This window comes from Haematobia irritans, chromosome 4 (assembly GCF_050003625.1).
Source record: "Haematobia irritans isolate KBUSLIRL chromosome 4, ASM5000362v1, whole genome shotgun sequence".
NCBI classification, from domain to species: Eukaryota; Metazoa; Arthropoda; class Insecta; order Diptera; family Muscidae; genus Haematobia; species Haematobia irritans.
Window position 1 is genome coordinate 118,537,712 of NC_134400.1, and position 144,179 is coordinate 118,681,890.

The window sequence follows — 144,179 nt, forward strand, 5'->3', positions numbered from 1 at the left end:
ACAATCGGACTAAAACTGCGAGCTGTACTTTGCACACAAAAATACATCAACAGACAGACAGACAGACAGACAGACAGACGGACAGACAGACGGACAGACAGACGGACAGACAGACAGACGGACATCGCTAAATCGACTCAGAATTTAATTCTAAGCCGATCCGTATACTAAAAGGTTGGTCTATGATTACTCCTTCTTGGCGTTACATACAAATGCACAAACTTATTATACCCTGTACCACAGTAGTGGTGAAGGGTATAAATATGGGAAACGTTTAAATCTGAAGCAATTTTAAGGAAACTTCGAAAAAGTTTATTTATGATTTATCGCTCGATATATATGTATTAGAAGTTTAGGAAAATTAGAGTCATTTTTACAACTTTTCGACTAAGCAGTGGCGATTTTACAAGGAAAATGTTGGTATTTTGACCATTTTTGTCGAAATCAGAAAAACATATATATGGGAGCTATATCTAACTCTGAACCGATTTCAACCAAATTTGGCACGCATAGCTACAATGCTAATTCTACTCCCTGTGCAAAATTTCAACTAAATCGGAGTTAAAAATTGGCCTCTGTGGTCATATGAGTGTAAATCGGTCGAAAGCTTTATATGGGAGATATATCCAAATCTGAACCGATTTCAAGCAAATTTGGCACGCATAGTTACAACGCTAATTCTACTCCCTATGCAAAATTTCAACTAAATCGGAGCAAAAAATTGGCCTCTGTGGGCAAATGAGTGTAAATCGGGCGAAAGCTATATATGGGAGCTATATCTAAATCTGAACCGATTTTGCTGATATTTTGCAAGTTTTTCGAAACTCATAAAATATTCGGATGTACGGAATTTGAGGAAGATCGGTTGATATACACGCCCAATATGACCAGATCGGTGAAAAATATATATGGCAGCTATATCGAAATCTGAACCGATTTTTTCCAAAATCAATAGGGATCGTCTTTGAGCCGAAACAGGACCCTATACCAAATTTTAGGACAATCGGACTAAAACTGCGAGCTGTACTTTGCACACAAAAATACATCAACAGACAGACAGACAGACAGACAGACGGACAGACAGACGGACAGACAGACGGACAGACAGACAGACGGACATCGCTAAATCGACTCAGAATTTAATTCTAAGCCGATCCGTATACTAAAAGGTTGGTCTATGATTACTCCTTCTTGGCGTTACATACAAATGCACAAACTTATTATACCCTGTACCACAGTAGTGGTGAAGGGTATAAATATGGGAAACGTTTAAATCTGAAGCAATTTTAAGGAAACTTCGAAAAAGTTTATTTATGATTTATCGCTCGATATATATGTATTAGAAGTTTAGGAAAATTAGAGTCATTTTTACAACTTTTCGACTAAGCAGTGGCGATTTTACAAGGAAAATGTTGGTATTTTGACCATTTTTGTCGAAATCAGAAAAACATATATATGGGAGCTATATCTAACTCTGAACCGATTTCAACCAAATTTGGCACGCATAGCTACAATGCTAATTCTACTCCCTGTGCAAAATTTCAACTAAATCGGAGTTAAAAATTGGCCTCTGTGGTCATATGAGTGTAAATCGGTCGAAAGCTTTATATGGGAGATATATCCAAATCTGAACCGATTTCAAGCAAATTTGGCACGCATAGTTACAACGCTAATTCTACTCCCTATGCAAAATTTCAACTAAATCGGAGCAAAAAATTGGCCTCTGTGGGCAAATGAGTGTAAATCGGGCGAAAGCTATATATGGGAGCTATATCTAAATCTGAACCGATTTTGCTGATATTTTGCAAGTTTTTCGAAACTCATAAAATATTCGGATGTACGGAATTTGAGGAAGATCGGTTGATATACACGCCCAATATGACCAGATCGGTGAAAAATATATATGGCAGCTATATCGAAATCTGAACCGATTTTTTCCAAAATCAATAGGGATCGTCTTTGAGCCGAAACAGGACCCTATACCAAATTTTAGGACAATCGGACTAAAACTGCGAGCTGTACTTTGCACACAAAAATACATCAACAGACAGACAGACAGACAGACGGACAGACAGACAGACGGACTGACAGACGGACAGACAGACAGACGGACATCGCTAAATCGACTCAGAATTTAATTCTAAGCCGATCCGTATACTAAAAGGTTGGTCTATGATTACTCCTTCTTGGCGTTACATACAAATGCACAAACTTATTATACCCTGTACCACAGTAGTGGTGAAGGGTATAAATATGGGAAACGTTTAAATCTGAAGCAATTTTAAGGAAACTTCGAAAAAGTTTATTTATGATTTATCGCTCGATATATATGTATTAGAAGTTTAGGAAAATTAGAGTCATTTTTACAACTTTTCGACTAAGCAGTGGCGATTTTACAAGGAAAATGTTGGTATTTTGACCATTTTTGTCGAAATCAGAAAAACATATATATGGGAGCTATATCTAACTCTGAACCGATTTCAACCAAATTTGGCACGCATAGCTACAATGCTAATTCTACTCCTTGTGCAAAATTTCAACTAAATCGGAGTTAAAAATTGGCCTCTGTGGTCATATGAGTGTAAATCGGTCGAAAGCTTTATATGGGAGATATATCCATATCTGAACCGATTTCAAGCAAATTTGGCACGCATAGTTACAACGCTAATTCTACTCCCTATGCAAAATTTCAACTAAATCGGAGCAAAAAATTGGCCTCTGTGGGCAAATGAGTGTAAATCGGGCGAAAGCTATATATGGGAGCTATATCTAAATCTGAACCGATTTTGCTGATATTTTGCAAGTTTTTCGAAACTCATAAAATATTCGGATGTACGGAATTTGAGGAAGATCGGTTGATATACACGCCCAATATGACCAGATCGGTGAAAAATATATATGGCAGCTATATCGAAATCTGAACCGATTTTTTCCAAAATCAATAGGGATCGTCTTTGAGCCGAAACAGGACCCTATACCAAATTTTAGGACAATCGGACTAAAACTGCGAGCTGTACTTTGCACACAAAAATACATCAACAGACAGACAGACAGACAGACGGACAGACAGACGGACAGACAGACGGACAGACAGACAGACGGACATCGCTAAATCGACTCAGAATTTAATTCTAAGCCGATCCGTATACTAAAAGGTTGGTCTATGATTACTCCTTCTTGGCGTTACATACAAATGCACAAACTTATTATACCCTGTACCACAGTAGTGGTGAAGGGTATAAATATGGGAAACGTTTAAATCTGAAGCAATTTTAAGGAAACTTCGAAAAAGTTTATTTATGATTTATCGCTCGATATATATGTATTAGAAGTTTAGGAAAATTAGAGTCATTTTTACAACTTTTCGACTAAGCAGTGGCGATTTTACAAGGAAAATGTTGGTATTTTGACCATTTTTGTCGAAATCAGAAAAACATATATATGGGAGCTATATCTAACTCTGAACCGATTTCAACCAAATTTGGCACGCATAGCTACAATGCTAATTCTACTCCTTGTGCAAAATTTCAACTAAATCGGAGTTAAAAATTGGCCTCTGTGGTCATATGAGTGTAAATCGGTCGAAAGCTTTATATGGGAGATATATCCATATCTGAACCGATTTCAAGCAAATTTGGCACGCATAGTTACAACGCTAATTCTACTCCCTATGCAAAATTTCAACTAAATCGGAGCAAAAAATTGGCCTCTGTGGGCAAATGAGTGTAAATCGGGCGAAAGCTATATATGGGAGCTATATCTAAATCTGAACCGATTTTGCTGATATTTTGCAAGTTTTTCGAAACTCATAAAATATTCGGATGTACGGAATTTGAGGAAGATCGGTTGATATACACGCCCAATATGACCAGATCGGTGAAAAATATATATGGCAGCTATATCGAAATCTGAACCGATTTTTTCCAAAATCAATAGGGATCGTCTTTGAGCCGAAACAGGACCCTATACCAAATTTTAGGACAATCGGACTAAAACTGCGAGCTGTACTTTGCACACAAAAATACATCAACAGACAGACAGACAGACAGACAGACAGACGGACAGACAGACGGACAGACAGACGGACAGACAGACAGACGGACATCGCTAAATCGACTCAGAATTTAATTCTAAGCCGATCCGTATACTAAAAGGTTGGTCTATGATTACTCCTTCTTGGCGTTACATACAAATGCACAAACTTATTATACCCTGTACCACAGTAGTGGTGAAGGGTATAAATATGGGAAACGTTTAAATCTGAAGCAATTTTAAGGAAACTTCGAAAAAGTTTATTTATGATTTATCGCTCGATATATATGTATTAGAAGTTTAGGAAAATTAGAGTCATTTTTACAACTTTTCGACTAAGCAGTGGCGATTTTACAAGGAAAATGTTGGTATTTTGACCATTTTTGTCGAAATCAGAAAAACATATATATGGGAGCTATATCTAACTCTGAACCGATTTCAACCAAATTTGGCACGCATAGCTACAATGCTAATTCTACTCCCTGTGCAAAATTTCAACTAAATCGGAGTTAAAAATTGGCCTCTGTGGTCATATGAGTGTAAATCGGTCGAAAGCTTTATATGGGAGATATATCCAAATCTGAACCGATTTCAAGCAAATTTGGCACGCATAGTTACAACGCTAATTCTACTCCCTATGCAAAATTTCAACTAAATCGGAGCAAAAAATTGGCCTCTGTGGGCAAATGAGTGTAAATCGGGCGAAAGCTATATATGGGAGCTATATCTAAATCTGAACCGATTTTGCTGATATTTTGCAAGTTTTTCGAAACTCATAAAATATTCGGATGTACGGAATTTGAGGAAGATCGGTTGATATACACGCCCAATATGACCAGATCGGTGAAAAATATATATGGCAGCTATATCGAAATCTGAACCGATTTTTTCCAAAATCAATAGGGATCGTCTTTGAGCCGAAACAGGACCCTATACCAAATTTTAGGACAATCGGACTAAAACTGCGAGCTGTACTTTGCACACAAAAATACATCAACAGACAGACAGACAGACAGACGGACAGACAGACGGACAGACAGACGGACAGACAGACAGACGGACATCGCTAAATCGACTCAGAATTTAATTCTAAGCCGATCCGTATACTAAAAGGTTGGTCTATGATTACTCCTTCTTGGCGTTACATACAAATGCACAAACTTATTATACCCTGTACCACAGTAGTGGTGAAGGGTATAAATATGGGAAACGTTTAAATCTGAAGCAATTTTAAGGAAACTTCGAAAAAGTTTATTTATGATTTATCGCTCGATATATATGTATTAGAAGTTTAGGAAAATTAGAGTCATTTTTACAACTTTTCGACTAAGCAGTGGCGATTTTACAAGGAAAATGTTGGTATTTTGACCATTTTTGTCGAAATCAGAAAAACATATATATGGGAGCTATATCTAACTCTGAACCGATTTCAACCAAATTTGGCACGCATAGCTACAATGCTAATTCTACTCCCTGTGCAAAATTTCAACTAAATCGGAGTTAAAAATTGGCCTCTGTGGTCATATGAGTGTAAATCGGTCGAAAGCTTTATATGGGAGATATATCCAAATCTGAACCGATTTCAAGCAAATTTGGCACGCATAGTTACAACGCTAATTCTACTCCCTATGCAAAATTTCAACTAAATCGGAGCAAAAAATTGGCCTCTGTGGGCAAATGAGTGTAAATCGGGCGAAAGCTATATATGGGAGCTATATCTAAATCTGAACCGATTTTGCTGATATTTTGCAAGTTTTTCGAAACTCATAAAATATTCGGATGTACGGAATTTGAGGAAGATCGGTTGATATACACGCCCAATATGACCAGATCGGTGAAAAATATATATGGCAGCTATATCGAAATCTGAACCGATTTTTTCCAAAATCAATAGGGATCGTCTTTGAGCCGAAACAGGACCCTATACCAAATTTTAGGACAATCGGACTAAAACTGCGAGCTGTACTTTGCACACAAAAATACATCAACAGACAGACAGACAGACAGACGGACAGACAGACGGACAGACAGACGGACAGACAGACAGACGGACATCGCTAAATCGACTCAGAATTTAATTCTAAGCCGATCCGTATACTAAAAGGTTGGTCTATGATTACTCCTTCTTGGCGTTACATACAAATGCACAAACTTATTATACCCTGTACCACAGTAGTGGTGAAGGGTATAAATATGGGAAACGTTTAAATCTGAAGCAATTTTAAGGAAACTTCGAAAAAGTTTATTTATGATTTATCGCTCGATATATATGTATTAGAAGTTTAGGAAAATTAGAGTCATTTTTACAACTTTTCGACTAAGCAGTGGCGATTTTACAAGGAAAATGTTGGTATTTTGACCATTTTTGTCGAAATCAGAAAAACATATATATGGGAGCTATATCTAACTCTGAACCGATTTCAACCAAATTTGGCACGCATAGCTACAATGCTAATTCTACTCCTTGTGCAAAATTTCAACTAAATCGGAGTTAAAAATTGGCCTCTGTGGTCATATGAGTGTAAATCGGTCGAAAGCTTTATATGGGAGATATATCCATATCTGAACCGATTTCAAGCAAATTTGGCACGCATAGTTACAACGCTAATTCTACTCCCTATGCAAAATTTCAACTAAATCGGAGCAAAAAATTGGCCTCTGTGGGCAAATGAGTGTAAATCGGGCGAAAGCTATATATGGGAGCTATATCTAAATCTGAACCGATTTTGCTGATATTTTGCAAGTTTTTCGAAACTCATAAAATATTCGGATGTACGGAATTTGAGGAAGATCGGTTGATATACACGCCCAATATGACCAGATCGGTGAAAAATATATATGGCAGCTATATCGAAATCTGAACCGATTTTTTCCAAAATCAATAGGGATCGTCTTTGAGCCGAAACAGGACCCTATACCAAATTTTAGGACAATCGGACTAAAACTGCGAGCTGTACTTTGCACACAAAAATACATCAACAGACAGACAGACAGACAGACAGACAGACGGACAGACAGACAGACGGACAGACAGACGGACAGACAGACAGACGGACATCGCTAAATCGACTCAGAATTTAATTCTAAGCCGATCCGTATACTAAAAGGTTGGTCTATGATTACTCCTTCTTGGCGTTACATACAAATGCACAAACTTATTATACCCTGTACCACAGTAGTGGTGAAGGGTATAAATATGGGAAACGTTTAAATCTGAAGCAATTTTAAGGAAACTTCGAAAAAGTTTATTTATGATTTATCGCTCGATATATATGTATTAGAAGTTTAGGAAAATTAGAGTCATTTTTACAACTTTTCGACTAAGCAGTGGCGATTTTACAAGGAAAATGTTGGTATTTTGACCATTTTTGTCGAAATCAGAAAAACATATATATGGGAGCTATATCTAACTCTGAACCGATTTCAACCAAATTTGGCACGCATAGCTACAATGCTAATTCTACTCCCTGTGCAAAATTTCAACTAAATCGGAGTTAAAAATTGGCCTCTGTGGTCATATGAGTGTAAATCGGTCGAAAGCTTTATATGGGAGATATATCCAAATCTGAACCGATTTCAAGCAAATTTGGCACGCATAGTTACAACGCTAATTCTACTCCCTATGCAAAATTTCAACTAAATCGGAGCAAAAAATTGGCCTCTGTGGGCAAATGAGTGTAAATCGGGCGAAAGCTATATATGGGAGCTATATCTAAATCTGAACCGATTTTGCTGATATTTTGCAAGTTTTTCGAAACTCATAAAATATTCGGATGTACGGAATTTGAGGAAGATCGGTTGATATACACGCCCAATATGACCAGATCGGTGAAAAATATATATGGCAGCTATATCGAAATCTGAACCGATTTTTTCCAAAATCAATAGGGATCGTCTTTGAGCCGAAACAGGACCCTATACCAAATTTTAGGACAATCGGACTAAAACTGCGAGCTGTACTTTGCACACAAAAATACATCAACAGACAGACAGACAGACAGACGGACAGACAGACGGACAGACAGACGGACAGACAGACGGACAGACAGACAGACGGACATCGCTAAATCGACTCAGAATTTAATTCTAAGCCGATCCGTATACTAAAAGGTTGGTCTATGATTACTCCTTCTTGGCGTTACATACAAATGCACAAACTTATTATACCCTGTACCACAGTAGTGGTGAAGGGTATAAATATGGGAAACGTTTAAATCTGAAGCAATTTTAAGGAAACTTCGAAAAAGTTTATTTATGATTTATCGCTCGATATATATGTATTAGAAGTTTAGGAAAATTAGAGTCATTTTTACAACTTTTCGACTAAGCAGTGGCGATTTTACAAGGAAAATGTTGGTATTTTGACCATTTTTGTCGAAATCAGAAAAACATATATATGGGAGCTATATCTAACTCTGAACCGATTTCAACCAAATTTGGCACGCATAGCTACAATGCTAATTCTACTCCTTGTGCAAAATTTCAACTAAATCGGAGTTAAAAATTGGCCTCTGTGGTCATATGAGTGTAAATCGGTCGAAAGCTTTATATGGGAGATATATCCATATCTGAACCGATTTCAAGCAAATTTGGCACGCATAGTTACAACGCTAATTCTACTCCCTATGCAAAATTTCAACTAAATCGGAGCAAAAAATTGGCCTCTGTGGGCAAATGAGTGTAAATCGGGCGAAAGCTATATATGGGAGCTATATCTAAATCTGAACCGATTTTGCTGATATTTTGCAAGTTTTTCGAAACTCATAAAATATTCGGATGTACGGAATTTGAGGAAGATCGGTTGATATACACGCCCAATATGACCAGATCGGTGAAAAATATATATGGCAGCTATATCGAAATCTGAACCGATTTTTTCCAAAATCAATAGGGATCGTCTTTGAGCCGAAACAGGACCCTATACCAAATTTTAGGACAATCGGACTAAAACTGCGAGCTGTACTTTGCACACAAAAATACATCAACAGACAGACAGACAGACAGACAGACAGACGGACAGACAGACGGACAGACAGACGGACAGACAGACGGACAGACAGACAGACGGACATCGCTAAATCGACTCAGAATTTAATTCTAAGCCGATCCGTATACTAAAAGGTTGGTCTATGATTACTCCTTCTTGGCGTTACATACAAATGCACAAACTTATTATACCCTGTACCACAGTAGTGGTGAAGGGTATAAATATGGGAAACGTTTAAATCTGAAGCAATTTTAAGGAAACTTCGAAAAAGTTTATTTATGATTTATCGCTCGATATATATGTATTAGAAGTTTAGGAAAATTAGAGTCATTTTTACAACTTTTCGACTAAGCAGTGGCGATTTTACAAGGAAAATGTTGGTATTTTGACCATTTTTGTCGAAATCAGAAAAACATATATATGGGAGCTATATCTAACTCTGAACCGATTTCAACCAAATTTGGCACGCATAGCTACAATGCTAATTCTACTCCCTGTGCAAAATTTCAACTAAATCGGAGTTAAAAATTGGCCTCTGTGGTCATATGAGTGTAAATCGGTCGAAAGCTTTATATGGGAGATATATCCAAATCTGAACCGATTTCAAGCAAATTTGGCACGCATAGTTACAACGCTAATTCTACTCCCTATGCAAAATTTCAACTAAATCGGAGCAAAAAATTGGCCTCTGTGGGCAAATGAGTGTAAATCGGGCGAAAGCTATATATGGGAGCTATATCTAAATCTGAACCGATTTTGCTGATATTTTGCAAGTTTTTCGAAACTCATAAAATATTCGGATGTACGGAATTTGAGGAAGATCGGTTGATATACACGCCCAATATGACCAGATCGGTGAAAAATATATATGGCAGCTATATCGAAATCTGAACCGATTTTTTCCAAAATCAATAGGGATCGTCTTTGAGCCGAAACAGGACCCTATACCAAATTTTAGGACAATCGGACTAAAACTGCGAGCTGTACTTTGCACACAAAAATACATCAACAGACAGACAGACAGACAGACGGACAGACAGACGGACAGACAGACGGACAGACAGACAGACGGACATCGCTAAATCGACTCAGAATTTAATTCTAAGCCGATCCGTATACTAAAAGGTTGGTCTATGATTACTCCTTCTTGGCGTTACATACAAATGCACAAACTTATTATACCCTGTACCACAGTAGTGGTGAAGGGTATAAATATGGGAAACGTTTAAATCTGAAGCAATTTTAAGGAAACTTCGAAAAAGTTTATTTATGATTTATCGCTCGATATATATGTATTAGAAGTTTAGGAAAATTAGAGTCATTTTTACAACTTTTCGACTAAGCAGTGGCGATTTTACAAGGAAAATGTTGGTATTTTGACCATTTTTGTCGAAATCAGAAAAACATATATATGGGAGCTATATCTAACTCTGAACCGATTTCAACCAAATTTGGCACGCATAGCTACAATGCTAATTCTACTCCTTGTGCAAAATTTCAACTAAATCGGAGTTAAAAATTGGCCTCTGTGGTCATATGAGTGTAAATCGGTCGAAAGCTTTATATGGGAGATATATCCATATCTGAACCGATTTCAAGCAAATTTGGCACGCATAGTTACAACGCTAATTCTACTCCCTATGCAAAATTTCAACTAAATCGGAGCAAAAAATTGGCCTCTGTGGGCAAATGAGTGTAAATCGGGCGAAAGCTATATATGGGAGCTATATCTAAATCTGAACCGATTTTGCTGATATTTTGCAAGTTTTTCGAAACTCATAAAATATTCGGATGTACGGAATTTGAGGAAGATCGGTTGATATACACGCCCAATATGACCAGATCGGTGAAAAATATATATGGCAGCTATATCGAAATCTGAACCGATTTTTTCCAAAATCAATAGGGATCGTCTTTGAGCCGAAACAGGACCCTATACCAAATTTTAGGACAATCGGACTAAAACTGCGAGCTGTACTTTGCACACAAAAATACATCAACAGACAGACAGACAGACAGACAGACGGACAGACAGACGGACAGACAGACGGACAGACAGACAGACGGACATCGCTAAATCGACTCAGAATTTAATTCTAAGCCGATCCGTATACTAAAAGGTTGGTCTATGATTACTCCTTCTTGGCGTTACATACAAATGCACAAACTTATTATACCCTGTACCACAGTAGTGGTGAAGGGTATAAATATGGGAAACATTTAAATCTGAAGCAATTTTACGGAAACTTCGCAAAAGTTTATTTATGATTTATCGCTCGATATATATGTATTAGAAGTTTAGGAAAATTAGAGTCATTTTTACAACTTTTCGACTAAGCAGTGGCGATTTTACAAGGAAAATGTTGGAATTTTGACCATTTTTGTCGAAATCTGAAAAACATATATATGGGAGCTATATCTATATCTGAACCGATTTCAACCAAATTTGGCTCGCATGCTACAATGCTAAATCTACTCCCTGTGCAAAATTTCAACCAAATTGGGCCAAAACTCTGGCTATTAGAACCATATTAGTCCATACCGGGCGAAAGATATATATGGGAGCTATATCTAAATCTGAACCGATTTCAACCACATTTGGCACATTTGACTATACTACTAATTGTACTCCTAGTGCAAAATCTCAACCAAATTCGGCCACAAATCTGGCTTCTGGGGCCATATAAGTCCATATCGGGCGAAAGATATATATGGGAGCTATATCTAAATCTGAACCAATTTCAATCAAATGTTGCACACTTGACTATACGACTAAGTGTTATGTTTGTACAAAATTTCAAGCAAATCGGTATAAAACTCTGGCTGCTGGGTCCATATTAGTGCATATCGGGCGAAAGATATATTTGGGAGCTATATCTAAATCTGAACCGATTTCTTCCAAAATCAATAGGGTTCTATTCTGACCCAAACTAGGAACATTTGCAAAATTTGAAGGCGATTGGACTTAAATTGCGACCTAGACTTTGATCACAAAAATGTGTTCACAGACAGACGGACGGACGGACGGACATGGTTATATCGACTCAGGGACCCACCCTGAGCATTATTGCCAAAGACACCATATCTCGTCTCCTTCTGGGTGTTACAAACATATGCAGTAACTTATAATACCCTGTTTCACAGAGTGGCGCAGGGTATAAACACTGAAAACAAGAGAGGAAATTTGTTGTGGTCATTTTCATGAAGCTTATGTTGCCAAAACCCAACAACTAAACAATTGCCAAGAATAGTAAGTTATCAAATTTGATTTTATTTATAAAAATAAGAAGTATTACATTTACGTTCATGATTTTTAATATACAAAATATATGAATGTGATAATATTACCAATATAACCGAGTCATAAATACGAAAATGAATGCTACAACTACTATGCTAAGGATAACACCAACTCAACGTCACCATGTCAGTCTTCTATGACACACATTATGTTAATACCACTCTTGCCAAGATTAACGCCTTCCAAACAGCTTTCTTGATGCGAACGCATATAAATCAGAAATTGTATGATAACATAGAGAAGATTATTGCGGTCATAGGCACAATTGTGTATTTCACCATCACTTATAAAATTGAATTTCGGCTTCAAAGGATTAGAACAAAGTATGGCACAGCGAGCTTTATTTTGCACTAAAGCCACAGTATCCTTGGCAGAGCGTTTCTCTTCTCCAATAATAACATAACGACTATAAAAAGGACGACCACCGCCTTGAGGCAATGGCATCAGTTGAGTATCTAAATACACACAGAATAAATGAAAGATAATCTGAATGGGAAAGGAAACATGGAAAATGAAATTGAATATATGCACATATTATTAATGCCAAAGTAGAGAGATGACTCTTAATATCAATCTCATTTACATACCGCAGAATCAGTGGGCAAATGTTCATCCCATTTGAGGCCATGGTATTCAGAGCCAGAATTCCAACGGTAGTCAGCGATACATGATCCCTTAGCCAGGTCTGTGAAAATGCAAAAACAAAAAATAATAAACAAACCAAGGAAAATATACAAGTGCATTACGAAAGACACAAATGTTCGATTCAATTAAAAATCAGTACATACATCAATAGTCATCGGCTAATTAAAAAAAAAAACTTAATGAACAAATTTACCAAATGCACGCGAATCATATCGAATAATAGTTACATACTGTTAAACAGGTAATAAATAAAAACAGAAATTTTTTAGAGGGCACTACTAAAAAATATTTAGACATTCATATAACATAGAAATGTTTAACTGATAGATATGGATCAGGGTGACAAAGTAGCTCAAGGATTTAGAACTTTCGTCATTTTGGCGAAATGTTATGACCATATATTAATTTGTTTCAAAAACCAAATGCAAAAATTCCGCGGTTGTTGTTGTAATATCAAAATTGAAATTTGAAGGAATTTTGGAATTAAAATTTTTAAATGAAATGTACGTCTTATGCGCATTGCAGAAGCCAACTCAGGTGTTCAAAAAGTCGGTTAATTTAGGGGTTATATTTAAATATGGTATAACCACGAAAACGGATAACCGGAAGTCTCAGAATTTTACCACTATTAAGACTATATCTACTTTATGGAGTATCAGACCAATATATATCAATGTGTTATAAAGCGAATGTATTAACAAAGTAGTAGGTATTCTTATTAACAATTAATACATATATATTATGGATGTTTTTATTATATTCGACCTGTATATAGATTTTTCCCGATGAAGTCTTTCAATGAAAAGACGAAATATTGAATAAATAAAAATTAATCATCCAGACCTCGAGCTCGTTTTTATCAACAATTATCAATTGGAAAGTTAATACATATATTTTGCTCTTTTTATGTATGCAATATTGTTAGGCTGCAAATATGTCTACATAATACTTACCTTTAATTCTTTGGACCAGATATTCCTGATTACTTGACATCTCCAAAAATGGTACTATCATTGGCAGCATGGGCATATATTGCGCAACGAATTGTTGATTACCAACGGTTTTCTTCAACCTTTCCAAGCCGATGCTTCCAATTTGCATATCGTGAAATCCTCGTTGTTTAAATGAAGCATCTACATGTTCCATTTCCTTTGTCAATCGTTGCAAAATCGTAAAAGATATCCACTATAACCAAAGCATACGTACATTAATATTGTGATGATGAAGAAAGTGTAATTTAAAATTTGTATTTTAATCTAAATCAGATTCGGTACAAGGTATATTACGAAGGAAACCTCTTTCGCTAATAAAGCATTAGCCATATAGGTGAAGACTTTTTTTATTTTATTATTTTTTTTTTATTTTATCATATCATTATCATATTTCTATAGAAATAAAATTTTAACAAAATTTTCTGTCGAAATAAAATGTTGACAAACATTTCTATCGAAACAAAATTTTGAAAAAAATTTTCTATAGAAATAAAATTTAAAAAAAATGTCTATAGAAATAAAATTTTGAAAAAAATTTTCTATAGAAACAACATTTTGAAAAAATTGTCTATCGAAATAAATTTGTTTAAAAAATTTTTCTATAGAAATAAAACACAAAAAAAACAAAAAAAAAGAAATAAAATTTTGAAAAAATTTTCTATAGAAAAAAACAATTGACAAAATTTTCTATAGAAATAAAATTTTGACAAAATTTTCTCTAGAAATAAAATTTTGACAAAATTTTCTATAGAAATAAAATTTTGACAAAATTTTCTATAGAAATAAAATTTTGACAAAATTTTCTATAGAAATAAAATTTTGACAAAATTTTCTATAGAAATAAAATTTTGACAAAATTTTCTATAGAAATAAAATTTTGAAAAAAATTTGTATAGAAATAAAATTTTAACAAAATTTTCTGCCGAAATAAAATTTTGACAAAATTTTCTATAGAAATAAAATTTTGAAAAAAATTTCTATAGAAATAAAATTTTAACAAAATTTTCTGCCGAAATAAAATTTTGACAAATATTTCTATCAAAACAAAATTTTGAAAAAAATTTTCTATAGAAATAAAATTTTAAAAAAATTTCTATAGAAATAAAATTTTAAAAAAAATTTCTATACAAACAAAATTTTGAAAAAATATTCTATCGAAATAAAATTTTTAAAAAAATTTTCTATAGAAATAAAACACCAAAAAACAAAAAAAAAATAAATAAAATTTTAACAAAATTTTCTATAGAAATAATATGTTGACAAAATTTTCTATAGAACTGAAATTTTGACAAAATTTTCTATAGAAATAAAATTTTGACAAAATTTTCTATAGAAAAAAAAATTGACAAAATTTTCTATAGAAATAAAATTTTGACAAAATTTTCTATAGAAATAAAATTTTGACAAAATTTTCTATAGAAATAAAATTTTGACAAAATTTTCTATAGAAATAAAATTTTGACAAAATTTTCTATAGAAATAATATGTTGACAAAATTTTCTATAGAAATAATATGTTGACAAAATTTTCTATAGAACTAAAATTTTGACAAAATTTTCTATAGAAATAAAATTTTGACAAAACATTTCTATCGAAATAAAATTTTGAAAAAATTTTCTATAGAAAAAAAAATTTTGACAAAATGTTCTATAGAAATATTATGTTGACAAAATTTTCTATAGAAATAAAATTTTGACAAAATTTTCTATAGAAACAAAATTTTGACAAAATTTTCTATAGAAATAAAATGTTGACAAAAATGTCTATAGAAATAAAATTTTGACAAAATTTTCTATAGAAATAAAATTTTGGAAAAATTGTCTATAGAAATAATATGTTGACAAAATTTTCTATAGAAATAAAATTTTGACAAAATTTTCTATAGAAATAAAATTTTGACAAAATTTTCTATAGAAATAAAATTTTGACAAAATTTTCTATAGAAATAAAATTTTGACAAAATTTTCTATAGAAATAAAATTTTGAAAAAAAAATCTATAATAAAATTTTCCATAAAAATTGACAAAATTGAAATAAAATTTTGATAAATTTTCTATAGAAATAAAATTGTCTCTAGAAGATTTTTCTCTAGGAATAACATGTTGCATATTTCCTAGGAATAACATTTTGGAACAATTTTCACTAGGAATAAAATTTTAACAAAATTTTCTAAAGAAATAAAATTTAGATAAAAATTGAAGGATTTTTTTGTATAAAATTATAACTTTGACAAAATTATCATTAAAGTAAATATTAAGTCAATATCTTTAAAAAGTTTTTAGTGCAAGCTAAACATTTATGATTCAAGATATATATAAACCCCCAAATAAATTGCCGCTATTAAGAGTGATGATCAAATAATAACTAAACTTCCAAAAAAAAAGTAATAATTCATGTTTTCGAAGAAACATTGTTTTCATAATATTCCCAAAAATGTTATCAAAAGATGCAAAATATTTTTTTATTTGGTAGTTTTTTTTTGGTAAACTCCGTTTCAAATTTTGGTAGATTATTTTTGGCTAAAGTGGCAACCGTGTACCTGAGACGTAAGGAAACTTCTCGGGTCGAAAAACGCAAGTTTGTTTAGTATGTTCGTTGGTGGTCATTTTAGTTTCATTTAGTGCTATCAACTTACCGTACGCAAATTTCCAACATATTGAGCTAATTTTTCTGATGATATTCTTTTTATGACTTCTGAGTTACTATCAATGATGTTAAGGCCTCCCTCTTCCTTTGAGGTCTGTTTATTTTGTGTAGTTGGAGCTGAAATTATAGACGAATAACAAATTGAAATATAAGTTGAACAAAGGTTTTGTTATAAAATGATATTAAATTAAATCCGAAGATTGTGAGGCACATTTCAACACGATTTAAACGATATTAAAGATGTATTAAATGCTTAAACTGAACTGAATAGTTTCTTACCGCAATATCCGGAAATTGATTGCCAAATATGAAGGACACTGTCATTGATTTTCGATCCTGTATACCTCACAATATTATGAATTAACAATAACTTTGGAATGACACTATTATTTAAGGAAAAAATGATTTAAAGTTTCGTGAAGTGGTTTCATCATAATGTGAAACGCCGTTTGTTCTCGGACTATAAAAAGGAGGACCCATGTCATTGCGCTAAACATGAAATCTGACAGCATTCAGTGATAAAAGAGTGAGTCTGAAATAACGAGAATCACTACACCTGACCTGACTTATTCACACAACTTCGTCAATATTTGCTGTTAGTCTTATTTTTATACCCTCCACCATAGGATGGGGGTATATTAACTTTGTCATTCCGTTTGTAACACATCGAAATATTGCTCTAAGACCCCATAAAGTATATATATTCTGGGTCGTGGTGAAATTCTGAGTCGATCTAAGCATGTCCGTCCGTCTGTTGAAATCACCCTAACTTCCGAACAAAACAAGCAATCGACTTGAAACTTGGCACAAGTAGTTTCTATTGATGTAGATCGGATGGTATTGCAAATGGGCCATATCGGACCACTTTTACGTATAGCCCCCATATAAACCGACGCTCATATTTTGCGGAGCCTTTTGGAGGAGCAAAATTCATGCGATCCGGTTAAAATTTGGTACGTGGTGTTAATATATGGTCTCTAACAACCACGCAAAAATTGGTCCATACCTGTCTTAATTATATTACACCGATACCCAGATTTGACGGAGCTCTTGGAGGAGCGAAATTCATCCGATCCGGAGAAATTTGGTACATTGCGCTAGTATATTACCGCTAACAACCATGCCAAAATTGGTCCTATAGTTATATATAGCCGATCCCCAAAAATAATCTACCAAAATGTTATTTCTATAGAAAATTTTGTCAAAATTTTATTACTATAGAAAATTTTGTCAAAATTTTATTTCTATAGAAAATTTTGTCAAAATTTTCTTTCTATAGAAAATTTTGTCAACATTTTATTTCTATAGAGAATTTTGTCAAACTGAATTATATACGTATTTAATCGGCTTTTTTGTTTAATATATACCCCGTATGTACTAACTTACAATTGAGAAGACGGTGTTAAAAAGTTTTAAGATACCTTCCCACAAGTGTTACCACAACCTAAATAATTCGATTGTGGATGACAGTCTTTAGTACAAGTTTCTATGCAATCCATGGTGGAGGGTACATAAAATTAGGTTATGGTGGTAGACCGATTTATTTCAGGAGCACTTAGAATATTCAGTTCATTGTGTTAAATTTTGCAATGATTTTCATCGGCATGTCGGAGATAAATGAAAAATATTTAAAATCGAAAATAATTAGTTACTGCAAAAAATCCGATAGTGAAAACATTTATAAACAAGTAAGTAAAATCTAAAGTCGGGCAGTGCCGACTCACATTATACCCTTCACCACTAAGTATACCAAAAAACTTTTATTTAAATAGTTTTTGATACCATCTTAACCCCTTCAAATGAGGACAACATTTTTTAGACTTTTGCAAAATCTCTAGACACAAGATTTAAATCGGCTAACGCATTGGGATGAAACACAATATGAAACTTCTAGCTGTTCTTTGCACACAAAATTCCATATACAGACAGACAGACGGACATCGCTAAATCGACTCAGAGTTTAATTCTTAGACGATCGGTATACAAAGCGATGGGTCTTAGACTTTTCCTTCTTGGCCTTACATACAAATGCACAAACTTATTATACCCTGTACCACAGGTGTGGTGAAGGGTATAAAAATAACCTTTGTTATTACAAAGTAGGTTATAAATCATATTTTCCTTGTTTTGTAAAGCTGACAGAGAACAGAACTGGGTGACGCCGACACAAACTGTATGATGTTTTTTACTTTTTTCTCGACACATATTGTATACGTTCGACTATTACCCGACATCAAAATATGAAGTGACTTTTAGTTCGAAAGTGAACCTGCCTAAAATAATAAAGAAAACAAGTATACACGGCCGTAAGTTCGGCCAGGCCGAATCTTATGTACCCTCCACCATGGATTGCATAGAAACTTGTACTAAAGACAGTCATTCAGAATCGAATTACTTGGGTTGAGGTAACACTTGCCGATGGCAAGGTATCTTAAAACTTCTTAACACCGTCTTCTCATTTGTAAGTTAGTCCACACGGGGTATAATTAAACAAAAAAAGGCCGAATAAAAAATTTTCTCTAGAAATAAAATTTTGACAAAGTTTTCTATAGAAATAAAATTTTGACAAAATTTTCTATAGCAATAAAATTTTGACAAAATTTTCTATAGAAGTAAAATTTTATTTTTTTTATAGAAATAAAATTTTGACAAAATGTTCTATAGAAATAAAATCTTGACAAAATTTTGTATAGTAATAAAATTTTTACAAAATTTTCTATAGTAATAAAATTTTGACAAAATTTTCTATAGAAATAAAATTTTGACAAAATGTTCTATAGAAATAAAATCTTGACAAAATTTTCTATAGAAATAAAATGTTGACAAAAGTTTTTATAGAAATAAAATTTTGACAAAATTTTCTATAAAAGTAAAATTTTGATATTTTTTTTTTATAGAAATAAAATTTTGACAAAATTTTCTATAGCAATGCAATTTTGACAAAATTTTCTATAGAAATAAAATTTTGACAAAATTTTCTATAGAAATAAAATCTTGACAAAATTTTGTATAGTAATAAAATTTTTACAAAATTTTCTATAGTAATAAAATTTTGACAATTTTGTTTATAGAAATAAAATTTGACAAAATGTGCTATAGAAATAAAATCTTGACAAAATTTTGAATAGTAATAAAATTTTGACAAAATTTTCTATAGTAATAAAATTGTGACAAAATTTTCTATATAAATAAAATTTTGGTAGACTATTTTTGGGGATCGGGGAGGTCAAATCGGGGGATCGATTTATATGGGGGCTACATATAATTATGGACCGATGTAGACCAATTTTTGCATGGTTGTTAGAGACCATATACTAACACCATGTACCAAATTTCAACCGTATCGCATGAATTTTGCTCCTCCAAAAAGCTCTGCAAGCCAAACCTGAGCGGCGGTTTATATGGGGGTTATACGTAAAAGTGGTCCGATATGGCCAATTTGCAATACCATCCGATCTACATCAATAACAACTACTTGTGCCAAGTTTCAGTCGATAGCTTATTTCGTTCGGAAGTTAGAGTGATTTCAACAGACGGACGGACATGCTTAGATCGACTCATAATTTCACCACGACCCAGAATATATACTTTATGGGGTCTTAGAGCAATATTTCGATGTGTTACAAACGGAATGACAAAGTTAATATACCCCCCATCCTATGGTGGAGGGTATAATAAAGATTATGTTTTGCTTGCGAAGTTCTTACTAGGATGATATTATCGTCATATCCTATAAAAAAATACATGAAAATACTGCCGTCTTGACATGCAAAAGGAATTTTCGAGCTGCATAAGAGTTTTTGTTCGAAGAAGTATTTGTCTATAGTAAAATATTTTGACGTTACCTGGTGATGGAGCCAATTGGTATAGTGAGGTTCTTAATAGATTGGCAGCAGAGTTACAATAGTTCCAAAATGAATTGATGGATCCCGTGTTAAAGGCCGGATTTATGTCGGTAATATCCGCCAAGCTATACTCTTTACGAGAAACATCCCTAGAAGACAATTCAATCAGATATGATGACGGGTAGCATAGAAAACAAAATGTATTTACTTGAGATAACGTTGCAAGCTAGCCTCATCTGTAATAAGTTCATCACGTTCGTATTTTTGATAGGGCGATGAAAAAGACAGATTGGTGCTCACGGTGCTGATATTCATATTTGAATTATTATACATTGAAGAGTTCCACGAAGCATTTTGCATTTGGTGTTGTGTTTGCTGTGGACTTAAACTTTGCCGTGGAGGGGTTGTGCGGGTGTAGCTCCAATTAGGAGATCCTGGCCCGCGAGCTATAATACAATGAATTATATTGAATATTTTCCATCTAAATAATTCCTCTACTTACATTCGTTGAACGATGAATGCCAGCTAAGTATTGTATTGTTGGCAGTCTCTTGGCAATCTTTGTCATTTTGTTTATTTTTATTTGGATTATTGGAAATAAAAAAACTGTCTGTAATACAGACATGAGAAGGGTAATATGTATGTTCACAGAAAATATCGTGTGGTTCTACATACCATTTTTGTCAAATTTAAGTAGATTCTTTTGTTGTTGTGTTCCTTGCACAGGCGGTGTATGAAAAACGTATATGAAATATTTCAGAAAGCAAGCCAACACACTTAGGCCAACTATAGCTGCGGCCGCATATTCCACATAATACCAATTCGACTCGGCATAGGGACATTTGTTTGAAATATCGAAAAGTAAAATGGCTAACAGAACCACATTAACGGAACCCCATTTTAAGTAGTATTTAGCTTTTGTAGCTCGAAGCCTCAAATCCAAACCTCGCTCCACAATCGAATTTTCTTTAAAGGGAGTGCTAGAGTAGAAATGATTACTATACGGTAACGATTTCTATAATATCTCCCAACTTACCAATATGTATTCATACAATTCATTGTGTTTTTTGTTTGCTTCCTGCTTAATTGTCTGCATATATATTACATTAAAATTGGCCAAAACCACAAACCGGCGCCTTTTTGCAATTTTCAATAGACAGCTGTTTTAAGGTTATGGATTTGTTTAGGATTGCCAAGGCAAAATAAGTATTACTAACAAAGCTGCCAGACGTACCTATTTCGTACTATTCGCAATGAACACATCCAGTAAACAGAAACATTTGATAAATGCTCAAATTCAAACAATTTTCAACATGGCTTCAAAGGATTCCCAATAAACAATAACAATTGAAAAATGCTAAATTTCGATAATTTTTCAAACATTTTTTCAAAGGATTAGAGTAATATTTAAGTTGAGAAATTGTTGAGAAAATCGCGTTCTCAACAAAAAACAGACATTACCCTCAACTGTGAAATTCAACACATTAGCAATAATATATCAAGTGTTATCCTCAAATTGAAATGCATCGCTACCCAATAATTTGTCAAACAATTTTCGATGCGAGTCAAATTCAAAATTAACATCGTTGCAAATACTTTTCAACCTAAATTTGTATGAATGATATCCCCACTTCAAATTGAAAGTCAAAGCCAAAATTCTATGAATTTTGTATAATTTATTCATTTTCATCAAAATAAAATATATAATATTACACTACGCTACATAATATACTACAACACCAATTGATATAAAATAATAATCTTATTAAACATATCAACAAATACCCAATGAACACAGAATGAGCGTTTTTCAAATGCAACAACTTTTCAGTTTGAGGGTAAATATAATTTTCAACATAAATTCAACTTGACTTGAAATAGCTCATCTTCAATACATCATCAAATTGTTTGCGAATTACTTCCAATTTGCCAAAATGTTGACGAAATCTTTGAAAAGGTGTTGAAGATAATATGAGAAAACTTTGACAAAACACTACCCTAAAATGCAACGAAAAAACCATGTGGTTTTCAATACTTATTTGTGCAACGAAGTTCGTGGTCAATTGCAAGAAATAAAAAAAATGGAAAATTTTAGACAAATAACCAAATTGTTTATAAAAATAGGTAAGTGAAAATAAAAAATGAAATAAAACTTTAAGGAAGTCACTAAATGTATATCTCTTTGCAGAAAACTAAAATTATGGATTCTACGTTCTTGAAAACATTAAAAAGCTGACCAATGAAAAAATGGTGGACAATTAACTGGAACTGCTTCAAATAGTTTATAATAATTGGTACGTCAATATGAAAAATTAAATCAACACTTTAAAGAAGTCACTAAATTTAAATCTCTTTGCAGAAAACTAAAATCTTTGGATGTTACATTCTTGCAAACAATAAGAAGCTGACCAATGAAAAATGAGTGGCTTATAGACAAGAAAAAGTTTCCAGAAACATTACAAGTGCAACCAATTAAAATTGTTATAAACAAAAAATTGTTGAAATCAACAACTTCTGGATGAAAATGTGCATCACATCGTCAGTTTAATTCATATGCTATTATCAGTTTAAAATGGATATTTTGTGAATTCCTTCTGCTGAAAATCAATTCTAACACGCGGTCCAGTACGTTCCTAATTTCAAATTGCCCGCATGTTAATAAAAGGAAGGAACTAAAAGGAAGGAAATCGAATTATCAATGCAAAAGTGTTTACTAATAATGTTTAAGATATTTAAAGTTTTGTTGTTTGTTTTTATACCCACCACCATAGGATGGGGGGTATATTAACTTTGTCATTCCGTTTGTAACACATCGAAATATTGCTCTAAGACCCCATAAAGTATATATATTCTGGGTCGTGGTGAAATTCTGAGTCGATCTAAGCATGTCCGTCCGTCCGTCCGTCTGTTAAAATCACGCTAACTTCCGAACGAAACAAGCTATCGACTTGAAACTTGGCACAAGTAGTTGTTATTGATGTAGGTCGGATGGTATTGCAAATGGGCCATATCGGTCCACTTTTACGTATAGCCCCCATATAAACGGACCCCAAAATTTGGCTTGCGAGGCCTCTAAGAAAAGCAAATTTCATCCGATCCGGCTGAAATTTGGTACATGGTGTTAGTATATGGTCTCTAACAACCATGCAAAAATTGGTCCACATCGGTCCATAATTATATATAGCCCCCATATAAACCGATCCCCCGATTTGGCTTGCGAGGCCCCTAAGAGAAGCAAATTTCATCCGATCCGGCTGAAATTTGGTACATGGTGTCAGTATATGGTCTCTAACAACCATGCAAAAACTGGTCCACATCGGTCCATAATTATATATAGCCCCCATATAAACCGATCGCCCGATTTGGCTTGCGAGGCCTCTAAGAGAAGCAAATTTCATCCGATCTGGCTGAAATTTGGTACATGGTGTTAGTATATGGTCTCTAACACCCATGCAAAAATTGGTCGACATCGGTTTATAATTATATATAGCCCCCATATAAACCGATCCCCCGATTTGGCTTGCGAGGCCTCTAAGAGAAGCAAATTTCATCCGATCCGGCGGAAATTTGGTACGTGATGTTAGCATATGGTCTCTAACAACCGTGCAAAAATTAATCCACATCGGTTCATAATTATATATAGCCCCCATATAAACCGATCACCAGATTTGACCTCCGGAACCTCTTGGAAGACCAAAATTCATCTGATTCAGTTGAAATTTGGTACGTGGTGTTAATATATGGCCTCAAACTCCCATGCAAAAATTGGTCGATATCGGTCCATAATTATATATGCCCCATATAAACCGATCCCCAGATTTGACCTCCAGAGAAGAGCAAAAGTCTTCCCATTCGGTTGGAATTTGTACGTGATGTTAGTATATGGTATCCAACAACCATGCAGGAATTGGTTCCTATCAGTCTATAATTATATATAGCTCCCATATAAACCGATCCCCAGATTTGACCTCCGGTGCCTTTTGGAGAAGAAAAATTCATCCGATCTGCTTGAAATTTGGTACGTGGTGGTAGTATATGATATTTAACAAACATGCCAAAAGTGGTCCATACACGGATGAAAAAGACTGTTTTTCATATGTTTGGCTATAAACATTATATGTTTGGAACACAAATTTTTAAACACAATATTTTTGAGTGCAAGCATATAATGTTCATAAACTAGCATAACATGTTTGGGACATATATGTTAATATGTTAGAACATATTATGTTTGGGACATAAAATGTTTCTAAATATAATATGCTTGGATGCAAACATATATTAATTTAGAAATAGCCTATAAACATATATGTGTTTAGTAGCTTGGAGCGCTATTTAACAGGGAGCGATATTGAATTAAGTTGGTGGTTGTTGCTTGTTATTACAAAATTAACATTTTATTTTTCCTTGGGCAATTGATCAGCTACTTCTTTGATCCTTACAAACTGTGTGGTCCGCTGTTCGAATCCCCGTGCGGCAAAAGGTAAAATTAAAATAAAAAAAAAAAATCATACAATTGAATAATTTCTTCTACAATGTTTGTATTACAGAAAAAGGTGCTAAGAACTAAAAAATCTCGTGGAAGTGAGAAAGATGTGGGGGAATATACAATTGGGAAGAAACAAAATTTTGAGCATTCAGGTCGAAAACCTATGTTGTTAGCACCTATATTACCTGTTTATTTTCATAAGTCATTATAGTCATTATGATTGTAAATATATAAATTTTGAGCATTCAATATGCTTTCAAACATATTATATATTGGAAGAGATCAAACATATAAATGTTTGGGCAATACCCAAAAATGTATATGCTTGAAGCAAAATATGTTTGGGAGTATATGTTACAGAAGCGATTTTTTGTGAGCGTGTATCAGTCCATAATCGTACATAGCCCCATATAAACCGATCCCGAGATTTGGTTTTGGAACCTCTTGGAGGAGCAAATTTCATCCGAGAGAGTTGAAATTTGGTACATTGTGCTAGTATATGGTCGTTAACAACTAACTAGGTCCATATCGGTCTATAGTTATATATGGCCCTCAGATAAATCGATCCCCAATCACACAAAAATTGGTCCATATCAAGTTCATAATTGTATATAGCCCCCACATAAGCGATCCCCATATTTCAATTCTGGCTCTCTACGTACAAAAAGTCCATATCGATTCGTAATTATTTGTAGACTTAACTATACATAACTTTTTTTGTCTAATATATACCATGTATGGACTAAATCACAATTTAGAAAACGATGTTAAGAAGTTTTAAGATACCACAACCCAAGTAATTCGATTGTGGATGATAGTCTTTCGTAGAAGTTTCTACGCAATCCATGGTGGTGGGTACATAAGATTCGGCCTGGCCGAACTTGCGGCCGTATGTACTTGTTTTTTTTTTTTTGTTCTAATTATTGAGTAGCGATGCATTTCAATTTGAGAATAACACTTGAGATATTATTGCTAATGTGTTGAATTTTACTGTTGAGGGTAATGTCTGTTTTTTGTTGAGAACGCGATTTTCTCAACAATTTCTCAACTTGAATATTACCCTAATCCTTTGAAAAAATGTTTGAAAAATTGTTGAAATTTAGCATTTGTCAAACGTTTGTATTTATTGGGTAAGAACAAAAAAAAATAAACAACAAAACTTTAAATATCTTAAACATTATTAGTAAACACTTTTGCATTGATAATTCGTTTTCCTTCCTTTTGGTGTCATAAAACAGCATTAAAATTTATTAATATACGGGCAATTTGGGCAAATTAGGAACGTATTGGACCGCGTGTTAGAATTGATTTCCACCAGAAGGAATTCACAAAATATCCATTTTAAACTGATAATAACATATAAATTAACCTGACGATGTGCTGCACATTTTCATCCAGAAGTTGTTGATTTTAACAATTTGTTGTTTTTAACAATTTTAATTGATTGCACTTGAAATGTTTCTGGAAACTTTTTCTTGTCAATAAGCCACTCATTTTTCATTGGTAAATTTCTTAATGTTTGCAAGAATGCAGCATCCAAAGATTTTAGTTTTCTGCAAAGAAATTTAAATTTAGTGACTTCTCTAAAGTGTTGATTTAATTTTTCATATTGACGTACCAATTATTATAAAATATTTGAAGCAGTTCCAGCTAATTGTCCACCATTTTTTCATCGGTCAGTCAATTTAGTTTTCTGCAAAGAGATATACATTTAGTGACTACCTTAAAGTTTTATTTCATTTTTTATTTCCACTTACCTATTTATATAAACTATTTGGTTATTTGTCTAAAATTTTCCATTTTTTTAATCCTTGTAATTGACCACGAACTTCGTTGCACAAATAAGTATTGAAAACCACATGGTTTTTTCGTTGCATTTTTGGGTAGTGTTTTGTCAAAGTTTTCTCATATTATCTTCAACACCTTTTCAAAGATTTCGTCAATATTTCGGCAAATTGTAAGTAATTCGCAAACAATTTGAAGATGTATTGAAGATGAGATATTTCAAGTCGAGTTGAATTTATGTTGAAAATTATATTTACCCTCAAACTGAAAAGTTGTTGCATTTGAAAAACGCTTATCCTGTGTTTATTGGGTACTTAGTAATTCGCAACCAATTTGAAAATGTATTGAATGCAAGCCGTTTCAAATTAAGTTGAATTTGTATTGAAAATGATGTTTACCGTCAAAAGGTACCCAATAAACACAAGCATTGGAGAAATGCTTATATTCAATACGCTTTCAAACATTTTTTCAAAGAATTAAATTAGAATTCAATTTGAGAAATTGTTGAGAAAATCGCGTTCTCAACAAAAAACAGACATTGCCCTCAACAGTAGAATTGAACAGGATAGCAACAATTTCTCAACATATTAGCAACTACTTTTCAAACTAAATTTCATTTTAATGCTTCAAACCTATTGGAAAATTTGTTGAAAGCAAGCAATTTGCAGGGCCATTTGAATTAATGTTGAAGATGGGATTCACTATCAAATTGATATGGCGTTACCTATGAAAAATGCTCATCTTGCGTTTGTTGGGTAAGTATATGTTCGTTTTTTCGCGGTTACTTTATTAAAACAGTTCAATATAAAGCAGATAGATTAACTCTATTGAGGTGCAGTTTCTTATTCCTCTAGATTTCGGTAAGACTTTACAGGAATATGTCTATTTATACCCTAAACCACATAGTGGTCAGGGTATAATAAGTTTGATCGGCCAAAAAATGTGCCTACCAGAAATATTGATTTTAGACCCCGTAAAATATATACCGATCGACTCAGAACCACCTCCTGAGTCGATCTAGCGATTGGTGTCCGTCCGTCTGTCCATGTATTTGTTGTTCACAGGATTCCGGTCGCAATTATTAACCGATTTTGATGAAATTTGGTACAGGGAGTTTTGTGGGCACAAGGACGAACGCTATTGAATTTGGAATAAATCGGATCAAATTTAGATATAGCTCCCATATATATGTATCGCCCGATTTCGACAAATGGGGTCACAGTGCGCTTTTTTTTCAAACGGATCGTCACCAAATGTGGCAAAAGGTAATCTTTTCCATCGCCCTTCAAGTCTGCAAAATTTCATCCAAATCGGTTCAGATTTAGATATAGCTCTCATATATATGTATTGCCCGATTTTTCTAAATTTGGCCATAAAACCCTTATTTATCAACCGATCTTACTCAAATTTGGCTAAATGTAGTCTTCTATAGCACTAACTATATGTGCAAAAAATCATCGAAATCCGTTCAGATTTAGATATAGCTCCCATATATATGTATAGCCCGATTTTCCCAAATTTGGCCATAGAACCCTTATTTATTAACCGATCTTACTAAAAGTTGGCTAGATCCAGTCCTCTATAGTACTAACTATATGTGCAAAATTTCATCGAAATCGGTTCAGATGTAGATATAGCTCCCATATATGTATCACCCGATTTTGAAAAATTCGCTCCTAATAACCATATGTTTGACCATACAGGCCTCATTTCTTACCTGATCTTACTCAAATCTTGCACAAGGTAACCTTTTGTGGTATTAATCAAACCAGCAAAATATTATGCAAATTGGTTCAGATTTAGATATAGCTTCCATATATGCATCGCTCGATTTTCCCAAATTTGGCCATAGTACTCTTATTTATTAACCAATGTTACTCAAATTTCAAATTTTGATGTACTAGCCGATCGTACTTATACGTACTTGTAGCTCTTACATAAGAATATTGCTCGATTTTTACAAATTTGTATTTATTACCCACACTAATTTAACGATTTTCTCTTTTTTAATAATGGGCTCAATATTAGTGGCATACTAACTCCGTAGGTGCAATATCAACACAGCCAGTGTTGTTAGAAGTAGGGGAAATTCCCTATATGTAGGCTTTTTCTAATATTTAGCGTCTTGTAGGGACGTAGGGCCACAATGTAGGACATTTTCACTCAACACAATTTGTAATAATTTTTACATTTTGGTGGCTCTAGAGGAGGAAATTAGAAGCCGGCAAGGCTTGATCTTTAACAATGTGTGGTAAACTTTATTCCTGTAGAAAATTTTGTCAACATTTTATTTCTATAGAACATGTTGTCAAAATTGTATTTCTATAGAATTTTTTTTTTTTTTTTCAAAATATTATTTCTATAAAAAATTTTCTCAAAATTTTATTTCTGTGGAATTTTGTCTCAAAATTTTATTTCTATAGAATTTATTGTCAACATTTTATTTCTATAGAAAAATTTCTCACAAAAATTTGTTTATAGAAACTTTTCCAAAATTTTATTTTTATAAAGATTTAACAAAAAAGATTACTAATTTGAGTAGAATTCTACCAACTGTGGCAACCGTGGTGGTAATACAATTTTATATTCTAAGTTATATACGTTGCATATTCATGTTTTAAGATAATAAAGTACTTAGAACCATTTTTGTTTTGTAAAATTTTTTAAATTTAACGAAAAATATAGTAGGGAAAATTGTTTGGGAATGTATAGGAAAGTAGGGAACTTTTTTTGTCCTTGTAGGGTAAACCGAACATTTTCCCTGGCAACATTGACTATGAGCTATAGTCAGATTGATACAGAGCACCCATAGACATGTACCCCTTAATTATCTTAAAAATGCAACTGCGGTTTATCTCCCAGACCTATATGTTACCCCACAAATGCTTATGATTACTAATTCTGTAATGGTGGTTTAGGGTATGATATAGTCGGCCCCGCCCGACTTTCTACTTTACTTACTTGTTTCATTTATAATTTTGATTATTTCAAGAAAAGCAATCGCAAAAATAAAGTATTTCAATTGGAAAACCGAACATACACGGATGAAAAAGACTGTTTTTCATATGTTTGGCTATAAACATTATATGTTTGGAGCACAAATTTTTAAACACAATATTTTTGAGTGCAAGCATATAATGTTCATAAACTAGCATAACATGTTTGGGACATATATGTTAATATGTTAGAACATATTATGTTTGGGACATAAAATGTTTGTAAATATAATATGCTTGGATGCAAACATATATTAATTTAGAAATAGCCTATAAACATATATGTGTTTAGTAGCTTGGAGCGCTATTTAACAGGGAGCGATATTGAATTAAGTTGGTGGTTGTTGCTTGTTATTACAAAATTAACATTTTATTTTTCCTTGGGCAATTGATCAGTTACTTCTTTGATCCTTACAAACTGTGTGGTCCGCTGTTCGAATCCCCGTCCGGCAAAAGGTAAAATTAAAATAAAAAAAATCATAAAATTGAATAATTTCTTCTAAAATGTTTGTATTACAGAAAAAGGTGCTAATAACTAAAAAATGTCGTGGAAGTGAGAAAGATGTGGGGGAATATACAATTAGGCAGAAACAAAATTTTGAGCATTCAGTTCGAAAACCTATGTTGTTAGCACCTATATTACCTGTTTATTTTCATAATTCATTATGATTGTAAATATATAAATAAATAAATAAAATTTTGAGCACAATATTGTTTGGGAGAATTTTTTTTAAGCATATAATATTTTTGGGTGCAAAATGCTTCCAAACATATTATATGTTCACATAATAACATATTGTTTTTTGGAAGACAACATTATTGAATTTGGATGCAAAAATACAAAATGTTTGGAAATTGACTGCCCAAACATATATTGTTTAGACCAATATGCTTTCAAACATATTATATATTGGAAGAGATCAAACATATAAATGTTTGGGCAATAGCCAAAAATGTATATGCTTGAAGCAAAATATGTTTGGGAGTATATGTTACAGAAGCGATTTTTTGTGAGCGTGTAGTACCCACCTAAACTTAAAAATGTTTTTTATTCATAACAGCAAAAATGTTTGCTAAAACACCAGTTTTTGTCTGCTGAAAAAGGAAAAGCAGTAAATGTAGATATTTCAACAAATATCGGTTAATTAAAACAGAAAACATTTTTTACTGGGGAAATACCAAACAAATAATGCATGAAAGAATACCAGGTTCTGGCAGAGTAGCAATATATGCGACTACCGAATCACACACAAATCAGTTTAATAAATAAGTTATTTCTTAATTCACATTGCAAATGGCGCCATGTTATGAATATACTGGCTTAGCAATTTACGTCAGTTTTTCAACTCGAAAAACAAAAAAGTACAACAAATGGAAACAATTTTTCACATTCTTGGTTTTGTATGGGATTTCGCTGCGGAAACCGAACAGAGTACGAAACATTCTGCGTTAAAATTTCTTCATATAACGAAGAATTTTCACTTGAGAGTATTCCTTTATTCAACATTTTAATGCATGTCTATGCTACTTATTCAAAAACTTAAGATGTAAAGTAGTGATGACATTTTTCAAACTTGTTACTGCAACCAAATACACTTTGGACAATAAAATTTTTTCATAAAAAGTACGAAATTGTTTCATTAAAAGTACGCAACAATTTCATAAAAAGTATGAACTTTTTTCGTGAAAAGTACGAGACAATTTCATAAAAAGAACGAAATTGTTTCATAAAAAGTATGAAACTTTTTCATAAAAAGTACGAAGTTGTTTTTTACAACTACGAAAAAACTGGAAGAACTTTTTTTCGTAAAAAGAACAAAATATTTCTTTGGTTGTAGAACAATGACAAATTTCGTACTTTTAACGAAATTTGTCGTTCTCTTTACGAAGAAAATTCTTTCGGTGTGGTATCAACGAATGGAATCAAAAAAATTGATTTCTATGTTCCAAAAAAAACATTGTAAAATTATTTTATTAAAACCAAAGTTATTTGTAAAATAAATGGTCATGCTTCTTCTTTTTCAAAACAATTATCATGTATGCGCCCTGCCAAAAATTTTTTTGAATTTGACGACACTTCTGAGAATCCCCAGCACATCGAAAACAGTCGTATACGATATCCAAAACTCCTCGCAAAAGCGCCGTCACTATTGAGAAGTTGTACCACGCCAAGTTACTACAAACAAGTATATACGGCCGTAAGTTCGGCCAGGCCGAAGCTTATGTACCCTCCACCATGGATTGCGTAGAAACTTCTACTGAAGACTGTCATCCACAATCGAATTACTTGGGTTGCGGTAACACTTGCCGATGGCAAGGTATCTTCACCCAGAAAAAGTGACGCCTTCTTTAAGTTAAAATGAACTCATTGTGAAGAAAGTTGAACTTCGTATAGCGCCAAAGCCATTTTTATTTGTTTGAACGATGTGATTTTCGTAGAAATTAGGAATAATGTATTCCATATATTAGTTAACATTTTCCTATATTTATGTACCACTATACTACAGAATGAAAAAATTTAACTAATTTGAATTCATATATGGAATGATTTTATTGAAATTTTTTCATTCATTTGGACAAATCTTACACATTTGTGGTAAAACTTTTACTTCATAATTAGAACTGCTTACCTTCGTTTTTAAATACAATTTTATTTATTTCTTTAAGCAACTTTATCTTCAATAAAAGACATGTTTTATTAATATATTGAATATATTTATTAAGAATCAACAGCATCGAATCTCCTTGAAATATTAGTTTATTATTCCACTATTTCCGTGTGATATTATCAACTGTAAAACGCACTTTTTCTTCTTCTTGTACTTTTCACTTTTAATAAGTTGCTGCCTAACGATTTTGTCCTCCTTTTACAATTTCAATACCTACAAATATAAAAAATCATAAAACATTTTTGTTGCAAAAGGTTAGCGTCACTGAATATTACCTGATAATTGAAGATTCCAAAATGAAGACAAATGAAAGGGTTGCTATTCTGCTGGTGTTTTCTTTCTTTATACACTATCACGAACATTGATAGATTTATTTAAAATAACAAATGTTTTATATATTTTATTTGTTATTTATTATATTATTTTACCATATTATTTTTTAACAATCTCTCCGAAACAACGCGATTCCAACTAAAAAACAACCGACGCGCAAATATATCGATTACACCCACGCGCAAACACATCGATTACGATGACAGGTATCGATTACAGGTAGACGATAGAAATTTAGGAAAATTTCCTATATTCTAACAAGTGTGTTTCCTTAAGTTTTGAAAGGATTGCATACTTCTTAGTACGAATGAACTAAAATATTTTTCTATGCCAAGTGTTGTTCGTATGTATGAAAAACTTTCTATTATAAAGGAAGTCGCAATTATCATTTTATAAGAAATTTTACTAATTTTGAGGAAACTTGGTTTTAGTTCGGTTTTTGTTTATTTTTACGAATGCTTTGTTATCGGTGAATAAAATTTTCTTTTTCAGTAGTAAATTCTTATACCCAGCGAAGAAAATAGTATGAGTAAAACTCCATGCCTTATTCTAGTTAATGAACTATTCCTAACTGCTTACAGTTTAGGATTTTTTTACTGAAACGAGTAAATTTTATTATTTTTCACAAAAATTTACCTTAATGGAAATAAAATGGATAAACTATATTGATGAAAATTTTTTCCTTTAGTTTCAAAGGCACTTTTTTCTGGGTGTTAAAACTTTCTAACATCGTCTTCTAAATTACAAGGTAGTCTATACGTAGTATATATTAAACTAAAAAAGGCCGATTAAATACGTATATAATTAAGTTTAAAGTTTCTATAGAAATAAAATTTTCACAAAATAAAATTTTGACAACATTTTCTATAGAATTAAAATTTGGAAAAAATTTTCTATAGAAATAAAATTTGGAAAAAAAAATTTCTATAGAAATAAAATTTTGACAAAATTTTCTATAGAAATAAAATTTTGACAAAATTTTCTATAGAAATAAAATGTTGACAAAATTTTCTATAGAAATAAAATTTTGACAAAATTTTCTATAGAAATAAAATTTTGACAAAATTTTCTATAGAAATAACATTTTGACAATATTTTCCATAAAAATAAAATTTTGGTAGATTATTTTTGGCTCGAGTGGCAACCATGAATATGAACCGATATGGACCAATTTTTGTGTGATTGGGGATCGGCTATATATAATTATAGACCGATATGGACCAATTTTGGCATGGATATTAGCGGCCTTATACTAACACCACGTTGCAAATTTCAACCGGATCGGATGAATTTTGCTCCTCCAAGAGGCTCCGGAGATCAAATCTGGGGAACGGTTTATATGGGGACCATATATAATTATGGACCGATATGGACCAATTCTGGCACGGTTGTTAGAGACCATATACTTACACCATGTTCCAAATTTCAACCGGATCGGATGAAATTTGCTTCTCTTTGAGGCTCCGCAAGCCAAATCGGGGGATCGATTTATATGGGGGCTATATATAATTATGGCCCGATGCGGACCACTTTTTGCATGGTTGTTAGAAACCATATACTAACACCATGTACCAAATTTCAGCCGGATCGGATGAAATTTGCTTCTCTTAGAGGCCTCGCAAGCCAAATTTGGGGGTCCGTTTATATGGGGGCTATACGTAAAAGCGGACCGATATGGCCCATTTGCAATACCATCCAACCTACATCAATAACAACTACTTGTGCCAATTTCCAAGGCGATAGCTTATTTCGTTCGGAAGTTTGCGTGATTTCAACAGACGGACGGACATGCTTAGAACGACTCAGAATTTCACCACGACCCAGAATATATACTTTATGGCGTCTTAGATCAATATTTCGATGTGTTACAAACGGAATGACAAAGTTAATATACCCCCCATCCTATGGTATAGGGTATAAAAATGATGGACTTATGGAACTCTAACGGTTGGATGTGCATGCACGCGCAAAGAAAAAAAAATCATTTGGAAAACGGGTACAGAATTCTTTTGTTATAGTTTTTTGAATTTCTTCGAAAATTTTAAACTTTTATCACCAAAAAAAAAAAATTCGTTTGTTACAAAATTTTTATTTTTTCAATAAAAAAAATTTGAACCAACACCAAAATCCATTCCATCCATTTACATCAAGCAATGTTCTCTTCTGACTTTACGTCTTTAATAAGACATACTTTACAGTTTCATAGTAAAAATTTAATATAGTAGTATGTTATGTTGAACACCTTTTCGGAATCTTCCAAACATATATGGAATATATGTAAATAAAAAACAAGTATAAACGGCCGTAAGTTCGGCCAGGCCGAATCTTATGTACCCTCCACCATGGATTGCGTAGAAACTTCTACGAAAGACTGTCATCTACAATCGAATTACTTGGGTTGTGATATCTTAAAACTTCTTAACATCGTTTTCTAAATTTTGAGTTAGTCCATACTTGGTATGTATTAGACAATACGTAGAGAGCCAGAATTGAAATATGGGGGTCGCTTATATGGGGGCTATATACAATTATTGATATGGACCAATTTTTGTGTGATTGGGGACGGACATGCTCAGATCGACTCAGAATTGCACCACGACCCAGAATATATATACTTTATGGGGTCTTAGAGCAATATTTCGATGTGTTACAAACGGAATGACAAAGTTAATATACCCCCAATCCTATGGTGGAGGGTATAAAAAAAAGTATATACGGCCGTAAGTTCGGCCAGGCCGAAGCTTATGTATCCTCCACCATGGATTGCGTAGAAACGTCTACTGAAGCCGATGGCAAGGTATCATAAAACTTCCTAACAACGTAATATATACCACATAGTAGTTTAATATATACGTGGTATATATTAAACTACAAAAGGGCCGATTAAATACGTATATAATTAAGTTTAAAGTTTCTATAGAAATAAAATTTTGACAAAATAAAATTTTGACAACATTTTCTATAGAAGTAAAATTTTGACAAAATTTTCTATAGAAATAAAATTTGGAAAAAAATTTCTTTAGAAATAAAATTTTCACAAAATGTTCTATAGAAATAAAATTTTGTCAAAATTTTCTATAGAAACTAAATTTTGATAAAATTTTCTAAAGAAATAAAATTTTGACAAAATTTTCTATAGAAATAACATTTTAACAATGTTTTCTATAAAAATAAAATTTTGGTAGATTATCTTTGGCTCGAGTGGCAACCATGATTATGAACCGATATGGACCAATTTTTTTGTGTGATTGGGGATCGGCTATATATAACTATAGACCGATATGGGCCAATTTTGGCATGGTTATTAGCGGCCTTAGACTAACACCACGTTGCAAATTTCAACCGGATCGGATGAATTTTGCTTCTCCAAGAGGCTCCGGAGATCAAATCTGGGGAACGGTTTATATGGGGGCTATATATAATTATGGACCGATATTGACCAATTCTTGCGTGTTTGTTAGAGACCACATTCTAACACCATGTTCTAAAATTCAACCAGATCGGATGAATTTTACTCCTACAAGAGGCTCCGGAGGACAAATCTGGGGATCGATTTATATGGGGGCTATATATAATTATGGACCGATATGGACCACTTCTTGCATGGTTTTTAGAGACCATATACTAACACCACGTACCAAATTTCAACCGGATCGTATGAATTTTGCTTCTCTTAGAGGCTCCGGAGGTCAAATCTGGGGATCGGCTTATATGGGGGCTATATATAATTATGGACCGATATTGACCAATTCTTGCGTGTTTGTTAGAGACCACATTCTAACACCATGTTCTAAAATTCAACCAGATCGGATGAATTTTACTCCTCCAAGAGGCTCCGGAGGACAAATCTGGGGATCGATTTATATGGGGGCTATATATAATTATGGACCGATATTGACCAATTCTTGCGTGTTTGTTAGAGACCACATTCTAACACCATGTTCTAAAATTCAACCAGATCGGATGAATTTTACTCCTCTAAGAGGCTCCGGAGGTCAAATCTGGGGATCGGCTTATATGGGGGCTATATATAATTATGGGTCAATGTGGACCAATTTTTGCATGGTCATTAGAGAACATATACCAACACCATGTACCAAATTTCAGCCGGATCGGATGAAATTTGCTTCTCTTAGAGGCTCCGCAAGCAAAATCGGGGGATCGGTTTTTATATGGGGCTATATATAATTATGGACCGATGTGGACCAATTTTTGCTTGGTTGTTAGAGACCATATACTAACATCATGTACCAAATTTCAGCCGGATCGGATGAAATTTGCCTCTCTTAGAGCAATCGCAAGCCAAATTTGGGGGTCTGTTTGTATGGGGGCTATACGTAAAAGTGGACCGATATGGACCAATTTTTGCGTGGCTGTTAGAGACCATATAGTTACACCATGTACCAAATTTCAGCCTGATCGGATGAAATTTGTTTCTCTTAGAGGGTCTGAAATCCAAATTTGGGGGTCCGTTTATATGGGGGCTATACGTAAAAGTGGACCGATATGGCCCATTTGCAATACCATCCGACCTACATCAATAACAACTACGTGTGCCAAGTTTCAAGTCGATAGCTTGTTTCGTTCGGAAGTTAGCGTGATTGCAACAGACGGACGGACAGACGGACGGACATGCTTAGAACGACTCAGAATTTCACCACGACCCAGAATATATATACTTTATGGGGTCTTAGAGCAATATTTCGATGTGTTACAAACGGAATGACAAAGTTAATATACCCCCATCCTATGGTGGAGGGTATAATAAAAAAAAATTTTTTTGGTCGAAGCGGAGATCGAACCCAGGATCCTTGGTATGCAAGGCGGACGTACCAACCACTTCTCCACGGTGCCCAAATGAATGTATGTTTCAGTTAAATAAAATTTGTTTAATCGGCCCGTGGGCGCCGCAAGCTATGCTATATAAATATAACTTATAACGATAATTTTCTATTGATGACTATAGCAGTTACGTAGTCTAGTGGATAGTGTGTTTGATTACAAACTGTATGGTCCTCGGTTCGATTCTCCGTCCAGGCGAAAGGTACAATTTAAAACATTTATAAAATTGGATAATTTCTTCTACTCGTACATTGTTTGTATTACAGAAAACGGTGCTAAGAACTAAAAAACCTCGTGGAAGTGAGAAAGATGTGAGGAAAAATGAATTAAATTAGCCAGAATAGATTGTTTTTTTTTTTGTTTTTTTGAGTTAGTCTTTATGAAATTGTCCTGCAAAAGAATAAACGTTTATCACAAAAGTATATACTTTTATTCCAAATAAACTTCCGTACAGCGAAATGCATATGAGAAACGATCTTTGTTTGTCTAAAATTTCGTTTGGGAGGAAAGAATTAAAACCAATATGAAATTTTATGATCAAAAATGTATTGTTTTATTTTTAGGTATTTTTTGTTTCATTCACATATTTACATAGAAGCGGTCATTACTATAGTCCTTGCCTAGGTTACAATCACACAAATACCTTGCCTATAGGATATCCATTTATGTATGGTTTGGTTTGCTGTTAACAACATGACCCAGAAATTGTATTTAGCCAATAATATTTAAACATAGAATTTATATTGCGATATAAATAAACGAATCATACATATACATATACTTGTATGTATATTGCTATTAATAAATATATTTTAAATTATATCAATAATAAAATGTTTGGCATTATACACCGTATGCTATTGTACATGATGTAATTTTATATGGATTTGTTTAATGAAAGTAAATGAATAAATATATTAAAAATTTATCAGAAGTTTCCCCTATAATATAAGTGTAACAATAAATACCAATGAATTATTTTATGTAATAGCTAAGCTTCGATCTGCTCATACACTGGGAAAAATTACTTATGAATATTGTATGTTTTTTTTTAGATGCACGCAATATGATCACAGCAAACATGTTTCAAGAGCAAAATGTTTTTTTTTGGATGGTGACCATATAACATGTTTGTCACAAAAATGTTATTTTCTCGCCAAACATAACGTGCTTGACGAAAATACATACATAATTTCCGAGAAAACGATAATCATGCAGTGATGCCAGGAAGTTTTTTGAAAATTCCCTACGCGGCTCCTAAAAATTCCCTTTTTTCCCTACGCCCAAAATTTTTTTTCCTACATTTTTCCCTACGGTACTAAATTCAAACAAATTTGGCAAGAAAATGACAAATATTTTACATTACATTCAATTTATTTAAAATTAATAGTCAGGGATTATATCCTTCACTAAAGGGACCAAATGTTCAATAATATGAATATGTACATTTTTATTCGGATTCCGAACATTGCAACATCATTGCACATTTTTAACACTACCAACATTTTTCTTGTGGACTTTAATGGCCGCGTGTTTCTTCAGGTCTGATTTCTACAATTTACGAACTTTCCACAAGCAATGCATTGGTATTTAAAATCATCTTTTTCGACCGCCTCTAGCCAACGCTTTAATTCAACAGTGAGCCAATTTGGTCAAAATTATAAATATTGTTGGGATGGTTTTATTTTCTTCACTAGACGACATTTTTCTAAAACATTAAAAACTGTTATGAATGTAACAAGTGTAAAACAGTTTTTGAAGATATTTCGGAATAAAAATCCTACATTTACTATTTTTATGTTAGCCTGACACCAATGCAGGCCGGCTTAATGTCCAAGTCATTTAAACTAAATATTATTACAATACTTATTCGAGCTTATTGGACAAGTTCTTTTCAGTAATAGTACTAATTCCCTTAATCATCTTGTTCAATAGGCTCGAATAAGTATTGTAATAATATTTAATCCTACATTTATGTACACGAATCCGCGTATGCACTGCAAGTGATCTTTGTATTAGAAAATATTGAGAGGCACCAAGTTGAGGAAGCCATCACCTGTTTATGAACCTTAATGGAAGCATTCATTCCTGCAAATGAAATCTATTTACGCATTTGTAATTAAATACCAATGCAACACATCTTTTAACGTTACCGCTGAACTTTTCTATCTGGAATATTAAGGAAAAGTACTCTTCTTGTTGCAAAATGTAGTAAACTCTTTAAATTGGAAAAATTCCCTACATTTGCAGAAAAAATGAAAACTCTGTCCTTCTTTCCCTACAGATGTAATTTTAGGAAAAAATCCCTACAAAAAAGGATTTTTCCCTACGCTTGACATCACTGTAATCATGTTACCTGGTCACCATCCAAAAATAACATTTTGCTCTTGAAACATGTTTGAGATGATCATATTTCTTCTCTGTGCATGGGTATAAAACAAATCTATTTAAAGTTCAAGCTCATTCTAAAGGGTATATTTTTTAAGCTGGATACTACACTTTATCATTGCCTTAATATTTAAATAGAAACTTTTATCATAAAAGGTATTTTTTATGATGTTCACCCAGAGAAGAAATATGATCACCTCAAACATATTTTAAGAGCAAAATGTTATTTTTGGGTGGTGACCATGTAACATGGTTTTCACAACCATGTTATTTTCTCGGAAATTATGTATCTGATTTCGGCAAGCAGGTTATATTTGACGAGAAAATTACATTTTAGAGACAAACATGTTACATGGTCACCATACACAAATAACATTTTGCTCTTGAAACATGTTTGAGGGGATCATATTCCTTCTCTGCGTGTTGAAAAAGATGATATTTATTGATTAGCGTAAAAAGTAAATTTATGTATTAATAGATATAAATATTAGTTATTCCTTAATTTAAATCAACATAAAATTATTTACTTAGAAACGGTTTTGTAAAAGTGGAGCTGATGTACTATTTAAATAAAAAAAGAAGATAAGACATGACTTCAATTTATAAACAAAACAAACCAAAAAAAAACTATAAATTTTTAATTAATCTCATTTAGTTCAAGATTCCCAAAAAATAATGAAAAATCCTATTCTTTATTACTTTGAACTGAGTTAAACTTATGCGCCGTTCATATGACAAGATTCTTTGTATATATAACTTTTTGGGGATTTTATGTACCGGATAATAAAATACTTTTATGCAATTAGCTGTTTATCGGTACGATAAATACTAACAAGACATTAAGAAATTGGTCCTTACTCTATTAATCAATGACAGCGGTACGGGGATACATACTTCTCAGTAGAGGTCTGCACAATTCCATTTGTAAATGCAGAGTACACGTGTACTTGCTACATGAGTACATCTATTTGAGAGATTCGCAAAACAATTGGTACACATTTTGATGAACACCAAACGCCACGAGTAACTTCTTGTTGCTACTCTGATGTCTTCACTACCAACAAACACATATTCCTCTTTCTCTCTTATTGAAGTGTACTCAGAGTGATCACGTCGAGTATGTTGCGAGAACAAAACTTCATAGAGTACTCCATGTACCAAGTGCAGTTTCAGAAGTACATAAAAACAGTTACTCTCCATAATAAATGTTTTCGGTTTGTTATAAAGAACGGCAAACGTTAAGTGTGTGACATACATAAATATATGAAATATGTGACATACATACATATCTATGATTAATAATAATGGAAAGTTTTGCTTCGCACATAACTGAGAAATACTTGTGGTACCACGTGAAGTGAAGAGAATCCATGTTGTACTTCTTCTCAAGTACTTACATTTTTATTGTTCCTTCTTTTCGGAATACATATTGTTTCGGATAAGTACTTGGTGGTATTTGACAAGCAAGTGTTCTCTTCACTTCACTACTTGCGCTCTGAGAGAAAGACAGTGTATGTACTATATTCGACAGCGAATTGCATACATGTAGTGAAAAGTTATTCGATGCAGATCTCTACTTCTCAGTATGCATCCCCAGTTAAAATTCAATTAACATCTTTATAGTTTACTAACCCATACATGGGTAATTTTTTCTGTATTCGGAAACCGGGTATCAATATAACTGAAACTAAAGTGTTTTAGTACTTTTTTATGACCTTATAAAGACAAAAAATCCACAGTTCGATTCCGATTAGAATTTCGGGAATGGTCTGAAACAATACGCATAATACCGCGTATTGAAATTAATTAATTTTTAACCCTCTCATGCCCGATGTTGCATATATGCAATATTGTGTTTTGAACTTTTTTTTTAGTATATGAGGAAACGAACTTATATGCCAAGCAAACAAAAGGCATACAAATTAAATGTGCTGTGTCTGAAATAAAAAGGTTTGTTTGCATTCTACTATACCTTGCAGTTGCTACCGAGCATTTGTACGCAAGTCAAACTACAGTTGTCGCAAAATAGAGAGGTCATCCATCATCTCTCCATCGACTCCGTCATCACTAGGTCCTTCATCATCTGATTCATCATCAGCAGAACATCTAGGACATTGTCCTGGTGATGATGAAGGACACCTATGAAATTTTTTCCAGTTGATTAACTCTATTTTATAGGTCAACTAAAAAAAAACTTAGCCACGCCATTTTAAATTGGCCGTAGGAGGGTTAAAAAATAATTATCGATAATTAAAAGAATTAATTACAAGTAACAGAGGTATTTTTTTTTTGTTGGGTGTAGTGATTTTTTTCGTAAAAACTTTAATAGTTTTCAAAACAGTTTCCTTTGTTTGTTAAATTCGCATTATTTGCTCTTTATAAAACTAATGTGTGATAAAAGCAAATTCCCTTTGTCTAAAATTTCATTTGTGATTAAAGAGTTTTTTTTTTTTGTGCACATCAATCAGAAGGGAATTGATTAATTTTATTTGTCAACAGAAAATATATCGCTAAGTGCATAGTATTTTGTTCTTAATAAAGTCTTAAATCAGAAAATGGAAAATTTCAAAATATACAGGTTGGCCCAAAAAGAACTGAAGGATTAAAAATAACTGTAATTTTTCGGTTTTTATTTGTATGCGCAGTTGCTCCATCTTGCTGGAACCATATGTTTTGATTATTCTCAACATGTGGACGCAAAAAATTGTCTATCATAGTCCTATACTCCACATCTTCGAAAAAATATGAACCGATAATTTTATCAGCCATAACACCGCACCAAACAGTACATCTGGCGGGGTGTAATTCACGCCGATGTAATGCCCTAGGATTGTGAGTGCCCCAAAATCTACAATTTTGTTTGTTTACATAGCCATTTAAGTGAAAATGAGCTTCATCGCTAATTATAAGATTGTTTAAAAGTTATCATTTTCCCTGGCTTCCAGAAGAATAAAAAAATTGAATGATTTTGACGCGTTGCTGCACATCATATGTAGCCATGATTTATCTCCAAAAACCAGTAAATAACCTGCAAAAGACTAAAACAAATATTAAAAACAAAAAAGATGTAACAATTTTTTAATCCTTCATTCTTTTTTCAGTCTTTTTTGGGCCACCCTGTATATACTTAAAAAATAAACTTTTAAATAAACAAACTCGTCTTCTGTCATATATTATTTTCTAGCGAAAAAATCCCAAATTAACTCATTGGATTTTCTTCGACCTTTCTATTAATAAAAATAAATTAATTTTCATATCAAGCTGGAGATCTTTCGCTTTTTCCCCTTTATGACACTGTGCAGTACCTACAGTGATACTACATAAATATTTGTTGTGTTGTGTTGTTTAAGTTATTGATATTCTTTGCAATTCAAAAATGCAAAATTGTGAAATATTGGGCGTTTTCTTTTCTTGTAAAATATGGGCACTTATTTTGCCCGGAATATGACATTTTTAGATTATTTTGTAAAAAAACACAGGAAGAGTTCGCCAAAGTTTCGAATAATGTTGTGAAAATAACGGCAAATTGAGGACATTTTTACCACTGCCGACAAACGAGAATGCTGTGATTGCTTTAAAAAGCAGAATTGTATATGCTGATGATGGTGACTTGAATTATTTGAATTAATGAAAATTCGATAATTTCAATGTTTTAACACTGGTTTATACACACGATCATGTTGTTTATATTTTATTATTTTTGGTGTGTGTTCATTTTATCATGATCCTGTTTGCTCCTTCTAATTCTTTTCTGCTCGTAAAAAAAGATAGCGTTTTTTATTTAAGTTGTTGGCATCATTTTAAAAATGTAAACTCTGTAAAAAATTAAGTAAAATCAGTTTTTTTCTGAAAAGAAAACACCATTAGGGGAAACCCCGTTTGTGAATTCACAAAGAAGAAATTATTAGGCAATATCAATATTGAATATTATAGGCATTTTTCTAAAACAAACAATTTTTTTTACAAGTAAATTTTTCTCAGTGTATTATTCTTTTTCGATGTGGTTATGAGGATATTTAGGAAGTTTTACACACAACCTTGTCTACACATATAGGATTCAAGGTCCTTACAAATAGGTTCACATTGTATATTCGTATTACATTGAGAAAAAAAATGATATTAATTCTAACATTTATTTTCAAAAATAAAAAGTTGTGTTATAAGGCTTTCATGCAATTTTTTTTATAGTTTTAAGTTTTTCGATTTTCTTAATATTTCATATTTTTGTTTTTTCAAATAATTTAAGTTAGATAATTTATTTTACACAACTACATATGTACTCGTACTTATTAGATAACCTATATGACATATGGAATTAATATTAATAAATACGTATTAGTTAGTGGAATTAATTAATTGATCATGTTGAAATCGGTTGTCATCGTAATCGTCATCTAGGAGTAGTTATGGATTAATTTCACATATGAAAGCAGCCAGCAGTTTAATTCAAATCGGAGAATGTTGAAATGGAACGTTTTCCCCAACCGCCATGGAGCTTTTGCCAATCTTTACTGGCCCGTTTACCCCACATGCCTTTTAAGTTGTTCCAGTTGGGTTCACGCTTACCCCAGGATCCTGATTGGAATGAGAAAATATCTGGTATAATAAAACCAATCGGAAATGGTAATCGCTTAAGCACTGCTATCCCCACAAATGTTCAAGCTTACCTCTGAATTTATTCCATGTGGGTCCATTACGTCGTTTACCCCATGCTACATTTAAGTTTTTCCAAGCACGTTTCTCATTTAGGACATTATCATCTAAGTCATTAGTTTCGCCAGAGTTAACCGCATACTCTTGGGGATTCACCAAATGCTCTAATGTTGCAGCATTTGTCAGATATGCGAGTTGTACCTTAGATCTGGGATCCATACCTGCTATTAGCACTGGCAATATATTATCTCCTTCGGTATATTCCAAATCTTGGCTGGATCGTTTACCCCATGATCCTTGCAGCGATTGCCAACCACTGCGTTTTTCATCAATACCTCCATCGATGTTCATCATATCACCAAATTCATTTTCATTATCACTCACTGTGGGTATCTCAGGTGTCACAGCATTGGCTAACACTGATGCCATAGAGCAGGCGATTACAAGAAAGCCAATTAGGGTTTCAATTGAAATAAAATGCCGTTTAAGAGACCATCTTGAGAGATTTGCTAAAATAGTCATTTTGTATTCTTCTGAAACAAAAAAAAAAAAAAAATAAATAAATAAATAAAAGAAAGGAAAAAAATCCAAAAATTGCTTCTATTCAAAATAATTCCCCATATTGGCTTGGACTATTCCCTATAGAGAAAAGAAAACCCTCACGAAAGGTAGAGAGTCCGGAGACCGACATTAACATAATTACTCTGCTCTTGAGTCACAGACCCTGAATATGAAGAAAATATCAAATAAAAACTATTAATTTTTTGAGGCATGCAAACGTCATATTCCCGACTTTTTAGAAATGTGGAAAAGATTTTGCGACTATTAAAAAGTCAAATTTTACCGACTTTCAATTTTTTTGATGACCATTGGCGATGCTAGGGCCACGCCAAATCTTATGTACCCTCCTGTCTGTCATCCACAATCGAATTACTTGGGTTGCGGTAACACTTGCCGATGGCAAGGTATCTTAAAACTTCTTAACACCGTCTTCTCAATTGTCAGTTAGTTCATACGGGGTATATATTAAACAAAAAAGGCCGATTAAATACGTAAATAATTCAGTTTGACAAAATTTTCTATAGAAATAAAATTTTGACAAAATTTTCTATAGAAATAAAATTTTGACAAAATTTTCTATAGAAATAAAATTTTGACAAAATTTTCTATAGAAATAAAATTTTGACAAAATTTTCTACAGAAATAAAATCTTGACAAAAGTTTTTATAGTAAAAACAATTTTGACAAAATTTTCTATACTAATAAAAAAAAAAAATATATATATATATATATATATATATATATATATATATATATATATATATATATATATATATATATATATATATATATATATATATATATATATATATATATATATATATATATATATATATATATATATATATATATATATATATATATATATATATATATATATATATATATATATATATATATATATATATATATATATATATATATATATATATATATATATATATATATATATATATATATATATATATATATATATATATATATATATATATATAGACCGATATGGACCAAGTTTAGCATGGTTACTAGCTGCCATATACTAGCGCAATATACCAAATTTTACCACGTACCAAATTTCAACCGGATCGGATGAATTGCTCCTCCAATAGCTCCGGAGGTCAAATCTGGAGATCGGTTTATATGGGGGCTATATAACATATAATTATGGACCAATTTTTGCATGGTTGTTAGAGACCATATACTAACACCATGTACCAAATTTCAACCGGATCGGATGAATTTGCTCCTCCAATAGCTCCGGAGTTCAAATCTGGAGATCGGTTTATATGGGGGCTATATATAATTATGGACCGATGTGAACCAATTTTAGCATGGTTGTTAGAGACCATAAATTAACACCACATATCAAATTTGAACCGGAACGGGTGAATTTTGCTCTTCCAAGGGGCTCCGGAGGTCAAAGCTGGGGATCGGTTTATATGAGGGCTACATATAATTATGGACCAATTCCTGCATGGTTGTCAGAGACCATATACCAACACCACGTACCAAATTTAAACCGAATCTGATGAATTTTGCTCATCCATGAGGCTCCGGATCGGTTTACGAGTATATGGGCGGTTTATATGGGGGCTATATATAATTATGGACCGATGTGAACCAATTTTTGCATGGTTGTTAGAGACCATATACTAACACCATGTACAAATTTCAGCCGGATCGGATGAAATTTGCTCCTCTTAGAGGCTCCGCAAGCCAAATCAGAGCGTCGGTTTATATGGGGGCTATACGTGGTCCGATATGGTCCATTTGCAATACCATCCGACCTACATCAATAACAACTACTTGTGCCAAGTTTCTAGTCGATAGCTTGTTTCGTTCGGAAGTTAGCGTGATTTCAACTGACGGACGGACGGACAAACTCAGATCGACTCAGAATTTCGTGATTATTAATATTATACGTACTTAATTTTTGGGCATAATGTCTGAATAATTTCAGGAGAAACTCTCCAAAAATTGCAGGCAAATCGGATAAAAATTGGGATGTCGGGACGCTCAAGACCCTAAATCGAGGCGTTGGTTAATACGGGGGCTATATCAAAATCTGGACCGATCTTCGAACTTGACCTCAAATACGAGTTTTTTTTAACATTTCAGCACAATAGCTTCATTATAGAAGTGTGTACGCCGCAAGAATTCACTTCGTTAATTTTACGAAAAAGTCTTCATTAACTATTCCTTGTGACTTCTTCTTTAAAACAACGAGATTTTCATTCATTTTGGTAAATTTTACGAAGAATATTTTACGCATATACGAAACGTCCACGAAATATTCTATATTATTTTTTCTTCGTAAAAAATTCGTACTTTTAACGAAACTTTCTCAAATTTCATGATTTTTGTGAAGAAGTTTTTACGAACTTATGAATATTTTATGAAACATTCTGCGTTCAAATTTCTTCATAAAAAGTACGAAAAATTTTCTTTGAAATAACGAAGAAGTTTCATTGAATTTGTAAAATTTTCGTTCGCGACATAAAATTGTCTTTGATAATGTGCTTTATTCATTTTCGTAATGCATGCCTATGCTAATTCTCATTTCGGTGACAGCATGCTATGAATAAAAGTGAAGCAACCAAACTAAAAATTATTCAAAAACTTAAGATGTAAAGTAGTGATGACATTTTTCAAGCTTGTTACTACAACCAAATGCATTTTGAAACATAATATTTTTTTCTCTGAAAGTTCGAAAATTTTTCACAAAAAGTACGATCGTTTTTAATAAAAAGTATAAAATTGTTTCATAAAAAGTACGAACATTTTTCATAAAACGCACGAAAGTTTTACATACAACTGTGAAGAACAAATTTCGTTATAAGAACGTACCATTTCGTTATTTTAATGAAAAAGTTTCTTTGGTTGTAAAACAATGAAAAATTTCGTACTTTTAACGAAATTTTTCGTTCTTTTACGTAGAAAATTCTTTCGGTGTATAAAGTATTTTCTCTAAGAGCAAATAAACCCAAATTTATGAGAAGACATTCAACGACTATCTCTAATCTTTTTATACTCATAACCACATAGTGGCCAGGGTATAATAACTTTAATCTGCCAAAAAATGTGCCTACCAGAAATATTCATTTTAGACCCCATAAAGTATATACCGATCGACTCAGAATCACCCCCTGAGTCGATCTAGCGCTTGGTGTCCGTCCATCTGTTAATGTATTTGTTGTTCGCAGGATTCGGATCGCAATTATTAACCGATTTTGACGAAATTTGGTACAGGGTGTTTTTTGGTACAATGACGAACGCTATTGAAATTGGAAGAAATCGGATCAAATTTAGATATAGCTCCCATATATATGTTTCGCCCGATTTCGATAAATGGGGTTACGTTGCGATTTTTTATCGTCAAATTTGGCACAAAGTAATCTTTTTCATCACACTTCAAGTGTGCAAAATTTCATCCAAATCGGTTCAGATTTAGATATAGATCCCGATTTTCCCAAATTTGGCCACATAACCTTTATTTATTACCCGATCTTACTCAAATTTAGCAAAAGGTAACCTTCTGTAGTATCAACCAAACCTGCCAAATATCATCAAAATCGGTTTAGATTTAGATATAGGTCCCATATATATGTACTCGTATCGCCCGATTTTCACAAATTTGCCCTAAAGGGTGATACGGTCAAAATTTGGTCAATATAAACTTGACGTATTTCTTTCAATTTTGCATTTAAAAAACCTGAACACCCCTCATTTTGAAGGTGTGTGTGTGTAGAATGTTGCTCCTATTTTGATTTTGGAATTCACTCTTCAGTTGTCAAAATGCCGTCCAAGCAAGAAGAGCAGCGTATCAAGATTTTGCTCGCGCATCGCGAAAATCCGAGCTACTCGCACGCAAAGCTGGCAAAATCGCTAAAAGTTGCCAAATCAACCGTTACAAATGTAATTAAAGTGTTTGGGGAACGTTTGTCGACAGCCAGGAAGTCTGGATCGGGGGGAAATTGAAAACCGGAAGCCGCTGAGACGACAAAGAGAGTTGCCGGTAGTTTCAAGCGAAACCCTAACCTCTCTCTCCGAGACGCCGCAAATAAGCTGGGTGTATCGTCTACAACCGTGCATCGAGCCAAAAAACTCCAAATCGCGATGATAAACAAAATACGACGGCCAAAGCGCGATCCCGGAGGCTGTACACGACGATGCTGACGAAGTTTGACTGCGTGGTAATGGACGACGAAACCTACGTCAAAGCCGACTACAAGCAGCTTCCGGGACAGGAGTTTTATACGGCAAAAGGAAGGGGAAAGGTAGCAGATATTTTCAAGCACATAAAACTGTCAAAGTTCGCAAAGAAATATCTGGTTTGCCAAGCCATCTGTACCTGTGGCTTGAAAAGCAGCATTTTCATAGCTTCCGGGACTGTCAACCAAGAAATTTACGTGAAAGAGTGTTTGAATAAACGTCTGCTGCCTTTCCTGAAGAAACACGGTTGTTCCGTACTGTTTTGGCCGGATTTGGCATCTTGCCATTACGGTAAAAAGGCCATGGAGTGGTACACCGCCAACAACGTGCAGGTGGTTCCCAAGGACAAGAACCCTCCCAACACGCCTGAGCTCCGCCCAATTGAGAAATATTGGGCTATTGTCAAGCGGAACCTAAAGAAGACCAAAAAACTGCTAAGGACGGGCAGCAGTTCAAGGCAAACTGGCTTTCTGCAGCGAAGAAGGTGGACAAGGTGGCTGTACAAAATCTGATGGCAGGTGTCAAGCGTGAGGCCCGGCATTTCGGATTTGGAAAAGCGAAAGTCTAACTGAATATTTTTCCTGAATTTTATACAAATTGAACTTGGAAAGGAAATTTAATTTGATTTTTTAAATAAACGATTTCACCGATTTACACGCGTTTTCCCTTGACCAAATTTTGACCGTATCACCCTTTAATAACCCTATTTTTTTTTACAAAAATAGCCTTATTTATTACATGATATTTCTAAAATTTAGCACAAGATAACCTTCTATTGCATCAATCAAACCTATCAAATAATATCAAAATCGGTTCAGATTTAGATATAGCTCCCACATATATGTATTATACGATTTTTAAAAATTTGCTCCTAATAACCATATTTTTGACCATAGAGGCCTCATTTATTATCAGATCTTACTCATATTTACCACTCATGGTATAAATCAAACTTGCCAAATATTATCCAAATTGGTTCAGATTTAGATATAGCTCCCATATATACGCATCGCTCGATTTTCCCAAAGTTTGCCATAATACTCTTATTTATTAACCAACGTTACTTAAATTTCAAATTTTGATGTATTGGACGATCTATTTAGCCATACATGTAGCTTGTACATAAATATATTGGCCGATTTACTCAAATTTGGATTTAGTGCCCAAACTAATTAAGCGATTTCCTCTTTTTTTTTAATAATGGAAGCAATATTAGTGCCACACAAACTCCGTAGGTTCAGAATCAACTGTAGCTCCCAATATCAGACATTTCTGTTCAGATTGTGATAAAACTCCCATAACTAACATATGTACCCCTTAATGTTCTTACATATGGAAATGCGCGTTATCTCCCAATCCTATACCACTCATACCCCACAAACAATGATTACTAATTCAGTAGGGGTGGTTTAGGGTATGATATAGTCGGCCCCACCCGACTTTGTACTTTACTCACTTGTTTTACTTCCATTTAAAGGAAATTTATTAGCTTCAAAAGAAAACCTTGTTTGTCTAAAATTTCGTTCCTCAGAAAAGTAAACTCTTCTTTCAGTGTACTCATAGGGATAAAAATTTGTAGAATTTAGACTTCCAATCATATGAAAGGCCTTCTTTCATCGGATTTTCTTGCATGCTTAAACGAGATGTTTAAGACTCCTCCAAAACGCATGGTGTTGGGTTTTTCATATTCGGCCCGTCGGAACTTAAGGTTGTATATAGTTTTTATTTTGTCGAAATATTCAAAACAGTGGGTTTAAAGACTATATCGTAAAAACTCCGAATATTGTTCTGCCGCCCTTAGAACATTAACGTCGTATTTCAATTGCATTATGAGAGTTTTATGGAACTTATAAGCCTTCTACTATGCCAACATGTTTTAAAGGATTTTTCTATGATTTTATGTCCATGTCCTGGCATGGGTAGACAAGTTGTCTAACTTAATTCATTCACCACCAATTAGTCTGTATGTGCATGCTGTGCTGCATGATCCTTGTATGTTAATGTGTAGGTGATTTGCTTATTGTCTCATTTCCTCTGTGCTAATGAAAGTCTCTGACATGATGGATGTATGTATTTAAGGCTATTTGGTAAATGTGCACAAGTATTTGTGGAAAGTCAATTAAAAGTTTTGATAAGGTTTCACAAGGGCCACACATGCACAAGCATAGATAAATTTAAACACGTGATAATATTTAACATTGTACTTGATTCACAACTCCAGCCTCCAACCTTTGAGATGGTTGACTTCCGCAATAAAAGTGTACATGTGACAAACCTCAGCAAAGACCACAGAAACATAAAGAAACTTGTAACATTTAATTGAATATCCAGGAAGGAAATTAATAACAAGTTTGACTACCGTTGTAAAATTGTCAGATACTGGTTTTACCACAGACACTGGTGTTGCCTCATCCACATGCACTATAGTTTTGAAGGTGCCAACAAAATATCTCTTGACCTTGAACTACTACATATGAGCATCTCGAAACATGTTTGTCCATTTGTTTGTGTGTTGACGAATAATGTCGAAAGTATTCCTTAAGAACAGCATGAGCTAGAGCCTTCCTTGTCCTCTCCAATAAACTTTCTTTCAAAAAACAAAAAATTGGTGGTCAAATTGCTGTTATCAACTCAAGTATACAAGAATCCGTCCATAACTTGAGTCATATAACAATCGTTAGATTTTATTGTGGAGCACTTATGTTTTATTTCTAATATTGATAGCGGGAGAGGTCATATAATTGATTCCATATAAAGCTTTGCCCAATATTCGGAGAATGGAAGATGTCATTATTCCATAATAATTCATGTAATGTTGCAAGCCTCAATTACACAGTGAAAAACAGTGAACCAACTAGGAAGAAAAAGTTTGCTTAATTTAAAAAAATTTTAACTAAATAGTATTACAAACGCTGACATCACGCCAATATCACAAAAATAAGTAAATATTATTCGACAAATTCAAGAAAATTTATTAGACATAACAAATTTTTTTCACTTGTTAACAACAATTTTGTAGTTTGAAGAAAAAAAATTGTATTGTGTAAATCAGTAACTTGTAGTTCAAGAATTTAGTGCCATACGAAGTTCAAGATGGACACATTTGTAGTAAAATTTACAAATTTAAAGAAGTAATGGATTCTATTGTTACACGGAAAGAAAAAGAACGTTTGGAAAACGTGTACTGAAAACGTTTTTCTTTTGTTAGAGTTTTTTGAATTGCTTCGAAAAGTATACACTTTTATCACCAAAAAAATTCGTTTGTTTCAAAATTTTTATTTTTTCAATAAAAAAAGTTATTTTTGAACCAAAAACACAGTCAATTTCGTTTATCTCAAACACTGTTCTTTTCTGACTTTATGTCTTTAATAAGACTCATTTTAAAGTTCATAGTAAAAATTTTACATAGTAGAATGTAATGTTGAACATTTTTTCGGAATCTTCCGACCATATCTGGAATATATGTAAAAAAAAACTTTGGTCGAAGCAGGGATCGAACCCACGACTCTTGGCATGCAAGTCGGACGTAGCAACCACTGCTCCACGGTGCCCAACTAAATGTATTTTTCTGTTAAATAAACTTTGTTTAATCGGCTCGTGGGCGCCGCACGCTATGCTATATAAATATAACTTATATGGGTAATTGTCTATTGATGTCAATAACGGCTACATAGCTCAGTGGATAGTGTGTTGGCTTACAAATTGCATGGTCCGCGGTTCGATTCTCCGTCCAGGCGAAAGGTAAAAAAAAAATTAAAAATTTATAAAATCGTATAATTTCTTCTACATTGTTTGTATTACAGAAAAAGGCGCTAAGAACTAAAAAACTTCGTGGAAGTGAGAAAGATGTGAGGGAAAATGCAATTAGCCAGAAAAAAAATTTTTAAGTTAGTCTTTATGAAATTATTTTTACATCCTGGAAAAGAATAAACGTTTATCACAAAAAGTATATACTTTTCTTCCAAATACACTTCGTTTCAACGAAAAGTAAATGAGAAACGAACTTTGTTTGTCTAAAATTTCGTTTGGGAGGAAAGAATTATTTTTTTGCGTGTAGAAGTATGAATGTAGTAAATATTTATGCTTCATTTGAGTATAATTTTTATACCCTCCACCATAGGATGGGGGGTATATTAACTTTGTCATTCCGTTTGTAACACATCGAAATATTTATATAAGACCCCATAAAGTATATATATTCTGGGTTGTGGTGAAATTCTGAGTCGATCTGAGCATGTCCGTCCGTCTGTTGAAATCACGCTAACTTCTGAACGAAACAAGCTATCGACTTGAAACTTGGCACAAGTAGTTGTTATTGATGTAGGTCGGATGGTATTGCAAATGGATCATATCGGTCCGCTTTTACCTATATCCCCCATATAAACGGACCCCCAAATTTGGCTTGCGAGGCCTCTAAGAGAAGCAAATTTCATCCGATCCGGCTGAAATTTGGTACATGGTGTTAGTATATGGTCTCTGACAACCATGCAAAATTTGGTCCACATCGGTCCATAATTATATATAGCCCTCATATAAACCGATCCCCCGATTTGGCTTGCGGATCCTCTAAGAGAAGCAAATTTCATCCGATCCGGCTGAAATTTGGTACATGGTGTTAGTATATGGTCTCTAACAACCATGCAAAAATTGGTCCACATCGGTCCATAATTATATATAGCCCTCATATAAACCGATCCCCCGATTTGGCTTGCGGAGCCTCTAAGAGAAGCAAATTTCATCCGATCCGGCTGAAATTTGGTACATGGTGTTAGTATATGGTATCTAATGACCATGCAAAAATTGGTCCATATAGGTCCATAATTATATATAGGCCCCATATAAACCGATCCCCAGATTTGACCTCCGGAGCATCTTGGAAGAGCAAAATTCTTCCCATTCGGTTGAAATTTGGTATGTGATGTTAGTATATGGTATTCAACATCCATGCAGCAATTGGTTTCTATCAGTCCATAACTATATATAGCTCCCATATAAACCGATCGCCAGATTTGATCTCCGGTGCCTTTTGGAGAAGCAAAATTCATCCGATCTGGTTGAAATTTGGTACGTGGTGGTAGTATATCCATATCAGTCCATAATCATTTATAGCCCCCATTTAAACAGATTCCGAGATTTGGTTTTGGAGCCTCTTGGAGGAGCAAATTTCATCCGAGTAAGTTGAAATTTGTGGATAACAGTCTTTCGTAGAATTTTCTACGCAATCCATTGTGGAGGGTACATAAGATTCGGCCTGGCCGAACTTACGGCCGTATATACTTGTTTTTTCTAGTTTTTCAGTTCATTTTACACAAAAAATTATTAGACTAAAGGAAACTTTCTCCAAACATAATAATTCCACGAACTAAAATAAAGTTAAATTGGCTTTAGTGAAATAGAGGGTTAATTTTTTTTGAGTGTAAGTTAAATACTAGGGTGTTTATTTGATTAATCATGAACAATGAAATAAGTGAGTAAATGAAAGTGACACTAATGGCCATTTTTATGTACATAGCTCCGTTAGGTTTTAACCAGGGCAATGAATTAAATTTTAAAACATTTCATATTTTTGTAACTGAACAAGCATTTACGAAGATTTGATTCCATTGCACTTGTCAATCGATCAATGACAGAAATTGCACTGCTTCTAATGATGTCGATTTTTTTCTAGAAGGGTAGACTGGAAGATGGACTGAATCGGTCCATTTGAATGCCCACCACCATAAAATGCTATTTGTAAAATTTTGAAATATTGATCTTAATTTTTATTAATTTTATTTGTAGACTTTACGCTCAAATATAAACGATTTGGTTACTTGATTTGGTTACTTGAGCATTTATGCTAGATTAAGTAAGTTTGGTTGGATCAAAAGTGCTACCCTTTTTCGCTAGCCTGATATTTTTATACGATTTGTCGATACATATTTTGCGGAGCTTGCGGAGCCTCTAAGAGAAGCAAATTTCATCCGATCCGGCTGAAATTTGGTACATGGTGTTAGTATATGGTATCTAATGACCATGCAAAAATTGGTCCATATAGGTCCATAATTATATATAGGCCCCATATAAACCGATCCCCAGATTTGACCTCCGGAGCATCTTGGAAGAGCAAAATTCTTCCCATTCGGTTGAAATTTGGTATGTGATGTTAGTATATGGTATTCAACATCCATGCAGCAATTGGTTTCTATCAGTCCATAACTATATATAGCTCCCATATAAACCGATCGCCAGATTTGATCTCCGGTGCCTTTTGGAGAAGCAAAATTCATCCGATCTGGTTGAAATTTGGTACGTGGTGGTAGTATATCCATATCAGTCCATAATCATTTATAGCCCCCATTTAAACAGATTCCGAGATTTGGTTTTGGAGCCTCTTGGAGGAGCAAATTTCATCCGAGTAAGTTGAAATTTGTGGATAACAGTCTTTCGTAGAATTTTCTACGCAATCCATTGTGGAGGGTACATAAGATTCGGCCTGGCCGAACTTACGGCCGTATATACTTGTTTTTTCTAGTTTTTCAGTTCATTTTACACAAAAAATTATTAGACTAAAGGAAACTTTCTCCAAACATAATAATTCCACGAACTAAAATAAAGTTAAATTGGCTTTAGTGAAATAGAGGGTTAATTTTTTTTGAGTGTATGTTAAATACTAGGGTGTTTATTTGATTAATCATGAACAATGAAATAAGTGAGTAAATGAAAGTGACACTAATGGCCATTTTTATGTACATAGCTCCGTTAGGTTTTAACCAGGGCAATGAATTAAATTTTAAAACATTTCATATTTTTGTAACTGAACAAGCATTTACGAAGATTTGATTCCATTGCACTTGTCAATCGATCAATGACAGAAATTGCACTGCTTCTAATGATGTCGATTTTTTTCTAGAAGGGTAGACTGGAAGATGGACTGAATCGGTCCATTTGAATGCCCACCACCATAAAATGCTATTTGTAAAATTTTGAAATATTGATCTTAATTTTTATTAATTTTATTTGTAGACTTTACGCTCAAATATAAACGATTTGGTTACTTGATTTGGTTACTTGAGCATTTATGCTAGATTAAGTAAGTTTGGTTGGATCAAAAGTGCTACCCTTTTTCGCTAGCCTGATATTTTTATACGATTTGTCGATACATATTTTGATATAGCTTTACATAAATTTATTCATGAGTGCCTAGAAGCTTCCAAATTCATTCGATTTGGCTAAAATTTTGATCGTAGGTTTGTTTTGGGGCCACAAAATCAATTTTTTTTTAGATATCGGATATTTATATCATGTGCCATACTGTGAAACAAAGTATTATTCGTTTGCAACACCGAGATAGATAAGGAGACGAGATAGTCACATGTTGTCTTTGGCAATATTGTTCAGGACCGATCCCTGAGTCAATCCGTCTGTCTGTGAACACATTTTTGTGATCAAAGTCTAGGATGCAGTTTTAGACTAATCGATTCCAAATTTCTCACAAGAATAGAACCCTTTTTATTTTGGAAGAAATCGACTCCGAGTTAGATATAGTTCCCATATATATTTCATCCAATATGAATAGGCGTAGGAAGGCCTCTGGGGTGGGGGCTTAATTAAAAAGATAATAATTGATATTAGAACTATTCTTCCATAAAGGAATATCTTAATAACAATGCAAACAAACGTCGTCAAAACAGTAGAGAAAATGTTATTTTTGGGTCCGAAAATGGTGCAAAATGGAAAAAGAAGCGATGAATTTAACATGGGCATGTCATAGGAGGGATGTCCAGCATTTTAACAGCCGTTGTACTGAATTTGCATCACTTCTTAAGGTGTTATCCGAATTGAGTGTTTTGAATGTGAATTAAAAAAAACTTTTAATTTTTTTACAAATAAATAATTTTTATAATTTTGTATGATTCTTAAATCATTCTACTGCTTGTATGAAACGTTTGATCTCAAATATTTTCAAAAATTATCAATTTTTCTAGAATGGATTTAGCATTTTTAGTAAGTTTTTAGCCTTTAAAAAAATACACATTAACAAGTATATACACGCATAGAAAAAACATGTTTGCCGCATCCATTTAATGCTTATCTAGATTAGGTAATTGTCGCGAAAACCATGTATTTTGTCTTTGTAAAAATAATTTTCTAGCGGAGAAAAATATATGTTGGCAATAAGCATTTAAATGGTTCTCAAATGCAGCTAACATGTTCTGTTATTATACCCTCCATCATAGGATGGGGGTATATTAACTTTGTCATTCCGTTTGTAACACATCGAAATATTGCTCTAAGACCCCATAAAGTATATATATTTTGGGTCGTGGTGAAATTCTGAGTCGATCTAAGCATGTCCGTCCGTCCGTCCGTCCGTCCGTCTGTTGAAATCACGCTAACTTCCGAACGAAACAAGCTATCGATTTGAAACTTGGCACAAGTAGTTGTTATCGATGTAGGTCGGATCGTATTGAAAATGGGCCATATCGGTCCACTTTTACGTATAGCCCCCATATAAAGGGACCCTCAGATTTGGCTTGTGGAGCCTCTAACAGAAGCATATTTCATCCGATCCTGCTGAAATTTGGTACATGATGTTAGTATATGGTCTCTAACAACCATGCAAAAATTGGTCCACATCGGTCCATAATTATATATAGCCCCCATATAAACCGATCCCCCGATTTGGCTTGCGAGGCCCCTAAGAGAAGCAAATTTCATCCGATCCGGCAGAAATTTGGTACATGGTGTCAGTATATGGTCTCTAACAACCATGCAAAAATTGGTCCACATCGGTCCATAATTATATATAGCCCCCATATAAACCGATCCCCCGATTTGGCTTGCGAGGCCTCTAAGAGAAGCAAATTTCATCCGATCCGGCTGAAATTTGGTATGTGATGTTAGTATATGGTCTCTAACAACCATGCAAAAATTGGTCCACATCGGTTCATAATTATATATAGCCCCCATATAAACCGATCACCAGATTTGACCTCCGGAACCTCTTGGAAGACCAAAATTCATCTGATTCAGTTGAAATTTTGTATGTGGTGTTAATATATGGCCTCAAACTCCCATGCAAAAATTGGTCGATATCGGTCCATAATTATATATAGGCCCCATATAAACCGATCCCCAGATTTGACCTCCAGAGCCCCTTGGAAGAGCAAAATTCTTCCCATTCGGTTGAAATTTGGTACGTGATGTTAGTATATGGTATCCAACAACCATGCAGGAATAAGAAGTTTTAACATACCACAACCCAAGTAATTCGATTGTGGATGACAGTCTTTCGTAGAAGTTTCTACGCAATCCATGGTGGTGGGTACATAAGATTCGTCCTGGCCGAACTTGCGGCCGTATATACTTGTTTACATCTCAAATATTTTCAAAAATGATCAATTTTTCTAGAATGGATTTAGCATTTTTAGTAATTTTTTAGCCTTTTTTCACCCTATTTAAAAAATACACATTAACAAGTATATACACGCACAGAAAAAACATGTTTGCCGCATCCATTTAATGCTTATATAGATTAGGTAATTGTCGCGAAAACCATGTATTTTGTCTTTGTAAAAATAATTTTCTAGCGGAGAAAAATATATGTTGGCAATAAGCATTTAAATGGTTCTCAAATGCCGCTAACATGTTCTATTATTTAAATGACAGCATTTGAGACCATTACATGGTCGGGAAAATCATGTACATGACCATTAAATTTTTTTACTCTTTTTGCAGAGAAAAAAGAATTTTTATAGGTTACGTATAGACATGTCTAGAACCATTACATGGCCATAAAGACCATGTACATTGTTTTCGTGACCATTTAGTTTTTTAATTTTTTTGCAGCGAAAAGAATTTTATAAAAACATTGAGCAGGTACACACGATTTTCATTTTTCGCGTCAGTCGTGTGTTGATTGTTTCTTGGAATGGGTTTTTGGGTTTTGGGTTTTTATACCCTCCACCATAGGATAGGGGTATATTAACTTTGTCATTCCGTTTGTAACACATCGAAATATTGCTCTAAGACCCCATAAAGTATATATATATTCAGGGTCGTGGTGAAATTCTGAGTCGATCTGAGCATGTCCGTCCGTCCGCCCGTCTGTCTGTTGAAATCACGCTAACTTCCGAACGAAACAAGCTATCGACTTGAAACTTGGCACAAGTAGTTGTTATTGATGTAGGTCGGGTGGTATTGCAAATGGGCCATATCGGTCCACTTTTACGTATAGCCCCCATATAAACGGACCCCCAAATTTGGCTTGCGATTGCTCTAAGAGAAGCAACTTTCATCCGATCCGGCTGAAATTTGGTACATGGTGTTAGTATATGGTCTCTAACAACCATGCAAAGATTGGTCCACATCGGTTCATAATTATATATAGCCCCCATATAAACCGATCCCCAGATTTGGCTTACGGAGCTTCTAAGAGAAGCAAATTTCATCCGATCCGGTTCAAATGTGGAACGTGGTGTTAGTATATAGCCTCTAACAACCATGCAAAAACTGGTCCACATCGGTTCACAATTATATATAGCCCCCATACAAACCGATCCCCAGATTTGGCTTGCGGAGCCTCTAAGAGAAGCACATTTCATCCGATCCGATTCAAATGTTGAACGTGGTGTTAGTATATGGTCTCTAACATCTATGCAAAAATTGGTCCACATCGGCTCATATATATATACTCGTATAGCCCCCATATAAACCGATCCCCAGATTTTATCTCCGGAGCCTCTTGGAGGAGCAAAATTCATCCGATCCGCTTCAAATTTGGAACGTGGTGTTAGTATATGGCCGCTAACAACAATACTAAAATTTGTCCATATCGGTCTATAGTTATCCCCAATCACACACAAATTGGTCCATATCGGTTCATAATCATGGTTGCCACTCGAGCCAAAAAAAATCTACCAAAAATTTATTTCTATAGAAAATGTGGTCACAATTTTATTTCTATAGAAAATTTTGTTAAAATTTTATTTCGTTTTGTTTGTTATTGTTGGCTTCTCTTCAATCGTTATTGTTGTTTTTGATCTCAGCTTAAAGCCATGCATTGACTAAAGCCATGCATTAGGCAGTAGCCGACTATCAAACCCCTTTTTCGGAAGGTTCAAGTGTAGTTCACTTTGGGTTGAGTGAATTACCCGAATTTATTCTGATAATTGGTTGATAGTTTTGCTGCAAGTAGATAATGCTGATGAGGAATGTGGTAATTCCGAAACAGCTGTACATCCAACCATCTTGCAGTCTATAGGGCTTTGCCCAAATAAATTTGATAAGCATACTTTTCCTCTGTTGGTTAAGCTACACTTGTAGTTTAGTCAATGCATGGCTTTAAGCTGAGATCAAAAACAACAATAAAATTTTATTTCTATAGAACATTTTATTTCTATAAAAATTTTTGTCAAAATTTTATTTCTATAGAAAATTGTGTTAAAATTTTATTTCTATAGAAAAGTTTGTCAAAATTTTATTTGTATAGAAAATTTTGTCAAAATTTTATTTCTATAAAAAATTTTGTCAAAATTTTATTTCTATAGAAAATTTTGTTAAAATTTCATTTCTATAGAAATTTTTCTAAAACTTTATTTCTATAAAAAATTTTGTCAAAATTTTATTTCTATAGAAAATTTTGTCAAACTGAATTATGTACGTATTTAATCGGCCTTTTTTAATTTTATATATACCACGTATGGACTTATTTATAATTTAGAAGACGGAGTTAGGAGGTTTTAGGATACCTTGCCATCGGCAAGCGTTACCGCAACCCAAGTAATTCCATTGTGGATGACAGTGTTTAGAAGAAGTTTCTACGCAATCCATGGTGGGGGTACATAAGCTTCGGCCTGGCCGAACTTACGGCCGTATATACTTGCTTTTTCTCAAGTGGCGTCCTTTTTTCGACGACGAAAACAGTTTTTTCATAAAGATTAAAACATTTTAGGTTGTGACCATGTTATTTTAACTGGAAGAAACACATTTTCGACTAATACCATAACATTTTAGATCGTGACCATTGTCTTTTAATGGAAACAAAATTCTTTTTATCACTATAATAACATTTTAGATGAGGACAATTTTATTTTTCTTAGAACCATGTTCACTGAGCCAACATGGTTGCAGGTGAAAATGTTACATGGTTGCCGCAAAAATAGCTCCTATCATATTAGTTTGCTCTTCGAATATGATTGTGACAATCATGTTTCTTCTCTGCGTGTACGGAGGTGCATATCGCCTTTAAAGTGTAACTACTATGGACTGTTCATTAGCCGAAAATGATTGAGGTGAAAATGTTAAATGGTTTTCTTAAAGTGCTTAATCTCATTATATTCCACCACGAATATCAAGACGATTATCTGCAAGCATGATTAGATATGTTATATTTACTCTGGTAAAATTTTACATAACGCAGCTCCTTTGAGCCTTCATTTCCTTGATGAGGTTTTAACGATTATTTGTTTCCTACAGAGAATTTCATTAGGGCCAATATTCAAATGAAACGTTTGTTGTAATAAGCTGAAATGATGAACCACCCAATAGTAGAATAAGATTTAGCTTTAATATTGAAAGCTAATTTCAATCAAACTCCCTTGTAAATTTAAATGTTTGCTGCTTAAGAGATATTTGCATAAAGCATTTGACTTTTATGAGCCATAAAATGGCAGACAAGTTGCCTTTGTTGGACTGTTGGTCATCATTGATTTATTGGTCTATGCATTATTATCCTTGTTGATTTTGAATTGTTGTCAATTATGATTATCAGGGTAATCGATTGCTATCACCATGAAAGGCGATTGGAAGGAAGTTTAGAAAGAAATTCAATGGAAGATGTGAAACTGTATAGAGTAGAGAAGTGAGGGAGCTTCTATAACTTTGGTTGGATTCAAGAGGATGCATGGAGGAACGCATACGGCTGGGTCCATTTAGATTTAGGACCAAAATCTTGAATATTTGCGTCCCTCCGTTAAAATTGGAGCTCTTTGGAGTAAGACAATTTTTCCATAGAGTAAAGAAAAATATTTTTAAGTTAAAGAAATCGTCTTTAAATTAACTGATATATTGAAAACTTAGATTGAAGATAAAACCCCTTCAAATATAGGCTAAGACTTATTTTGAGGATTTGGCATCTTTGAGGCTCCAGAAGTCAAATTTGGGAATCGGTTTATATGGGGGCACTATATAATTATGAATCAATATGGACCAATTTCAGTGGTTAGAATGTCACATACTAATACCACACTGAAAAAAAAATTGACTTAATATGGAAGATTATGCAACTTAAATTTTAGGATTCGAAATTTACGTAATTATTAGGACAACATTTTTTTAAAATAATAACATTTTAATTAAAAGAAATTTTATAATCATAGCTTCAAATATTTATACCCTCCACTATAGGATGCGGGGTATATTAACTTTTTCGTTCCGTTTGTAACCAATCGAAATATTGCTCTAAGCCCCCATAAAGTATATACACCCTCAAAAAAAATCGCTTCTCTAACATATGTTCCAAACATATTTTGCAGGAAGCATATATATTATTGAATACTGCCGAAACATTAATATGTTTGTCTTATGTGAACATATTGTATGTTTGGAAGCATTTTGAGCCCAAAAATAGTATATGCTTGGAAGAATTCTCCCCAAAGAAGATTGTGCTCATTCCCTCACATAATTTTCATTTCCACGAAATTTTTTAGTTCTTGGCACCTTTTTCTGTAATACAAATAATGTTGAAGAAATTATTCAATTTTATAAATTTTTTAATTTTTACCATTCTCCTGGACGGAGAATCGAACCGAGGACCATACAGTTTGTAAGCCATCACACTATCCACTGGGCTACGTAGCTGTTATTGCCATCAATAGACAATTATCGTTATAAGTTATATTTATGTAGCATAGTCTGCAGCGCCCACGAGCCGAGCCACGTGGAGCAATGGTTAGCATGTCCGCCTTTCATGCAAAGGGTCGTGGGTTCAATCCCTGCTCCGACCGTACACCATTTTTTTAATTTACACATTTATATTTATGCTATATTAAATTTTTATAATGAAACTTCGAAATGTGGGTTATTAACAGTCAGAAACAGTGCTTGATATAAACGAAATGGACTGAGCTTTTGGATAAAATATTCTTTTTTTTATTGGAAAAATAACAATTTTGTAATAAAAAACTGTTTTTGGTACAAAAGTTTGAAATTTTGGAAGGTATCCAAAAACTCTAACAAAAGAAGAACGTGGAGTCGAGTATAAACATACATAAATAATTTTATAATATACACATAAATATATTTAGGGGTGTACAGTTTTTTACATGCTGTTTTTTTTTTCAAATGTCTATTCTCTTTACTCCGAATACTCATTCTAATATTCAAATTAAATAATATTTAGACTTAAGCATATCAAATTTTTGGCCTTGTCATAAAACAGTTTTCCGAAACAACATACAAACAATTTCACACAAGTTGCTCTCTTTTGATTCTCTCGCTGTGTTATGTTGATATCTTTCGTCAACCCTCCCGGTTTCCATTTCTACTTCTTTCTCTATACTATCTATCTCTCTGTCGCTCTCTGAATAAAATATCACAACATATATATGTTTACTCGAAATTTGTAAATGTATATATGTTTACATTCACACATATTATTTTTATGAAACATTCATGCCCCAAACATAATATATTCTAACATACTAACATATGTGTCCCAAACATTTAGAGTTAATTTAGGAACATTATATGTTTGCACTTAAATATATTGTGTTTAAAAATTGTGCCCGAAACACATTTTGTTTATATCGGAACATATGAAAAACATATTTTTCTAACAGTGTACATATATTCTGGGTCATGGTGAAATTCTTAGTCGATCTAAGCATGTCCGTCCGTCCGTCTGTTGAAATCACGCCAACTTCCGAACGAAACAAGCTATCGACTTGAAACTTGGCACAAGTAGTTGTTATTGATGTAGGTCGGATGGTACTGGAAATGGGCCATATCGGTTCACTTTTACGTATAGCTCCCATATAAACGGACCCCCACATTTGGCTTGTGGAGCCTCAAAGAGAAGCAAATTTCATCCGATCCGGCTGAAATTTAGTACATGATGTTGGTATATGGTCTCTAACAACCATGCAAAAATTGGTCCATATCGGTTCATAACAGGTTGGCTGATAAGTCCCCGGTCTGACACATAGATAGTACCAACCTTCAAATGATTCGTATCAAAATTTGACGTCTGTAAGTCAATTAGTTTGTGAGATAGAGCGTCTTTTGTGAAGCAACTTTTGTTATTGTGAAAAAAATGGAAAAACAGGAATTTCGTGTTTTGATAAAATACTGTTTTCTGAAGGAAAAAAATACGGTGGAAGCAAAAACTTGGCTTGATAATGAGATTCCGGACTATGCCCCAGGGAAATCAACAAAAATTGATTGGTATGCAAAATTCAAGCGTGGTGAAATGAGCACGGAGGACGGTGAACGCAGTGGACGCCCGAAAGAGGTGGTTACCGACGAAAACATCAAAGAAATCCACAAAATGATTTTGAATGACCGTAAAATGAAGTTGATCGAGATAGCAGAGGCCTTAGAGATATCAAAGGAACGTGTTGGTCATATCATTCATTAATATTGGGATATTGGTGCCGCGCGAGCTCACATTTGACCAAAAATAACAACGTGTTGATGATTCTGAGCGGTGTTTGCAGCTGTTAACTCGTAATACACCCGAGTTTTTCCGTCGATATGTGACAATGGATGAAACATGGCTCCATTCCTACACGCCTGAGTCCAATCGACAGTCGGCTGAGTGGACAGCGACCGGTGAATCGTCTCCGAAGCGTGAAAAGACTCAAAAGTCCGCTGGCAAAGTAATGGCCTCTGTTTTTTTGGAATATTGCGCATGGAATAATTTTTATCGATTATCTTGAGAAGGGAAAAACCAGCAACAGTAACTATTATATGGCGTTATTGGAGCGTTTGAAGGTCGAAATCGCGGCAAAACGGCCCCATATGAAGAAGAAACAAGTGTTGTTCCACCAAGACAACACACCGTGCCACAAGTCATTGAGAACCATGGCAAAAATGCATGAATTGGGCTTCGAATTGCTTCCCCACCCACCGTTTTCTCCAGATCTGGCCCCAGCGACTTTGTCTTGTTCTCAGACCTCAAAAGGATGCTCGCAGGGAAAAAATTTGGCTGCAATGAAGAGGTGATCGCCGAAACTGAGGCCTATTTTGAGGCAAAACCGAAGGAGTACTACCAAAATGGTATCAAAAAATTGGAAGGTCGTTATAATCATTGTATCGCTCTTGAAGGGAACTATGTTGAATAATAAAAACGAATTTTGACAAAAAAAATTGTTTTTCTTTGTTAGATCGGGGACTTATCAGCCAACCTGTTAATTATATATTACCCCCATATAAACCGATCCCCAGATTTGACCTCCGGTTGAAATTTGGTACATTTCGCTAGTGTATGGCCGATAACAACCATGCCAAAATTGGTTCGTATCGATTTATATTATATATAGCCCCAAATAAACCGATCACCAATCACAAAAAAATCACGATTGCCACTCCCAAAATGTTATTGCCATAGAAAAGTTTATTAAAATTTTATATTTCTGTAGAAAATTTTGTCAAAATTTCATTTTTATACAAAATTTTGTCAACATTTTATGTCTTTAGGAAATTTTGTCAAAATATAATTTCTATACAAAGTTTTGTTAAAAATGTATTTCTATAGAAAATTTTGTCAAAATTTTATTTCTATAGAACATTTTGTCAGAATTTTATTTCTGTAGAAAATTTATGAAGCATTTCATAGTTGGAGAGGAATATTTTGCAAAATCTTCCAAAACATCAAGAATTCTACCAATCTACCAAACAGTAAAAAATCTGCCATTTTTGGTAGACTCGTGTTCATAATTGTATATAGCACCCCCCATGTAAAGCGACCCCCATATTTCAATTCTAGCTCTATTATTAGTGCACAACAATTCATATCGGTTCGTAATTATTTCTTCCTATTTTTACTTTGAAGTACCTGGTATAATTTGGATTTTTAAACTGGAATTTGTTTGTACATAAATACCTTTAATAACCCAGCAAAAAAATTTAGAAGTTCTTCCAAAGGCACCACTTTAAAAGCACTTCTAGAAGATGCACTCCCAATGATGTTCTTTATTTTAACAACCCAGGAAGTTCTTTTAATTCAGTTTTTTTTTTTAACTTGGGTTTTTCATATTTTTAATGGGTAATTTTAACTTTTTTTTGTTTCAAATAGGTTAAAAACAGAGTAAGAATTCATGAAGTGGTAAAAATCATTTAAATTTTGTCGAAAAAAGTGCTAAATCCAAATTGAAAAAATTGTGAATTTTTGAAAATATTTGAATTCAAACATTTCCGACAAGCCATAAAATCAACTAAAAATTATAAAAATTTATAAAAATTATTTATTTGACAAAATATCACAGAATTTTTTTATTTACATCCAAAACATTGAATTCGGATCATACCTAAAGAAGTGATGCAAATTCAGTGAAAAGGCGGTTGAAAGGGAGGACTTCCGTCCTATGACAAACCCATGTTAAATTCATCGCTTCTGCGTCAATTTTGCACCACTTCCGGATCCAAAAAGAACATTTTCATTACTTTTTTTGTGGGCGCTTTTTTTGCTGGGAATATATAGAATAAAAATTCGATGAATGAGATCTGTATCCAATTTTAATTTTATTGTTCCTAGATTTAAAGCCAGGGAGGTTCGTAGAAAATATTTTTATTTAAAGAAAAAAACCCGCATCCTTGGCTCGGAATCAATACCAAAATCCTTAAGGGAAGGTGAAAATCTTTGGATCCCAGTAAACGTTTGTTTTTTTTTTGAAATTTGGTACATATTTCAACCGGAGTGGATAAAATTTGTACCTCCAGGAAGTATATGTGGGGGCTACATATATAATTATGGACGTATATGTACCAATTTGTGCATGGTTTTTAGAGGGCACATACTAACATACCACATCAATAACAAGTACTTGTGCCAAGTTATAAGTCCACACACGCAAAGAAAAAAAAAACGTTTGGAAAACGTGTACCGAAAACGTTTTTCTTTTGTTAGAGTTTTTTGAATTGCTTCGAAAATTTTAAACTTTTATCACCAAACAAATTCGTTTGTTACAAAATTTTTATTTTTTCAATAAAAAAAGTTATTTTTGAAACAACAACACAGTCCATTTCGTTTATATCAAACACTGTTCTTTTCTGACTTTAGGTCTTTAATAAGACACATTTTACAGTTCAAAATTTAATATACTACAATGTAATGTTGAACATTTTCTTCCGAACGTATCTGGAATATATGTAAAAAAAGAAAAAACAAAACAAAAAACTTTGGTCGAAGCAGGGATCGAACCCACGACCCTTGGCATGCAAGTCGGACGTAGCAACCACTGCTCCACGGTGCCAAACTACATGTTTATTTCTGTTAAATAAACTTTGTTTATTCGGTTCGTGGGCGCCGCAAGCTATGCTATATAAATATAACTTATATGGATATTTATCTATTGATGACCATAACAGGTACATAGCTCAGTGGCTAGTGTGTTGGCTTACAAAGTGCATGGTCCGCGGTTCGATTCTCCGTCCAGGCGAAAGGTAAAAAAGTTTTAAAAACTTTTAAAATCGTATAATTTCTTCTACATTGTTGGTATTACAGGAAAAGGTGTTAAGAACTAAAAAACCTCGTGGATGTGAGAAAGATGTGAGGGAGAATGCAATTAGCAAGAAAACAATGTTTTTTTTTTTTGAGTTTCTCTTTATGAAATTGTTTTTACATCCTGGAAAAGAATAAACGTTTATCACAAAAAGTATATACTTTTCTTCGAAATACACTTGCTTACAGCGAAAAGCAAATGAGAAACGAACTTTGTTTGTCTAAAATTTCGTTTGGGAGGAAATAATTATTTTTTTGCGTGCAGCTGGTTTCGTTCGAATGTTAGCGTGATTTCAATCGACGGACGAATTGACGGATGAACATCGGTAGATCGACTCAAACCATCACCACGACAAATAATTTATATACTTTATGGGATCTGAGACCTATATTTCGATGTGTTACAAACGGAATGACAAAGTTAGTATACCCCTATCCTATGGTGGAGGGTATAAAAATATAAACTTAAAGCTCCTTACTTAGTTGCATTACATATCAGCCACCATGTATACTCAAGACATATATTTTTTCAGTGCGATATCTGCCAGCGTTCTGTTTTTGTAACCCACTGTATCGTGGTGAAGACTAAAATTAGCATTGAAACTGTTAAAATTATCTTTTCTTACGAAAAGCTCCAGTGAATCCAATGGCGAGGGAATTAAAGTGTCATATGTAAATTTAAAAGTTCATAACCAATGCAATTCAAAGATACATAGCATGCTATCAATGGAGAACCATCTTCTCCTTCCCTAATAGAGAGGACATATAATTCTGAGCACGATTTCAACACACTTGGGTTTATTTGCGCTTTCAATTTTAGAAATTTCCTTCGATTTTTTTTCATTGGCAATGGATGGGCATATCATAGAGACATTATGCACAGCATCACCATGAACAAAAAGGGACATTTTGTTTTGAGAAAGCTGTGAAAAGGTTATGTGTGAAGAATCAAAAAAAAAAAAAGAAAAAACTTGAGCAATGGATGAATAAGCAACAGTGTGTTCGAATCATCCGCGTAAAAGCAAATCAAAAGTTTCCTTGTCCCCAATACCATGTTCACTCGGGGGTATGGGGGTCATGGCATAGAACAAATATTGGTACAAGAGCTTGGTTAACCACTTTTCACGCAACGTGCGTATAAATCGGAATGTGAAAATACAAAAAAAAAACTCTCCCACGCCTCCCTCAAAACCATCGAACAAACCAAATATTCGTTGCTTAAATAGAAAACGAAATTGAATTCAAATATATTCGTTGGCGGAGTTTGAAATAGCACTTCAGAATAAGGACAAATTGTCCAAGATCAAAAGACGTTGTTAACAGTGTACACTTTTGTTAAGGGAAATTAAAAAAAAGGAGGAGAGTGGAGAATTTACATAGAGCATCTCCTCTAAATTGATTTGGTTAAGTTTAATTTAAATTCCTTCTGTCGAAAGTATTTGCTGGTGTTGATTAATGTCCTCCAAATTATTTGCCAAAGAATTATATGGGATATCTCTGCTACTGCCAGGAAGGTTAATGAAACCATTAGTAGAATCGTAAGGAACGATTGCTTAGTATTACCCAATTTTGGGCAAATTAACTTTAAAGATAGTCATAGTTGCCAATATTGCCTTAATTGGGTAATTCTGATGTCATTTGTGATTATGTTGAATGTTTGCACAGGCCATTCCATTGTTATTTTAAATTAAATTTTACGATTTACTTCTATTTACAGAGGTAGAAAAGTTGTGAAGTGGTTTCAAACGATCAAAAGTACACACAAATGAATCATACCTTCATGGGAATAATAACAAGTATATACAGCACTAAGTTCGGCCGGGCCGAATCTTAAATACCCACCACCATGAACCAAATATTAGGGTTTCCTTTGAAATTTCAGGAGGGCTTGAGGACTTGAGGACACTTCCCGAAGATAAATTTAAAGATTTCACCTATGAGGACTATATCACATTCTGGATTTATAAGAACCATTTTTGTTTGAGTTTTACACGCAAAGAAAAAAAACGTTTGGAAAACGTGTACCGAAAACGAAATTGCTTCGAAAATTTTAAACTTTTATCACCAAAAAAATTCGTTTGTTACAAAATTTTTATTTTTTCAATAAAAAAAGTTATTTTTGAAATAACAACACAGTCCATTTCGTTTATATCAAACACTGTTCTTTTCTGACTTTAGGTCTTTAATCAGACACATTTTACAGTTCAAAATTTAATATAGTACTATGTAATGTTGAACATTTTTTCGGAATCTTCCGAATATATCTGGAATATATGTAAAAAAAAACAAAAGCAAAAAAAAAAACTTTGGCCGAAGCAGGGATCGAACCCACGACCCTTGGCATGAGAGTCGGACGTAGCTACCACTGCTCCACGGTGCCAAACTAAGTGTTTGTTTCTGTTAAATAAACTTTGTTTATTCGATTCGTGGGCTCCGCAAGCTATACTATATAAATATAACTTATATTGATATTTATCTATTGATGACCATAACAGGTACATAGCTCAGTGGTTAGTGTGTTGGCTTACAATGTGCATGGTCCGCGGTTCGATTCTCCGTCCAGGCGAAAGGTAAAAAAAAAAATTAAAAATTTATAAAATCGTATAATTTCTTCTACATTGTTGGTATTACAGGAAAAGGTGTTAAGAACTAAAAATCCTCGTGGATGTGAGAAAGATGTGAGGGACAATGCAATTGGCAAGAAAATAATGTTTTTTTTGAGCTAGGCTTTATGAAATTGTTTTTACATCCTGGAAAAGAATAAACGTTTATCACAAAAAGTATATACTTTTCTTCCAAATACACTTCCTTACAGCGAAAAGCCAATGAGAAACGAACTTTGTTTGTCTAAAATTTCGTTTGGGAGGAAAGAATTATTTTTTTGCGTGTAGAGGAATCATTAACATCTCTTGTAAGTGTGCAAGAAAATTATAAAATAACGTCTTGATTTGAAATCTTAAATCTGTAGAAGTAAAATCTGGAAATTTTACATTGAGTTTCAAGCAATTTTCATGATCAGTGCGCCTTCTACATCCTCAAGAAGTGAAGTCGCTCTATATGGAGGCATTACCAAATGGACCGATAAAAACTTAATCCGATACACGTTTTTGTGAGCCTAAAATACCAGAATATTTACAATTTCAGGCGAATCAGATAAAAACTACGGTTTCTAGAAACCCAAGGAGTTAAATCGGGAGATCGTTCTTATGGGGGCTATACTAAAATATTGACCGATACTCACCGTTTTCGGCACACCTCTTTATGACCTGAAAATACCTCTAGATTTCCAATTTCAGGCAAATAGGATAAAAACTTCGGATTCTAGAAGCCCAAGAAGTATGTTAAAATCGGGAAATCGGTCCATATGGGGGCTATACCAAAATATGGACCGATACCCACCATTTTCGGCACACCTCTTTATGGTCCTAAAATACATCTAGATTTCCAATTTCAGACAAATTGGATAAAAGCTACGGTTTCTATAAGCCCAAGACCCCAAATCGGGAGGTCGTTTTATATGGGGACCTTACCAAAACATGGACCGATACTCACAATTTTTGGCACACGTATTTGTGGTCCTACAATACCTCTAGATTTCCAATTTCAGGTAAATTGAATAAAGACTGCGGTTTCTATAAGCCCAAGAAGTAAAATTGGGAGATCGGTCTATATGGGGGCTATACCAAAATATGGACCGATACTCACAATTTTTGGCGCACGTATTTGTGGTCCTACAATACCTCTAGATTTCCAATTTCAGGTAAATAGGATAAAAACTTCGGATTCTAGAAGCCCAAGAAGCAAAATCGGGAAATCGGTCTATATGGGGGCTATACCAAAACATGGACCGATACTCACCATTTTTGGCACACCTCTTTATGGTCATAAAATACCTCTAGATTTCAAATTTCAGGATAAAAACTACGATTTCTATAAGCCCAAGACCCCAAATCGGGACCGATGGACCGATATAGCCCATCTTCGAACTTGACCTGCCTGCAGACAAAAGACGAGCTTGTGCAAAATTTCAGCACGATTGCTTCATTATTGAAGACTGTAGCGTGATTACAACAGACAGACAGATAGACGGACATGGTTATATCGTCTTAGAATTTCTCCCTGATCAAGAATATATATACTTTATATAGTCGGAAATCGATATTTGGATGTGTTACAAACGGAATGACAAACTTATTATGTCCCCGTCACCATTCTATGGTGGTGTGTATAAAAAGCTGTTCTAAACGATTTGAAGAAAAATTACTTAGCACGAAGTGTTATCAAATTCACACTGGTAAATCTGTAAAGCTATCCAAGTTTCAAGCTACACCCTAAAAAAATCGCTTCTGTAACCTATACACCCAAACACATTCTGGCTCAAGAGTATATATTTTCAGGATTGGTCCAAACTATTGTTTGTATTGTTATCTTTCACCTTAGACATACTCTGGTAAAAAAAAAAAAAAAAAAAAAAAAAAAAAAAACAAGTATATACGGCCGTAAGTTCGGCCAGGCCGAAGCTTATGTACCCTCCATCATGGATTGCGTAGAAACGTCTACTGAAGCCGATGGCAAGGTATCATAAAACTTCCTAACAACGTAATATATACCACATAGTCCATACGTGGTATATATTAAACTACAAAACGGCCGATTAAATACGTATATAATTAAGTTTAAAGTTTCTATAGAAATAAAATTTTGACAACATTTTCTATAGAAGTAAAATTTTGACAAATTTTTCTATAGAAATAAAATTTGGAAAAAAATTTCTAAAGAAATTAAATTTTGACAAAATTTTCTAAAGAAATAAAATTTTGACAAAATTTTCTATAGAAATAACATTTTGACAATGTTTTCTATAAAAATAAAATTTTGGTAGATTATTTTTGGCTCGAGTGGCAACCATGATTATGAACCGATATGGACCAATTTTTGTGTGATTGGGGATCGGCTATATATAACTATAGACCGATATGGGCCAATTTTGGCATGGTTATTAGCGGTCTTAGACTAACACCACGCTGCAAATTTCAACCGGATCGGATGAATTTTGCTTCTCCAAGAGGCTCCGGAGATCAAATTTAGGGAACGGTTTATATGGGGGCTATATATAATTATGGACCGATGTTGACCAATTCTTGCGTGTTTGTTAGAGACCACATTCTAACACCATGTTCTAAAATTCAACCAGATCGGATGAATTTTACTCCTCCAAGAGGCTCCGGAGGACAAATCTGGGGATCGATTTATATGGGGGCTATATATAATTATGGACCGATATGGACCAATTTTTGCATGGTTGTTAATGAAATTTATTTCTCTTAGAGGGTATGAAAGGCAAATTTGGGGGTCCGTTTATATGGGGGCTATACGTAAAAGTGGACCGATATGGCCCATTTGCAATACCATCCGACCTACATCAATAACAACTGCTTGTGTCAAGTTTCAAGTCGATAGCTTGTTTCGTTCGGAAGTTAGCGTGATTTCAACAGACGGACGGACATGCTCAGATCGACTCAGAATATCACCACGATCGAGAATATATGTACTTTATGGGGTCTTAGAGCAATATTTCGATGTGTTACAAACGGAATGACAAAGTTAATATACCCCCATCCTATGGGGGAGGGTATAAAAATTAATGACATTTTCTTTGTGTGTATATATTTTTAAGACGCCTATTGGTCACTTCCAATGCTGCAAGCAAGTAAGTTTTTAGGTAATTTTTAAATTAATATATGTTTGCATCCACACATATTATATTAAACAAGTATATACGGCCGTAAGTTCGGCCAGGCCGAATCTTATGTACCCTCCACCGTGGATTGCATAGAAACTTGTACTAAAGACTGTCATCCACAATCGAATTACTTGGGTTGCAGTAACACTTGCCGATGGCAAGGTATCTTAAAACTTCTTAACACCGTCTTCTCAATTGTATGTTAGTCCATTCGGGGTACATATTAAACAAAAAACGGCCGATTAAATACATAAATAATTCAGTTTGACAAAAATTTCTATAGAAATAAAATTTTGACAAAAATTTTCTATAGCAATAAAATTTTGTCTAAATTTTCTATAGAAATAAAATTTTGATAGATTATTTTTGCGGATCGGCTATATATAACTATAGCATGGTTGTTAGCGATCATATACTAGCGCAATATACCAAATTTCACCACGTACCAAAATTTCGGATGAATTTTGCTCCTCCAATAGCTCCGGAGGTCAAATCTAGGGATCGGTTTAAATGGGGGTTATATATAATTAAGACCAGTGTGGACCAATTTTTACATGGTTGTTAGAGACCATATACTAACACCACGTACCAAATTTCAACCGGATCGGGTGAAGTTTGCTCTTCCAAGGGACTCCGGAGGTCAAATCTGGGGATCGATTTATATGGGGGCTATATATAATTATGGACCGATGTGAACCAATTTTTGCATGGTTGTTAGAGACCATATACTAACGCCATGTACCAAATTTCAGCGGGATCGGTTAAAAGTTGCATCTCTTAGAGGCTTTGCAAGCCAAATCTGGGGATCGGTTTATATGGGGGCTATATATAATTATGGACCGATTTCGACCAATTTTTGCATGGTTGTGAGAGACCATATAGAAACACCATGTACAAAATTTCAATCGGATCTGGTGAATTTTGCTCTTCCAAGGGGCTCCGCAAGCCAAATCTGAGCGTCGGTTTATATGGGGGCTATACGTAAAAGTGGTCCGATATGGCCCATTTGCAATACCATCCGACCTACATTAATAACAACTACTTTGTCCAAGTTTCAAGTCGATAGCTTGTTTCGTTCGGAAGTTAGCGTGATTTCAACAGACGGACGGACGGACATGCTTAGATCGACTCAGAATTTCACCACTACCCGGAATATATATATATATATATATATATATATATATATATATATATATATATATATATATATATATATATATATATATATATATATATATATATATATATATATATATATATATATATATATATATATATATATATATATATATATATATATATATATATATATATATATATATATATATATATATATATATATATATATATATATCTATATATATAGATATATATATATATATATATATATATATATATATATATATATATATATATATATATATATATATATATATATATATATATATATATATATATATATATATATATATATATATATATATATATATATATATATATATATATATATATATATATACTTTATGGGGCCTTAGAGCAATATTTCCATGTGTGTTACAAACGGAATGACAAAGTTAATATACCCCCCATCCTATGGTGGAGGGTATAAAAATGTTATGTTCCAAACATAATATGTTCTAACATATTAATATACATGTCGCAAACATGTTATGCTAGTTTATGAACATTATATGCTTGCACTTAAAAATATTATGCCGAAAATTTGAGTACGAAACATATAATTTTTTACCGAAACATATGTCCGTGTAACATACTTATGATTTTCCAGCCAAATATAATCACGCTTCTATTTCATTAAGAATAATTTTATTTCTGTCAGACGAGTGGTTTAGACATGATAGCAATATGAAGTTGTTTGCAACACATATCAGCCATCCTGTACAGTGATGAGCTGTCAATAAAACCATTATCATAAAGCAGCCATTTCTAGTTTGGCATATATACCAGTGGGAACGTGACAACTTCGTGTCGCTTACTATTATTATTTTTGCGAAATGTTCCATAGTCCAATGAAATTTTCCTTTTTTTAAGAATGTCTCACACATTAGCCAGAAAAAAAACTAAATATTATTTTCTATCAAAAGGCACATTTTTGATTGAAATTAAAAAAAAAAAAAAAAAAACAAGTGAGTACAGTCTAAAGTCAGGCGGGACTGACTATATTATACCCTTCACCACTGTGTAGATCAAATTTATTGGTAACTGCATAAAGGTCTAAAAATATAAAATATTCTACCATATTTCCCTAAATCAGATGTGCATATATATGCGAGCTATATCAGAATTTTAACAGATTTAAACCAAATTTGACAAATATTGCTAAAATGTAAATTCTACCCCCAGTTCAAAATTTCAAGTAAATCGTAATGAAACTTTGGCCTCCGGTGGTCCTATGAATCAATATTGGGCATAAGATATATATGGGAGCTATATCTCAGTCTGTTAAATTATATTGATTTTTATTGTACTCTTGTCAGACTATATTTAAGTCACATTAGCTCTGTTCGTATACCTGATAAGTTTTGATTATTCTTTGAAAAAAATATTGTCGTGAGGCCAAAGATTCCGTGTCCTTAAAATACGAATACGTTTTTTGCTTAGTATAGAAGACACATTTCTATGATATAATGTTTTTTTCCTTGTCCAAAAGACAATAAAATCGATTTGTCCTTATAATTAAGTGATTCGAATTTTTAAGTCGGGTATCTTAAAATAAAAGAAAATTTAGTTTTGAGGTCAACTTGTCTGAAGTCAGAATTTTGAAATGGAAGTTTTCGTCAACACGATTTTAAAGGTCTTTATAATACAAAACCTTTTTTTAAGTAAAAAAAACGAATACATATCGAAAATGAAAAAGGATAAAAATTGCTAAAATTAGCAACTCTGCTCATCAACGTTCTTCAATGATTAGAAAAAACAAGTTAGTAAAGTCTGAAGTCGGGCAGGGCTGAAACGAAAAACAATTAAGTAAAAAAATATGGGAAATATAAAGCTAAAGCCATTTTATTTATTGCACGAAAGTATGATTTATCCTGCGATACACATATATTAGAGTTATATGACAATTTGAGGAATTTTTATTTTTGCTCCTTAGCAGTGGTGATTTCACAAGGATATTGACTAAATTTGATTAAGATAAGTGGTCAAATTTTGGGTTTGAGAAAATATCTGGCCACATCGAGCGACATTTACACAGACGAAACCTTATCTACACGCAAAAAACTAATTCTTTCCTCCCAAACGAAATTTTAGACAAACAAAGTTAGTTTTTCCCTATGCCAAATTTGAGGACTTTCGGACATAATCTGCGACCTGTACTTTACACACAAAAATACAGGAACAGACAGACAGACGGACATAGTTAAATCATTTTTATAAAATAAAACATTTATTGAACCTGTTACTTCAGTCTATTAAGTGTTTGCTAGGGGGCTATAGCCCCCCCTAGGAAAATTGTCTAGCTACGCTAATGCTGGCAAAACATGGTCTGCGGCGACTGAAATCGGCGGCGCGACTCAGCGGCTTCATTCTCTGTTTGGAAGACTATCACCGAAGCTGCGCAAGCTGGTACGACAAAAATTTTTATTTTTTTTTTCAGTTTTAAAATTTTTACTGAGGGGATTTTGGAGAGGTTTTTTTTTAATTTAGCGTTTTTCTTTTTGGACGAAAGCCTCCCAGTGTGGGGACAAGAGCCAGGAAACACTGCAGGGTGCAAAGTCAGGTTGTCTTCCTTACCTTGTAACACTTTATAAATGTAAAGCCATCATTGAATATTGTTGAACATATAATAGACAAAGAATAAAACCAAATTAACATCTTAATTTTATTTCAAAATAAGACTAATTGACATGCAAAATATTGATTTTCAAATTTGAAATAGGAAATGCTCCTGCACCACAGTTGACCCATGGGGAATTGGCATCAAACCACAGTGACATTTGCATTTTCCTGCCAATTATTCTTTAATTGGGTAAAATATATTTAACAAAAACCTCAAATTGGCAATAGCCACATAAATTGGAAATGCCCATTTGGGTAGATTGATCAAAAATGCATATGAATGTGTAAACAGAAGACATTATTTGTGGATTTATGAGCAAATATTTATGCCAAAACAAAAGGAGTTGTTAGTTAGCACGAACAACAACAGCCATTAGCGTTCCTTGGAATATGTGTTACATGCATACATACACACACACACACACATATGTGTATAAGGATATAGCAGCAGCTTTTAATTTTTATTGTTCATCAACAACGATTAATGGAAACTTTATTCAAGACACAAACTTTCTTGTAAAAGCCACCATGCCATTTTGCAATCTGGCATTTGGAAAGCATGACATTGCTTTAAAAAGGGGAGAGAAAGAGAAATGGATATTAAAAGAATAACACTCATCATATAGGCGTTGCATTGCGGTAAACGTTTATGCTTCCGATTGATATAAATGGTTTATATCAACTGTATTTTAACCACATACCGAGAAAGGTGTCAAAGAGGTGGCACCCAAAATCGACCACCTGAGGTATCAAGTGCATTAAAATGATTCATGGGGAGACAACTTGATGGCTACCCTGGTGCACTTTATTCGGAAATGTGTGAAATACGTAATGGCAAATTTCTTATAAATACGATATTCGCCCATACACCACTGAAAAAAATATTCGTTGTTAAACTGATGCAAAAATTAACTTATGGTTATTGCAAAAAATTTTTGTTGTTTTAGTTTTTATACCCTGCGCCACACTGTGGAACAGGGTATTATAAGTTAGTGCATATATTTGTAACACCCCGAAGGAGACGAGATAGACACATGGTGTCTTTGGCAATAATGCTCAGGGCGGGTCCCTGAGTCGATATAACCATGTCCGTCTGTCAGTCTGTCCGTCCGTCCGTCTGTCTGTGAACACATTTTTGTGATCAAAGTCTAGGTCGCTATTTAAGTCCAATCGCCTTCAAATTTAGCACATGTTCCCAATTTGGGTCGGAATAGAACCCTATTGATTTTGGAGGAAATCGGTTCAGATTTAGATATAGCTCCCATATATATCTTTCGCCCGATATGCACTAATATGGACCCAGCAGCCAGAGTTTTATACCGATTTCCTTGAAATTTTGTACAAACATAACACTAAGTCGTATAGTCAAGTGTGAAAAATTTGATTGAAATCGGTTCAGATTTAGATATAGCTCTCATATATATCTTTCGCCCGATATGGACTAATATGGTCTTAAAAGCCAGAGTTTTTGCCCAATTTGGTTGAAATTTTGCACAGGGAGTAGATTTAGCATTGTAGCTATGCGTGCCAAATTTGGTTGAAATCGACTCAGATTTATATATAGCTTCCATATATATCTTTCGCCCGATATCTACTAATATGGTCCCAGAAGCCAGAGTTTTACCCCAATTTGGTTGAAATTTTACACAGGGAGTAGATTTAGCATTGTAGCTAAGCGTGCCAAATTTGGTTGAAATCGGTTCAGATTTATATATAGCTCCCATATATAGCTTTCGCCCGATTTACACTCATATGACCACAGAGGCCAATTTTTTACTCCGATTTAGTTGAAATTTTGCCCAGGGAGTAGAATTAGCATTGTAGCTATGCGTGCCCAATTTGGTTGAAATCGGTTCAGATTTAGATATAGCTCTCATATATATGTTTTTCTGATTTCAACAAAAAATGGTCAAAATACCAACATTTTCCTTCTTAAACGCCACTGCTTAGTCGAAAAGTTGTAAAAATGACTCTAATTTTCCTAAACTTCTAACACATATATATCGAGCGATAAATCCTCAATAAACTTTTGCGAAGTTTCCTTAAAATTGCTTCAGATTTAAATGTTTCCCATATTTTTTTACTAAAATTGTGTTCCACCCTAGTGCATTAGCCAACTTAAATTTTGAGTATATAGATTTTGTAGAAGTCTATCAAATTCTGTCCAGATCGAGTTATATTTAAATGTATGTATTTGGGACAAACCTTTATATATAGCCACAACACATTTGACGGATGTGATATGGTATCGAAAATTTAGATCTACAAAGTGGTGCAGGGTATAATATAGTCGGCCCCGCCCGACTTTAGACTTTCCTTACTTGATTTTTTTTTAATTTCTAAGAAATTTTTTCCCGTCAAATTAAATTTTCTTTATTCTAAGTATATCTTAAAATTTTATGAACTAAACGAGGGTATACGAAATGTATACCGCCCAAATAAGTTCAATGCTAACTAAAGCAGAAGAAAAATTTCACACACTTTTCAAAAATTGTAAGAATGAACCAAGGTGTGGTTGATATGGTAATAATTCGGATATTTTTTTCTTTACTTTCATTTTAGATTTTATGAGAAGGAAGAAGTTCGTAAATTGTAGTTAAAGTTCCAAAAAATGCCTAACAACCCATTATGGAAATCTCAAAAAAATCGAATAGGATTTAGTTAAATTTTCGCACGAAGTAATTAATATTCCCCATAAAACGATTTAATTTTTTGTCAGTGCACACTGTAAGTTATTGGATACTAGTTCAGCCTCACTTAATCTACGGGTACAGTTCTTTTGAAGGCTGATAATAATACATCAAGTTTCGAACACATTATTCGTGCATATCGACCTATATTTTTAATTCAATTTATATTAAAAAATATTATAATTTAATTTACATTAGTTTAATTTAATACTTTTACTTTATATAAATTAACCTAATTTGATATCTAGTTTTATATGCACCATCTTACACATTCGCATATTACTGAAATTTCTCAATTATAACAGGTACTTCAAAGCCAACAATTTACTTTCATTAAAAATTACAAAATATTTATTTGATTTGATAAAAGTTTCATTTGAAATGAAAAAGATTTCATCTGATTTGAAAAAAGTTTCATTTGAAATGAAAAGGGTTTTATTTCATTTGAGAAAGGCTTCATTTGATTTGATAAAAGTTTCATTTGAAATGAAAAAGATTTCATCTGATTTGAAAAAAGTTTCATTTGAAATGAAAAGGGTTTTATTTCATTTGAGAAAGGCTTCATTTGATTTGAAAAAGGTTTCATTTGTTATAAAAAAAGTTTTCATTTAAATTGAAAAAGGATTCATTTGAAGTGAAAATGTCATATAAAAACCGAATCGGCTAAACCGATTTAGTTGAAATTTTCGGAGAACGTAGAGGGTGGTGAAAATAGACTGATATCTGGTCAGGGAAGGAGACCTCTCCCTTGCCCGACTTTTTTAAGATTCGACCAAAGCTCTCCGATTTGCTATAAACTTTCATAGAAGGTTGAGGATGGCGTCCATACTTTATTTTTCGATATTTTGGTTGGGAAAGAGGGCCTCCCATTGCCCGACTTGTTTTTAAAATACATTGAAAAAACTTAAATTGTCGGTCCATTTAACATTTTCAGAGGCTGTGAAATTTTTATAGGATATGAGATTTGTATCTGATTATCGATCTGATATCTATTTTAATATTTGGACGGTGAGGGAGACATCCCCATTGTACGACTTTCTCAAAAGTGAATTTGCTTGAAATTTTCAGGGATGATTGGGGGTCGAGTCTATATTTTGTTTTCCGATGCTTTATCGGGGAGAGGTACCTCCTTTTTGCCAGACTTTTTTAAAGTACTGTGAAAAAATTAAATTTCTTCGATTTAATCGATTTACAGAGGACGTGTGGGGGGGGGATAATGAAGTTAATGTGAGGTACTTGTTTTTTTTTAATATCTGGACGAGGAGGGGGAGAACATAACAGGTTGGCTGATAAGTCCCCGGTCTAACCAAGAAAAACACATTTTTTTTGTCAAAATTTGTTTTTATTATTCAACATAGTTCCCTTCAAGAGCGATACAACGATTATAACGACCATCCTTATGAGGTCTGAGAACAAGAAAAAGTCGCTGGGGGCCAGATCTGGAGAATAGGGTGGGTGGGGAAGCAATTCGAAGCCCAATTCATGAATTTTTGCCATCGTTCTCAATGACTTGTGGCACGGTGCGTTGTCTTGGTGGAACAACACTTTATTCTTCTTCATATGGGGCCGTTTTGCCGCGATTTCGACCTTCAAACGCTCCAATAATGCCATATAATAGTCACTGTTGATGGTTTTTCCCTTCTCAAGATAATCGATAAAAATTATTCCATGCGCATCCCAAAAAACAGAGGCCATTACTTTTCCAGCGGACTTTTGAGTCTTTCCACGCTTCGGAGACGGTTCACCGGTCGCTGTCCACTCAGCCGACTGTCGATTGGACTCAGGATTGTAGTGATGAAGCCGTGTTTCATGTCACATATCGACGGAAAAAACTCTGGTGTATTACGAGTTAACAGCTGCAAACACCGCTCAGAATCATCAACACGTTGTTGTTTTTGGTCAAATATGAGCTCGCGCGGCACCCATTTTGCACAGAGCCTCCGCATATCCAAATATTGATGAATGATATGACCAACACGTTCTTTAAGGCCTCTGCTATCTCGATCAACTTCATTTTACGGTCATTCAAAATCATTTTGTGGATTTTTTTGATGTTTTCGTCGGTAACCACCTCTTTTGGGCGTCCACTGCGTTCACCATACTCCGTGCTCATTTCACCACGCTTGAATTTTGCATACCAATCAATTTTTGTTGATTTCCCTGGGGCAGAGTCCGGAAACTCATTATCAAGCCAAGTTTTTGCTTCCACCGTATTTTTCCCCTTCAGAAAACAGTATTTTATCGAAACACGAAATTCCTTATCTTTCCATTTTTTTCACAATAACAAACGTTGCTTCACAAAAGACGCTCTATCTCACAAACTAATTGACTTACAGACGTCAAATTTTGACACGAATCATTTGAAGGTTGGTACTATATAAAAATAATATGCATTTAATACTAGCGATGCCATCTATGTGTCAGACCGGGGACTTATCAGCCAACCTGTTAGAGGGTGATCATGTGGTGAAAATACAGTGATATCTGGCGAGGGAGAGAGACCTCGACATTGCCCGACTTTTTGAAGATTCGACCAAAGTTCTCCGATTTGCTTTAAACTTTCAGAGAAGGTTAAAGATGGCATCCATACTTTATTTTTCGATATTTTGTCGGGAAAGAGGGCCTCCCCCTGTTTTTATATTTAATTGAAAAAACTAAACTTGTCGGTCTACTTAACATTTTAAGAGGACGTGAAGGGAGGCTGAGAAATTGTTATAAGGTATCTGATTATTTAATATTTCGTAGGTGAGGGTGTCATCCCCCTTGCACGAATTTCTCCGATTTGCTTTAAACTTTCAGAGAAGGTTAAAGATGGCATCCATACTTTATTTTTCGATATTTTGTCGGGAAAGAGGGCCTCCCCCTGTCCGACTTATTTTTATATTTAATTGAAAAAACTAAACTTGTCGGTCTACTTAACATTTTTAGAGGACGTGAAGGGAGGCTGAGAAATTGTTATAAGGTATCTGATTTTTTAATATTTCGAAGGTGAGGGGGACATCCCCTTTGCACGAATTTCTCAAAGTGGACCAAAGCCCTCCAACTTGCTTGAATTTTTTTTTTTAATTTCATTTTCCGATGCTTAGTCGGGGAGAGGGACGTAATGTTGGTCAGACTTTAAAGTACCGTAAAGTAAAAAAAAACTAAATTTCTCCGATTTAATTGAATTTTCCAGAGGACGTGGGTGGAGGTTAATGAAGTTAATGCGGGTTACCTGATTTTTTTATTTTTAGCCGTTGAGGAGAACTCTACCCCACTTTTTCAAAAGTGGACCACTTTCTTCACAACTTTCTCTGCCCGACTTTTTTCTAAAGTACGGTGAAAAAACTAAACGTCCTCGATTTACTTATTATATGGTGCCTTTGGGATTTTTGATATTTGAACGGCAGACAAGACATTTTGAAATATGAGGAAAAGTTCCTCGATTTTCTTGAAATTTTGAGGGGAAGTTGAGAGTGGTCTCTAGAAAATAATTCCCTAACTTTTTTCGATATTTGCCGGAGAGCCCAACAAATTGGAACTTAATTGGAACTGTTTTTTTTTTAATTTTCAGGGAAGGTTGAGGTTGTCTACTTAATTTTTCGCTATTTCATCGGGGAAGGGAAACTCCCCTTTGGAATTGTGAAAAATCCAAATTTCTTCCATTTACTTGGCATTTACAGGGCACGTACACTGAAATAAAAAATATTTACGTGATATTAAAGATTACGCAACCTCAATTTTAGGATGCGCAATTTACACAGTATTAAGGACAAATTTATTTAAAATAATGAAATTTTAATTAAAAGAAAGTTTATAATCTTTGCTTAAAAATTTTTTTTTCATTAAATTTAGGACACACATTTTGAAAATTTGCGTCCCTTCGTTAAAGTTGCATGATTTTAAACTAAGGCAAATTTTCGTTAAAGTAAAGAAACAAATTTTTGATTTGAAAAAATCGTCCTTAAATTAACCAAAATATTGGATCTTTAGATTTAAGATAAAAACGCTGCAAATATAGGCTTAGACTTAGATTTTGAGGATTTACAATCTTTGGTTTAAAGTTTTTTTTGGAATTAAGAAAATATGTTTTACTTCGAAATATTCGTCATAATTTGGATTTTTAAACTGGCATTTGTTTGTACGTGAATAGCTTTATTAATATACCGGAAAAATGTAATGAAAATTCGATAAATGAGATCTATATCCCAATTTTAATTTTATAGATCCTAAATTTAAAGCTAGATAGGTCGCAAAAAAATTTCCTTATTTTAAAGAACCCGTATCTTTGGCTCGGAATCAATACCAAAATCCTTAAAGGAAGGTCAAAATCTTTGGATCCAAGTAAACTTTTTTTTTTGAGTGTAGGGAAGGTTCTGAAATTAGTAAATCCTTAAAGGAAGGTCAAAATCTTTGGATCCAAGTAAACTTTTTTTTTTTGAGTGTAGGGAAGGTTCTGAAATTAGTAATGGGTATTCGGTTTTTGATATCTCGTTGGTGAGGGGCACCTCCTTCTTGCCCTAAATAGAGGGTACTCTCTATATGGGAACTAGGAACTTCGAAATAGTCTGTCAAGTATATGATTGACGCAAAAGGAACATATTGCGTCAACCATACACTTCAGAAAAATACGATATTTTTATGTGATATAGTATCTCAGTTTAAAAAAAATCAGGAAAGCGCAACAAAGCGGACCGGGTTTGGCTAGTGTTTTCTTAACTTTAAATCGAAGATGCAAAATTCTCAAAATAATTATTTACTTTTGTTATACCCACCACCATAGAATGGTGACGGGGGTGCAATAAGCTTGTCATTCCGTTTGTAACACATCGAAATATCGACTTCCGACTATATAAAGTATATATATATATATATATATATATATATATATATATATATATATATATATATATATATATATATATATATATATATATATATATATATATATATATATATATATATATATTCTTGATCAGGGAGAAATTCTAAGACGATATAACCATGTCCGTCTGTCTGTCTGTTGTAATCACACTACAGTCTTCAATAATGAAGCAATCGTGCTGAAATTTTGCACACGCTCGTCTTTTGTCAGCAGGCAGGTCAAGTATCGGTCCAGGTTCTGATATAGTCCCCATATAAACCGAGCTCCCGATTTGGGGTCTTGGGCTTATAGAAACAGTAGTTTTTATCCAAATTATCTGAAATTGGAAATCTAGAGGTATTTTGGTACCATAAAGAGGTGTGCCAAAAATGGTGAGTGTCGGTCCATGTTTTGGTATAGCCCCCATATAGACCGATCTCCTGATTTTACTTCTTGGGATTATAGAATCCGTAGTTTTTATCCAATTTGCCTGAAATTGGCAATCTAGAGGTATTGTGGGACCGTTAAGAGGTGTGCCAAAAATGGTGAGTATCGGTCCATGTTTTGATATAGCCCCCATATAGACCGATTTCCGATTTTACTTCTTGAGCTTCTAGAATCCTTAGTTTTTATCCAATTCGCTTGAAATTGGAAATCTAAAGGTATTTTAGAACCATAAAGAGGTGTGTCAAAAATGGCGAGTATCGGTCCGTGTTTTGGTATAGCCCCCATATAGACCGATCTCCTGATTTTACTTCTTGGAATTATAGAATCCGTAATTTTTATCCAATTTGCCTGAAATTGCACATCTAGAGGTATTTTGGGACCACCAAAAGGTGTCCCAAAAATTGTGAGTATCGTCCATGTTTTGGTATAGCCTCCATGTAGACCGATCTCCCGATTTTACTTCTTGGGCTTATAGAAACCGTATTTTTTACCCAATTTGCCTCAAATTGAAAATCTAAAAGTATTTTATATTTGATTCATGGTGGTGGGTATTTAAGATTCGGCCCCGCGGAACTTACTGCTGTATATACTTGTTCTTTAATACGAAGATTCAATATTTCAGTTAAATTAAAAGTTGTTCTTTAAATCAAAAATGTTTTGCTTTACTTCAAAAGAAAATTTCTTTAGTTCAAAGACATAAAACTTTAACAGGGGTACGCAAATATCAAAGATTCGTGTCCTAAATTTAAAGAAAACAATTAGGAACTCGGTGTTTAATTAAAATTTCTTTATTTTCAAGAGATTTGTCCTTAATATTGTGTATTAGGTAAATATTTTTTCAGTGTAACAATAAAATAAAACAAGTAAGGAAAGTCTAAAGTCGGGCGGGACCGACTATATTATTCCCTGCACCACTTTGTAGATCTAAATTTCGATACCACATCCGTCAAATGTGTTGGGTGCTATATATAAAGGTTTGTCCCAAATACATACATTTAAATATCACTCGATCTGGAAGAATATGATAGACTTCTACAAAATCTTTAGACTCAAAATTTAAGTCGGCTAATGCACTAGGGTAGAACACAATGTTAGTAAGGAAAGTCTAAAGTCGGGCGGGGCCGACTATATTATACCCTGCACCACTTTATAGATCTAAATTTTCGAGACCATATCACATCCCTCAAATGTGTTGGGTGCTATATATAAAGGTTTGTCCCAAATACATACATTTAAATATCACTCGATCTAGACAGAATTTGATAGACTTTTACAAAATCTATAGACTCAAAATTTAAGTCAGCTAATGGACTAGGGTGGAACACAATGTTAGTAAAAAACAAGTAAGGAAAGTCTAAAGTCGGGCGGGACCGACTATATTATTCCCTGCACCACTTTGTAGATCTAAATTTCGATACCACATCCGTCAAATGTGTTGGGTGCTATATATAAAGGTTTGTCCCAAATACATACATTTAAATATCACTCGATCTGGAAGAATATGATAGACTTCTACAAAATCTTTAGACTCAAAATTTAAGTCGGCTAATGCACTAGGGTGGAACACAATGTTAGTAAGGAAAGTTTAAAGTCGGGCGGGGCCGACTATATTATACCCTGCACCACTTTATAGATCTAAATTTTCGAGACCATATCACATCCCTCAAATGTGTTGGGTGCTATATATAAAGGTTTGTCCCAAATACATACATTTAAATATCACTCGATCTAGACAGAATTTGATAGACTTTTACAAAATCTATAGACTCAAAATTTAAGTCAGCTAATGGACTAGGGTGGAACACAATGTTAGTAAAAAAATATGGGAAACATTTAAATCTGAAGCAATCTTAAGGAAACTTCGCAAAAGTTTATTTATGATTTATCGCTCGATATATATGTATTAGAAGTTTAAGAAAACTAGAGTCATTTTTTCAACTATTCGACTAAGCAGTGGCGATTTTACAAGGAAAATGTTGGTATTTTGACCATTTTTGTCGAAATCAGAAAAACATATATATGGGAGCTATATCTAAATCTGAACCGATTTCAACCAAATTTGGCACGCATAGCATCAATGCTAATTCTACTCCCTGTGCAAAATTTCAACTAAATCGGAGCAAAAAATTAGCCTCTGTGGTCATATGAGTGTAAATCGGGCGAAAGCTATATATGGGAGCTATATCTAAATCTGAACCGATTTCAACCAAATTTGGCACACATAGCTACAATGCTCATTCTACTCCCTGTGCAAAATTTCAATTAAATCGGAGTAAAAGATTAGCCTCTGTGGTCATATGAGTGTAAATCGGGCGAAAGCTATATATAAGAGCTATATCTAAATCTGAACCGATTTCCACCAAATTTGACACGCATAGCTATAATGCTAATTCTACTCCCTGTGCAAAATTTCAACTAAATCGGAGCAAAAAATTGGCCTCTGTGGTCATATGAGTGTAAATCGGGCGAAAGCTATATATGGGAGCTATATCTAAATCTGAACCGATTTCCACCAAATTTGACACGCATAGCTATAATGCTAATTCTACTCCCTGTGCAAAATTTCAACTAAATCGGAGCAAAAAATTGGCCTCGGCGGACAAAGGAGTGTAAATCGGGCGAAAGCTATATATGGGAGCTATATCTAAATCTGAACCGATTTGGATGATATTTTGCAAGTTTTTCGAGACTCATAAAATATTGGGATGTACGGAATTTGAGGAAGATCGGTTGATATACACGCCAATTATGACCAGATCGGTGAAAAATATATATGGCAGCTATATCTAAATCTGAACCGATTTTTTCCAAAATCAATAGGGATCGTCCTTGAGCCGAAACAGGACCCCATACCAAATTTTAGGACAATCGGACTAAAACTGCGAGCTGTACTTTGCACACAAAAATACATCAACAGACAGACAGACAGACGGACAGACAGACAGGCAGACAGACAGACAGACAGACAGACAGACAGACAGACGGACATCGCTAAATCGACTCAGACTTTAATTCTAAGACGATCGGTATACTAAACGATGGGTCTCAGACTTTTCCTTCTTGGCGTTACATACAAATGCACAAACTTATTATACCCTGTACCACAGTAGTGGTGAAGGGTATAAATATGGGAAACATTTAAATCTGAAGCAATTTTAATGAAACTTCGCAAAAGTTTATTTATGATTTATCGCTCGATATATATGTATTAGAAGTTTAGGAAAATTAGAGTCATTTTTACAACTTTTTGACTAAGCAGTGGCGATTTTACAAGGAAAATATTGGTATTTTGACCATTTTTGTCGAAATCAGAAAAACATATATATGGGAGCTATATCTAAATCTGAACCGATTTCAACCAAATTTGGCACGCATAGCAACAATGCTAATTCTACTCCCTGTGCAAAATTTTAACTAAATCGGAGTTAAAAATTGGCCTCTGTGGTCATATGAGTGTAAATCGGGCGAAAGCTATATATGGGAAATATATCTAAATCTGAATCGATTTCAACCAAATTTGGCACGCATAGCAACAATGCCAATTCTACTCCCTGTGCAAAATTTCAACCAAATTGGGGTAAAACTCTGGCTTCTGGGACCGTATTAGTCCATATCGGGCGAAAGATATATATGGGAGCTACATCTAAATCTGAACCGATTTCAATAAAATTTGGCACACTTGACTATAGTACTAATTGTTCTTCTTGTGCACAATTTTAAGCAAATTAGGTTAAAACTCTGGCTTCTTGGGCCATATAAGTCCATATCGGGCGAAATATATATATGGGAGCTATATCTAAATCTGAACCGATTTATTCCAAAATCAATAGGGATCTATTCTGAGCCAAAACACATACTTATGCCAAATTTGAAGTCGATTGGACTAAAACTGCGACCTAGACTTTGATTACAAAAATGTGTTCACGGACAGACGGACATGGCTATATCGACTCACAGTGTGGAGCAGGGATAAAAATATTGAAGTTATACTTGGATGGTATCCATTAGAACCAATGTTCTATATTCGATTGCTTAAAATGGGGCTTATATTCTTGATTAAAATTACTTCAGATTAAAGAAATTCAATATTACCCCCAAACTTCCTTTACCCAACATTGCTACCTTCAACATCTTGGTAAATTCAGTGTGAAGTCATTTTCTCTTGTATTGCATTTAATTTTTTTTCGGTGTAAAAATATTTACGAAGAAGCTGATTGCTATCACAGTCTTTTAATCAAATTGATTTTAAGTGCGGTCATATATCATTTCTTTATAACAATTTCATTCTCCTTTGGATAGAGCTGCACGGACTGTCTAGGCCATATGCAAGCATTTACATCATCAACATTCACGTGCTCTTGGCCATGAGAAATGGTAGCTATAAAACGGCTGCAATGGATGGTCGAAAATGCTCCGTACAAACATATGTGGCTTATCTTATCGATAATTGTATTGTTCCTACTTCAGTGCCTGCCAACCAATCCTCCTAAGGGAGAAAGTATGGAACAGGGTTACAAAGAAACGAATGGCCTTTTGTTGGCAACTGATGAGCTAGTAGCGATTCCACTTCGAACTCAGTATGCAAAAGGTTGTCAGTCTGGTTATTATTATGACAGACTGTCAGGATCGTCATTTTTATATTCATGGGCTTATATTTATGGCATTGTTTTGTTGACACGCTAAAAGTTTCTGTAATAATTTATACGAGCACTTGTGAAGCGGATCCACACTGTATTAAGTTGGGTTAATTCGTTGGGAACTTAGTCAACTTGTGCACATAAAGAAAATTTAATTAAAATTGAGCCAACGAAATTTGTTGATTGGTATAACGAAAAAAAATTTTCAATAAGATAATGAATGACTCCTTATCTTTAAAATACGAATGTGAGTTTTCCTTAGCATAGAAGTCCGTAAACCTTTTAATGAAGTCGTTTTGTTCTAAGAGTTAGTTGATTTGACATGACAAAAATCCCACTCGGTCACACAAAAATGTCTAACTCGAGATATAATTTGTTCAGTGTAAACTAGTGTAATTAATAATATCAAAGCCTGTATTTGGACGTAAATCGCTTGTGCCCATCAAAAAAGCATCGCCAAAAAAGTAGTGAAAATGTTTTTTTGGATCCGGAAGTAGTGCAAAATTGGCACAGAAGCGATGAATTTAACACGGGCTTGTCATAGGAGGGATATCCACCATTTCAACAGCCATTGCACTGAATTTACATCACTCCTTAAGGTGTGATCCGAATTCAGTGTTTTGGATGTGAATTTAAATCATGAAAATTCTGTTGAACTAAGGTCTAGAGGTGTGCACGTGACACAAAATTATCGTGAGTCACGCTATAACGGTGGCAACGGTGTGAGTTTGCGTAAGCGTGATTAGCGAACCAAATCTCGTGCATGAGTGTAAGTCACGAATATAATAATTTCGTGAGCAGACCCCTCTTTCCCACTGGGCACTCTGGGCACGTGACCAGGGCCCCGCGATAGATAAGGGGCCCCCTGCCAGATATTATGAAAATGTTAATGAGAAAGAGTTAGAAATTGAATTTTCACTGAAAAAAATATTGACCTAATATGGAAGATTATGCAACTTAAATTTTAGGACTCGAAATTTACGCAATGCTAAGGACAAAATTCTTTAAAATAATGACAATTTAATTAAAAGAATGTTTATAATCCTTGCTTCAAAAATTTTTTTCATTAAATTTAGGATACAAATCTTGAAATTTTGCGTCACTGTGTTGTTGAAGTTGTAGATGTTTGAAGTAAGGCAAATGTTCCTTAAAATAAAGAAAAACATTTTTAATTTAAAGAAATCGTCTTTAACTCAACTGACATATTGCATTTTTAAATTTAAGATAAAAATGCTTCAAATATAGGCTAAGACTTATTTTAAGGATTTGCATCTTTGGTTTAAAGTTTTTTTTTAGCATTAAGAAAACAGTTTTTACTCCGAAGTACTTGGCATAATTTGGATTTTGAAACTGGAATTTGTTTGTACATGAATACTTTTATTAATATATCGCAAACAGAGAATAAAAATTCGATGAATGAGATCTGTATCCAATTTTAATTTTATCGATCCTAGATTTAAAGCTAGGGAGGTCCCTAAAAATGTCTTTGTTTTAAAGTAGAAATACAGTTTTGACAAAATTTTCTAAAGAAATAAAATGTTGACAACATTTTCTATAGAAATAAAATGTTGGTAGATTATTTTTGCAGATAATGATCAATTTTTGTGTGAATGCCGATCCGCTATATATACACAGACGAAAAAGACTGTTTTCCATATGTTTGGGTGTAAAAATTATATGTTTGGAACAGAAATTTTTTAACACAATATTTTTAAGTGAAAGCATATAATGTTCATAAACTAGCATAACATGTTTGGGACATATATGTTAATATGTTAGAACATATTATGTTTGAGACATAAAATGTTTCTAAATATAATATGCTTAGATGCAAACATATATTAATTTCGAAATAGCCTATAAACATGTATGTGCTTAGAAAGAGAGACCTAGAGAGTATGTTGCAAGTAAAATAATGGAAGTAACCAATTGGCGCCTTAAAAATATATTCACACAAAGAAAATTTCATTAAAATAAAAAAAAAAATCCCTAAGGTGAAACTTAATATGTTTGAACAATACAAACAATAATTTGTTTGGACCAATCCTGAAAATATATATATGGGTGAAGCAAACGTTGTTTGGGGTATATGTTACAGAAGCGATTTTTTTTTTTGAGGGTGTAACTTTAGAGCGATATTAACCAATTTTTGCATGGCTGTTAACGGCCATATACATACACCACGTACCAAATTTCAAGCGGATCGAATGAATTTTGCTTCTCCAAGAGTCACCGGAGGTCAAATCTGGAGATCGGTTTATATGGGTTATATATAATTATGGACCGATATGGACCAATTTTTCCATGGTTGTTAAAGACCATATACATACACCACGTACCAAATTTCAAGCGGATCGAATGAATTTTGCTCCTCCAAGAGGCTCCGCAAATCTATGGGTCGGTTTATATGGGGGCTATACGTAAAAGTGGTCCGATATGGCCCATTTGCAATAACATCCGACCTACATCAATAACAACTACCTATGCCAAGTTTCAAATCGATAGCTTTATCCGTTCGGAAGTTAGCGTGATTTCAACAGACGGGCGGACGGACATGCTTAGAACGACTCATCATTTCACCAACTCAGAATATATGGGGTCTTAGAGCAATATTTCGATGTGGAATGACAAAAACGGAATGACAAAGTTAATATACCCCCCATCCTATGGTGGATGGTATAAAAACAACTCCTAATATAGTCTATGATATTTTGCGGATGTTGCGGATATTTTTAAATAAAAACAAGTAAGGAAAGTCTAAAGTCGGGCGGGGCCGACTATATTATACCCTGCACCACTTTGTAGATCTAATATTTCGATACCATATCACATCCGTCAAATGTGTTGGGTGCTATATATAAAGGTTTGTCCCAAATACACACATTTAAATATCACTCGATTTGGATAGAATTTGATAGACTTCTACAAAATCTATAGACTCAAAATTTAAGTCGGCTAATGCACTAGGGTGGAACACAATGTTAGTAAAAAAATTTGGGAAACATTTAAATCTGAAGCAATTTTAAGGAGACCTCGCAAAAGTTTATTTATGATTTATCGCTCGATATATATGTATTAGAAGTTTAGGAACATTAGAGTCATTTTTACAAACTTTTCGACTAAGCAATGGCGATTTAACAAGAAAAATGTTGGTATTTTGAACATTTTTGTCGAAATCAGAAAAACATATATATGGGAGCTATATCTAAATTTGAACCTATTTCAATCAAATTTGGCACACATGACTATATTACTAATTGTACTCCTAGTGCAAAATTTCAACCAAATTGGGCCAAAAATCTGGCTTCTGGGGCCATATAAGTCCATATCGTGCGAAAAATATATATGGAAGCTATATCTAAATCTGAGCCGATTTCAATCAACTTATGCACACTTGACTATACTACCAATTGTACTCCTTGTGCAAAAGTTCAAGCTAATCCGGATAAAACTCTGGCTTCTGTGTCCATATAAGTGCATATCGGGCGAAAGATATAAAGGGTGATTCTTTTGAGGTTAGGATTTTCATGCATTAGTATTTGACAGATCACGTGGGATTTCAGACATGGTGTCAAAGAGAAAGATGCTCAGTATGCTTTGACATTTCATCATAGACTTACTAACGAGCCACAACGTCGAATTTTCAGTGAATGGGCCCTAGAAAAGTTGGCAGAAAATCCGCTTTTTTATCGACAAATTTTGTTCAGCGATGAGGCTCATTTCTGGTTGAATGGCTACGTAAATAAGCAAAATTGCCGCATTTGGAGTGAAGAGCAACCAGAAGCCGTTCAAGAACTGCCCATGCATCCCGAAAAATGCACTGTTTGGTGTGGTTTGTACGCTGGTGGAATCATTGGACCGTATTTTTTCAAAGATGCTGTTGGACGCAACGTTACGGTGAATGGCGATCGCTATCGTTCGATGCTAACAAACTTTTTGTTGCCAAAAATGGAAGAACTGAACTTGGTTGACATGTGGTTTCAACAAGATGGCGCTACATGCCACACAGCTCGCGATTCTATGGCCATTTTGAGGGAAAACTTCGGAGAACAATTCATCTCAAGAAATGGACCGGTAAGTTGGCCACCAAGATCATGCGATTTGACGCCTTTAGACTATTTTTTGTGGGGCTACGTCAAGTCTAAAGTCTACAGAAATAAGCCAGCAACTATTCCAGCTTTGGAAGACAACATTTCCGAAGAAATTCGGGCTATTCCGGCCGAAATGCTCGAAAAAGTTGCCCAAAATTGGACTTTCCGAATGGACCACCTAAGACGCAGCCGCGGTCAACATTTAAATGAAATTATTTTCAAAAAGTAAATGTCATGGACCAATCTAACGTTTCAAATAAAGAACCGATGAGATTTTGCAAATTTTATGCGTTTTTTTTAAAAAAAAAGTTATCAAGCTCTTAACAAATCACCCTTTATATGGGAGCTATATCTAAATCTGAATCGATTTCAACCAAATTTGGCACGCATAGCTACAATGCTAAATCTACTCCCTGTGCAAAATTTCAACCAAATTGGACCAAAACTCTGGCTTTTAGGACCATATTAGTCCATATCGGGCGAAAGATATATATGGGAGCTATATCTAAATCTGAACCGATTTCAATCAACTTATGCACACTTGACTATACTACTAATTGTACTCCTAGTGCAAAATTTCAACCAAATTCGGCCAAAAATCTGGCTTCTGGGGCCATATAAGTCCATATCGGGCGAAAAATATATATGGAAGCTATATCTAAATCTGAACCGATTTCAATCAAATTTTGCACACTTGACTACTCGACCAAGTGTTATGTTTGTACAAAATTTCAAGCAAATCTGTATAAAACTCTGGCTGCTGGGCCCATATAAGTGCATATCGGGCGAAAGATATATATGGGAACTATATCTAAATCTGAACCGATTTCTTCGAAAATCAATAGGGTTCTATTCTGACCCAAATTAGGAACATGTGCCAAATTTGAAGGCGATTGGACTTAAATTGCGACCTAGACTTTGATCACAAAAATGTGTTCACAGACAGACGGACGGACGGAGGGACGGACAGACGAACATGGTTATATCGACTCAGGGACCCACCCTGAGCATTATTGCCAAAGACACCATGTGTCTATCTCGTCTCCTTCTGGGTGTTACAAACATATGCACTAACCTATAATACCCTGTTCCACAGTGTGGCGCAGGGTATAATAACATTTTCTACTTGAAAGTGTTTAAATATTGACTTTTAATATTAAAAACCTAGATTTATAGCTTTGTTACTTGAAAAAAATGCGTTGCTAAAAAAATAAATTCACAGTCAACGTCAATGTTAATAACAATAATATTATCAATTTAATCTTAGCTATTTCGACTGTAACCTTGTTTATTTAGAGGGACAATCACAATTTCAAAATATTATCACAATTTCAAAAATTGCCAATTACATTAATGTTTATTTAATTGTCACTTTTTACAACGCTCCCTTCGACTCAGAACCACCGTTACCACTCGTGCCAAAAATAATCTACCAAAAAAAATTTTGAAGAAAAATTTACCAAAAATCTACCAAATTTAAAAAATTATTTTAAAGTTTTTGATCAAAATTTTGCCAAAATTGTATTTTTCTAGAAAAATTTGCTAAAATTTTATTGCTCTAGAAAATTTTGTTAATTTTTTATTTCTCTAGAAACTTATGTGAAAAATAAATTTCTGTGAAAATATTGTCTAAATTTACCTCTAAAGAAACTTTTGTCAAATTTATTTCTATAGAAATAAATTTTTTTCTATAGAAAATTTTGTCAACAATTTTTTTGTCATATTTGTTGTTTTGATTTCAGCTTAACTACAAGAGTAGAGGAAAAGTACGTTTATTTATTTAGGCAAAGCCCTATAGACTGCATGATGGTTGGATGGACGGCCGTTTCGGAATTACCCAAGGTGAATTACATTTGAATCTTCCGAAAAGAAGTTGTTTGATAGTCGGCTTTTGCCTAAATAAATCGTTGTACAAACATTTTTTCTACAGAAAATTTTGTCATAATTTTGTTCCTAAAAAAATTTTGTCTAAGTTTGTCTAAAGAATTTTTTGTCAAAGTTTTTTTTTATAGAATTTTTTGTCCAAATTTTTTTCTATAGAAAACTTTGTCAAATTTGTTTTTCTATAGAACATTTTGTCAAAATTTTATTTCTATAAAAATTTAAGTACATCTTAGTTGAAGAAGAATATTTTTTCCAAAATCTACCATAATATGAAGAATTCTACAAATCTACCAAACAGTAAAAATTTACCATTATTAGTCGAATTCTACCAGCTGTGGCAACCGTGCTCAGAACCCAACTTCATGTGCACTGAATGTTACAAACACTCATCTACAAGGGGTAAAAATTGAGCTAATAAACATCTAATTTGGTGCCATTAATAAACGGTACTAAAATCATGAGCATATTTTTGTTTATTCCTTATGAAAGGATTTTAATTGCTATTGTAAAATAAATACAACTTCATGGCCATAAATATGTCCTAGGGACTGTCAAAAGTATACAAAAACAGTTTTTATAGGCTTGGTGTTAAGCCTAATGAGATGTATATTTTAAAATCATAGGTTCTGTTGAAATATGGATATGCTAATGTCATCACCTATATTTGCTAAACACATTATAATAAAACAAACTACACCCAAAGAAAAAAATACTTTCCTCCGGAACGAAATTTTAGACAAACAAAATTCGTTTTTAATATAAATTAGTTTCTGTAAGAGAAATCAAACCCTAACCTATGACAAACTATGCAAAGATTGCCTCTAATCTTTTTTATTTGGTCTTAAAGAAAATTTGTTTGCTTCAAAAAAAAAAAAAAAAAAAAAACTTTGTCTAAAATGTCGTTCCTCAGAAAAGAAAACTCTGATAGAAATTGCTTTGTAAGAATAACGAATTTTCCATTAAAATTTACCCAATGAAACAATTTCATAAACACAAAAAAAATATTTCTTAATATATTTCTCAATGGTTAGATTGAATTCAATCCTAGACTATTTGCCCTTCTCAACTCCTTTTGAATTTATAATTTTTGCGATTTAATTACAATTCCTAAACAACATAGGGGGTTGTTGTTCAGTTGAAAAAGGCAACTTAATTTTTCTGTATTTTATGGATGGAAGTAACTCCCCTTGAGTAATCTTTTCGTAATTCCATCATAAATGTTCCGATTTCTTTGAAAATCGCGGATGATCCAAATGCTCAAATACAAAGTTTTGTTAAGAACATTAGAAAATTAATTTCTCCGATTGACTTGAAATTGAAAGTATAGGCAACGAAAATTTGGAACTACATTTTTTAATGAATCTCCACGTTCCCAATGTTTTTCACCTGCAAACAAACCATGTGATGAAAAAGGACTCCATGTGATGAAAAAGGACTTTAGGTCCAGTAAGGAGACCTCCTCTGACCTTACACGTTGAAAATGTTTTCCGATTTATTGTTATGTTTGCTTGACAATGTTACAAGCGAGTTATTACACAAAACACAAACATACTTTGCCCCGTAACGAAAATAAAAATATGTTTTAAATTAAAATTAAATTGAAAAGTTTGATAAATTGAAAAAGTTTGGAAGATTTGTGTGTTTATAATAAATTAATTATTAAATAAATTTAAAGCAAGAAGTAAAAAAAAACAGTCAAAATATAACGTGTATAAAAATTTATAACTGGATTAATTAGTTTACAAAGATTGGTAACGAGCAAAAATATATATTTTTTTAATTTCATTGTGGTGTTAGTTTGCTGCAAATTATTAGGTAGATTTTTCCAGAGACGTATGGCATAAACAAAGAAATCCCACCACACCCTAAATTATTGCAAGCGTTTTAAAGTGATGTAATTCAAACTTTTGTACTTGCTTTTAAAGAACATATTTTTTTTTGCGTCAAAAGAAAACTTCGTTTGTCTGAAATTTCGTTCGTCACAAAGAAAAACTCTTCGTTCGGAGTCAAGAAATTTGAAAAACATATGGTAAAAAACGAGTATCTCTGTTTTTGGGACTGTAAAAAGAAGTCTCCTCTTTAAAAGTTTTATCCGGTGTATATTAATGTTTTCCTGATAAGGTTCAAGCGGTTTATATTCAACTAAATGATGCAGCAAAGTTATTATACCCTAACCACATACTGGTCAATTGTTTTCAACTCGAACTTAATGCCCGCTTAAATATTTGAAGGTGTCCGTCAACTCCTTTGCTTTTATACATTTTACTGTTTAATTTTTCTATATTTCCTCCTTTTTATACCCTCCATCATAGGATGGGGGTATATTAACTTTGTCATTCCGTTTGTAACACATCGAAATACAAACGGAATAAAGTATATATATTCTGGGTCGTGGTGAAATTCTGAGTCGATCTAAGCATGTCCGTCCGTCCGTCTGTTGAAATCACGCTAACTTCCGAACGAAACAAGCTATCGACTTGAAACTTGGCACAAGTAGTTGTTATCGATGTAGGTAGGATGGTATTGAAAATGGGCCATATCGGTCCACTTTTACGTATAGCCCCCATATAAAGGGACCCTCAGATTTGGCTTGTGGAGCCTCTAACAGAAGCATATTTCATCCGATCCGGCTGAAATTTGGTACATAGTGTTGGTATATGGTCTCTAACAACCATGCAAAAATTGGTCCACATCGGTCCATACTTATATATAGCCCCCATATAAACCGATCCCCAGATTTGGCTTGCGGAGCCTAAAAGAGAAGCAAATTTCATCCGATCCGGCTGAAATTTGGTACATGGTGTTGGTATATGGTCTCTAACAACCATGCAAAAATTGGTCCACATCGGTCCATACTTATATATAGCCCCCATATAAACCGATCCCCAGATTTGGCTTGCGGAGCCTAAAAGAGAAGCAAATTTCATCCGATCCGGCTGAAATTTGGTACATGGTGTTGGTATATGGTCTCTAACAACCATGCAAAAACTGGTCTATATCGGTCCTTAATTATATATAGCCCCCATATAAACCGATCCCCAGATCCAAAATTTGGTCCATATCGGTTCATAATCATGGTTGCCACTAGAGCCAAAAATAATCTACCAAAATTTTATTTCTATAGAAAATTTTGTCAACATTTTATTTCTAGAGAAAATTTTGTTAAAATTTTATTCGGTTCATAATAAAATTTTCATCATTTTCAAAATTTTATTTCTATAGAAAATTTTGTCAAAATTTTATTTCTATAGAAAATTTTGTTCAAATTTTATTCGATTCATAATCATGGTTGACACTCGAACCACAAATAATCTACCAAGATTTTATTTCTATAGAAAATTTTGTCAAAAGTTTATTTCTATAGAAAATATTGTTAAAATTTTATTTCTGTAGAAATTTTTGTCAAAATTTTCTTTCTATAGAATATTTTGTCAAAATTTTTATTTCTATAGAAAATTTTGTGAAAATTTTATTTCTATAGAAAATTTTGTTAAAATTTTATTTCTGTAGAAAATTTTGTCAACATTTTATGTCTACTTTGTCAAACTGAATTATATACGTATTGGATCGATCTTTTTTGATTTAATATATACCACGTATGGACTTAATCACAATGGACTGAATAGTCTAAGTGAGCCTGAATCTTAATCGGGCTGCCACTTTAACCTACCACGTATGGACTTACATACAATTTAGAAGATGGTGTTAGGAGGTTTTAAGATACCTTGACATCGGCAAGCGTTACCCCAACTTAAATAATTCGATTGTGGATGGCAGTGTTTAGAAGAAGTTTCTACGCAATCCATGATGGAGGGTACATAAGCTTCGGCCTGGTCGAACTTACGGCCCTATATACTTGTTTCATTTTACTGTTCCAACTCTAAAAAGAGTATAGTGCCCTTTCGTTATTTTTATGAAGATCTTCTTATAATTTTTGTATATTTTCCACCGTTTTTTAATTTCCTTTGCCTGAATATTTTGACTTACTCCTCGTACGTTCCGATTTCTTTTAACGAGCCAAGAAAAAAATTGTGCCCATAATGCCAAAATGATAAACAAAACACATGTCCACACATACATAAAATGCTGCTCTCAAGGCGAAAACACATGTTGTTTTTTTTTTCAAATGTCTATTCTCTTGGTTCCTAATATTCAAATTAAATAATATTTAGACTTAAGCATATCAAATTTTTGTCCTCATCATGAAACAGTTTTCCGAAACAACATACAAGTGGTTTCGCAGAAATTGCTCTCTTTTGATTCTCTCGCTGTGTTATGTTGATATCTTTCGTCGACCTTCCCGGTTTCCATCTCTATTTCTTTCTCTATTCTCTCTCTGTCGCTCTCTAAATAAAATATCACAATTTATATATTTTTACATTCACACATATTATTTTTATGAAACATTCATGCCCCAAACATAATATATTCTAACATATTAACATATGTGTCCCAAACATTTAGTGTTAGTTTAGGAACATTATTGTGTTTAAAAATTGTGTTTAAAAATTGTGCCCGAAATACATTTTGTTTATATCGGAAAATATGAAAAACATATTTTTCTAACAGTGCACTTGAAGAGTATCAGAATAGTCAACTTCAATAAGGAAAATTCAACCGCCGCTGTTTGTACTGGAGTATGGGGACCATCCTTCGTTTTAAAACTCATATACTTCAACGATCCTTGAACAAATTTAAAATTTATTTATGTTAGCCCAAATCGACTTATTTGAAGCCACTTGAAAATATACGTCAAGATCAATAAAATCTTTTGATAGACTAAGATGATATTATTATTTTGGCTTTAACTTTTAAGCGCAAAATACTTAAAAATTTAATTCGCAGTAAATGTGAAATTTTATAACAAAGAAGTTTTCAACAGCGCAGCGAAGCGGGTCGCGTTCTGCTTGCATTAATATTTATATTTTTTTTATTGATTAAATTATCCCAATAAATGTTGTGATAGTTGTGAGAAAAATCAGTTGTTTCAATCTTTACAAATAAAGTAGTGACAATGTTTTTTTTGGATCCGGAAGTTGTTCAAAAGTTGTGCAGAAGCGTTGAATTTAATATGAACTTGTCATAAGACGGATGCCCACCAGCCGTTGCGCTGAAATTGCATCACTTCTTAAGGTGTGATCCGAATTCAGTGTTTTGGCTGTGCATTAAAAAATTTTGTGATATTTTGACAAATAGATAATTTTTATAAATTTGTATGATTTTGTATGCATTCCGAAACGTTTGACCTGAAATATTTTCAAAAAATCGCAATTTTCTAGAATGGATTTAACAATTAAAATTACCCATTAAAAATATGAAAAGAGAGTTCTAAAAATTTGAATTTAAAGAACCGAATTCAGCGTTTTGGCTATGAATTAAAAAATTTTGTGATATTTTGCCAAATAGATAATTTTTATACTTTTGTATGATTTGACCTAAAATATTTTCAAAAAATCGCAATTCTCTAGAATGTATTTAGCAGTTAAAATTACCCATTAAAAATATGAAAAAACATAGTTCTAAAAATTTGAATTTAAAGAACCGAATTTAGTGTTTTGGCTGTGAATTTAAAAATTTTGTGATATTATGCCAAATAGATAATTTTTATAAATTTGTATGATTTTTAATGCATTCCGAAACGTTTGATCTGAAGTATTTTCAAAAAATCGTCATTTTCTTGAATGTATTTAGCAGTTAAAATTACCTATTATGAAAATATGAAAAAAGAGAGTTCTAAAAATTTGTATTTAAAGAGCTTTCTGTGTAGTTAAAATAAAATACATCATTTGGAAGTGTTTTTAAATTTGTATTTTCAGAACAAATTCCATATTGTTTTGCAAAACAATATTTAAAAGGAAATTGTAAAAGATAGTTAAAATGCGTATTTTTTCATATTTCATTAAATGAAATTCGAAATATTGAAATATTGAAGTAGCATCACATTCCAAGAACTGATGCGAAATATTTTCAGCGAATGCTTAAATGAATGACATCCCATAAAAAATTCATGGCCTCTGATTTAATTTGTCATCATTTCCGAATCGAAAGAATATTTTCACTTATCTTATGACTGCAATTTTGCATTATAAAATTTTAGTTTAGTTTTATTTACTCAAATCTCTTCAATTTTTCCAACTAAACTGGAAAAGGTTTTTTTGTATAGTTATCTTTTATCTTGTGGCTTGACAGCTCATTCTAACTAGTTCATGCCACATTACACTTGATTAATGGACCAACAAAATAACAAAACACTTAATACAAATTGCAGGTGCTGGTGATAAGGTACATTTACAAAAATGCTGTCATATCTTTTTGCTATAAGTCTTAAGAATATCACTTCAGTTTCAAAAAAAAATATATCACTGAACTATGGATAAAAGTTATATGAATGAAATTAAAGTTATCACATTTCGTATGGACAAGCACTTATTTTGGCCTGCCTTCATTCTTTGACAATATCCATGTACAATGTCCACCGTTAATAATTTAATTTTTAAATAAAATCTAATTAACGCGCAGGTTTCAAATGCTCTATGCTGAACGATGCGCCAGAAGGTTTATTGCACTTGTTGCACACTCTGTTTTCTTTGTGCCCACATGTACCCACTTACACATACAAATACCACTATCCACTATCACTATAACTGGGAACTTACGCGCTCTGTTGTTTGTTTCTTGAATTGGACGATGTGAATTAACCTGTTGATTGACTGTAAATGATTTCCAACAGTGGCGGCATCATTTATTTATACCACAATTGCCAACGATAAAATCTACACTCACGCAGTGTGCTATACGTATACTCTCTGCAGTACGTATACGCCACAACGCACATCCTCATAATCAAGCTTGAGTGTTTTTGGCTAAGAGTGTGTGTGCGTGTGTATGAATGTTTCGATGGGTTGGCATAAGTAGCCTACGAGTAAACACGAGATATTCCAACCACTTAAACGACTGTTAACGAAACATTTTACATTGGGCCAAAGCAAACGGAAGTGTACATTCCCACAAACATACACACGTCTGAACGTAATACACTCACACAACGATAAGGTCTATGCAGATTATATTCTATATAAAGGCATTGTGTGCGAGCAGGAAATAGACAAACAATGTTGCCTACATATCGTGCAGAGTAAAATTCTTTCATGTTGTTTTCTTTGCATGCATTCTGAAGTCTTTAAGAACTTCTAAGATATTGTCATCTGTAGAGGTTGTAAATGTGATGGGTAGGGGGGGTGGGTATATATAAATATATGAGTGTGTACTATGTGTTGAAGATATTAATATTGAATTGTTAACACATTTATACGTACAAGTATAAGAGTGCACACATTCATATCTTTTGTTTTGTTGAAAGTGACATTTTCATTGTTATTGCTAAACATTGCAAAATATTAATTCCTAACTGCGACTCATATACGCTCACACATACTAACATGTTTGCAATAAGCAATGCTACTATTTTATACGTTCATATATACCAGCACTATTGTAATGTTAGTTTGAAGTGTAAATATAATTTTACTTGTCATTTTGTACATTTTGAAAACTATCAAATAACCTCTACGCCGAACAGCCATAGTGAATGGTTTTATTGATATGAGTTTTTTTTTTTCAAGAACATTTTATTTTTACTCATTTTAAAATAATTACACTATGCTTTGTTAACTAAATCGAGAAATGTTTTTTTATTTATAATATTATTACACCATATGTTTAATCACGATGTATATTTTTAGTTTTTATGTACACACAAAGAAAATTTCATTAAAATTGAGCCAACGAAAATTTTTCATTGATATAACGAAACATTTTCATTAAGACAATGAAAATGTTCGTTAATAGTAGAAAATTCGTTATAATAACGAAAAATTTCGTTATATCAATGAATTTGTTTCATTGGCTCAATTTTAATGACACATTTCATAAATATAACGAAACTTTTTCTACCAGTGTATCGTTACCATAAAAAACATAAGTTATACGATATGGTGGCAATGGAAAATGACACCTTAAGGAAGATCACTTGATGGTGCGAAAAGGTATCTTCCTCCGGCCTAAAATTGTCCAGCTTTAGCACAGGTGGAGGATGGTGTACTTAATTGTTTGATAATACCCGAGTTTTTTAGCATACCTCTACTACGTTTCTGCTGGAATTTCGTTAAAAAATACGTTCCAAATGAAATTAATATTTTCAATAGCAAACCATATAAAAATCGAACATACTCGTAGTTTTCGGGGTTACCAAAAGTTCCACTTTTTAAAAAGAAAGTGCAAAAAAAAATTAAGATTAAAAAACAAAGTAAGTAGGTTTTTGCATTGCTACACGGTGGGAGCCACCTGCTCGCCTTGCATACACAGGGTCGTGGGTTCGGACCAGCGTTGCCACAATGAATTTTTATTTTGGAACAACATTTTTCCAAAATTGGACCAAAATTCGTACCAGCGGACCACTTTTTCAAATTAAATTAATATAACAGGTTGGCTGATAAGTCCCCGGTCTGACACATAGATGGCGTCGCTAGTATTAAATGTAATTCGGTTTGTTATGTTATTGTTGGTTTTGTTCTTTAAGCATTGTTGTTGTTTTTTATTTCAGTTTAAAACCAAGTGTAAACTACAAGTGTAGCTTAACCAACAGAGGAAAAGAATGTTTGTCAAATTTATTTGGTCAAAGCCCTATAGACTGCAATATGGTTGGATGGACGCACGTTTCGGAATTACCACATTCCTCATCAGCATCATCTACTTGCAGCAAAACTATCAACTAATTATCAGAATAAATTCAGGCAGTTCATTAAACCCAACAATGAACCACACTTGAACCTCCCGAAAAAAGGTTTTACATGATAGCCGGCTTATGCCGAAATAAATTCAAAACAAACATATCTCTTTTCCTATGCCACTGTCAAATCATCGATTTGAGTGTAGTTGTAGAGTAGTTTTTATATAGTACCAACCTTCAAATGATTCGTGTCAAAATTTGACGTCTGTAAGTCAATTAGTTTGTGAGATTGTCATAGCCATTAAGCCATTTAAGTTATCAATTTCAATTTTAACTTGATAATGAATAAATAAATAAATAAAATAGTTTGTGAGATAGAGCGTCTTTTGTGAAGCAACTTTTGTTATTGTGAAAAAATGGAAAAACAGGAATTGCGTGTTTTGATGAAATACTGTTTTCTGGAGGGAAACAATACGATGGAAGCAAAAACTTGGCTTGATAATGAGTTTCCGGACTCTGCCCCCAGGGAAATCGGCAATAATTGATTGGTATGCAAAATTCAAGCGTGGTGAAATGAGCACCGATGACAGTGAACGCAGTGGATGCCCGAAAGAGGTGGTCACCGACGAAAACATCAAAAAATTCCACAAAATGATTTTGAATGACCTTTTCGGTCATTGAAGTTGATCGAGATAGCAGAGGCCTTAAAGATATCAAAGGAACGTGTTGGTCATATCATTCATCAATATTTGGATATGCGGAAGCTCTGTGCAAAATGGGTGCAGCGCGAGCTCACATTTGACCAAAAATAACAACGTGTTGATGATTCTGAGCGGTGTTTGCAGCTGTTAACTCGTAATACACCCGAGTTTTTCCGTCGATATGAGACAATGGATGAAACATGGCTCCATCACTACACTCCTGAGTCCAATCGACAGTCGGCTGAGTGGACAGCGACCGATGAACCGTCTCCGAAGCGTGGAAAGACTCAAAAGTCCGCTGGCAAAGTAATGGCCTCTGTTTTTTGGTATGCGCATGGAATAATTTTTATGGATTATCTTGAGAAGGGAAAAACCATCAACAGTGACTATTACATGGCGTTATTGGAGCGTTTGAAGGTCGAAATCGCGGCAAAACGGCCCCATATGAAGAAGAAAAAAGTATTGTTCCACCAAGACAACGCACCGTGCCACAAGTCATTGAGAACGATGGCAAAAATTCATGAATCGGGCTTCGAATTGCTTCCCCACCCACCGTATTCTCCAGATCTAACCCCCAGCGACTTTTTCTTGTTCTCAGACCTCAAAAGGATGAAATGGTATCAAAATGGTATCAAAAAATTGGAAGGTCGTTATAATCGTTGTATCGCTCTTGAAGGGAACTATGTTGAATAATAAAAACGAATTTTGACAAAAAAATTGTGTTTTTCTTTGTTAGACCGGTGACTTATCAGCCAACCTGTTATTGACGTACAACCAAATGACACTTTAAAAATCCAAATTATAACGCATACATCAACGTACAAAATGTTTTCTTAATTCAAAAAAAAAAACTTTAAACCAAAGATTCTAAATCCTCAAAATAAGTCTTAGGCTATAGTTGAGCGCTTTTATCTTAAATTTAAAGATTCAATATTTCAGTTAATTTAAGGACGAGATCTTTAAATAAAAAAAATTGACCTTAGTTCAAAGATATACGACTTTAATGGAGGGACGCAAATTCCCACAATTTGTGTCCTAAATTTAATAAAAAACAAGTAAGGAAAGTCTAAAGTCGGGCGGGGCCGACTATATTATACCCTGCACCACTTTGTAGATCTAAATTTTCGATACCATATCACATCCGTCAAATGTGTTGGGTGCTATATATAAAGGTTTGTCCCAAATACATACATTTAAATATCACTCGATTTGGACAGAATTTGATAGACTTTTACGAAATCTATAGACTCAAAATTTAAGTTGGCTAATGCACTAGGGTGGAACACAATTTCAGTAAAAAAAATATTGGAAACATTTAAATCTGAAGCAATTTTAAGGAAACTTCGCGAAAGTTTGTTTATGATTTATCGCTCGATATATATGTATTAGAAGTTTAGGAAAATTAGAGTCATTCCTACAACTTTTCGACTAAGGCTATGGTCACACTAGGCAAATATTTGACCAAAATGAGTGTCAAACATTTTTCCAGAACCATCTTCCGAATATCTGAATACCGTTTTTGGAAAATTATCATATCATGATGATATATATCCAACATGAGTTAAAAATGTTAGCTGGTTTGTCTGTGGCGACGAATTCTTTTTTGATTTCTGTCAAATATTTGCCCAGTGTGACCATAGCATAAGCAGTGGCGATTTAACAAGGAAAATGTTGGTATTTTGACCATTTTTGTCGAAATCAGAAAAACATATATATGGGAGCTATATCTAAATCTGAACCGATTTCAATCAAATTTGGCACACATGACTATATTACTTATTGTACACCTAGTGCAAAATTTCAAGAAAATTGGGCCAAAACTCTGGCTTCTGGGGCCATATAAGTCCATATGGGGCGAAAAATATATATGGAAGCTATATCTAAATCTGAACCGATTTCAATCAAATTTTGCACACTTGACTATACTACTAATTGTACTCAGAGTGCAAAATTTCAACCAAATTCGGCCAAAAATCTGGCTTCTGGGGCCATATAAGTACATATCGGACGAAAGTTATATATGAGAGCTATATTTAACTCTGAACCGATTTCAATCAAATTTTGCACACTTGACTATACGACTAAGTGTTATGTTTGTACAAAATTTCAAACAAATCGGTATAAAACTCTGACACCATGTGTCTATCTCGTCTCCTTTTGGGTGTTACAAACATATGCACTAACTTATAATACCCTGTTCCACAGTGTGGCGCAGGGTATAAAAATTTTTGAAGCAAAGATTATAAACTTTATTATACCCTGCGCCACACTGTGGAACAGGGTATTATAAGTTAGTGCATATGTTTGTAACACCCAGAAGGAGACGAGATAGACACATGGTGTCTTTGGCAATAATGCTCAGGGTGGGTCCCTGAGTCGATATAACCATGTCCGTCTGTCCGTCCGTCTGTCTGTGAACACATTTCTTTGATCAAAGTCTAGGTCGCAATTTAAGTCCAATCGCCTTCAAATTTGGCACATGTTCCTAATTTCGGTCAGAATAGAACCCTATTGATTTTGGGTTCTATTCTGATATCGGTTCAGATTTAGATATAGCTCCCATATATATCTTTCGCCCGATATGCACTAATATGGACCCAGCAGCCATAGTTTTATACCGATTTGCTTGAAATTTTGTACAAACATAACACTTAGTCGTATAGTCAAGTGTGCAAAATTTGATTGAAATCGGTTCAGATTTAGATATAGCTCCCATATATATCTTTCGCCCGATATGGACTTATATGGCCCCAGAAGACAGATTTTTGGCCGAATTTGATTGAAATTTTGCACTAGGAGTACAATTAGTAGTATAGTCAAGAGTGCCAAATTTGATTGAAATCGGTTCAGATTTAGATATAGCTCCCATATATATCTTTCGCCCGATATGGACTAATATGGTCCTAAAAGCCAGATTTTTGGCCGAATGTGGTTGAAATTTTGCACAGGGAGTAGATTTAGCATTGCAGCTATGCGTGCCAAATTTGGTTGAAATCGATTCAGATTTAGATATAACTCCAATATATCTTTCGCCCGGTATGCACTTATATGGACCCAGAAGCCAGAGTTTTATCCCGATTAGCTTGAAATTTTGCACAAGGAGTACGGTTGGTAGTATAGTCATGTGTGCCAAATTTAATTGAAATCGGTTCAGATTTAGATATAGCTCCCATATATATGTTTTTCTGATTTCGACAAAAATGGTCAAAATACCAACATTTTCCTTGTTAAATCGCCACTGCTTAGTCGAAAAGTTGTAAGAATGACTCTAATTTTCCTAAACTTCTAATACATATATATCGAGCGATAAATCATAAACAAACTTTCGCGAAGTTTCCTTAAAAGTGCTTCGGATTTAAATGTTCCCAATATTTTTTTTTTACTGAAATTGTGTTCCACCCTAGTGCATTAGCCAACTTAAATTTTGAGTCTATAGATTTTGTAAAAGTCTATCAAATTCTGTCCAAATCGAGTGATATTTAAATGTATGTATTTGGGACAAACCTTTATATATAGCACCCAACATATTTGACGGATGTGATATGGTATCGAAAATTTAGATCTACAAAGTGGTGCAGGGTATAATATAGTCGGCCCCGCCCGACTTTAGTCTTTCCTTACTTGTTTTAATTAAAATTTCATTATTTTAAAGAAATTTTTCCTTAGTAATTTGTAAATTGCGCATCCTAAAATTTAGGTTGCGTAATCTTTAATAATACGTAAATATTTTTTTCAGTGGGGTCCCAAAGATTTTGTCTTCAAGTAAAATACGTCTCTAAAATGAAGTGTTACAAAACATATTTTATTTTTAAACGCCTTTTTGCTTTGTAGTCCAGATACAAAAAGTCAACAAATTTGAAGACGATTTAATTATTTTTTGAGGAATTTTTCTGAATGGTTAAAGTCAAAATGTTCTTTTCATACCTTTCATACATACATTTTCGTACCCAGTTTTAAGTCGAATCACTTAACTTCATTGAAAAGTTAATCGAATTTTGGACAAGGAAAAACTTTATATCAGAAAATGTGTCTTCTATGCCAAGCAGAATTCGCACATGTGTTTTAAGGACATGACATTTTGGACCTCACGACAACATTTTTTCAGTTCGGCGATAAATGAATTATGGAAATCTCCAAAACACGCAGAGAAGGCATATTAAAGGGTGATACGGTCAAAATTTGGTCAATATAAACTTGACGTATTTTTTTCAATTTAGCATTTAAAAAACCTGAACACCCCTCATTTTGAAGGTGTGTGTGTGTGTAGAATGTTGCTCCTATTTTGATTTTGGAATTCACTCTTCAGTTGTCAAAATGCCGTCCAAGCAAGAAGAGCAGCGTATCAAAATTTTGCTCGCGCATCGCGATAATCCGAGCTACTCGCACGCAAAGCTGGCAAAATCGCTAAAAGTTGCCAAATCAACCGTTACAAATGTAATTAAAGTGTTTGGGGAACGTTTGTCGACAGCCAGGAAGTCTGGATCGGGGGGAAGTCGAAAACCGGAAGCCGCTGAGACGACAAAGAGAGTTGCCGGTAGTTTCAAGCGAAACCCTAGTCTCTCTCTCCGAGATGCCGCAAATAAGCTGGGTGTATCGTCTACAACCGTGAATCGAGCCAAAAAACGAGCCGAACTATCGACTAACAAGAAGGTAGTGACTCCAAATCGCGATGATAAACAAAATACGACGGTCAAAGCGCGATCCCGGAGGCTGTACACGACGATGCTGACGAAGTTTGACTGCGTGGTAATGGACGACGAAACCTACGTCAAAGCCGACTACAAGCAGCTTCCGGGACTGGAGTTTTATACTGCAAAAGGAAGGGGAAAGGTAGCAGATATTTTCAAGCACATAAAACTGTCAAAGTTCGCAAAGAAATATCTGGTTTGGCAAGCCATATGTACCTGTGGCTTGAAAAGCAGCATTTTCATAGCTTCCGGGACTGTCAACCAAGAAATTTACGTGAAAGAGTGTTTGAATAAACGTCTGCTGCCTTTTCTGCACTGTTAGAAAAATATGTTTTTCATATGTTCCGATATAAACAAAATGTGTTTCGGGCACGATTTTAAACCACAATATACTTAAGTGCGAACATGTAATGTTCCTAAACTAACACTAAATGTTTGGGACATCTATGTTAATATGTTAGAATATATTATGTTTGGGGCATCAATGTTTCATAAAAATCATATGTGTGAATACAAACATATATAAATTTACAAATTTCGACTAAACATACATATGTTGTGATATTTTATTCAAAGCGACAGAGAGAGAGAGAAATAGAGATGGAAACCGGGAGAGTTGACGAAAGATATCAATATAACACAGCAAAAGAGTCAAAAGAGAACAATTTCTGTGAAACCGCTTGTATGTTGTTTCGGAAAACTGTTTTATGATAAGGCCAAAAATTTGATATGTTTAAGTCTAAATATTATTTAATTTGAATAAAGAGAATATACATTCTGAACCAAGAGAATAGACATTTGAAAAACAAACAGCTTATGTTTTCGCCTTGAGAGCAGCATTTTATGTATGTGTGGACATGTGTTTTGTTTATCATTTTGGCATTATGGGCACAATTTTTTTCTTGGCTCGTTAAAAGAAATCAGGGGTCTTCATAAAAATAACGAAAGGGCACTATACTCTTTTTAGAGTTGGGACAGTAAAATGAAATACGGAGGAAATAGTGAAAAATTACACAGTAAAATGTAAAAAAACAAACTTTAGTTCCTCTTTATTAAAAAGTAGTCCACGAGGAGTTGACGGACACCATCAAATATAAAAGCGGGCATTAAGTTCGAGTTTTACAGCTAAAACAATTTAAAAAGTTTATTTTCTTTAAAAGGAATTATTAAAGAAAAATAAAAGGAATTTTAGAGCGATGGTGTTAAATGCTAGTAAAAAACTGTTCACTCCTAAATAAATTTATGTTTATATTATAAAATTATGTATGTATGTTTATACTCGACTCCACGTTCTTCTTTTGTTAGTTTTTGAATTCCTTCCAAATTTTAAAGTTTTGTACAAAAACAGTTTTTTATTACAAGATTGTTATTTTTGCAATAAAAAATAATATTTTATCCAAAAATCAGTCAATTTCGTTTATATCAAGCACTGTTACTGACTATAAATCTTTAATAACGCACATTTCGAAGTTTCATTTAAAAAAAAAAATAATATAATATAAATATAAATGTTAAATTAAAAAAAAAAAAAAAAATGTTCGGTCGGAGCAGGGATTGAACCCACGACCCTTTGCATGCAAGGCAGACATGCTAACCACTGCTCCACGTGGCAAACAAATGTATGTTTCTGTTAAATAATGTTATGTTTGCATAGGCTCGTGGGCGCTGCAAACTATGCTATATAAATGTAACTTAAAACGATAATTATCTACTGGTGACTATAACAGCTACGTAGCCCAGTGGATAGTGTGTTGGCTTACAAACTGTATGGTCCTCGGTTCGATTCTCCGTGCAGGCGAAAGGTAAAATTTAAAAAATTTATAAAAGTGAATAATTTCTTCAACATTATTTGTATTACAGAGAAAGGTTCCAATAACTAAAAAATTTCGTGGAAGTGAAAATTACGAGTATGTTAGGGAATGAGCACAATCGTGTTTGGGAAAAATTCTTCCAAGCATATAATATTTTTGGCTCAAAATGCTTCCAAACATATAATATGTTCACATAAAACAAACATATTAATGTTTCGGCAGTATGCAATAATATATGTGCTTCCTGCAAAATATGTTTGGAACATATGTTAAAGAAGCGATTTTTTTTGAGGGTGTGAAGAAACACGGTTATTCCGTACTGTTTTGGCCGGATTTGGCATCTTGCCATTACGGTAAAAATGCCATGGAGTGGTACGCCGCCAACAACGTGCAGGTGGTTCCCAAGGACAAGAACCCTCCCAACACGCCAGAGCTCCGCCCAATTGAGAAATACTAGGCTATTGTCAAGCGGAACCTAAAGAAGACCAAAAAACTGCTAAAGGCGAGCAGCAGTTCAAGGCAAACTGGCTTTCTGCGGCGAAGAAGGTGGACAAGGTGGCTGTACAAAATCTGATGGCAGGTGTCAAGCGTGAGGCCCGGCAATTCGAATTTGGAAAAGCGAAAGCCTAACTGAATATTTTTCCTACATTTTATACTAATTGAACTTGAAAAAGAAATTTAATTTGATTTTTTAAATAAACGATTTCACCGATTTACACGCGTTTTCCCTTGACCAAATTTTGACCGTATCACCCTTTATCATCCCAAACATTTTTCAAGAGCAAAATGTTATATTTTAATGGTGAACATGTAACATGTTTTTTATAAAAATGTTGTTTTTTCGCCAAACATAAAATGGTTTTCGAAATCAGATACATAATGTGAGAACAAATAACATGGTTGAGACAAACATCTAAACTGGTGACCAACCAAAAATAAATTTTGCATTTTTTTTAATTTTAATTATAAACTAAAACAAAATATTTTTTTTTACAAAATAACAAAATTAATTTTAGCATCTCTTTAACAACGGACATTTATTTCTGTGTAGTGCTTGCCGTGAACACTTGTTTAAGCATGTCTGTTTGATTTCATTTGTAAAAGATTAGAGTATCAAATCATTACCACGATATCAGAATGTGCAATAAAAATTATTAGTTGTAGCTTGTACTTGCGTTTAACAAATTCAAGTTTTGTTTAACGACACCAATCCACTATATAATGATTGATTGGTAACTGTGTTCATCATAAATTAGTGTTAATATTTGATAAGGAACCAACCGGTGGAGGTTTCTGATTACGGAAGTGCGCACTGATAATATCCCAGACACAAAGGATTGGGTCTCTTATCTAAATGAGTAGGACTTTTGATAAAGCAGCAAATGGATAAAAATGCAAAAATTGTAAAAAAGAAAGAATGGCGACAAGTTTCGCCGGGCCAAAGAATCTTACGTATTATATAATTCAAATATTTGCAGTGTAATACTTCAAATTCAAGATGTGGCAAATGTTGAGTGTACCAGTCGATATTCTGGTATAGTCCCATATAGCGCGATATCATACTTTGAATTCTTGAGTACATCGAGTATAATCAACTGAAATTCGAAATCTAGAGGTATTTGAGAAACGTAAAGAAGTATGCTATTTATATCCTTCACCACTACTGTGGTACAGGGTATAATAAGTTTGTGCATATGTATGTAACGCCAAGAAGGAAAAGTCTGAGACCCATCGTTTAGTATACCGATCGTCTTAGAAATAAATTCTGAATCGATTTAGCGACGTCCGTCTGTCTGTCTGCTGATGTATTTTTGGCTGCAAAGTCCAGCTCGCAGTTTAAGTCCGATCGCCTTCAAATTTGGCATAGTGCTCTTTTTCGACTCCCTATTGATTTTGAAAAAAATCGGTTCAAATTTAGATATAGCTGCCATATATATTTATTCCCGATCTGGTCATAGTTGGCGTGTTTATCAACCGATTTTCTTCAAATTCCGTACATCCGAATATTTTATGAGTCTCGAAAAACTTGCAAAATATCAGCCAAATCGGTTCAGATTTTGATATAGCTCCCATATATATCTTTCGTCCGATTTAGACTCATATGACCACAGAGGCCAAAGTTTACGTGAAATTTTGCATAGAGAGCAGTATTGATATTCTACCAATGCTTGGTAAATTTGATTTAAATCGGTTCACATTTAGATATAGCTCCCATATATATCATTCGTCCCATTTGAACTTATAACATATGACCTCAAAAGCCAGAGTTTTACCGTGATTTGCTTCAAATTTTGCACGAGAGGTACGTTTGATGGTATCGTTATGTGTGCCAAATTTGGTTAAAATCGGTTCAGATTTAGATATAGCTCCCATATATATCTTTCGTCCGATTTCGACAAATATGGCCTCAAAAGCCAGAGTTTTGCCCTGACTTGCTTCAAATTTTGCACCAGGAGTATGTTTAATAGTATCGGCAAGTGTACCAAATTTGATTGAAATCGGTTCAGACTTAGATATAGCTCCCATATATATCTTTCGTCCGATTTAGATACATATGACCAGCGTTGCCAGAATTGTTTCACCAAAAACCGCTAGATTTGCCCAAAAAAATAGCTAAAAAAAAGCTAAAAAATGCTAAAAAATAGCTAGAAAAAAAGCTAATTTTTTTGTATCAAAAGTCACATTTTTGATTGAAATTTAACAAACTTAAAGGCTTTATTTCACTTACAATGCATATTATTTTCATTTTAATTCCACTTCTGTGAGACTGTAACAATATCTAAGGCATTTAGCTCTGTTTGCGTATTCGATACATTTTGATTACTATCACAAATTTTTTACTGGAAGTCCTTCGTTTTGTGGGAGCTACCTTCCCAACACCTCTATTTTATTTACTTGTTATTTTAAAATATTAAATGATCTAAGCATGCTTTGGATTTGGTAAAAAAATGATTTGTCATTTTTTTAAATAAAATTTTAGTTTGGATTTGAAATTGTGAAAAATTCGAAATACATTACTTTTATTTAAATTGTAGAAAATAGTTATAGTTTACATTTCCCAGTAAAAACATTTTCCTTTTCTTCATGAGCTATCAAAGTGCTTTAAAAACGTGCTAACGCCAACTTAAATTTCCAAACTCGACTTCAAGTAGAAATTATTGTATATATACGTTTTTGAAATAAAGTGTTGAAAAACATCTTCTATTTTTGAACGCTATTTTGGTTTGTGGTTAAGATGCAAAAACTCCTCACATTTGAAGACTATTTCATTAATTCTTCCTTCTTTCATGAAAACATACCCATTTTTAAGTTGAATCACTTAATAATAAGGACAAAACGACTTTATCGTCTTTTGGACAAGGAAAACAGTTTATATAAAAGAAATTCACAAATGCTATTATAACCAAAATTCGCGTTCGTATTTTAAGGAGACGACAATATTTTTTCAGTGCACAAAGCTATTCACATCTACTATTTTAATTTAGTAATATCGTAATAACTTTAGAATATTATAATAACATAAAAAGGATAAACGAGTCAAATGATAATATTCCCAATAATTTATTGACAGTTTATCTAACAAATTTGCATGGTAATAGTAGATTTAAAGTTTACGATAACTTTTATGTATATAATGAAAAAACTTTACAACAAGGTGTATTTGCTACAAAAATGCCTGCATAATGGATGGACTCATTATTAATGTTTCAACTGAGCTTTGAAATATGTGGAAACCCTTATACTTGCAGCAAGGCTTAGATAAAAACGCCGATTTATCCATATTTCAATAGAAACATGTCGAAAATAAAAAAGCCAAAAATAGCTAAAAGGGTCATGAAAAAAAGCCAGAAAAAAAGCTAAAAGCTAAATGCATTTTTTTCCGCTAAACGTCTTCAAAAAAAGCCAAATCTAGCGGGAAAAAAGCTAAATTGGCAACGCTGCATATGACCACAGAGGCCAAAGTTTACGTGAAATTTTGCATAGAGAGCAGTATTGATATTCTACCAATGCTTGGTAAATTTGATTTAAATCGGTTCAGATTTAGATATAGCTCCCATATATATCTTTCGTCCCATTTGAACTTATTACATATGACCTCAAAAGCCAGAGTTTTGCCCTGGCATGCTTCAAATTTTGCACAAGTAGTACGTTTAATAGTTATCGGTAAGTGTACCAAATTTGGTTGAAATCGGTTCAGATTGAGATATAGCTCTCATATATATCTTTCACCCGACTTGCACTTATATGGCCTCAAATGCCAGAGTTTTGCCGTGATTTGCTTCAAACTTTGCACTAGAGGTACGTTTGATGGTATCGTTATGTGTGCCAAATTTGGTCAAAATCGGTTCATATTTAGATACAGCTCCCATTTATGTGTACGCCGGAGTTGGGGAAATATGGTAGAATCTTTCATATTTTAATCCCATTTTTAATGGCATTTTCCTCCAATTGACTTGAAAGTTGGAAAGTTACACAGAATATATTTAATTCGCTATTTAAGTGTGTCAAGTGTGATCTAATTTGGTTCAGATTTTAATAAATCCTCAACATAGTTGTTCTTCTGGTTTGTACAAATATGGCCAAAATACCCACATTTTACACAAAATTCTGTGATGATTTCCCATTATTGTAATCACATCCTACACACTGTAATGCCAGACTTTCCACAGGTCGAGTATTAAATAAGGCTCCGACTTGGCCAAATAATATATCATAACCCACAATAGACCCCATATCTTCAAATCGGTTAAGATATAGATATTTGAATATGGGAATATAAACCTTTATAAAAACTCCCAACAAATTTGAAGGAGTTGAGATGGTAACACAAATTTTGTCTACACAGTGGTGTAGACAAACTTCTTTGTTTACTTACTTGTTTTTTATAATGGTCCATGTTTTGATATAACCCGATCTCCCGATTATACTTCTTCAGGCATAGAAATCGGAAATTCATCTCAAAATTTATAACATTGTATTTTTTGTTGGGCCCAAAGTAGATGATAAAAATTTGGTGTGCATCGATCAATGTTTTGGTATAGGTATAGTCGAGCAGATGTGTGAGTGCTCGCATTGTCGTGGTGTGGAGTGATCCGTCTTCGGCGGTGGGGTTTCCTGATTTCTTGCAAGAGAACTGGCAAACAAGTGGTTGTGTACCACTCAGAATTGACTGTTTTGCTTTGTTCTATTCTCCTTAGAGATATTTAACTTGTTTTGGTTCGGAAAGCAAACTCATCAAAATCAGTCAAGTCAAAATTTTTGGAAATGAGTAAACTTTTTTCAGTGTATACACAAGGAAAATTTCATTAATATTGAGCCAACGAAATTTTTCCAATGACATAATGAAAAATGTTCATTAAGGAAATGAAAATGTTCATTAATAGTATGTAACATTCGTTATTGAATAGAAAATTTATTAGAATAAGCGAACATTTACTTGGAACCAAAGATTTTGACCTTAAGGAATTTGGTATTAACACCGAGCCAAAGATGTGGCTTCTTTAAAATAAAAACATTTTTTAGCAATCTATCAAATTTTCATTCTCTCCCAATGCATTTTAGGACGATTTCTTTAAATTAAAAATTTGTTTCTTTACTTTAAAGGAAATTTACTTAGACATGTGACTATTGAATGCTTTCGCTATATCCAATGGAACAACGGAACACAATCTACGTTTATTCAAACTACATCTTATTTCATCAGCCATTCTTAACAACATTGAAGTAGCAGCATTATGTCCATGACGAAAGGCATACTGATTATCCGAGAAAACAACAATTTCAAGAATATGTGCCTTAATCAAATGTTCCAAAACCTTAGATATAGCCGGAAGTATAGATATGGGTCTAAAGCAGGGATCCGGAGCGGTCCATTTTTTTCGCTCCGCTCCGAGAAAAAAAAAATCGCTCCGCTCCGCTACTCTTCGAGAAAATTATAGTACAAACATTGTGTTATTTGTTCAATTGAGTTTTATTTTATTTAGAAAAATCGGGCGGTATATATATGGCAGCTATAGCTAAATCTGAACTGATTTCGATGATTTTTTGCACATATAGTTAGTGCTATAGAAGATTACATTTCGCCAACTTTGAGTACGATCGGTTGATAAATAAGGGTTTTATGACCTAATTTGGCAAAATCGGGCGATACATATATATGGGACCTATATCTAAATCTTAACCGATTTCGATGAAATTTTCAGACTTAAAGGGTGATACAGAAGATTATTTTGTGCTAAATTTGACGACGATCGGTTAGTGAAAAAGTGCAACGTGACCCCATTTGTCGAAATCGGGCAATACATATATATGGGAGCTATATCTAAATTTGATCCGATTTCTTCCAAATTCAATAACGTTCGTCCTTGTGCCCAAAAAAACTCCCTGTACCAAATTCCATCAAAATCGGTTAATAATTGCGACCGAAATCCTGTGAACAACAAATACATGGACAGACGGACACCAAGCGCTAGATCGACTCAGGAGGTGATTCTTAGTCGATCGGTATATATTTTATGGGATCTAAAATCAATATTTCTTGTAGGCACATTTTTTGGCAAATCAAACTTATTATACCCTAACCACTATGTGGTTTAGGGTATAATGACTTTAAAACAATGTGTTGAAACATTTTATTAATTTTGAAGATTTTTTCAGAAATATTAAATCCATTTTGACTTCATTAAAACGAAATTTGCATTCATGTTAGGATACACATTTTTATGTCGAATCATTTAGCTATAAGGATAAACAGACTTCATTGAAAAGTTTAGAGACTTTTAGACAAGGAAAAACTTTTTTTCAGAGAAATACGTCTTCTATTCTAAGCAAAATTAGTACTCGTATTTTAAGCATGTGAAATATTTGGACTCCCGACAATATTATTTGCGGTGCACCATCTACTATTTAATATGTGATAGAAACCAAATTTATGAAATAGGACCAAAATGGACCAAATTCTGTTTGGTCTGACCATCGGACCAAATTTAAAAATTGGAAATCTTTTGGACCAATTTTGGTCCGATCGGACCAAAACGGCAACGCTGATTGGAATTGAAAGTCTATACACAGAGTAGAAGTAACTACTCTCCGAAAGTTTTTTTTTTGTTTTGCAACAGACGTAGAGAAGAGGTTTTGTTATATTTGTAATGTGTGTGTATGTTTATGTTTGCAACAACCTCCATCGACATCAGTCCGTGATATACCTACGAATATTCTTACTCAGATCTAGTGTTACCTAATTTCGCTTTTTTCCCCTTTATTGTATAATAAATGTATATGCGCACATTTTTCAACCAAAATTGAAACTATCCATAATTTTAATTAAATTTTCGAGAACTAATATCAGAAATAAGAGAATGCTAGGATATAGTACAATAGTAAAGCAAATATGAATGTCCTTACACTGAAAAAAAGCATGCCCGGTTCCAAAGATTTTGTCTTTACTTTAACAGTTTGGGTATTAATTCCGAGCCAAAGAAGCGGAGAATACAAGTAAGGATACTTTAAAGACGTAATTCTCTTTTAAATTTGGGGGTTATGTACTTGCTTCTAGGAAGCAAATGTTAATTTTTCATTTTTTTAGATTTTTTTCGTCAGTTGTTATCAAAATCCTTTAAAAACGAGTTAACGAGTTGTTTTTTTTTTCCATATTAAGACTCGACTTCCAGTAGAAATTATGCTATGTTTCAAGTAAAAAGCGTCTTTAAAATAAAGTGGTGAAAAACATGTCTTATTTTTTAACGATTTTTTGAGATGCAAAAAGGAAACAAATTTGAAGACAATTTTATTAATTTTAAAGAATTTTTCTTAATTATTAAAGTCACGTTGACCTTACCTCAAAAATTTTATCTTTCATGTTATGATACACATTTTTAAGTAAAATCACTTAATTATAAGGACAGTACAACTTCATTCAAAAGTTTATTGCCTTTTGGACAAGAAAAAAACTTTATTTTAGAGAAATGCGTCTTCCATGTTAAGCAAAATTTGCATTCTTATTCTAAGGACATGGAATCTTTGACTTCACGACAATATTTTTTTCAGTGTAGAAAACTAAAAAGTTAAATATAAATAAGATCGTTTAATTGCATTTATTTGACGTTCAGTACAAACATCTTTGTAGTAATACGGGATGAAATTGATCGAAAGTACTGTTGTTACTTTTACAACACATACTAGATATATATTTTGACATTTGCCGTTTTTGAAAACAATTACTAAAAAACACGTTGTGTTTTCCCCAATGTACGTACGTACAAAAATACATATCGTACATTTTAAACGTTTACTCACACTACGCTAAGTACTAGCTAAATTTGAAATTACCTACACAGTGTAATTTCAAAGTTACACATTTCATTCAAGTAATATTTTATTCGGAGCGGAGCGGTTTTTCATTTGGAAACCGCTCCGCTCCGGATTTTAGAAATGCCGCTCCCGCTCCGCTCACGCTCCGGCTAAAAAGGGCTTGCTCCGCTCCGGATCCCTGGTCTAAAGTCACCTGGATCCAGTGGAACCTTCAACTTCGTAACCGGAACAACTCTGGCCATCTTCGAAGTCGACGGAAAAACAGAAGTCATAAGTACTGTGTTAAAAATGTCAAGTATAAAATCTGACACATAGGAAAAAACTACTTTGATAAAATGTATAGGCATCCCATCCACTCCTAATGAATTTGACTTCACCTTGCGCAAAACATCATACAATTCATGAATGGTAATACATCTAAATGAGAAAGAGCTGGCTGCATCCTGGAGAGCACTAAAATCAATATCACCATACGTGTCAACATTCCCAACAAAAGAATCATTCAGCATATCAAGTTCAATGTCATGAGCGCTACTAGTAACGACAGCAAAAATGGTTACGCCTCCTCCTGCGTATAATGCTTTTCGCCCTATTGCATAGTCTACAATATATTCTCCAATTCAGTCCTCATTCTTATGCCTGACTTTACGTCGGATTATCGAAACAAACGAATATAACTTCTATTTATATCTAATTGTGTCAAATTAGATCCCTCAATTTTTACTCGGGAAGCAAAGATTATAAACTTTCTTTTAATTAAAATGTCATTGATTGACCCCCATTTTCATGAAGCTCCGTTAGTGCTACGAACTTTTAAACCGTACTACGGATATATCTGTTATCTTGCCTATATATTCAATAAGCCGAAGTTCCGAACATAAAACTTTTTCAGTTAAAGTTAACCGGAGAGAAGATATTTGCAATTTACTTTATGTTAACTGGCAGTTAAAGCCTAACGGAGTTACATGAAAGTGGCCGTGATGAAAACATTTAATATAATTGTTAAAATAAAAAAATTTTACAACTCATTGCCTTTCATCTCATTGTGTGCTTGTATGGATGGATCCATATTAAAATGAGATAAAAATAACCCTCCATTTGATAACAGCGGTATTATTTTCAAAGCTTTGTCGGTTTATTTTTTATTAGTAGTGAAGCCATTATAATTCATAAAAATGCCAATAACACAATTTATTTCAAAATGCAATTCAATTATTTATGCCACATCAATTGGAGGGATTTTGCGACTAGTTGCTGCTGCAGCAAAGACCAAAGTGTCAAAGTTGTACAGTATGGAGGTATTCTAAGTGTTGTTTACATAGCACGGAAGACCGTAAAAATACAATTGACGAATGCAGTGGGAAAAATATCCATATAACACTGGCAATGAGAAAAATAACCTTAAAGAAACCATAATCAAAATCAAACGGTTGAAAACCCTAGAGTCGAGATGAAAAACGGAAATGCAGCCGCACTTGTTTCTAAGCCCATGGCCGTATTACACACAAAAAGGAAAGGACCAATATGGAATAAAAGGTGAGACAGCTTTGTGGCAAATGTTTTGAATGAAAAATTTGCGATATAGTATTTTGACAAAAATTTTAAAAAGAGCATTTCAGCATTTTACCACACGCTTTTAATAAATTATTTTTGTAAATTGGTAACGATTAGTAAGTACAAGCTATACTTTGGTCGCTTGAACCGAAGCTCAAGTAACCACTACGACAAATGTGAATACTGAAAAAAATATTTACGCGATATTAAAGATGACGCAACCTAAATTGTAGGACGCGCCATTTACAAAATATTAAGACCAAATTTCATTAAAATAATGAAATTTTAGTTAAAATAAAGTTTATGATATTTGCTTAAAACAAGTAACATATATATGGCCGTAAGTTTGGCCAGGCCGAATCTTATGTACCCCCCACCATGGATAGCGTAGAAACTTCTACGAAAGACTGTCATCCACAATCGAATTACTTGGGTTGTGGGATCTTAAATGGTTTTCTAAATTGTGAGTTAGTCCATACGTGGTATATATTAGACAAAAATGGTATGTGTAGGTAAGTCAACAAATAATTACGAATCGATATGGACTTTTGCACGGTACGTAGGGAGCCAGAATTGAAATATGGGGGTCGCTTATATGGGAGCTGAAATTTGCTCCTCCAAGAGGCTCCAAAACCAAATCTCGGGATCGGGACTGATATGGAGCATATACTACCACCACGTACCAAATTTCAACTTCTCCAAAAGGCACCGGAGGTCAAACCTGGGGATCGGTTTATATGGGGGTTATATATAATTACTAGCGTAACCCGGCCCGCTTCGCTGCGCCTTCCGAAGCGTGTTTGTAGGAACATTTTGCGTTAAGTCAACCATATCCTTCGTGCTGAAAACAAATTCGAAAAGATTTGAATTCTTTCAAACAAATCTGACTACTTGCTTTTTCGTTTATAGGTACAAATACGGCGGATATGCATACACTGAAAAAACAGTGAACCCACCAGGAAAGATAACTTTCGATTAATTTTAGAAAATTTGGAACTTTTTTAGAAAATTTTAACTAAACGGTATTACAAGCGCTGGCATCACTCCGATATGGCAAAAATAAGTAAATATTTTTCGTCAAATTCAAGAAAATTTATTAGACATAACTAAATTTTTTCAGTAGTTAAAGAAAATTTTTTAGTTTTAAGAGAAATCTTGGAGTTCAAAATTGCAAGAATGTCTTTAGTGACATACGAAGTTCATGATGGACACATTTTTGGTAAAATTTACAAATTTAAAGAAATAATGAACTATTTTGTAAGAAATACGAAATTAGGAAATCTTTATGCTTTTTTTGTGTATAACTTTTTCCCGTTTTTAGTTCATTTAACTAAGATGCGCAAAAAATTATTTGACTAAAATAAACTTTTTCCAAACATAATGATTCTATGAACTAATATAAAGTTAATATGGCTTTAGTGAAATAGAGAGTTCACTTTTTTTTGAGTGTATGTAAAACGGTTCGTCTTAAAAAATGTCGGCGAGAGGGTATACCCTTTCCTCCAAATTTTTTAAATAATGTTCTGTATTCAAGTAGTTGGACAATCTTCTATATTTCTTGTGAATTTTAAGTGTGGTTTGTCAAGAAAAGGTATCCTTCTCCTCATCATATCTGAAAATTAAACACTATATTATAATAACATACAAAGAATTACTATTTCCCATCCAATAAATCGGAAAAAGTAAAAGTAGTAAAAAATTTTACCACATTGACATTTGCTAAAATGTTGGAAAATGATGCACCCTCTACGATGGCTGCCAATTTCATGTAAATTTAAGTTATTTATTAAAAAGAGACTGGCAGAAGCCTGTGCAAAAATTATAAAATTATGTACCGAGTTCCCATTTACGGACAACCCTCTACTTTCAATTTAAGAAAAAAAAAAAAAACGGACCAAAGGGAACCCCCTCCCCACCTTCGCTCCACTCCGACCTGATATCGGACTATCAAGTACCCTATATTAATTTCACAACTACTCAATGGTCCCTATAAATTCTATCGAAGTAAAACGACAAAGTTTATTTCAATTTTCCCCTTCCCCAACCAGATATCGAACAAGTAAGGAAAGTCTAAAGTCGGGCGGGGCCGACTATATTATACCCTGCACCACTTTGTAGATCTAAATTTTCGATACCATTTCACATCCGTCAAATGTGTTGGGGGGCTATATATAAAGGTTTGTCCGAAATACATACATTTAAATATCACTCGATCTGTACAGAATTTGATAGACTTCTACAAAATTTATAGACTCAAAATTTAAGTCGGCTAATACACAATGTGTTCCACCCTAGTGTATAAAAAATATGGGAAACACTTAAATCGGAAGCAATTTTAAGGAAACTTCGCAAAAGGTTTTTTTATGATTATCACTCGATATATATGTATTTGATGATAAGGAAAATTACAGTCTTTTTTACAAGTTTTCGACTAAGCAGAGGCGATTTTAAAAGGGAAAATTTTGGTATTTTGACCATTTTTGTCGAAATCAGAAAAACATATATATATGAGCTATATCCAAATCTGAACCGATTTCAACCAAATTGGGCAAGCTTAGCTATAATGCTAATTCTATTCCCTGCGCAAAATTTGAACTAAATCGGAGTAAAAAATTGGCCTCTGTGGTCATATGACTGTAAATCGGGCGAAAGCTATATATGGGAGCTATATATAAATCTGAACCGATTTCAATCAAATTTAGCACGCATAGCTACAATGCTAAACCTACTCCCTGTGCAAAATTTCAACCAAATTGGGCCAAAACTCTGGCTATTACAACCATATTAGTCCATATCGGGCGAAAGACATATATGGGAGCTATATCTAAATCTGAACCGATTTCAATCAAATTTTGCACACTTAACTGCACTACTAATTGTACTCCTAGTGCAAAATTTCAAACAAATTGGGCCAAAACTCTGGCTTCTGGAACCATATTAGTCCATATCGGGCGAAGGATATATATGGGAGCTATATCTAAATCTGAATCGATTTCAACCAAATTTGGCACGCATAGCAACAATGCTAAATCTACTCCCTGTGCAAAATTTCAACCAAATTGGGCCAAAACTCTGGCTTTTAGGACCATATTAGTCCATATCGGGCGAAAGATATGTATGGGAGCTATATCTAAATCTGAACCGATTTCAATCAAATCTTGCACACTTGACAATACTACTAATTGTACTCCTAGTGCAAAATTTCAACCAAATTCGGCAAAAAATCTGGCTTCTGGGGCCATATAAGTCTATATCGGGCGGAAGATATATATGGGAGCTATATCTAAATCTGAACCGATTTCAATCAAATTTTGCACACTTGACTATACGACTAAGTGTTATGTTTGTACAAAATTTCAAGCAAATCGGTATAAAACTCTGGCTGCTGGGTCCATATGCATAGCGGGCGAAAGATATATATGGGAGCTATATCTAAATCTGAACCGATTTCTTCCAAAATCAATAGGGTTCTATTCTGACCCAAACTAGGAACATGTGCCAAATTTGAAGGCGATTGGACTTAGATTGCGACCTAGACTTTGATCACAAAAATGTGTTCACAGACAGACGGACGGACGGACAGACGGACATGGTTATATCGACTCAGGGACCCACCCTGAGCATTATTGCCAAAGACACCATGTGTCTATCTCGTCTCCTTCTGGGTGTTACAAACATATGCACTAACTTATAATACCCTGTTCCACAGTGTGGCGCAGGGTATAAAAATCATATACTAATTTAAAAATCATGTATAAATTTAATCACCTCCTCCCACGTTCCTTGTAAATTTCAAGTAGATCGGAGAAGTTTAATTTTTGCCCTATTATTTTCAAGGGATGTCACTTTCCCCGATACAATATCGACAAACACCGTAGTGAATAGCACCCCTAACCTGCCCTGAAAATTCTTGAAACTTTCCATCAAGTGTGGGGCAAGGAAGGTTGCCTCCCCGTTCATAGCCTCCCCCACAACATTTGTAAATTTCAAGAACACTTAAGAATTTTGTTTTTTGTTTTTTTTTCAGTTTTAGAGGAGTACCTCCTCCCCGACTAAATATCGAAAAGTGATGTAGCGTATCTTTTGTAAACGTCCCAGCATGTCAAGCAAATTATAAGCCTAAAGGGGCGGCCTCTCTTCCATCCAAATATCACAAAATCAGGTACCAACTATTAATATCGTAACCTCTCCCCAGTCCTCTGTAAATTTCAAGTAACTCGGTAAAGTTTAATTAGTTCTTTGTGTGTACTTAAGAGAAGCGAATGCCCTTTTATTTTTATTAAAAAATCAGTAACCTGATATAAATTTCATAACCTCACCCATTTTTTCAGTAAAATTTCAGTTGGGGGAGTTTAGTTTTGTTTTCACTGTACTTTAAAAAAAAAGTCGGGCAAAGGGGTGGTTCCCCTCGCCGACCAAATATCGAAAAATAATGTAGCGGATTTTTGTCTAGATGCCAACCCCAACATTCAATGAAAATTTCAAGCAAATCGCATATTTTTGTTCCAAGTTTCAATAAGTAGGGCATGGGGGAGGTCCCCCTCCCCGTCCACATATGAAATCATCAGGTACCCCATATTATTTCCATAACATCACCGCATGTTCTCTGTAAATCTCAGATAATTTAGAGAATTTTAGTTTTTTCACTGTACTTTAAAAAAAGTCGAACAAAGGGGAGGTCCCCCTCCGCCACCAAATATCGAAATATAAAGTAGCGGATCTTTGTCTAGATGCTAATCCCAACCTTCAATGAAAATGTCAAGCAAATCGTTCAACTTTGGTCCAATTTTCAAAAAGTCCGACAAAGGGGAGGTCCCCTTCCGCGACCAGGTGTCAAAAAATGAGGTACCCCATTTTCACCACATGAACTCCCCCTACGATCTCTGAAGATTTCAAGTAAATCGGTTCAGTCGTTTAGGAGCCAACTCGGAACATACAAACAAACAATCAAACAAACAATCAAACAAACAAACAAATAAACAAACATAGATTCAATTTTATATATATAGAAGATAGAAGATAGATGTTGTCAAGATTTTATTTCTATGGAAAATTATGTAAATATTTTATTTCTATAGAAAATGTTAGCAAGATTTTATTTCTATAGAAAATTTTTTCAAACTGAATTATTTACGTATTTAATCGGCCTTTTTATACCCTTCACCACTACTGTGGTACAGGGTATAATAAGTTTGTGCATTTGTATGTAACGCCAAGAAAAAGTGGTCATAGACCCATCTTTTAGTAAACTGATCGGCTTAGAATTAAATTCTGAGTCGATTTAGCGATGTCCCTCTGTCTGTCTGTCTGTCCGTCCGTCTGTCTGTATATGTAATTTTGTGCACAAAGTACAGCTCGCAATTTAAGTCCGATCGTCCTCAAATTTGGCATAGGGCCGTTTCTTGGGACAGAGACAATCGCTATTGGTTTTGGAAAAAATCGGTTCAGATTTAGATATAGCTGCCTTATATATTTATCCCCGATTTGGTCATAGTTAGCGTGTTTCACAACCGATTTTCTTGAAATACCGTACATCCAAATATTTTATGAATCTCGAAAATCTTGCAAAATATCAGCCAAATCGGTTCAGATTTAGATATAGCTCCCATATATATCTTTCGTCCGATTTAGACTCATATGACCACAGAGGCCAAAGATTACAACCACTCTTCGTGAAATTTTGTACAGAGGGTAGAATTGACATTCTACCAATGCTTGGTAAATTTGATTGAAATCGGTTCAAATTTAGATATAGCTCCCATATATATCTTTCGTCCGATTTGAACTTATATGGCCACAAAAGCCAGAGTTTTGTCGTGATTTGTTTCAAATTTTGTACAAGGGGTACATTTAGTAGTATCGGTAATTGTGCCATATACATATATCTTCCGTCCGGTTTGCACTCATATGACCAGAGGGGCCAAAGTTATACTCCCATTTACGTGAAATTTCGCATAGATAGCAGAATTATTATTCTAAGTATACATGTCAAATTTAGTCAAAATCGGTTCAGAATATATATTGCTCCCATATATACGTACACCAGAGTTGGGGAAATATGGTAGACTGTTACACATTTTAGACCCATTTTCAATGGAAGTTTCCTATAATTAACTGGATAGCATTAGCCGATTTAAATTTTAATTCTAGAGATTTTGTAGAAGAAAAAACTGTCTCCTTTATATAGCTTCCAGCAAATGTGAAGTAGTTGAGATGGTAACACAAATTTTAGCCTAAAGGGTGATACAGTCAAAATTTGGTCAAGGGAAAACGCGTGTAAATCGGTGAAATTGTTTATTTAAAAAATCAAATTAAATTTCTTTTCCAAGTTCAATTAGTATAAAATTCAGGAAAAATATTCAGTTAGGCTTTCGCTTTTCCAAATCCGAATTGCCGGGCCTCACGCTTGACACCTGCCATCAGATTTTGTACAGCCACCTTGTCCACCTTCTTCGCCGCAGAAAGCCAGTTTTCCTTGAACTGCTGCTCGTCCTTAGCAGTTTTTGGTCTTCTTTAGGTTCCGCTTGACAATAGCCCAGTATTTCTCAATTGGGCGGAGCTCTGGCGTGTTGGGAGGGTTCTTGTCCTTGGGAACCACCTGCACGTTGTTGGCGGCGTACCACTCCATGGCCTTTTTACCGTAATGGCAAGATGCTAAATCCGGCCAAAACAGTACGGAACAACCGTGTTTCTTCAGGAAAGGCAGCAGACGTTTATTCAAACACTCTTTCACGTAAATTTCTTGGTTGACAGTCCCGGAAGCTACGAAAATGCTGCTTTTCAAGCCTTAGGTACAGATGGCTTGCCAAAAAAGATATTTCTTTGCGAACTTTGACAGTTTTATGTGCTTGAAAATATCTGCTACCTTTCCCCTTCCTTTTGCCGTATAAAACTCCTGTCCCGGAAGCTGCTTGTAGTCGGCTTTGACGTATGTTTCGTCGTCCATTACCACGCAGTCAAACTTCGTCAGCATCGTCGTGTACAGCCTCCGGGATTGTATTTTGTTTATCATTGCGATTTGGAGTCACTACCTTCTTGTAAGTCGATAGGCTCGTTTTTTGGCTCGATGCACGGTTGTAGACGATACACCCAGCTTATTTGCGGCATCTCGGAGAGAGAGGTTAGGGTTTCGCTTGAAGCTACCGGAAACTCTCTTTGTCGTCTCAGCGGCTTCCGGTTTTCGATTTCCCCCCGATCCAGACTTCCTGGCTATCGACAAACGTTCACCAAACACTTTAAACACATTTGTAACGGTTGATTTGGCAACTTTTAGCGATTTTGCCAGCTTTGCGTGCGAGTAGCTCGGATTTTCGCGATGCGCGAGCAAAATTTTGATACGCTGCTCTTCTTGCTTGGACGGCATTTTGACAACTGAAGAGTGAATTCCAAAATCAAAATAGGAGCAACATTCTACATACACACACCTTCAAAATGAGGGGTGTTCAGGCTTTTTAAATGCAAAATTCAAGGAAATACGTCAAGTTTATATTGACCAAATTTTGACCGTATCACCCTTTACATAGGGGTGAAGGGTATAATAGAGTCGGCCCCGCCCGACTTTAGACTTTACTTACTTGTTTTGTTTAATATATACCCCGTATGGACTAACTTACAATTGAGAACACGGTGTTAAGAAGTTTTAAGATACCTTGCCATCGGCAAGTGTTACCGCAACCCAAGTAATTCGATTGTGGATGACAGTCTTTAGTACAAGTTTCTATGCAATCCATGGTGGAGGGTACATAAGATTCGGACTGGCCGAATTTACGGCTGTATATACTTGTTTTTTTTTTTGTTTTTAATTTCCTCATACAAATGAACTTCCAAGGCACAAGTTCTAAAGCAATACAAAGTATCCAAAAATGGAGTACTTCCGTCCTATGACAAGCCCATGTAAAATTCATTGGAAATGATCCAAGTTTGCACTACTTCCGGATCACAAATTGGGGATCCAAACTACTTTTTTGGAAGCTCTTTTTTTGCTGGGTTCTAATAAAGCCTTTTCTTGTAGAGCAGATAAACTCGAATTTATTGTAGCACTTCTTAGGGTGTGATCCGAATTCAGTGTTTTGGATGGGAATTAAAAATGTTGTGATATTTTGCCTAATAAATAATTTTTCTAATTTATTATGATTTTTAATTAGTGTTTTATTTTCATACCGGTAATGTATGGTAACCGAAATCATGCAATGATGGTAAGTCATTATTCCCAAGTAGTTTTTCACCACAACTATTTATCCAGCTTTTCTTGTGCAGGATCTATAGAAATGTGGAAAGACAGTATTCATGATAACCACTTGTTTGCGTCCTTATCTAACCTTCCGGACTTTAGCCCTTTCAATTTTATCAAACTGATGAAGATACATGCCATATTTTTTAATAATGTAGGTTCAATAAATCAAATACCACCAATTCCGCTTTGCCTTTGTTGTGGCACAACATAGCAAACGGATTAGCATTCTGTTTGTCGACTGACATTTCTTGCAATCAAACGTCTGAGCCATAAGCCTACAAGAAGGTCATAAAAGTGACACTTAAACGTTGGCATATGTACAGAAGCAAACATAAATGATACAAGAATTGTGTAGGATATATAAGAGTATATATGGAGCTTCAGTGCAGACCTTTATATAGTTTATAGTTCCATATAAACACTACGTTGATAATTGTTTGGAAAGTAAATAACTAATGAATATTCACCAAACCATGAATGGATGTCTGCAAAAGCTAGTGGACCCACCTTTTTCGTCATGCGCCAAAATTTAAGCGGAGCAGGTGAACAATGCACACTCAGAATACTCAATAGAGGTAAAACACAAAACTATTCTGAAAAAAGTCCCTTCGAAAATAGAGAATTTGTTTCATCAATTTAGCTCAAGAGTTTTCTTTGGATTAAATAAAATATGTATTTGTTTGTTTGTATTTTCCAGGTAAACTCGATTGTTCCGCTATCCTTGAAATTTTCAGGGAAGATTAGGTATAGTGACAGACCGATATTTCAGTTGATTGTGTCCACATCGGTCCATAATTATATATAGACCCCATATAAACCGATCCCCAGATTTGACCTCCGGAGCCTCGTGGAAGAGCAAAATTCAACCGATTCGGTTGAAATTTGGTGTGTGGTATTAATATATGGCCTCAAACACCCATGCAAAAATTGGTCGAAATCGGTCCATAATTATATATAGCCCCCATATAAACCGATCCCGAGATTTGGTTTTGGAGCCACTTGGAGGAGCAAATTTCATCCGAGTCAGTTGAAATTTGATACATTGTGGTAGTACATGACCGTTAACAACCATGCCCATAGGTCCATATCGGTCTATAGTTATATATAGCCCTCAGATAAATAGATCCCCAATCACACAAAAATTGGTCTATATCAAGTTCATAATTGTATATAGCCCACATATAAGCGACCCCCCCATATGGATTAAATGGATGCGGCAACCATGTCCAAACATGTTTTTTCTGTGCGTGTGGTGGATGAGATATGAAACATATTGTCAAGTTCATCTACCGTATGCTATGTGACTTCACAACAGTGACGATGCTATGATTGCAACGACTTTTAAAAGCTTTGCGATAGAAACCAAAATAGGAAGTTTGGCTACTACAATAAGTCATCCCACGCCAGTCAACGCTGTTATTGAAATGCCTTTGGTCGATTTGATTTAATGGAAAAAATATGCCGCAGATATTAAGGTTCCCATCATCAATTATATCACTGCTCTTGTCCAGTGACGCTTTGTTCGTAATCATTCATTGAGATGTCATCAATCGATTGATGATTGTCACTAAACTTATAACGATCAATGAATGAAACAAAAGACTGGGTTGTGGTGAAATTCTGAGTCAATTTAGCTATGTCCGGCTGTCCGCCGTTTGTGGAAATCACGCTAATTTTCGAACGAAACAAGCTGTCGACTTGAAACTTGGAACAATTAGTTGTTATTGATATAGGTCGGATGGTATTGCAAATGAGCCACATCGGACCACGTTTACGTATAGCCCCCATATAAACCGACCCCCAGATTTGGCTTGCGGAGCCTCTTAGAGAAGCAAATTTCATCCGATCCGGTTGAAATTTGGTACGTGGTGTTAGTATATGGTCTCCAATAACCATGCAAAAATTGGCCCATATCGGTCCATAATTATATATAGCCCCCACATAAACCAAGGAGCAAAATTCTCAGATCCGGTTGAAATTTAGTACATGGTGTTAGTATATGGTATCTAACAGCCATGCAAAAATTGGTCCAAAAAATTGGTTCTATAGAAAATTTTGTGAAAATTTTATTCTATAGAAAATTTTGTGAAAATTTTATTTCTATAGAAAGTTTTGCCAAATTTTATTTCTATAGAAAAATTTGTCAAAATTTTATTTCTGTAGAAAATTTTGTTAAAATTTTATTATTATAGAAAATTTTGTTAAAATTTTATTATTATAGAAAATTTCGTCAAAATTTTTTTTCTAAGGAAAATGTTGTCAACATTTTTTTTCTATAGAAAATGTTGTCAAAATTTTATTTCTGTAGAAAATTTTGTCAAAATTTTATTTCATGACCGTAAAGACGTTTGTGTTCTGTGTTTCTATGTAGAGGGTACTATATATCACAACAAAATATTGCTCTAGTTGTTAAGAGAAACATTTTGGACAAAAATGGGTTTGATGATATTTTTGGGCAATATACTAAGAATTATTTAGAGATGCATTTCACTTTTAAAAGTAAGTTTTTCGTATTTAATTCTGAGAACAAAATTTAAAATAAACTGGAGAATGCGTCGTCTATGCTATGCACAAATGACATTCGTATTTAAAGGCAATAAAATATTTTGTCTTGCCAAATTATTTTTTTAAGAAAAAAAATAAAACAAACATTAATTTACTTTGCTTGTTACATTCAAAATCATAAAAAATTAAAAATTTACCTTTTTAAAGTCACTCATTTTATTTTCCATAAACTTAACTCTGAATTACACACGCCAAATAAATAACTTCTTTTCTCATTAAGCCTAATTCTATTTCTCGTCATAACATACTCGAGAACTTTGCAAATACCCAAAACTATCGTTGAATGGTCGAGTATTCTCGATTATCCCGTTTCACCAAATGCATTTGAATGTTTGCTTGCGAACGAGAATTGGAACGAATGCACAACTTCAGTCAGTGACGTCACGACCAAAGATTATAGATTTGAGGAAGATAGGAAATTGGCTTGCGTCATACCAAATGTTGCATTTACCAGATTAGTTTAATACATGTTTGTAATCTTTTAGTTGTTTTTCGTTTTTATATTTTAAATGAAAAATGTAATTTTCTTAATGAAACAATGTTAAATTTTAGGCAACAACAAAAAAATTACATTTTCCCCCTTTATGGAAATTTATTTCGTGCTCTTAATTTTTTTTTATTTGCATTTTAATGCTATGTCAATACTTGTCGTATACGCGTTTGGTTCGAGTATTAAACTAATGTAGTAAATGGTTTGATGTGCTCAGTAGCCAATCTCCCATCTTCTGTAATCTATAATCTTTGGTCACGACAACATTCGCTCGATACTGATTTATGGGGTTCGTTTCAAACCATGTCTCATTACAATTACCAGTGCTGCCGCTAGTGAAAAATTGAGTGAAGTAAATTTTGGAAATAAGTGGAGTAGATCGAATAAAATTTAAGTAGCGAAATATTTCCCTAAGACCCCATAAAGTATATATATTCTGGGTCGTGATGAAATTCTGAGTCGATTTGAGCATGTCCGTCCGTCCGCCCGTCTGTTGAAAACACGCTAACTTCCGAACGAAAGAAGCTATCGACTTGAAACTTGGCACAAGTAGTTGTTATTGATGTAGGTCGGATGGTATTGCAAATGGGCCATACCGGTCCACTTTTACGTATAGTTCCCATATAAACGGACCCCCAAATTTGGCTTGCGGGGACTCTAAGAGAAGCAAATTTCATCCGATCCAGCTGAAATTTGGTACATGGTTTCAGCATATGATCTCTAACAAGCATGTAAAAATTGGTCCACATCGGTCCATAATTATATATAGCCCCCATATAAACTGATCCCCCCATTTGGCTTGCGGAGCCTCTAAGAGAACCAAATTTCATCCGATCCGGCTGAAATTTGGTACATGGTGTAAGTATATGGTCTCTAACAACTATGCAAAAATTGTTCCACATCGGTTAATAATTCAATGATTAAAACCGCTATGTTCATCGTAATTAAAGGAATACGAAAAACAATTAGGTTATATGGGGAAAATTTAAAAATTTGAAGCAGAACAAAAAGTGAAGCAGATTTTTGGAAGAAGGAGTGACGAAGTAAATTTTTGTGAAAATGAAGCAAAATACTTCATTGAAGTAGTAGCGGCAGCACTGACAATTACATTCATTTGAACCGATTCGATCAAGCGAGTGCTCGTATTCTATTCATTCGATCATCGACGATGATTCAGTCTTCTCGAACCGTTTCGAGAGTGCAGTTGTGTGCGCTATGAATGAATGTTCCCATGCAATGCTCTATAAGCTAATATCAGAGCGACCAGGGAATATTGGTCGCCGTTTGGAGAGAGAGTTGTGCGAATTCTGAATAAATCTCCCAAAATTATTTTTTTTCGATTTAAATATTGCACCCATATATATCTGTCGTCTGATTTATAGTCATATGACCACCGTAGGTCAAAATTTCACTCCGATTTACTTAAAATTGTGCACAAGGAATTGAATTAACATTTTCGCTATGCGTGTCAAATTTAGTCGAAATCGGTTCAGATTTAGATATAGCTGCCATATATAACATATCTTTCATCCGATACGCACTCATAAGCATAGGAAGGCCTCTGGGGAGGGGGCTTAGACCCCCCAGAAAAATTTTAAAATTGCTTCAGATTTAAATGTTTCCCATATTTTTTTACTAACATTGTGTTCCACCCTAGTGCATTAGCCGACTTAAATTTTGAGTCTATAGATTTTGTAGAAGTCTATCAAATTCTGTCCAGATCGAGTGATATTTAAATGTATGAATTTGGGACAAAACTTTATATATAGCTCCCAACACATTTGACGGATGTGATATGGTATCGAAAATTTAGATCTACAAAGTGGTGCAGGGTATAATATAGTCGGCCCCGCCCGACTTTAGACTTTCCTTACTTGTTTTAGTCTGGTTTAGTCAATTTAATTAAAACACAAGTGAGTAAAGTAGAAAGTCGGGCGGGGCCGACTATATCATACCCTAGGTTAGGTTAGGTTAGGTGGCAGCCCGATGTATCAGGCTCACTTAGACTATTCAGTCCATTGTGACACCACATTGTTGAACTTCTCTCTTATCACTGAGTGCTGCCCGATTCCATGTTAAGCTCAATGACAAGGGACCTCCTTTTTATAGCCGAGTCCGAACGGCGTTCCACATTACAGTGAAACCACTTAGAGAAGCTTTGAAACCCTCAGAAATGTCACCAGCATTACTGAGGTGGGATAATCCACCGCTGAAAAACTGTTTGGTGTTCGGTCGAAGCAGGAATCGAACCCACGACCTTGTGTATGCAAGGCGGGCATGCTAACCGGTGCAACGGTGGCTCCCGTGGTGCAATGGTTAAAACCACCTACTGAATTAGTAAACATTGTTTGTTGGGTATCAATGGTATAGGTTTGTGGAAAAACCGCATTTCCATATGTACACTGATAGAAAAAGTTTCGTTATATTAAAGAAATGTTTCATTAAAAGTGAGCCCATGAAACAAATTCGTTAATACAATGAAATTTTTCGTTATTATAACGAATTTTCTGTTAATCAAGGTAACGTTTCGTACTATTAACGATTTATTTCATTGTATTAATGAACATTTTTCGTTATATCAATGAAAAATTTTCGTTGGCTCAGTTTTAATGAAATTTTCTTTGTGTGTAAGAACATTAAGGGGTACATGGTTATACGAGTTTTATCACAATCTGAACAGACATGTCTGATATTAGGAGCTATAGTTGATTCTGAACCTGCAGAGTTAATATGTAAGAGCTACATGTAAGTCTAAATGCGATCGGCTAATACATCTACATTTGAATATATTCAAATGTAGATGTATTCAAATGTAGATGTATTAGCCGATCGCATTTTGACTTACATGTAGCTCTTACATATTAACTCTGCAGGTTCAGAATCAACTATAGCTCCTAATATCAGACATTTCTGTTCAGATTGTGATAAAACTCGTATAACCATGTACCCCTTAATGTTCTTACACACAAAGAAAATTTCATTAAAACTGAGCCAACGAAAATTTTTCATTGATATAACGAAACATTTTCATTAAGATAATGAAAATATTCGTTAATAGTACGAAAATTTTCGTTGATAAGCAGAATATTCATTATGGTAACGAAAAATTTCGTTATATTAATGAATTTGCTTCATTGGCTCAATTTTAATGACACATTTCGTTAATATAACGAAACTTTTTCTACCAGTGAAGGAGTTATATAAAAAATTAGATTTGGCCAACTTTGAGTCAGATCGGTTGATAAATAAGGGACTTATGGCCAAATTTGTGAAAATCGGGCGATATTTACATATGGGAGCTATATCTAAATCTGAACCGATTTCGTTATTTGGCACACTTAAAGGGTGGCCAATTGGATGACTTCGTGGCAAAGTTGACGCGAATCGGTTAGAAAATGAACGCAGTCTGACCCCATTTATCGAAATCGTGCGATACATATATATGGGAGCTATATCTAAATTTGATCCGATTTTCAAATTCAATAGCGTTCGTCCTTGTGCCAAAAAAGAGCTCTATATCAAATTTCATCAAAATCGGTTAATAATTGCGACCGGAATCCTGCGAGCAACATATACATGGACAGACGGACGAACGGACACCAAGCGCTAGATCGACTCAGGAGGTGATTCTGAGTCGATCGGTATATATTTTATGGAGTCTAAAATCAATATTTCTGGTAGGCACATTTTTTGTCAAATCAAAGTTATTATACCCTGACCAGAATGTGGTTTAGGGTATAACAACGAACTCCACCAAAAAATGCTAAGTCAACTTAGCGTACTCTGGAATGAGGATATCGAAATGTCATTTCTTTAGATATAAACATTCACAATAAAAATAACAAAAGAATATTACATAATACTTATGTTGGCTTTTAATAATAATGGCTTGATATGAAAACAAAAATGCTTTCAGCAAATAAAAGCCACGTTGGACATTTATGTTATTTTAAACTGTTGTATAGAATGGGGTCACTAAAATGCCTGTGCAAGGATTATTATATTATTTTATTGGTGCCTGTAACAAGTATACCAGTGTAGAAAGTACATGTTCTCTTTTTTAATATCTAGCTGAGTGCTTTTACACTGTAATAGAAACAAAAGAACAATTAAACAAGAATATGGAGAATTTCTTATTCAAAGAAATTCGTGAACTAAATATCAATATATGAACGTTATAATTTTTGATGAAAATCCTCGAAAAAATTTTAGATAAAAGAAGTTTTCCTTTGATTCTAAAATAAAAAAAAAAAAACAAGTATATACGGCCGTAAGTTCGGCCAGGCCGAAGCTTATGTACCCCCCATCATGGATTGCGTACACTGAAAAAACAGTGAACCCTTTTCCATTGCAAAATGAACTAAACTGTAGTAATATTGACCATGATTTAGCTCTTAAGATTTTTTTCAACTTGTCTAGTTTATAATTTTCTTAAATTTTAGTTCATCTATAACATTGTAGTTTAGTTCATTTTTACAACACCACCTACCATACCTACCATGTTAAAAAGTCAGTATTATTTTGGTTTACTTGCTTATTTTGTGAGAAACCCGAATAAAATGAATAAAAATTATGACCACGTGGAACAGAGAGTAGTTCATTTGAACTCGCTGTTTGGACATTTTGACTTATTCTTTTTTTATTCATCGTAGGTAATTTTTTCACATATCTTGCTGGAAAAAATGGAAACAATAATGAAAATTGTTAAAAATTAACACCATGTAATGAAATATAATTTTTAATTCTTCATTTTAGCTTGTAACTTACAATATTTGGGGCATTTTATCAAATGGTGTAAGGAATTTAACTTTTCTTTGGAAAACGTATCTCATAAAATTTGTACCTGAAACAATTAGAGAAATAATGAAGTATTTTAAATAAACTCATAAAACTGTGTTGTTATCGATGTGAAAGATATAATAAAATAAATATTCTAATTGAAAGAAAGCCAAAGTTTTAATATAAAACTTACCAATTCTCTATTAAATTGTACGCTGAGGGGAAATATAAAAAGTTGTCCAAATTTATTTGGGTTACTCTGAAATTAAATATTTATTTTTTACATTAAATAAAATTATTAAATAGGTTTTCAAAAAATCGAATGAAAAAAATAATAATATGCATAAAAAACCAAATATTCTTGTTAAAAGAAAGTTAAAGAATCCTTACCAATTCACTATTACAGGCAAAGGAGTACTAAAAATTTGTCCAAATTTTTAAGGGGTTATTCTGAAATTAAATATTTGTTTTTACATTAAAAATATTACATTGGTTTCCAAAAAAATTTATTAAAGAAATACTAAAATAAAGTATTAAAAACCTGTAATTTTGATGATAAAAATGTTATAAAAACGTAAATATTCTAGTCGAAAAAAGGCAATTTTTAAAAGAAAACTTATCAATTCTCTATTTTTTAAATTAGTTCGAATCCATCTGGAGTTGCTCTGAAATTAAATATTGTTTTTACAACAAAGAAAAACATTGAACTGGTCTCCAAAAAAATGAATTAACAAATAATAATATACATAAAAAATATTCTTTTTAAAAGAAAGTCATATTAAAAAAATACTTACCAATTTATGAATAAACTATACGCTGAGATATAACAAAAATTTTCCAAATTCATCTGGAATTGAATATTATTTTTTTACATAGAATAATAAAAATTTCAATACACCTTCAACATATTTTCCTAAATATTCTTAATAACTTTTTTCTAAACTACCGATAAAATATTAATAACTTTCATTTAAAAGGTTTAATAAACAAACACCAATATATCCAAAATATTCCATGTCTTTATATTCCCTTGTTGCATACCAGCTAAAAAGATGCAACAGCCAACGCCAACTATAAAACTGAAGCATGCCAAACAAAACCAAGCAAAGCCAAAACATTCCTACAACAACAAAAACACATGTGCCTTTATTGAAAACAACACCTCATCCAGCCAAATAAACCATCCGCACACACACACAAACCACTAAATGGACAAAAATAAAAACAACCCCACGCTCATGTATACACAACAAAACTCAAGTAACATCATCTTTACATTAATCACATTCCACTATGCCGATAAAGATCTCTGTACTATGCATTAGTTCATAGCATCTGCTGACAATTTACTCTAAGAATAATATTCGTAAATGCACACCAGTTTATGAACGATGAAACGTTTAACTTAAAATTTGCAAAATTTTCATGAACCATTTTCTACCATTTTTGACGAAAATGTCTATAAATTTAATTACATGTGAACTAAAAATATTTCATTGGGTAATTTTTTACCAACAATTATTAACTATAGGAATTGTCAGTAAGAAATTCCTATCCACTTTCAAGTTCATTTTTCGTAAAAAAATATTTTCTCATACAAAAAAATCTTATAGTAAATTGCACTTATTATTTAGAAAATACTTTACATTTCACAAGTAGTTTTATAGCATGACAAACGAATTTTTAACTACCAGTTAAGAAATTTTTTAAGGAACTTTCCATCGTATTTTGTAGGCCATGAACTAAACGATTGCTACTTAGAATTTGTAAAATTTCCTTTCGAGTAGTTAATTTTCGTTGAAGATACGAAAAATGAACTAAAATTCTGGAAAATTCTTGTAATAAATTATTGTAAAAATCTTCTTAAATTTACGAGACACTTTTTTCTGTGTAGAAACTTCTTCTAAACACTGCCATCCACAATCGAATTACTTAAGTTGCGGTAACGCTTGCCGATGGCAAGGTATCTTAAAACCTCCTAACACCATCTTCTAAATTGTATGTAAATCCATACGTGGTATATATTAAATCAAAAAAGATCGATCCAATACGTATATAATTCAGTTTGACAAAGTAGACATAAAATTTTGACAAAATTTTCTACAGAAATAAAATTTTAACAAAATTTTCTATAGAAATACAATTTTCACAAAATTTTCTATAGAAATAAAAATGTTCACAAAATCTTCTATAGAAAGAAAATTTTGACAAAAATTTCTACAGAAATAAAATTTTAACAAAATTTTCTATAGAAATAAACTTTTGACAAAATTTTCTATAGAAATAAAATCTTGGTAGATTATTTTTGGCTCGAGTGGCAACCATGATTATGAACCGAATAAAATTTGAACAAAATTTTCTATAGAAATAAAATTTTGACAAAATTTTCTATAGAAATAAAATTTTGACAATGATGAAAATTTTATTATGAACCGAATAAAATTTTAACAAAATTTTCTCTAGAAATAAAATTTTGACAAAATTTTGTATAGAAATAAAATTTTGACAAAATTTTCTATAGAAATAAAATTTTGGTAGATTATTTTTGGCTCTAGTGGCAACCATGATTATGAACCGATATGGACCAATTTTTGTGTGATTGGACCAATTTGGTATGGTTGTTAGCGACCATATACTAACACCACGTAACTAATTTGAACCGGATCGAATGAATTTTGCTCCTCCAAGAGGCTCCGGAGGTCAAATCTGGATATATGGGGTCTATACACGGTTGAAAAAGACTGTTTTTCATATGTTTGGCTATAAACATTATATGTTTGGAACACAAATTTTTAAACACAATATTTTTGAGTGCAAGCATATAATGTTCATAAACTAGCATAACATGTTTGGGACATATATGTTAATATGTTAGAACATATTATGTTTGGGACATAAAATGTTTGTAAATATAATATGCTTCAATGCAAACATATATTAATTTAGAAATAGCCTATAAACATATATGTGTTTAGTAGCTTGGAACGCTATTTAACAGGGAGCGATATTGAATTAAGTTGGTGGTTGTTGCTTGTTATTACAAAATTAACATTTTATTTTTCCTTGGGCAATTGATCAGCTACTTCTTTGATCCTTACAAACTGTGTGGTCCGCTGTTCGAATCCCCGTCCGGCAAAAGGTAAAATTAAAATAAAAAAATTATACAATTGAATAATTTCTTCTACAATGTTTGTATTACAGAAAAGGGTGCTAAGAACTAAAAAATCTCGTGGAAGTGAGAAAGATGTGGGGGAATATACAATTGGGCAGAAACAAAATTTTGAGCATTCAGATCGAAAACCTATGTTGTTAGCACCTATATTACCTGTTTATTTTCATAATTCATTATGATTGTAAATATATAAATAAATAAATAAAATTTTGAGCACAATATTGTTTGGGAGAATTTTTTTAAGCATATAATATTTTTGGGTGCAAAATGCTTCCAAACATATTATATGTTCACATAATAACATATTGTTTTTTGGAAGACAACATTATTGAATTTGGATGCAAAAATACAAAATGTTTGGAACTTAGACTACCCAAACATATATTGTTTAGACCAATATGCTTTCAAACATATTATATATTGGAAGAGATCAAACATATAAATGTTTGGGCAATACCCAAAAATGTAAATCCATACGTGGTATATATTAAATCAAAAAAGATCGATCCAATACGTATATAATTCAGTTTGACAAAGTAGACATAAAATTTTGACAAAATTTTCTACAGAAATAAAATTTTAACAAAATTTTCTATAGAAATACAATTTTCACAAAATTTTCTATAGAAATAAAAATGTTCACAAAATCTTCTATAGAAAGAAAATTTTGACAAAAATTTCTACAGAAATAAAATTTTAACAAAATTTTCTATAGAAATAAACTTTTGACAAAATTTTCTATAGAAATAAAATCTTGGTAGATTATTTTTGGCTCGAGTGGCAACCATGATTATGAACCGAATAAAATTTGAACAAAATTTTCTATAGAAATAAAATTTTGACAAAATTTTCTATAGAAATAAAATTTTGACAATGATGAAAATTTTATTATGAACCGAATAAAATTTTAACAAAATTTTCTCTAGAAATAAAATTTTGACAAAATTTTGTATAGAAATAAAATTTTGACAAAATTTTCTATAGAAATAAAATTTTGGTAGATTATTTTTGGCTCTAGTGGCAACCATGATTATGAACCGATATGGACCAATTTTTGTGTGATTGGACCAATTTGGTATGGTTGTTAGCGACCATATACTAACACCACGTAACTAATTTGAACCGGATCGAATGAATTTTGCTCCTCCAAGAGGCTCCGGAGGTCAAATCTGGATATATGGGGTCTATACACGGTTGAAAAAGACTGTTTTTCATATGTTTGGCTATAAACATTATATGTTTGGAACACAAATTTTTAAACACAATATTTTTGAGTGCAAGCATATAATGTTCATAAACTAGCATAACATGTTTGGGACATATATGTTAATATGTTAGAACATATTATGTTTGGGACATAAAATGTTTGTAAATATAATATGCTTCAATGCAAACATATATTAATTTAGAAATAGCCTATAAACATATATGTGTTTAGTAGCTTGGAACGCTATTTAACAGGGAGCGATATTGAATTAAGTTGGTGGTTGTTGCTTGTTATTACAAAATTAACATTTTATTTTTCCTTGGGCAATTGATCAGCTACTTCTTTGATCCTTACAAACTGTGTGGTCCGCTGTTCGAATCCCCGTCCGGCAAAAGGTAAAATTAAAATAAAAAAATTATACAATTGAATAATTTCTTCTACAATGTTTGTATTACAGAAAAGGGTGCTAAGAACTAAAAAATCTCGTGGAAGTGAGAAAGATGTGGGGGAATATACAATTGGGCAGAAACAAAATTTTGAGCATTCAGATCGAAAACCTATGTTGTTAGCACCTATATTACCTGTTTATTTTCATAATTCATTATGATTGTAAATATATAAATAAATAAATAAAATTTTGAGCACAACATTGTTTGGGAGAATTTTTTTAAGCATATAATATTTTTGGGTGCAAAATGCTTCCAAACATATTATATGTTCACATAATAACATATTGTTTTTTGGAAGACAACATTATTGAATTTGGATGCAAAAATACAAAATGTTTGGAACTTAGACTACCCAAACATATATTGTTTAGACCAATATGCTTTCAAACATATTATATATTGGAAGAGATCAAACATATAAATGTTTGGGCAATACCCAAAAATGTATATGCTTGAAGCAAAATATGTTTGGGAGTATATGTTACAGAAGCGATTTTTGTGAGGGTGTATATAATTATGGACCGATGTGGACCAATTTTTGCATGGTTGTTAGAGACCATATACCAACATTATGTACCAAATTTCAGCCTGATCGGATGAAATATGCTTCTCTTAGAGGCTCCACAAGCCAAATCTGCACGCTCACAAAAAATCGCTTCTGTAACATATACTCCCAAACATATTTTGCTTCAAGCATATACATTTTTGGGTATTGCCCAAACATTTATATGTTTGATCTCTTCCAATATATAATATGTTTGAAAGCATATTGGTCTAAATAATATATGTTTGGGTAGTCTAAGTTCCAAACATTTTGTATTTTTGCATCCAAATTCAATAATGTTGTCTTCCAAAAAACAATATGTTATTATGTGAACATATAATATGTTTGGAAGCATTTTGCACCCAAAAATATTATATGCTTAAAAAAATTCTCCCAAACAATATTGTGTTCAAAATTTTATTTATTTATTTATATATTTACAATCATAATGAATTATGAAAATAAACAGGTAATATAGGTGCTAACAACATAGGTTTTCGATCTGAATGATCAAAATTTTGTTTCTGCCCAATTGTATATTCCCCCACATCTTTCTCACTTCCACGAGATTTTTTAGTTCTTAGCACCTTTTTCTGTAATACAAACATTGTAGAAGAAATTATTCAATTGTATGATTTTTTTATTTTAATTTTAACTTTTGCCGGACGGGGATTGGAACAGCGGACCACACAGTTTGTAAGGATCAAAGAAGTAGCTGATCAATTGCCCAAGG

General features: G+C 33.6%; 2 protein-coding genes across 2 annotated transcripts; both read right to left on the bottom strand.

The window, feature by feature from the left end:
• Positions 1–12,270: 12,270 nt before the first annotated feature.
• LOC142234607 (transmembrane protein 209) lies at positions 12,271–21,645 on the bottom strand. The gene is made up of 9 exons (XM_075305765.1): positions 21,485–21,645; positions 21,124–21,428; positions 20,951–21,058; positions 20,657–20,894; positions 20,449–20,597; positions 16,593–16,720; positions 13,919–14,150; positions 12,908–13,005; positions 12,271–12,806 (listed from the first exon to the last, which is right to left on the bottom strand). The coding sequence occupies exons 1-9, from the start codon at positions 21,505–21,507 to the stop codon at positions 12,447–12,449; spliced, it is 1,641 nt and encodes a 546-aa protein (XP_075161880.1). The 5' UTR covers positions 21,508–21,645; the 3' UTR covers positions 12,271–12,446.
• A 16,446-nt stretch (positions 21,646–38,091) lies between these two features.
• On the bottom strand, positions 38,092–102,921 carry Mip (Myoinhibiting peptide precursor). The gene is made up of 3 exons (XM_075304525.1): positions 102,872–102,921; positions 44,618–45,133; positions 38,092–44,546 (listed from the first exon to the last, which is right to left on the bottom strand). The coding sequence occupies exons 2-3, from the start codon at positions 45,123–45,125 to the stop codon at positions 44,392–44,394; spliced, it is 663 nt and encodes a 220-aa protein (XP_075160640.1). The 5' UTR covers positions 45,126–45,133; positions 102,872–102,921; the 3' UTR covers positions 38,092–44,391.
• Between the last annotated feature and the right edge of the window lie 41,258 nt (positions 102,922–144,179).

Excerpts from the sequence above, each read along its gene's own strand:
- LOC142234607 (XM_075305765.1), bottom strand. The coding sequence starts at position 21,507 with ATGAATTGTATGAATACATATTG. Across the intron at positions 14,151-16,592 it reads ATGTTGGAAATTTGCGTACG|TGGATATCTTTTACGATTTT; the intron begins GTAAGTTGATAG and ends CTTTGGTTATAG. Across the intron at positions 12,807-12,907 it reads ATTTGCCCACTGATTCTGCG|ATTATCTTTCATTTATTCTG; the intron begins GTATGTAAATGA and ends TTTCCCATTCAG.
- Mip (XM_075304525.1), bottom strand. The coding sequence starts at position 45,125 with ATGACTATTTTAGCAAATCTCTCAAGATGGTCTCTTAAACGGCATTTT. Across the intron at positions 44,547-44,617 it reads CACATGGAATAAATTCAGAG|ATATTTTCTCATTCCAATCA; the intron begins GTAAGCTTGAAC and ends TTATTATACCAG.